Source organism: Molossus molossus, unplaced genomic scaffold (assembly GCF_014108415.1).
Source record: "Molossus molossus isolate mMolMol1 unplaced genomic scaffold, mMolMol1.p scaffold_m16_p_14, whole genome shotgun sequence".
Classification (NCBI taxonomy): domain Eukaryota; kingdom Metazoa; phylum Chordata; class Mammalia; order Chiroptera; family Molossidae; genus Molossus; species Molossus molossus.
The window spans coordinates 36,061,274-36,171,534 of NW_023425349.1; the positions used below are offsets into that span (position 1 = coordinate 36,061,274).

The window sequence follows — 110,261 nt, forward strand, 5'->3', positions numbered from 1 at the left end:
TTCAAAAAGACCCTTCATCATTTCATATAATAACGGTTTGGTGGTGATGAACTCTAACTTTTTCTTGTCTGGGAAAATCTTTATATGTCCATCGATTCTAAATGACAGCTTTGCAGGATAGAGGAATCTTGGTTACAGGTTCTTGCTTTTCATCACTCTGAATATTTCTTGCCACTCCCTTCTGGCCTGCAAAGTTTCTTTTGAGAAATCAGCTGACAGCCTAATGGGAACTCCCTTGTAGGTAACTAGCTGCCTTTCTCTTGCTGCTTTTAAGATTCTCTCTTTGTCTTTAACCTTTTGCATTTTGATGATGATGTGTCTTGGTGTGGGCCTCTTGGGGTTCATCTTGTTTGGGACTCTGTGCTTCCTGGACTTGTATGTCTGTTTCCTTCACCAAGTTAGGAAAGTTTTCTGCCATTATTGTTTCAAACAGGTTTTCGATTTCTTGTTCTCTCTCTTCTCCTTCTGGCACCCCCAAGATGCGAATGTTGGCACGCTTGAGGTTGTCCCAGAGGCTCCTTACACTATCCTCATTTTTTTTGGATTCCTTTTTCTTTTTGCTGTTCTGATTGGGCATTTTTTGCTTCCTTATATTCCACATCGATGGGTTGCTCCTTGGATTTACGTACTCTATTATTGAAGCTGTGTAAATTATTCTTTATTTCAGTTAAAGCCTCCTTCGTTTCTAACTGTGCATCCATCATTTCTGACTGGTCCTTTTTTTATGCTCTTGAGGCCCTCACTGAGTTCATTGAGCATCCTTATAAGCAGTATTTTGAACTCAGCATCTGTTAGGTTGCTTATCTCCATTTTGCTTAGTTCTTTTCTTGGGGTTTTGTTCTGTTCTTTCATTTGGGACCTGTTTCTTTGTCTCCTCATTTTGGCTGCCTCCCTGTGTTTGTTTCTGTGTATTACTTAACGAGTGGTATGGGGCTAGCTGAGACCAGATGCTGCTCGTTTGAAAAAATTTAGGAAAACCTGAGGCAGGATCCAAGTCAGGCCAATCCTATGGTTAAGCAAGTGGCAACAGCTTGGGTGGGCCTGAAAGTTGGGTGGGGTGGGGTGGGGCGGGGCCTCAGGGAGTCACCAGGGCGGGGCTACCAGTGTGAGCCAGGTTGCTGGAGTCCCAGATATGGCAGCTGTCTGCCACCCCAGGGAAGGGCTCACCAAAGGAACAAAGGCCTCTGACAGCACGTTTGTCCCGGAGAAAGCCCCCTCTCCAGCCCTCGCTCCAGTGCCAAACAGCTCAGTTCTTCCCTGTATGTCTCTGGCGCCCCTTGAGCTGCCTCCCCTCCAAGCTTAGAGGGAGAGAGTTCGATAAGTCCGTGCGCGGGCCCTTTAAGGAGCTGCCTGGGGCTCCAGCCGCGTCAGCCTCCCTGAGCCTCAGTTCCCACTGGTTTTTCCAGCCAGAAGTTATGGGGACTGTTCTTCCTGGCACTGGAACCCTGAGCAGGGCACCTGGTGTGGGACGGGGACCCCTCAGTCCTCAGGAAGGACCTTCCCAGCCGCGGGAGCGTCCTGATTTTTATCCGCCACACGTGGGTGTGGGACCAGCCGGTCGAGCCGCCGCCCCTCCTACCAGTCTCGATGTGGCTGCTGCTTTAATTCCGTAGTTGTAGGACTTCCATTCAGCTTGATTTCAGGTGTTTTTGAATGGTGGTTGTTCTGTAGTTTTGTTGTAACTTGGATGTGGTTGTGGGAGGACGCGATACTGCGTTTACCTACACTGCCATCTTGACCGGAAGTTCATATCTTGATGTTTCTATTAATGATTAAGTTCACTTCCAAATAAAACTCCTATAATATTAGATTCGATGTGTGCTCAATTTGAACAAGCGTTGATTGATAACTGTAAAATTTGTTAAAACATTCCTCTTGTAAGGAAATACAGTAATCTTAAATTGTTTAAAAAACAAAACATCTTAATAGGGAAAAGGGAGGGAGATACAGGTCACTAAGGGGAGGGAAAATTATTTTTAGAATGGATAAATGGGCCCTTAGAAGAATAGATAGGAGATGTCATAATTTGTGACAAAGTTTGCCTGGGTGTGATCTTTAGTCTCTCCTCTGATGAGTTGATCTCCCCTGGTTGATAAAATTCCCAGGAAGAGGATCTATGACAATTGAGTTTCTTTTGTAAGAGCTGTCTTTAGGCAGATGAGGGGAATTTAGAGAAAGCCTCTCCCTGCATTTGCTGTTTTTCAAGTGCCTTCAGCTCAAAATTCAACATACCAAAGCGGCATATTTTTGGGTGGCATCTCTTAAAGTCCTGCAGTCATATTTGGGGTGACATATTCTGCTACCCCTCAGCCTCCACCTTAAGTAAAGAGGAAGTATTTGGAGACGATGAGAAATAATGTTTGCTCTGCCCTGGGTTAAAGTGGGTGGAAACTACACTTTGTAACTTCAAAACACCACTCAAAGATTTTAGATAAAGTGTTCAAGAAAGACTTCTGCCACAACCCCAGAACAGCCACAGGTGCCTAGCTCGTAAAGAGGCACTCACTCCCAGGATCAGCACTTATGGGGACCCAAGAGTGACTGCCTCCTGAAATTTTGGGCACCTTCCATGCCTTACCCTAGTCCTGGTCCTATAACACTTAAGCTGGGACTCCTATCACTCATGCTAAAAATCAGAAGTTCATACCTGATGTAAAACAAAGTTCCATTTAGGGGAGTGTATTCATCTCATTTTGCCATGACAACATAGCACAAACTGGGTGGCTTAAAACAACAGAAATCTATTCTCCCCCAGTTCTGGAGGCTAGAAGCCTGAAATCAAGGTGTTGGTAGGATTGGTTCCCTCTGAGGACTCTGAAGGAGAATCTATTCCATGCGTCTCTCCTACTTTCCCATGGTAGCCGGCAATCGCGGCATTCCTTGGCTTGCAGATGCATCACTCCGATCTCTGCCACATGGCATTCTCCCGGTATCTTTCTGTCTTAACAGGGGTTTAAGGCACCTCCCACCAGGCCCCCTGTTTGGAGAAGTTGTCTTCTTAGAAGGTGGTGGTTCCTAGACTTCCTTTTGGTTGCTATTTTGAGGACTGAATACTTTCTTTACACCCTCTTCCTAGAAAAATGCACTTAACAAATGTAAGGAGTTTAAACAATATTGCTTGTTACTCCCTTTATGCTTGGTATTTTGAAAGTTCATCATAATTAATCTAGGTTTAGGTCTTTCTTTTTTTTTTTTTTTTTTTTTCATTTATCTCAGACAGAACAGGAGGGAGAGAGGGAGGAAGAGAGAGAGAGAAACATTGATGTGAGAGACACACATCAAGTGGCTGCCGCCCACAGGACCCCAACCGGAGCCGGGGACAAACTGCAACCGAGGTACGTGCACTTAGCGGGAACCAAAGCCGGGCCTCTCTGGTCTGCGGGCTGACGCTCTAACCGCTGAGCCAGACTGGCCAGGGCTAGGTCTTTCTTTGTTGTTATTTATTCTTCTTGGTGCTCAGTGGGCCATCTGTGTTTGAAAGCTTATGTCTCTCATCACCGCTAGGAAATATGCCATTACAGCTGACTTGAACAACATGAATTTGAACTGTGCACACCCACTTACACATGAATGTTTTTTATTTTTATTTTTTTATTGATTTTAGAGAGAGAGGAAGGGAGAGGGAGAGAAAGATAGAAACATCAATGAGAGAGAACATCGATTGGCCGCCTCCTGCATGCCCCGCCCTGGGGATTTGGTCCACAACCTGGGCATGTGCCCTGACCGGGAATCAAACTGGCAACCTCTTGGTGCATGGGTCGACACTCAACTACTGAGTCACACCAGCCGGGCAGCTGACAGTCTTATAAGAGTTCCCTTGTAGATAACTGACTGCTTTTTCTTGTTGCTTTTAAGATTCTCCCTTTGTCTTTAACCTTTTGCATTTTAATTATGATGTGTCTTGGTGTGGGCCTCTTTGGGTTCATCTTGTCTGGGACTCTATGCTTCCTGGACTTGTGTGACTATATCCTTCACTAGGTTAGGGAAGTTTTCCATCATTTTTTTTCCCCACATAGGTTTTCAATTCCTTGCTCTCTGTCTTTTCATTCTGGCACCCCCATGATGCAAATGTTGGTATGCTTGAAGTTGTCCCACAGGCTCCTTATTCTCTCCTTATTTTTATGGATTCTTTTTTCTTTTTGCTGTTCTGATTGGGTGTTTTTACTTCCTTATATTTCAGATCATTGATTTGATTCTTGGCTTCATCTACTCTACTGTTGATTCCTTGTAAGTTAGTCTTCATTTAAGTTACTGTATTCTTCATTTCTGACTGGTCCTTTTTTATGCTGTTGAAGTTCTTGCTAAGTTCATTGAGCATCCTTGTAACTGGTGTTTTGAACTCTGCATCTAGTAGATTGCTTGTCTTCATTTTGTTTAGTTATTTTTCTGAAGTTTTGTTCTGTTCTTTCATTTGGGATATGTTTTTTGTCTCTTCATTTTGGCAGCCTCCACATAGGTGGAGCTGCTATGTCTCATGGGTTTGGTAGAGTAGTGTAATGTAGTAGGTATTCTGTAAGGTCCAATGGCACAGCCTCCCCAATCACCCAAGCTGGGCACTAGAGGTCACCCCCAATGTGGGCTGTGTACATCCTCCTCTTATAGTTGAGCCTTGATTGCTGTTGGTATGTCAATGGGAGGAATTTACTCCCAGGCCAATCAGCTGCAACGACTAGCTCTGTCCACTGCCAGCTGGTTTCTTTCTTTAAAAATATATACACATATATATATTTTTTTCTTTATTGATTTTTAGAGAGAGAAGAAGGGAGAGGGAGAGAGAGATAGAAACATCGATGAGAGAGAACATCAGATTGGCCGCCTCCTGCATGCCCCTCATGGGGGATCGGGCCCACAACCTGGGCATGTGCCCTGACTGGGAATTGAACCAGCGACCTCTTGGCTCAACCACTGAACCACACTGGCTGGGCCTGACTGCTGGTTTCTGACCACTGTGGAGGATCAGCTGTTTAGGAGCCCACCCCACAGAGCAGGACTTTCTTCAGTGGGGCTCTGGTGCCTGCTGAGTCCACCCCTTGAGTTTGTCACTTGTGGAGGTGGTTGGTTGGTGGTGCTTCAATGTGGTCTAAAGCTATCCACTGGGTAGGCAGGCCAAGGTCAGCCACCCGTGTTTTGCCTAGGATGCCCTCATGGCTGCTACTTGTGCTGAGCTTGGAGGTGCCCAGGCGAGGCCAAGCTGAAACCTAAGGCTACTTGCTGCTAGTGCTGGGGCTAAGGCCACTTAGTGCGAGGTACAAGGCACATTGAAGTCAGATGCTTCTTGTTTGAGATAATGGGAAAATCTGAAGCATGAGCCAAGACAGGCCATTTGTATGGAAAAGCCCCTGGAAAGAGCTTGGGTGGGCCTGAAAGTTGGGCGTGGCAGGGCCTCAGAGAATCACCAGGGTTGGGCCAACAGCGTGAGCCGCAGACTTAGATATGGAGCCTGCCTGTGGGCTCTGTGGACTCATTAAAGGAATAATGGCCTATGCTAGTACTTCTGTCTGGGAGAAAGCTGCCTCCCAGCTCTTGCCCTGGTGCCAGACAATTTAGTTCTTCCCATATGTCTCTGGTGACTTTCAAGCTGCTGCCCCATTGCTGGAGTTCAAGAAAGTCCATGCCCCAGCCCTTTAAGAGGAATTGCCTGGGACTCCAGTAGCCCTCCAAAGTCTCACTCAGCTTCAATCCCCACTGGTTTTTACAGCCAGAAGTTATGGGGACTTCTCTTCCTGACACTGAAACCCTGGGATGTGGGGCCTGGTGTGGAGCTGGGACCCCTCGCTCCTCAGGGGGGACCTCCTCAGCAAAGATATCCCTCCCAATTTTTATCTGCCACATGTAGGTGTGGAACCAGCAATTCTCCTGAGCATTCATTGTTGTCAGAGGAAGGCCTTGCCTCTGGCCCAAGAGCCCACATTTGCTGGTTTGTTCTGAGATAAATCTCTCCTGCAGCTGGCTGATTAGTATAAATGTGAGAAGGAAGGGGCTAACTTTATCAGACACTCCAAATGCAGTTTCCCAATTAACCACCCCAAGGCATGGCCCAGGGCTCTCTTTCTCAGACCCATTAACTCTGCATTTGGAGTTCTTTTTTTTCTTTTCTTTATTGATTTGAGAGAGGAAGGGAGAGAGAGATAGAAACATTGATGAGAGAGAACATTGATTGGCTGCCTCATGCACGCCCCCAAGCGGGGATTGGTTCCACAACTTGGGCATGTCCTCTGACCTGGAATCAAACCAGCGACCTCTTGGTGCATGGGTCGATGCTCAACTACTGAGCCACACCAGCTGAACTGAAGTTCTTTTTTAACATTTCTACTTTTGTCTTTTGTCTTAGTCTTTTTATGCATAATTTTAAAAAATAAATTGGGATTAAATGGTTTTTTTAAAAAATATTTTTATTGATGTTTTCAGAGAGAGACACATTGATGTGAGCCCTGGCCGGTTTCTCAGTGGTTAGCGTGTTGGCCGGTGGACCAATGAGTCTTGGATTTGATTCGGTCAAGGGCATACACTTTTGTTGCAGTTCATATCTGGTCGGGTCATGTGGTAGGCAACCAGTAGATGTGTGTCTCTCTCTCTCCCTCTCTTTCCCTCCCTCCCACTCTATCTGATAATAAATATAAAAAATATCCTTGGGTGAGGATTAAAAAAAAAAAAAAGGGAACATCAATTGGCTGCCTTCTGCATGCCCCCTACTGGGGATTGAACCCAAAACCTGGGTATGTGCCGTGACCAGGAATCAAACCAGGAACTCTCAATCCATGGAATGACACTCAATCCACTTGAGCCACACTGGCCAGGCCATAATTTTTTTTTTTTCAATATTTTCTTTATTATTTATCTTTGGTGTTAAACTTAGAATGGTCCTCTATACTCCTTTTCCTTCCATAATTATAAATATTCATCTTTTACATATTTTCTTCTTTTACTATTTTTATGATTTCATGTTTTACATTCAATTCTTTCAGCCATCTGGAATTTCTTCTAATATTAGCCATGACTTGGAGCTCTAACAATTTTTTTCTTTTACTAATGGTGAGCCAGTTATACCCGCCATGCTTTCCACCTGTGGGCTTTTAAGAGGCAGCTCAGCCCCTAGAGCTCCATAAAAGCCTATCAGTTAAGAATAGAAAAGCCAGAACTATACTCATTCAGATCCTAATCACTACTCCATTACTGCTCACTGTGGAAGAGCTCAATTCTCCTTAGGGAAAAAGCTCCAACCAATGGTGCGAGGCTGGGAGGGCTGAGGCAGTGAGAGGATTTACAGAGAACCCTCCAGAGGAGGTTAATAGTTGCTGTGTCCCTGCCATGGGCTTGGCCTCCTGGGAAATGGTTGCTCAGCCTTACAAGAAATTCCAGGGGCCCCAAGCTATACCCCTTAACTGCGTTTTCTTTCTTTAATCCCTGTGTTCTTTCCCTACCCATCACTCAAAGTCCAGCTTATGCTGCTTCTCTCTGAAGAAGTCTTCTTGATATACTCTTTGAGTCTTAGGTGCTTTTCCTCTTGTCCCCACTCCATTTTGCACAGATCTCTAGTGCAATCTTTGTTATTGTCTGTTGTGGATGAACAAATTAGTTAATAAATAAACTAAGTTACTGGGCACGAAGGACGCTATGTGCCAGGTGCGGGGGTGTGGGGGGAGGGCAGGGAACTACCAAAGGACATGGAGTTGCTGCTGGCCCCACAGACATATTCATCTGTGATATTTGTTGAAGCCCAGATGTTCGCGGCACCGTGGTTGGCACCATAGAGTGGCTGTGATTTTGATCAGACTGTCTGAAGCTAAAGAGTATATTCATTTCCTGCTTTCTATTCAAAACTTATGACTTGTTTATTTCTGGAATTTCCCATTTAATATTTTCAGATGGCAGTTGACTAGAGATAACAAACAGGAGAAAGCAAAATCCGGGATAAAAGGGGACTATTGTATAACTCTGCTGAGTTCTGCAAGTTGTTCTAGCAAATTATCAAACCTGAGGGGGGTCTTGGAAACCGCAGTTATTTGGATTTTTAAAAAGGTATAATTGCTCTGGCCAGTTGCTCAGTAGTTAGAGCATTGGCCCGCAGACCAAAGAGACCCAGGTTCGATTCCAACCAAGGGCAAGTACCTGGGTTGCAGTTCATCCCCAGCCCCGGTTGGGGTTGTCCGGGTGGCAACTAGTCCATGTGTCTCTCACATCAATGTTTCTTTCTCTCTCTCTCCCTCCCACTTTGTCTGAAGATAAATGTAAAAATATCCTCGGGTAAGGATTAAAAATAAATAAATAAAAAGGTATAATTGACATATAACATTATATTAGTTTCACGTGTACATCAATGTTCGCTATTTGTATAGAAATCCTAAATTTGTAGTCAGCCAGGCAGAAGTACGGTGGCCTAGTGGCCCCACTTGCGCTGGCATCTGAAGTGGGGGCAGTCTCATGAGACTGAGTTCTTAAGGGATCTAATGCTTACTCCAGGGGTTAGTGTCACAGCTGGATTGAATCAGGGGACCCCCAGTTAGTGTTAGAGAATTGCTGTAGGACCAGGTGAAAACTTTGGAGGCTCTAAGATTTCTCTTCTGAAAAGCAGCCGGACACTCAGTGCTTGATTGCCTCCAGAAGCACTTTAAAACACTTGAAGACAGAACGTATTCAACTGATCTTTTAGAAGTGAATGAAGGCATATCCATGATAGGTGAATAGACAACAACATACAAGGTTCTAAGTCCCACTGTGCTACCTAATGTGATAATAAGCTTCCATTTCCATATCCGCATATGAAGTTCATAGGAGTCTATTCTTTTTTTTTTTAAATCTTTATTGTTGGATGTAAAATGTATTACAGATGTTCCACATTTTTCCCCCATTGACCCCCTCCTCCCCACTCCTGCCCCCCTCCCACCTTTTCCCACACTATTGTCTGTGTCCATTGGTTATGCGGTTATGCATATAAGTTCTTTGGTTTATTTCTTCCCACCCCCCCAACCCCTTTCCCTTTGAGGTTTGTCAGTCTAGCAATGAATTTGTACTTCTTAATCCCTTCACCTTTTTCACCCATTCCCCCAACCCCCCTCCCAACTGGCAACCAACAAAATGTTCTCTGTATCTATGAGAATGTTTCTGTTCTACCTGTTCATTTTGTTTGTAGATTCCATTGTTGATAGATATGTATTCATTGCCATTTTGTTTGTTCATACATTTTATCTTTTTCTTTAAAAAGACCCTTCATCATTTCATATAATAACGGTTTGGTGGTGATGAACGCCTTTAACTTTTTCTTGTCTGGGAAAGTTTTTATATGTCCATCGATTTTAAATGACAGCTTTGCAGGATAGAGGAATCTTGGTTACAGGTTCTTGCTTTTCATCACTCTGAATATTTCTTGCCCCACTCCCTTCTGGCCTGCAAAGTTTCTTTTGAGAAATCAGCTGACAGCCTAATGGGAACTCCCTTGTAGGTGACTAGCTGCCTTTCTCTTGCTGCTTTTAAGATTCTCTCTTTGTCTTGAATCTTTTGCATTTTGATGATGATGTGTCTTGGTGTGGGCCTCTTGGGGTTCATCTTGTTTGGGACTCTCTGTGCTTCCTGGACTTGTATGTCTGTTTTCTTCACCAAGTTAGGAAAGTTTTCTGCCATTATTGTTTCAAACAGGTTTTCGATTTCTTGTTCTCTCTCTTCTTCTTCCGGCACCCCCAAGATGCGAATGTTGGCACACTTGAAGTTGTCCCAGAGGCTCCTTACACTATCCTCATTTTCTTGGATTCCTTTTTCTTTTTGCTGTTCTGATTGGGCATTTTTTGCTTCCTTATATTCCAAATCGATGGTTTGCTCCTTGGATTTAGGTACTCTATTATTGATGCTGTGTAATTTATTCTTTATTTCAGTTAATGCCTCCTTCAATTCTAACTGTGCATCCATGATTTCTAACTGGTCCTTTTTTTTTTTATCCTCATCCGAGGACATTTTTCCATTTTTTGTTCAGATAGAGTGGGAGGGAGAGAGGGGAAGAGAGAGAGAGAAACATCGATGTGAAGGGACACATCGAGTGGCTGCCACCCGCACGACCAACCATGGCTGGGGACAAACTGCAACCGAGGTACATGCCCTTAGCGGGAACCGAACCCGGGTCTCTCTGGACCACAGGTCGACGCTCCAACCGCTGAGCCAAACCGGCCAGGGCTCTAACTGGTCCTTTTTTATGCTCTTGAGGCCCTCCCTAAGTTCACTGAGGTTCTCACTAAGTTCATTGAGCATCCTTATAAGCAGTATTTTGAACTCAGCATCTGTTAGGTTGCTTATCTCCATTTTGCTTAGTTCTTTTCTTGGGGTTTTGTTCTGTTCTTTCATTTGGGACCTGTTTCTTTGTCTCCTCATTTTGGCTGCCTCCCTGTGTTTGTTTCAGTGTATTACTTAATGAGAGGTATGGGGCTTGCTGAGACCAGATGCTGCTCGTTTGAAAGAATTTAGGAAAAACCTGAAGCTGAATCCAAGACAGGCCAATCCTATGATTAGGCAAGTGGAAACAGCTTGGGTGGGCCTGAAAGTTGGGTGGGGTGTGTGGGGGGGCTCAGGGAGTCACCAGGACGGAGCTACCAGTGTGAGCCAGGTTGCTGGAGTCCCAGATATGGCGACTGTCTGCTGCCTCCCCCCCACCCCCCCGCCCCAGGAAGGGCTCACTAAAGGAACAAAGGCCTCTTACAGAACGTTTGTCCCCGAGAAAGCCCTCACTCCAGTGCCAAACAGCTCAGTTCTTCCCTGTATGACTCTGGTGCCCCTCGAGCTGCCTCCCCTCCAAGCTTAGAGGGAGAGAGTCCGATAAGTTTGCTCGCGGGCCCTTTAAGGAGCTGCCTGGGGCTCCAGCCGCTTCAGCCTCCCTGAGCCTCAGTTCCTGCTGGTTTTTCCAGCCAGAAGTTATGGGGACTTCTCTTCCTGGCACTGGAACCCTGAGAGGGGCACCTGGTGTGGGACGGGGACCCCTCAGTCCTCAGGAAGGACCTTCCCAGCCGAGATGTCCTCCTGATTTTTATCCGCCACACTTGGGTGTGGGACCAGCCCGATGTGCCGCCGCCGCCCCTCCTACCAGTCTGGATGCAGCTGCTGCTTTAATTTCGTAGTTGTAGGACTTCCATTCAGCTTGATCTCAGGTGGTTTTGAATGATGGTTGTTCTGTAGTTTAGTTGTAACTTGGATGTGGTTGTGGGAGGACGCGATACCGCGTTTACCTACGCCACCACCTTGACCGGAATCCCCCATAGGAGTCTATTCTTTTTTCTTTTTTTAAATCGTCACCCAAGGACATTTTTCAATATTTTGTTCAGATAGAGTGGGAGGAAGAGAGAGAGAGAGAGAAACATCGACGTGAAAGGAACACATCGAGTGGTTGCCACCCATACGACCCAACCAGGGCCGGGGACAAACTGCAACCAAGGTACGTGCCCTTAGCGGGAACCAAACCCAGGTCTCTCCAGACCACAGGCCGACGCTCTAACCGCTGAGCCAAACCGGCCAGGGCTATTTTTTTTTTCATTAGGTGTTAGGTCCTGGAGATACTGGGAAGGTTCAGTTTTGTCTCTTTCCTCAGGGAGCTAATAACCTGGTGTATAAGTGTGTAGAGAGAATCTTGGAGGAAACTTTAGGAAAGGAAGAGTCAGGGACATCAAGATCCTCAAAGAGCCCTGGCCGGTTTGGCTCAGCGGTTAGAGCGTCGACCTGTGGTCCTGAGAGACCCGGGTTCGGTTCCGGCTAAGGGCACGTACCTTGGTTGCAGTTTGTCCCCGGCCCTGGTCGGTCGTGCGGGTGGCAGCCACTCGATGTGTCCCTTCACATCGATGTTTCTCTCTCTCTCTCTGTTCCTCTCTCTCCCTCCCACTCTACCTGAACAAAAAATGGGAAAATGTCCTCGGGTGAGGAAAAAAAAAAAAGATCTTCAAAGAGAACAAGGAATGTGAATGTAGTTGAGTTGGAGAAGTTTTCCTTGTCTATAAAATACTGTATGTGCACCATCAACAGGAAATCTGCATTTCCTGTGTGCTGAACATGTGTTAAGTTCTAAACTCTTAACACACTTGCCCTGGCCTGTTTGGCTCAGCGGTTAGAGCATCATCCCACGGTCCCTGGTTCAGGTCGGGGTCATGCGGGAGGTAGCCAATCGATGTGTCTCTCTCACATCTATGTTTCTCTCCCCCTCCCCTCCCCCTCCCCCTCTCCCTCCTCCTCCCTCTCTCCCTCCCCCTCCCCCCTACTCTATCTGAAGATAAATGGAAAAATATCCTTGGGTGAGGATTAAAACAAACAAATAAATAAACTCTTAACACACCTCATTTGATCCTCATAAAAACCAGGTGGCATAGTTAGTTCCATTTTGTAGATGAAGAAACTGACTCTCAGAGAGGTGGAGTGATTTATCTTCTGTCACAGTAAGAAAGCCACAATCAGAATCCCAGGAAGGAAGGAGTTAACTTCAGAAAGGAGAAGGACCCAATCTTTGGCTGTGAGCTCCCTCCCTCTTTCCTTCTACTTGAAACTATGTGGTGGGGTTGAACAGTTTACAGTTTTGAATTTTGGTCCTTTGTTCTTGCAGTTTCCTCTGCCTGCACTGCTTTTCACAGCCATTCTCCTGTGAAATCTTAGCTTTCCTTTAAAGTTCATCTCAGTGTTTTGGTCCTGATAGAACCTCTTCCCTCTCCAGCTCCTCTGCCTGTAGCCCTTCAGACAAGGGTCCAGCCTAGCCCTGGTTCACACTCTGATGTACATATATCCTCAAGGCTTGTCTTGGCCTGCCTTTCCCAAAGGCTGTTGGTCCTGAGGAAACAAACACACTTGATCCTTTTGATCTCTCCAGGGCCAACACAGGGCCTGGCACACATGTTTGTTAAATAAATGCGGGAAGCCCTGGCCGGTTTGGCTCAGCGGTTGGAGCGTCGGCCTGCGGACCAGAGAGCCCTGGGTTTGGTTTCTGCTAGGGGCACGTACCAAAGAATATGTATATAATAGATAAATAAATAAATGCGGGAAGAAAACCAACATTTTTCTAACAAAGTAAACGTGTCAGTCTTGGAGCTAGTACTGTTCAGAATTTATATGCCCATTCTTACCCAGCCGGTGTGGCTCAGTGGTTGAGCATTGACCCATGCACCAGAAGGTCGCCGGATTGATTCCTGGTCAGGGCACATGCCCAGGTTTTGGGCCAATCCCCAGTGGGGGGCATGCAGGAGGCGGCCAATTGATGTTCTCTCTCATCAATGTCTCTCTCTCTCTCTCCCCCTTCCTCTCTCTCTAAAATCAATTAAATATATACATACAAATATATATGTATATATATATATGCCCATTCCTTTAACTTGTCTTTTTGCACAATTCTTTGGAAATTATCATTTAAAAATATATATATTTTACACTTTGAGACTTAATTGAGAGAGAATTTTTCAAAATACACATAACAAAATATATCATCCCATCCTGGCCAGTGTGGCTCAGTGGTTGAGCGTTGACCCATGCACCAAGAGGTCACCAGTTCGATTCCCAGTCAGGGCACATGCCAGGTTGTGGGCCAAGTCCCCAGTAGGGGGCATGCAAGAAGCGGCCAATCAATGTTCTCTCTCATTGATGTTTCCATCTCCCTTTCCCTCTCCCTCTCTCTCTCTCTAAAATCAATAAAGAAAAACAAATTAAAAAGACAAACAAAACCAAAATATATCATCTCAACCATTTTCACATGTACAGTTCTGTAGTATTTAGTATATTTATATTGTTGTGCAATATACGAGATGAATATTTTCATCTTGCGAAACTGGAACTCTATACCCGTTAAACAACAACTCCCCATCAACTCCTCCCAGCCTCTGGAAATGATGATTCCACTTTCTATCTCTATTAATTTGACTACTCTAGATATTGCATGTGAGCGGAATCTTACAGTATTTGTTTTGTGTGTGTGTAATTGGCTTATTTCACTTAGCATAATGTCTTCATTAAAGTTCATTTATTTGTAGCATGTATCAAAATTTCTTGCCTTTTTAAGGCTAAATAATATTCCACTCAGCTGTAGTTTTTTGATTTTTGTTTTTGTCTGTTTAATTTTCAACCTTCCTATTGCTTTTCAGTGGTTTTATCATTACGACCTAGTTCTAGTGCACTGTGATTATAGGATGTCATCTGCACTCATTACATTTTTAGAGCGTATTGAGATTTTTATTTGTTTGCTTGTTTGTTTTCTGTGGCCTTACATGGGGTCATTTGTTAATGATCCATGGGTACTTACAAAGAGTATACTCTAGGTTTGCAGGGTATGAAGTTTGATATCTTTTAACTTGATCTAACTTACTAATTTAACAAATAAAGTCCTCTATATTCTTACTTATTTATAGTTTATTGATCAGCCATGGACTAAGAGAGGTAAATTAAAATTTTATACTATTACTGTATTTCTGTCCATTTTCCCATGTATTTATGTTTTTGCTTTATGGATTATTTTTTTAATCCTCACCCGAGAATATTTTTTTAATTTATCTTCAGATAGAGTGGGAGGAAGGGAGAGAGTCATAGAGAGAGAGACACGCACACACATTGTCTGGCTTCCTCTCATATATCCCTGACCAGGGCAGGGGACCAAACCACAACTGTGGTACGTGCCCTTGACCAGAATCAAACCCGCGACTCTGGTCCATGGGCCAACGCTCTTAACTGCTGAGCCAAACCAGTCAGGGTGCCTTACGAATTTTGTTTTTATCCTCACCTGAGGACATTTTTGCATTTATCTTCAGATAGAGCAGGAGGGAGAGAGGGAGGTAGAGAGAGAAACATCGATGTGAGAGAGACACATTGACTGGTCGCCACCCATATGACCCCAGCCCGGGCCGGGGTACAAACTGCAACCGAAATACGTGCCCTTAGCGGGAACCGAACCTGGGACTCTCTGGTCTGCGAGCCGAAGCTCTAACCGCTGGGCAAAACCGGCCAGGTCTGAATTTTGATGCTGTATTATTTTGTGCATACATATTTATGACAGATCTTCATTGTGGCTCTCAGCCTTTATCAGTATAATATTTTTCTCCTGTGTTTGTTTTCTGATTTTCTGAAAATTCAAGCATGTCTGATATTAATACTATAACGCTTGTTTCTTATTGTTTTTATTTGCATGTATTGCATTTGTTTTTTGCTTTCTATTTCTTTCTATTCTTTTACTTTCAATCATTCCAAGGAACACAATTTTAGATGTATTTCTTACATATGGCACTAGTTGAGTTTTATTTTGTGACGCCATGAGCTGTTTCTAAAGAGTGAGATTACAAGGTCAAAGTTAAAGAAGGCTTTTATAACTCTCGCCTATTTCATGGCTCTTGTTTTTTGCTGGTTGGACTACTTTATTCTGTCACCAGCCATTTAGGAGTAAACCATCTCCCCATCATTGCCAGCATGGCCATTATACTGCTACTTTAATTTTTAAAAGGTGAATATGGAACCTCACTGTTCTTTCATTTGCTTTTTTTTTGGCCTTATTAAATTCTACTTTAAGTAAATAAAGACAGAAGAAAGAAGAGGCCAAAATGAAACATTCCTTTTCAGATATCTCCAGTGACCAGAGAACGTATATGCATATATGCATAACCAGTGAACACAGACAACAGTGTGGTGAAGGCAGAGAGGGGTGGGAGCAGGGAGGAGGGTGTCAGTGGGGTGGAAAAGGAGGAACATCTATAATACTTTCAACAATAAAGATAAATTTTTTTTTAACCTTTATTGTTGAATGCATTACAGATGTTCCTCATTTTTCCCCCATTGACCCCCTCCTTCTCACTCCCGCCCCCGTCCTGCCTTTTCCCACACTGTTGTCTGTGTCCATTGGTTATGCATATAAGTTCTTTGGTTTATTTCTTCCTACCCCCAAACCCCCTTCCCTTTGAGGTTTGTCAGTCTAGCAATGAATTTGTACTTCTTAATCCCTTCACCTTTTTCACCCATTCCCCCAACCCCACTCCCACTGGCAACCAATAAAATGTTCTCTGTAACTATGAGAATGTTTCTGTTCTGCCTGTTCATTTTGTTTGTAGATTCAATTGTTGATAGCTACATATTCATTGCCATTTCGTTTGTTCATTTTTTTAAATCTTTTTCTTCAAGAAGACCCTTCAACGTTTCATATAATAATGGTTTGGTGGTGATGAACTCCTTTAGCTTTTCCTTGTCTGGGAAACTCTTTATATGGCCATCGATTCTAAATGACAACTTTGCAAAATAGAGTAATCTTGGTCATAGGTTCTTGCTTTTCATCACTCTGAATATTTCTTGCCCCACTCCCTTCTGGCCTGCAAAGTTTCTTTTGAGAAATCAGCTGACAGCCTAATGGGAACTCCCTTGTAGGTAACTAACTGCTTTTCTCTTGCTGCTTTTAAGATTCTCTCTTTGGCTCTGGCCGGTTTGGCTCAGCGGTTAGAGCGTCGGCCTGCGGTCCCGAGAGACCCGGGTTTGGTTCCCGCTAAGGGCACGTACCTCGGTTGCAGTTTGTCCCCGGCCCTGGTTGGTCGTGCGGGTGGCAGCCACTCGATGTGTCCCTTTCACATCGATGTTTCTCTCTCTCTTCCTCTCTCTCCCTCCCACTCTACCTGAACAAAAAATAGAAAAATGTCCTCAGGTGAGGATAAAAAAAAAAAAAAAAGATTCTCTCTTTGTCTTGAACCTTTTGCATTTTGATGATGATGTGTCTTGGTGTGGGCCTCTTGGGGTTCGTCTTATTTGGGACTCTCTGTGCTTCCTGGACTTGTATGTCTGTTTCCTTCACCAAGTTAGGGAAGTTTTCTGCCATTATTTTTCAAATAGGTTCTCGATTTCTTGTTCTCACTCTTCTCCTTCTGGCGGCCCAAGATGCGAATGTTGGCATGCTTGAAGTTGTCCCAGAGGCTCCTTACACTATCCTCATTTTTTTAAATTCTTTTTTCTTTTTGCTGTTCTGATTGGGCGTTTTTTGCTTCCTTATGTTCCAAATCGATGGTTTGCTTCTTGGCTTTACCTACTCTACTATTGAATATGTGTAAATTATTCTTTATTTCAGTTAAAGCCTCCTTCATTTCTGACCGGTCCTTTGTTATGCTCTTGAGGCCCTCACTAAGTTCACTGAGGTTCTCACTAAATTCACTGAGCATCCTTATAAGCAGTATTTTGAACTCAGCATCTGTTAGGTTGCTTATTTCATTTCATTTAGTTCTTTTCCTGGGGTTTTGTTCTGTTCTTTCATTTGGGACCTGTTTCTTTGACTCCTCATTTTGGCTGTCTCCCTGTGTTTGTTTCTATGTATTACTTAACGAGAGGTATGGGGCTAGCTGAAACCAGACGCTGCTTGTTTGAAAGAATTTAGGAAAACCTGAAGCAGGATCCAACACAGGCCAATCCTATAGTTAACCAACTAGCAATAGCTTGGGTGGGCCTGAAAGTTGGGTGGGGCGGAGCCTCAGGGAATCACCAGGGAGGGGCAAACAGTGTGAGCCAGGTTGCTGGAGTCCCAGATATGGTGGCTGTCTGCCGCCCCAGGGAAGGGCTCGCCAAAGGAACAAAGGCCTCTTTTTTTTTTTTTTTAAACTAGTAAAGTTGTTTATTATTATCAAGTATGTACCGTACATAATTGTATGTACTATTCTTTTATATGACTGGTAGTGCATTGGGTTTGTTTACACCAGTATCACCACAAACTGGCAAGTAATGCATTGTTCTGCGACCTTGTGATGCCTGTGATGTCACTAGGTGACAGGAGTTTTCCAGCTCCATTGCAATCCTGCAGGGTCACCGTCTTTTACGTGGCCCTTCGTTGATTGAAACGCTGTGCAGCACATGACCTGGCTGCGGCTTGATTCAGGCCCTGGCTGGAGTCATGCAGGAGGCAATCAATCAAAGCGTCTCTCTCACATCAATGGCAAGGCCTCTGACAGCACGTCTGTCCCGGAGAAAGCCCCCTCCAGCCCTCGCTCCAATGCCAAACAGGTCAGTTCTTCCCCATATGTCTCTGGCGCCCCTCGAGCTGCCTCCCCTCCAAGCTTAGAGGGAGAGAGTCCGATAAGTCCGTGCGCAGGTCCTTTAAGAGGAGCTGCCTGGGGCTCCAGCCGCCTCAGCCTCCCTGAGCCTCAGTTCCCGCTGGTTTTTCCAGCCAGAAGTTATGGGGATTTATCTTCCTGGCACTGGAACCCTGAGTGGGGTGCCTGGTGTGGGACAGGGACCCTTCCATCCTCAGGGAGGACCTTCTTAGCTGAGGTGTCCTCCTAATTTTTATCCGCCACACGTGGGTGTGGGACCAGCCCGTTGCATCTCCGCCCCTCCTACCAGTCTGGATGTGGCTGCTTCTTTAATTCCGTAGTTGTAGGACTTCCATTCAGCTTGATTTCAGGTGGTTCTGAATGATGGTTGTTCTGTAGTTTAGTTGTAATTTTGATGTGGTTGTGGGAGGACACGATAACGCGTTTACCTAAGTCGCCATCTTGACCAGAAGTCTAAAGATACATTTTTTTTTAAATCAGTTATCTCTGCCTAACCGGTGTGGCTCAGTGGCTGAGCATCGACCCATGCACCAGGAGCTCACTGGTTTGATCCCCGGTCAGGGCACATGCTCAGGTTGTGGGCCAAGTCCCCAATGGGGGGCATGCAGGAGGCCGCCAATCAATGTTCTCCCTCATTGATGTTTCTATTTCTCTCTCCCTCTCCCTTCCTCTCTCTCTAAAATCAATAAAGAAAATAAAAAATTTGTTTTTTAAATCAGATATCTCCAGTGAGATTAAGATGGGTGGTGGCATTTTTATTCCAGCTTCACATGACATTGGACCAATCACTTCCCACAGGCTCCTCAGCCCTTGGATCTTCCCAGGAGAAGTTGTGTAGGCTCCTTCCTCGCAGCCCTACACCTTTCTTTCCTTCTATAGTGAATAGGCAACATAACAAAACAGGAAGATATAAGGTCTGGAGCTAGAGTAAATGGATTTATTTTATTATTATTATTATTATTATTATTATTTTTTACTTTATGAGAGGGAGAGATACAAACATTGATGAGAGAGAACATTGACTGGCCACCTCCTGCATGCCCCCCACTGGGGATTGAGCCCACAACCTGGGCATGTGCCCTGACTGGGAATCAAACCAGTGACCTCTTGGTTCATGGGTCGATGATCAATCACTGAGCCACATCAGCCGGGCTTATTTTTATTTTAAAATTAAAAAAATGTTTTAGAGAGAGGGAGGGAGAGAGAGAGAAAGAGAGAAAGACCAATTTGTTGTTCTATTTATTTATACATTCATTCATTGTCTCCTGTATGTGCTGTGACCTAGGATTGAATCCACAACCTTGGCACATCAGGAGGATGCTCTAACCAACTGAGCTACCCAGCCAGGGCTGAATGAATGGATTTAAATCTGAGCTTGTCTCTGCCATTTACTGTGTGATTTATGCAAATCACTTACCCTCTCTGTGCCTTGTTTCCCCAAATAACAGTGTTTCAAGGATAATAATGATTACAATATTAAAACCTGTTGGGGTTGTTGTGAGGAATCGTTAACTTATGCAAAGGATTCAGTCAGAATTACTACTGCAGGAACTACAGTGATACCTCGGTTCTCGAACATAATTCATTCCAGGAGGACGGTCGAGAACCGAATTGTTCGAGAACCGAAGCAATGAAACCCAATAGGAAAGCGTGACTCCACAAAGCGTGACTCTCTCTCTGCACTCACACTGATGACGCAAGCAAGGCGCGCTGGGCCGAATGAACGCCATTCGGCTCAACTCGGCTCATCTCGGAAGTTCGAGTTCCAAATATTTGTTCGGATTCCGAGACAAAAGTTTCTCGAATTTCCTGGTCGAATACCGATTTGGTCGAAAACCGAGGCGTTCGAGAACCGAGGTATCACTGTACTCTTTTTCCTCTCCAACTATAAGGTTTTGGTGGAAACCTCTTCCTTCTTATGTGACTCTGCTTTCTTAGCCACTGCATTTAGTCATCTGCCAGGGGCAGGATCCTGACACAGCAAAGCCAATCAGAGTTCTTTCCTGGGATCTCTGAAATTGGAACAAGAGAAAGGAAGCCTGCAGTACCTCTCTGGTGGGGAAGCACTCAGACAGGAGACCCAGACCACTGGCAGCCATGTTTCCAGTCTGTGGAGAGAAGCAGACATTAGAGACAGAAAGAACCTAACATTATTAGAACCCTTGGTTCCATTTTCCCTAAGCTCACTTGCAACTAAAGAGAGTTTTAATACACCTCCTAAGGTAACTGTACTGTAGGACAGTACAGTTCATGAGGTCTCCTGTCTGTCCATCTCTCTCTGAAAAGTCAAGAACTCTTGTAAGCTCCTTCCTAAGACACACATGCACCCTCCTCACACACACACACAGAATCAAGGCAATTCCCAGCTTCTTTTTTAAAATCCTCATCCGAGTATATTTTTCTATTTATCATCAGATCTCAGAGTGGGAGGGAGGGAGGGAGAGAGAGAGAGAAATATCAATGTGCCTCCCTCACATGACCAGACCAGAGCTTGGGATGAACCGCAACCGAGGTATATGCCCTTGACCGGAATTGAACCCTCAACTCATTGGTCCGAGGGCCAACGCTCTAGCTGATGGGCCAAGCCAGCCCAGGCAATTCCCAGCTTTTTGTAGTTCCTTCCCTGCCTGCACTGCCTGCACACTCCTCTATTCTCCACACACACACCAAAAGACAGCTGCGTCAGTGCCCAGACCTTAGGAACTGCACTTGCTAAACAGGATGTAATCCCAGAAAGCTGTGCCCTTCTCTGTACACTCCTTGTCCTTTTTCACTGCCCTATTCAGTAACTTCACAAATATATAATGAGCACCTGCCAAGAACCACATCAGGCCTGGGGCCCCAGAGAGGCAGCAAACAGTTCCTGCTGTCAAGGAACCCGCAGGCTTGTGGGACCATCAGGCTGTCAAAAGACAACTCCAAGAGAGACAGTGGGATGAGTGTGGAACAGATGTTATTATCAAGTGCTGCAGCAGCTCAGCTCTGTCACTGGTTGTGTGGGATAGTCGTCTGGCTGGCCTACCCGCCTCCAGCTTCTGCCTACCCTGGGGCCACCCTGCTCATTGCTGCCAATGTGCCTTTCTGAACACTGTTCAGCTGCTCCTTCCTCCACAGACTTCAGCACACATTCCTTAGCCTGGCAAGATCTTAATCCAGATATTGCCTCAACCTACTTTCTCAGCCACATTGTCCACTGTTCCCCATTCATAAACCTTACCCACAAGTCTAACCAGACCATTGACTTTTGTCATATGTCTTCAGCATTTTCACACCACTGTACCTCTTCTCTGTTCCTTCTGTCTCCCATCCCTGCATGTGTCAATTGTATACAAGGTGTGGCAAATGTGTTTTATCTTTCACATGCCTGCTCTGATCAACTGGCTGTGTAGCAAAGGATTCTGTGGACATTCCTGAGTCCATAAGAGAAAAGGGATCAGGTAGCAAAATCTGCCATGGACACCAAATTGAGTGTGTGTTGGGGGTATGTGGAGGGAGGGGGGGACAACACACAGGATGCAGTTGCAGACTTTGTTCCAGCTCCAGTTCTAATATCACTTCCTTGTACCTCCAAGTGAAATTAACCTTTTTTTTTTTTTTTTTCTGAACTTTTATAACCTCTTCTACATCTGTTAGAGCACAGATTGTTCCTTCCTTTTTATGGATATATCTTTTTTTCTATGTGAGGATACAGATATATAATCCTATGGAGCATTGTACAAGGTAGGGATTCTAAACACATTAACTGAACAGATGGAACCATGTGGAACACCACTGCCATTCAGCAGGGTGGGCGTACAACTACTGAAGAACCTCAAGGGGCCTGTCCTGAGGATCTGGCTTTCCTGACAGGCTTCTGCCAAGGGTAGACTCAGAGGATGGTGTTACTGTGGCCATGTTCTCACTCCAGAATCCATTTCCTGTGTTGTCACCTCTGTCTGACCCGTCATTTGCTATCTTGTGAGTCTGTGACTACTAAGGTCTGAGCTCCCACCCTCTCTCCTTTATTCTTTTTTTTTTTTTTCTTTATTGATTTTAGAGAGAGAGGAAGGGAGAGAGAGAGAGAGAGAGAGAGAGAGAGAGAGAAAAACATCGATGAGGAAGAACATCAACTGACTGCCTCTTGCATGCCTCCCACTGAGAATTTGGCCCACAATCCAGGCATGTGCCCTGACTGGGAATCAAACTGGCCACCTCTTGGTGTATGGGTTGATGCTCAACCACTGACCCTCACTGGCTGGGCTCTCCTTTATTCTTTTACTCAGTAAAGCATTACTGATGCCTCCTCAGTGGCCAGTTCTATGTTTGCTGTTTGGGGTACAGAAAACATGACCTGCCTTCAGTCTAATCACTGGCTTGGGGAGGGTGGGATAGGGATGGGTGAAAGTCTGAGACCTGGATAATAGGAGACAAGAAGTGACCTGGAACCTAAGAGAGAAGTAGGGGGAGTGCTGATTGAGAATAGCAGAAGGTTGTCCAGCTGATGCGGCTCAGTGGTTGAGCATTGACCCATGCACCAAGAGGTTGCTGGTTCAATTCCCAGTCAGGGCACATGCCCAGGTTGTGGGCCCAATCCCCACAGTGGGGCATGCAGGAGGCAGCCAATCGATGTTCGTTCTCATTGATGTTTCTATCTCTCTCTCCCTCTCTCTTTCTCTCTCTCTCAAATCAATAAAGAAAAAAAGAGAGAGAATAGCAGAAGGCTTCTGGGTTGGGGAGGTGGAGGTTGTTGACATACCCACACTCACCAAATTCCCTTCCCTCTACACTCCTCAGCACCACATAACTGTCCCGACTGCCACCACTGCAAGGTGTGTCTTCCCCGGTCTGGGGACTTACATAGATGGAATCAGGCAACAATTAAACAGCCTCAATACATCTTACTACCTAGACCCCCACCCCACACAAACACACAAACCTCAAGAACCCAACACCAATTACCCTGCCATACCTGGGCCCTCAGGGTTCTCATTGGACCTCTTGAATCTCCTTTGCTAAGTTCACACCTAGGACTCTGGGTCCAGGTAACCACCTGGGCTCCTGAGCTGCATGGGGCCCTGTTTTTCCTGTTACCAGATCTGGGTGACCACGGTGGGCATCTGTGATGTCCCTAAATTATTCCTAAATTATTATAGGAGCTCCAGAACTATTGGCAGATTCTATAAGGCTGCTCCACCCCTGTCCCTCTGGGTTTCTGGTCCCACAACAAGCACCTTCCCCTTCCTCCTCCCTTCCCCCTCTCACCCCACAAACATGTTTGGGCTGCAGGCCCAGCTGCGGAGCTGTATAGCCCTATTGGCAGGAGAAGGCTGGCTCCAGAGAGCTGGCTGAGGGGAATGCGGCAGATCACATTTCTTCAGCTCGTGCCAAATATTATTCAGACGTAGCTTTTCAGACAGACACAAATTGCTCATCCAATAAACACAGAAGGGCTAATCTCTGGACATTTATCAGAGTGGGGAAAGACAAGAGAAAGGACTGTCACAAGAGACCTTTGAGATCTGGCCTGGTGTGGCTGGCCCAAGGGGAGGTGGTGAGACCTTCATGTACTCCTGGGGTTTTCTCCTCAGAGGGCCTGAAATGTGGCACCAGGGCTTTGGGATTTGTTTTCATTGTGACACACAAAGCCTGTGTTGGTACATACACTTCCTGCAGTGAACAGTGAGGAAGAAATCTACATGGGCCAGGGTGCCTTTGTGGGCCGACAGATCTCACCTCCAGTTGTCAGTGGTCAGGGGATAGCTGAATGCAGAGACTCCGTAGCTTTCTCTACCATGCACACATAAAGCATCCTCTAGTCATTCTGTATTTGTTTGCAGAGTTCTCAGGAGACATCCCTCCTGGCCTGGACTCTCTCACTTCTTGCTGATAGGTGTGAGAATATGGCTGCTGAGAAAGCAGATCAGGGGACTAGGCTGACCACATGGCCGGGGAACAGAGACATAGGGGTCCCCTGTCACACCAGGGGGCTGGTTAAGCCACTGAGGTCTTTTGCCAGCCCCTTTTTGCTACGCCCTTCTAATAGGATCCAGGAACTTTCCCTGTGAAAGACTCAGCCCAGAAACCAGAGAAACCAGAGAAACCAGGCCCTGCTTTACGGTGCAATCTCAGAGCCCAGGGAAAGGAAGACCAGGTAAAGCCTCTGGAGACAGCCTAGGTCCTCCCACTGCCCTATGCCAGACTCTGTGCCACACTGGGACTCTGAAGTGTGTCCAGCAGAAAGGGCACCCCGCTGGTGGGAGGAGGCAATGACTGGCTCAGGGTAAGGGCATGCAAATAATTGCTGACTTTTGTATAGTCAGGCACTACCGTTACTTTTCTCACAACAACACGATGAGGTGGCTGTGCTAATTAATATTGGTTCCACTTCTCTGGTGAGGCACTGAGAGGTTGCATCACTTACCCAAGGTCACCCAATTAGTGAATAGGAAGCTTCAGAATCTGTGCTCTTGATTGGACTCTGCCATATTTGCCTATGGGTCTATGAGAGATGCCTTGGTTCCAGAAATTCCACTTGTATGGGAATCCTTAGCAAGGTTTGGAGCTCTGGAGTCCCCAGACCTGGAATGAGGCCTTCAAAACACAATGCTAAGGCAGGTTTCCATGGAGGACCTGGGGCTCCAGCTTTCCCAGTGTTTTCAGAACTGAGAGGGTCCCTGGGACGTGGGACTTTCCATTTTAAAACTGGGATGGTCCTGGGAAAACAGAGATAAATTGATCATCCTATCTATAACCAAAGGGCTGGGCATGAATCATTGCCATGGACTTCAGAACCCACCTGTGGTCCATCCTCCTCCTCACACATCTCAAGACAGGGACTCACAGAGTGGCATCCTGATTAAGAAGGGAAAGTAACAACCAGCTGGCAGCAGCCCTTCCCAGATGCTGGGGAGAGGCAGCAATAATGTCAGGTGGCAGTAAAGCAGGGACACTGTAGCCCCCAGCTTAGTAGGAGTAAGGCCCCTTCTGGTGTAGCCAATCCTAACACAACAGGAAGACTAAGGGGAATTCTCAGGTGAGGACTGGCAGGCAGGTAGGCAGTACTAACCTGGTGGCCTCAAAGGAAGCCAGAGGCCGGGCCTAACCCACTCTGATGGCAGGGAGGATGTTTACTTTCTGGTTCTTGAAACTTAATTCCTGTTGGGAAAGGCCTCTTCTCTGCCCACCTGCCATCTGGACCCACACTGACCTGGCCCAGCAACCCTAACCCTTCTTCCTCTCCGACTTACTCACTGCTTGTGTCTATTTGGCTGTGAAGATCTGAAACTCAGTGAAGCTGGAAGATTTCAGTGTATGGAGATCGGGTTCTGAGGCACAGACTCCAAGGGCGGTAGTGCCCTTGGGCCTCAGGAGGGGTAAGAATGGGGCCAAGAAGCCTGAGGAGGAGCAGGAATTAAGACTGAGGGTGTACATGTCATAGAGGCAGGTTGTTTTTTTGTTTTGTTTTGTTTTGTTTTTGGTCAATGTAAGGAAAAACTTTCTACAAACTGGAGGTTACTAGCACAGTGGTTCTCAAACTTCGGGTATATATGAGTCACCCGGGGATTTTGTTAAAAGGTATGTGATTGAGCAGATCCGAGGCAGGGCCAGAGGTTATGCACCAGCCAAAGCTGCAGACTGCACTTTGAGTACAAGGGTCTAAATATGCTGTTTAATAGTTGCTACTAACCATATGTGAATATTGAGCATTATAAATTTTTAAATTTAAATAGTCACTTGTTGTTAGTGGCTATCATGTTGGACAGTATAGATATAGAACATGTCCGTCATCATGTAAGTTCTGCCTAGAAGACACACGTTTCCCCATCACTTAACGGCTTTTATGTCCACCCTTTGTGTGGTTATTATAAAAAGGATTGAAGCGCTAGTTGAAATGGGTTGGACTTCTCTCACTACCCTTATCTTGCTATGGTGCCTCTCATCAATGTTGACAAAGTGAATGACCAGGGGGCCTTCTAATGAAAAATTGGTGTGTTTTTTAACAATTCGTCGGTTGATAGGTGACTAAAAATTATTTTTTGATACTAGATCCTGGTGTGGGTGTGATTTTTGGTAGTTAATTTGGAAGGAGTTTAAAAATTGAGAGGCCTGAGTGTGACAGAACTTCTTTCATGTCTACCTTATACTAATAGGGTTTCTCAGTATTTCCACCCATAAACATCAGTAGAATTTACACTAAACTCTAACTTCCTAGAAGTAAGTAATATTGAACTACAGTAGATACACAAACTAATGTGAGGGGGGAAGGTACCATTCATGCCACTAAGAAATGCGTTTCTGAAATCAGTTTTCATGCTTCTATCAAAATTTGCGAATTATGTTTTAATTAATTTTATTCTCATGCTCATAAAAATTATAAATAATAACTCAATACAGAAGAATTTTTAACAGACTTACAGTCAGAAAATTATTTTTAATTTACAATTTTAAATTTCAATTTACGTATTTTTGTTATGAAGAACTGGTAAAGAATGATCAGTAAAAGTTTTTCAGGCATAAATATATATTGCATTAGAATAAAATTATTTGGAAATAGCAGAATGAAAATATGAGTTCCGAAATGTCCATTTTTCCAACTATCATAGTCTAGCATTTTCTTTCTTTTTTAATGGAGATGTTAAGTATCAAATCACTATAGCATTTGGATCCCATTGTATTTACTTAAAAGGTTGATGTAACAGTTCTAGAATAATGTTAATGTTTTCAGTACTCTATAAGTTACATGTTTTGCAACTTTAAAATATTCAGAGATTTTTCTCATATCTTTAGAAATACCTGAGCAAAAATGTTGAAGACTTGTGATCATTAAGCAACTGAGTGCTTGTTTACTTTTCTTTTTTTAAATAAGGTGGTGAGTGGGAGTATGCATTCTAACATTAAAATCTGATGATTTATGTGGAAAGGATATTATAAAATAGTATCTCACAGTAGGTTCTATATTTATGAAACTTTTATTTTTTTAACATTTTTGTATTCTTCCAAAATGACTTTTTTTTTGAGGTCTAATTGACATACAACATTACATTAGTTTCAGGTATACAACATGATTTAATAATTGTATATATTACAAAATGATCACTGCAATAAGCCCAGTTAATGTCCATCACCATATACACTTGAAGGATATTTTTTCTGGTGATAACTTTTATGGTCTACTCTCTTAGCAACTTTCAAATGTGCAATACAGTATTATTATTAACTATAGCTGCTGTGCTGTATATTTATGTTTGTGTGGTTATTATAAGAAGAATTGAAGCACTTTTGTGCTTGACGTTTATGACTGCAAGTCTGTACCTTTTGACCACCTTCACCCATTTCATTCATCTTACACCACCCCCAACGCCCATCTCTGGAAACTACCAATCTCTTCTTTTTGTTTGTTTGTTTGTTTTTGTGGTACGTGCCCCTAGCAGGAACCGAACCCGGGACTCTCTGGTCCCCAGGCTGACGCTCAACTGCTGAACCAAACTGGCCAGGGCCCAATCTGTTCTTTATATCTATGAATTTGGTCTGTCTTTCTCTCTCTCTTTTTGTTTCTTTGTTTTAGACTCAACAAAGAAGTGAGATCATATGGTATTTCTTTCTCTGGCTCACTTATATCTTTATCTATTTATCTATTGAAGGATGTCTAGGTTGTTTCTATATCATGGATATTGTAAATAATCCTGCAGTGAACATAGGGGTGCAGATATCTTTTTGAACTCTTCAGATAAACACCCAGAAGGGGAATTGCTGAGTCAGATGGTAGTTTTTTGTTGTTGTTTTTTTTTTTTTTAACTTCAGCTTTATTGAGATATAATTGACATACAAAATTGTAAGATGTTTAAGGTGTACATCTGGTGATTTGGTATTATGGATACACTGTGAAAGAACTGCCCCCATTTTGTTCTTGTTATTGTTCTTAATCTTCACCTGAGAATATTTTTCCATTGCTTTTTATTTTTTATATTTTTATTTATTTTTGTTACAGATTTTTCTCCTATTGACACCCTCCTTGCCCAGTCCCCAGCTTTGCTGTCCATGTCTATTGGTTATGCGTACATGCATATAAGTTCTGTGGTTTATCTATCCACCCCCCCACCTCCTCTTCTGGCGATTGTCAGTCTGTACCCTATTTCCACGTCTCTGGGACTACTGTGTTCCTCAGACTGTTATGTTCATTATATTTCACAAATAAATGAGATCATATGATAAAAAAAAAAAAAAGAAGCCTGAGGATCCCAGGCAGTGCTCTCACTTCATTTCCAGGCCCATTTCTCTGGGTTTGTTCCATTCTCTCAGCTTATTTGATTCTCTGGGTACTGGCAGAAGATGGAATGTTTACATAATTTCCTTCTGGCCACACCCAGGGACCGACTGACTGTGCTGAATCTCAAATCCTAATTCTTAGGAGAGACCATATGATTGGGCCAGCTTGGGTCAGATGCTCACCACTGGTCCAAATAGCTTTCACTGGTGGGTGGGGTCAAGCAGTACAAAAGTGACTACAGAGGACCCATCCCAGGAGGGCCAAATTTTTAGAAAAAGGAGTCACCATGAGCCAGCTACACACTGTCACTCTCTGTCATATAACTTTCCTGGAACTGACAGTTCCGGAGCTGTGCCCTCTCTTCCCAGAGCTTGTAAAATTTCTTTTGTGGATTTCTCAGTGTTTGATTCAATGTTACTCCCATTCTGGAATACTTGAAACATTAATTTGAGTAACTGTGGCAAGCTATTAAAAAGCCAGTTCTTAAGCCCTGTGACCTTTACCTTATACAGCACTCTGTCATTTTCTCCTTTACTTAGGGGGTAGGGCCTGGTTCCTCAAAGTGAGATCCACAGACAAGCAGCATTGTTAAAACTGCAGGATTCCCCCTTCCACTTACACAGCAGCATCTGAATTTTTTTTTTTTTTTTTATCCTCACCCGAGGACATTTTTTGATATTTTGTTCAGATAGAGTGAGAGGGAGAGAGAGAGAGAGAAACATCGACGTGAAAGCGACACATCGAGTGGTTGCCACCCACACGACCCAACCAGGGCCGGGGACAAACTGCAACCAAGGTACGTGCCCTTAGCGGGAACCGAACCCGGGTCTCTCCGGACCGCAGGCCAACGCTCTAACCGCTGAGCCAAACCGGCCAGGGCTGAATTTTTTTTTTTAATCCTCATCCGAGGACATTTTTCCATTTTTTGTACAGACAGAGTGGGAGGGAGAGAGAGGAAGAGAGAGAGAGGGAAACATCGATGTGAAAGGGACACATCGAGTGGCTGCCACCCGCACGACCAACAAGGGCCGGGGACAAACTGCAACCGAGGTACATGCCCTTCGCGGGAACCGAACCCGCAGGTGGACGCTCTAACCGCTGAGCCAAACCGGCCAGGGCAGCATCTGAATTTTAACATCTCCCCAGGTTATTTTACATTAAAGTTTGGTAAGTACAGGAGAAAGTTCTTGGCTTATCTCTCTTAGTAGACTGAAAATTCTGAGGGCAGGGACTCTATTCAGCAAATGTCAATTATGTACTTTCTATGTGCAAAGTATCTTGCTTTGTCTTGGAACTCCTCAGATGCAGTAATGAGGGGATTTAAAGCTCAGAGCAGTGGTTGGAGAGGATAAATTAATTATATGGCATCTGAGCTGTGCTATTAAATAATCCTGTAAAACACAGGGGAGTTTTGGGGGTATGGATAAAGCAAACATGAGATGATGGAAACATGGGGGTTCGTTATACAATTCTTTCTACTTTTGTGTATTTTGAAATTTTTCATAACAAAAAATAGAAAAGAATAATGGTGTAAGACATTGTAAGAGATCTTCTAGCTGCTCAAAATAAATTTGTTTCCTGGCCAAAGGAAGTAAATCCAAGGCACTAAGAGAATTTCCAAGTGAGACTGTTCAATCCCTGCCAGAGAGTTTTGGAGGATGTATGCAGTAGAAAGAAGTTTGAGCCCTGGCCGGTTTTGCTCAGCGGTTAGAGCGTCAGCCTGCGGACCAGAGAGACCTGGGTTCGGTTCCTGCTAAGGGCACGTACCTCTGTTGTGGTTTGTCGCCAGCTCCGGTTGGGGTTCTGTGGGTGGCAACCAGTCGATGTGTTTCTCTCACATTGATGCTTCTCTCTCTTTCTATTGCCCCCTCTCTCCCTCCCACTCTATCTGAAGATAAATGCAAAAATGTCCTCGGTTGAGGATTAAAAACATATATTAGTTTATATTATATATCTGCTAATTATATAAGTATTTAATTATTTTAAGGCATTTAATACTGCAAATTAGCAAACCATCTAGAGATAGAAAATACCATATTATATATACAGACAAACACAAACATGTCACAAACAGATCAAGACATGAACAGAATTACTAATAGTTGTGTGGAAGACACAACTTGTCTCATTTGTCCTTTACAATTTTTTTTTAATCCTCACCCGAGGACATTTTTTCCATTTTTTGTTGTTGTTGTTGTTGTTGTTCAGATAGAGTGGGAGGGAGGAAGAGAGAGAGAGAAACATCGATGTGAAAGGGACACATTGAATGGCTGCCACTTGCACGACCCAACAAGGGCCGGGGACAAACTGCAACCAAATACACGCCCTTAGTGGGAACTGAACCCGGGTCTCTCTGGACCGCAGGCCTACGCTCTAAACGCTGAGCCTGGTTGGTCACGTGGGTGGCAGCCACTTGATGTGTCCCTTTCACGTCGATGTTTCTCTCTCTCTCTCCCTCCCACTCTATCTGAACAAAAAATGGAAAAATGTCCTCCGGTGAGGATCAAAAAGAAAACAAAATAAAAGTGCTCCTTTCCCAATTTTTTTCCCCTTAGGTTTCCTAGTCTCAGGTAGTCTTGGGCTGTGTTTGCATTTCTAATTACCCAGCTTGAGAACCATCTGAGACATTCAAAATATTCCTACCAGACTTTGAAAACTCAACTTCAATTTTGCCAAATTTCTGATCAGTTAATAAATCCTTTAAATCTCATTCAAATGTACTAATTTTTATAATCTTCTATCTCAGTAATCTTTTTAAAATTTTTACTTTGTTGGGAAATCTCGAGTTTTCCTTCAGCTTTCCTCAATTTTCTTGTTAATCAACCTAATGTTTTTATTAGCATCTGCAAGACCCAAGAAGCCAAAATAGCAAATTCAAAGTTTAAGATTAGTTATGTTTCTTTACAGCTAATTTCCCCTCCTTTTTCTTCTTAAGCCCCAGCTGGTTTTGTCCAGCAGTTAGAGCCTTAGCCACCTCCCGCCCCACCAGGGGTAGGGGTGGTGGTTCTCGTGTGCAAGGCAACCAATTGATGTTTTTTGTTTGTTTGTTTCCCTCTCTCTTTCTCTCTCTCTCTCTCTCCCCCTCTCTTCTTCCTTCTCCCTCCCTCTCTCGCCCTTTGTGTTTCTCTCTCTCCCTCCCTCCCTTCCTCCTTTGCACTCTATCTAAAACTCACTGGAGCCCTGAACTCAATGGAACCCTGGCCAGTTTGGCTCAGCGGTAACAGCATCGGCCCATGGACCAAAGAGTTGTGGGTTTGATTTCCAGTCAAGGGCATGTACATGGATTGCAGGTTCATTGAAGGTTTGTTGTAGGTTCATTGCAGGTTCGATCCCTAACCCCAGTCCGGGTTGTGTCGGAAGCAACTAATTGATGTGTCTCTCTTGCATTGATGTATCTCTCTCTCTCTCCCTCCTCCCCTTCCACCCTATCTAAAATTCAAAGGAAAAATATCCTTGGGTAAGGATTAACCAAAAATAAACAAATAAATAAATTAAATTAAATAAGAAAAATAAATAAATAAAGGAAACGGGACTTTTGAGACCCAGAGTTGTAATTCTGCGTAAATAAAACTTTCTACCACATCTTATCCTCCCATGTGGGCCTCCAGAAATGCTTATTCCAGTAGCACCCCAAGAACCCCACTCCCACTAGCAATAGAGAAATTCTGTCCCTCCATTTTTCTGGTAACAATCGGGATGACGCTCTAACCAACTGAGGGGTCTTAATGCCTTATTTTAAAATTTTCAATTTAGAAGTCTTTCCAATTCAAAACACCCATTGTTTGGCCAGTGACAGTAGGATTTTAATATCAATTCAAACTAATAAACCCTTTATGGCCTAACTAAGAAAGCAAAAGTCTTCCATAAAGAGTGCAAGTGGCCCTGGCCAGTTTTGCTCAGTGGTTAAAGCGTTGGTCCACGGACCAGAGAGTCCCAGGTTCGGTTCCCACTAAGGGCACGTATTTCGGTTGCAGTTTGTCCTCCGCAACCAGTCGATGTGTCTCACACACATCAATGTTTCTCTCTCTCTCACATCGATGTATCTCTCTCTCTCTCTCTTTTTTTAATCCTTACCCGAACATTTTTCCATTTTTTGTTCAGGTAGAGTGGAAGGGAGATAGAGGAAGAGAGAGAGAGAGAGAGAGAGAGAGAGAGAGAGAGAGAGAGAGAGAGAAACATAGATGTAAAAGGGACACATCGAGTGGTTACCACCTGCACGACCAACCAGGGCTGGGGACAAACTGCAACCGAGGTACGTGCCCTTAGCGGGAACCAAACCCGGGCCTCTCTGGACTGCAGGCCGACACTCTAACCACTGAGCAAAACCGGCCAGGTCTTCTCTTTTCCTTCCCCTCTCCCTCACGCTCTAGCTGAAGGTAGATGCAAAAATGTCCTAGGGTGAGGATAAAAATAAAAAGAGTGCAAATTATGTAGCCCTCAGTGATACAAATGTTTATTCCTAGAGTTGCCTAAGAAAAATGGGCAGCCCTGTCTTTCAACAGCTGTTCCCAAACACAGGGAATCATGTGCTTTCCCCCCCGAACAGATTTCCTAAGCTTGGATCCACAAGCTGTTCAGCTGCCCTCTAGATGCTTATGCATCATCCAGCTGGTGGGGATAAGCCATCCCTGGGAGGAATGGGTTCTATAGAAAACAAGAGTATTCAAACCAAGTTTTTGTTTTTGTCTTTTAAATCAAAGTTGCATTTGCCCAAGAAACTGGTTTCATAAATGTTTTCTCTGGTTAATCTAAATTTAGAAGAAAGAATAGGATTCTCATCACTTCTAACTTCCATCAAGCCCGGCAGACAAGAGATCAGAGAGGATGACGAAGTTAAAATGCTTGCCATCTCTGTTGGCTAATGGTCAGACCATGATCTCTTACCTGCAGCAGCCTTGGGAGGTAGCAGCGTCCCAGCCAGTGAATTTTCCTTGCTGGCTTGCCAAATCTGTGAAGGCTAAAAAAAAGACAAAAACAACTTTTCCTCCCACCTTCTAAATTCTTCTAGCTGGGCTAATTAACAGAAACAGATTAACAGGAGAAAATAAAATGTTAATACATGAGCATGGGGAATTCATATAAGCATGAAAATTCCAAAGACAGTAAGGGAACATCAGGTAAAGATGACATTTTGGGAAAAAAAAGGGGGGGGGGCTGGGTCTTAGATTTCAGAAGTGTGAATGAGCAATTTACAGATAGTTGAGAAAGAGCTAAACACACATGGCAAGCAAATTTTTGCTAGGCAGCTCAGAAACAATGGGACACAGTAGTTAATGGGACCCCACCTGAAACCCTCCTATTTACCATACTTGATTCAAATTAGGCTAAAGAGAACACCCTAAAATCCCGTTCCTGGAGTAGGCCTTTCCATCTCAATCTCTTAGGCAGCTAGGGGGAGTGTCAGAGGTTCTTGCTGAGTCTTGTTTCTTTCTTTTTAATTAATTAATTAATTTTTGTGATACGTGCCCCTAGCAGGAACCGAACCCGAACTCTTTAGTCCACAGGCTGACACTCAACCGCTGAGCCAAACTGGCCAGGGCATCTTTTAAAAAATTTTTTTTCTTTATTGATTTTAGAGAGGAAGGGGGAGAGAGAGAAAGAGAGAAACATCAATGAGAGAGAACACCAATTGGCTGCCTTCTACATGCCCCTCACTGGGGATTGGGCCCACATCCTGGGTATGTGCCCTGATGGGGAATCGAACCTCTTGGTGCATGGGTAAACATTCAACCAGTGAGCCACACTGGCCAGGCTCTGAGTCTTGTTTCTTAATAAATAGCTTGAAATCAATATCGCAACAAGCAGCAAAATTTTGGTCCCCTTCAGTTATGTGTAAATGATTTTCTAATTTTGCAAAAGGAGGGGTGGTAGTCAGTTTCTTTCCCTTACTTAAAACTAACTTTAAAACATCGACGTGGACGCTACCCACATAACCCCAACTGGGGCCACCGAGGTACATGTCCTTAGTGGGAACCAAACCCGGGCCTCTTTGCTCCGTGGGCCAATGCTCCAACCGCTGAGCCAAACCGGCCAGGGCAGGGGCAGGAGTAGGGATTTTCTAGTTCACATACTGATCAGTCTGCCAGGGCAAGGCTGATATGGCCATCCCAGGACACATCCCCTTTGTCTCTTTGTTGGCTTAATTCTTAGGCAGGCTCTTTCTACATGATCACTGTAAGGGGTTGAATAGTGTACCCCCCAAATTCGTGTCTAACTCAAACCTCAAAGTAGACCTTATTTGGAGATAGGGTTTTTGCAGATGTAATTAGTGGCTTTTGGATTGAATTGCTCAGAGAGTAAAAGGAAGAAGGTACTTTCTTTTATGGTTCGTAGTTCCCTGAACCTGAGGAACCATACCTAGGCCTGATTCAGATGGTGAGATAGACTCTGAAGTCCTCATGGGATGCATCTTTGGGGAATCTTTGGAGATTAATGTATCTTACATGTGGGAGGAATACAGATAATTTGTGGCCACTGGGCTGCCATTTTTTTTTTTTTTTTTTTTACCCCTTCTCCCATCAAGAAGTGGAGTTTATTTCTACTCCCCTTGAATCTGGACTGCCCTATAATTTGTTTTAACTAAAATGCCCACATAAGTGATGTTTAAGGCCAGGCCTTAAGGAATTTACATCTTTTTATTGTTGAAATGCTCCTTCTTGGGATACACCCTCCAATTTGTGAGGAAACCCAAGCAGCCCCGTGGAGAGGCCTTTGTGGAGAGGTCCATGTAAAGAACAAAGGTCCCTGACCCACAACCCATTCTGACCCAGACACCAGCCAGCACCAACTGCCAGCCATGTGAGTGAGGCCATTTTGGAATGTTCAACTGTGCCAGTGCCCAGCTGACACTACGTGAAGCAGAACAGAAACCTACACTGTTGTGAGAAATTGTTAGTTTTAAGACAGTAAGTTTTGGGATTGTGTGTTATTCAACAATAGGTAACTAAAATAACTATCTACCATGTGCCAGGCACTATTCTATGCCCTTGTGATCTACTAGAGTGAAACAGAAATGTAAACTGACAGGTGCAGATGAGGGTTCTGTGAAAGAGCAGAGGAAATGTCACTCACCAGTTGTCATTCTCTCTGCAGAGAGAAGCAGAGAGCTTCGTGAGTCTGGGCAGATCAGCATGGGATGGACAAACTACCAAATCCAGATTCCAACTTTTGGCCAGTCATCAAAGTAACTTCCTCCTCTGAGTGTCTCTCTTATGGGATTGTTTCATCTGGACAAAGGTGAGTGGAAAGAGCTGGAGAAGGTTGCCTTGGGTCTGTCTGTCTCTCTAACATTAGTTCATGTTGGACAGCTGGATAATGTTGTCCTGAAGGTTTCTGACCATCTGGATCTTTCTGAAGCAAAAAATGTACTGATTTTAAGTACCTCTGGATAGGGGCTGGTGAAGCTAGGGTTCATGCCTCAGTGGACTCTGCATATTCCTGAGGGACAGAGCAAGTGTTGTTCCTTTTCCTCACTTCCTGGCCAGAAAGGGTCCTGGGACAGGTCAGTGACCCCAAACCTCCCCTCAATCCTGTCTCCTGGCCATTACCTAGACATATGGAAGATACATCTCCATTTTCCCCTCCCCTCATTTTCCAGCAGGGGCTAATCTGACCCATCTTTACTCATCGGCTAGGCATTTCCCTCTAGGCATACATATAGGCTGGTAGGGTCAGCTTCATCCTCACCAATTCTCTGGTAAGCAACTCTTGACTTTTGCCTGGCTGGTATGGCTCAGTGGTTGAGCTTCAACCCATGCACCAAGAGGTCACTGGTTCAATTCCTGGTAAGGGCACATGCCTAGGTTGTGGGCCAACTCCCCAGTGGGGGCATGCAGAAGGCGACCAATCAATGTTCTCTCTCATCGATGTTTTTCTCTCTCTCTCCTTTCATTTCTCTCTCTAAAAATCAATAAAGAAAAAACAAACAAACAAAAAAACAACTCTTGACTTTTTTGTTCTAAAATAATAATAGTTCTTTCCTTCTCCACTTCCCATATTATCAAGACAATCATAAACATTCATTTAATAGATATTTTTTAAAATATATGTTTTTTAGTCTGTGGGCTAACACTCCAACCGCTGAGCCAAAACAGCCAGGATTTATTGATTTTTTTTTTTTTTTTAGATACAGAGGAAGGGATAGAGATAGAAACATCAACTGGCTGCCTCTTGGAGGCCCCCTACTGGGGATTGAGCCCTCAACCTGGGCATGTGCCCTGACCTCTTGGTGCATGGGATGATGATCATCCCACTGAGCCATGCCATCTGGCTGGGCCATTTAATAGGTATTTTAATAAACATTTACTCAGTGCCAACTATGTACCTGGTTCAGTTCTAAGAACTGAGGATACAATAGTGAACAAGAGCTAATCTTCTAATGAGAAAGAGAGACAACAATAGATAAATGTCTAGTGTTGGGTAGTGATATCTGCTCTAAAAGAAAATCAAGAAGCTTAAGCAGATTTGGGTGAGGGACTATTCTACAAGGGTGGTGTAAGAAGACCCCCTGAGTGATCTGAATGAAATATGAGGGAAGAGTATTTCAGGTTAAGTGAACAGCCAAGTACAAAGGCCTCAAGGCAAGAATAGGGCAAGTTCAAGAAATAGCAATTAGGCTAGTGTGGCTAAAGTAGACAGGGAGTGATAAAGGCGGGGAAGAGAAATAAGAACCAGATTAGACAGGGCTTTTAAGGATTTTAACTTTGTTCTGAACAAAATGGCATAATTTCATTTATACTGACAAAGATCTTCCTGGATGCTCTTTGGAGAACAGATTGGGGAGGGGGTATGGAGGAGGTAGGAGCAGGGTGACCAACTAGGAGGCTACTATATAATCCAGGCCAAGATGATGGTGACTTGGTTTGGAATGGTTACAGCAGAGTTAGCAAGTGATGAATTCTGATGATTTGAAGGTAGCACTGACAAGACTTGCTGAGGGCTTGGAAATGGCATTTGAAAGTAAGAGAGGTACACTGATGACAGCTTTTAGGTTTGGGGGTTCCAGAACTGGATGAACAATGGTGCCATTCTCTGAGGTAGGTAAGAGTGGGAGTAGAATGTAGGGAATAGGTTGTTGGGGGACAAGATGTGTTGAGTTTGAAATGCCAGTATGATAGGCAATTGAATATTAGTCTGAGGGTCTGGGCTAGAGACAGAAATTTTGTAGTCATCAGCATAAAGCTATTATAAATCAACCCTAAGGAGTGAGTATAGACAGAAAAGAGCAACATGGACTATGGCCTGGGGCCTTCAACAACTGGGGAAGTGGAGGAGAAGCCCATCTAAGAAACAAGAGTGGCCAGTAAAATGAAGAAGATCAGGAAAACCTGCTGTCCAGGAAGCCAAGTAAAGAAAGTAGATTCTGTAGGATCACAACCAAGGGGCAACTCCTGAGCCTCAGTCTTCTCATCTGTGAAATGGAGACAGTAACAACTGCCTACTTTACAGTGTTGCCGGAATTAAATGAGATAAAACGTGTAAAGCAGTTAGGCTTGTGTCTGACTGGCATTTAATAAACTTTCAATCTACATTATCACTCTCCCCACTGCAGAGTTGGTTGCCAGAGCCCTCAGCTTCTCCATCCACATAAATGACAGCACCTCCCTGAGTCCTTCTCAGGAGTGAGATTTCCTGGTTCATTCAGGCACTAGGTGGGTCTGAGCACTGGCCTCTGGGTCAAATTTGAACCAAGCCTCTTGAGAGCCTAAGCCTCTCACTCACACAGCCTCCAGCCCTTACTTGCAAATCAACAAAGGATAAACATGTGATAAATAAAAGGTTAGGAGCCAGAATTCTGCCTCTGCCTCTCAACAACTGTGGGATCTTACGCAAGCTTTTTTTTTAAAATATTCATCTTTTTTATTTTTTGGTACGTGCCCCTAGCGGGAACTGAAACCGGGACTCTGTAGTCCACAGGCCGAGCTCCAACGCTGAGCCAAACTGGCCAGGGCTTATGTAAACTTTTTAACCTTCCCGAGCCTTGAACTCTTTTTATCTGTAAAATGGGACAATTCCTACTTCATAGGATTGTGTCCAGGCCCGTGTAGATTGTAAATAAAACCGGCTGCTCTCCTCTTGCATGTTGGCATGGGAGTTACTAAGGCTCTTTGCTTCCCTCCCAAAGCGTGTATCCTCGTGGGGTGGGATGCGCTAGAAGAGCCCCCCACCCCCAAAACACACAACCCTAAACCGAGCTGGGCAGGCCTCTGAGATCCCATAGCCTGGGCTATTCAAGAGACGCAGACTCATCCCCTTTCTTTTCCGCAGGGCACCACGTCTTCTCCTTGGGCCCCCATATCCGTAGAGGGACCTAGACGGCCTAAGAGAGGGAGTTTCGAATGTCCCTGAGAATCCCTCCGCAGCTGCCCCACCTTGTGCCCGGTGTTGAAGCCCGTTTCCGGGACAACCTCTCTGTACCCCTCTCCCAGACCCCGCAGGCCTACGGAGGCCCACCGGCTGGAACACCGCCGTGGCCCCCAACCCCTCTAAACAATGACCTGCTTGCCCTTTTCTCCGCCCTCTTCTTTGCCATTGCGCCATAGGCCCAGACCCACATCTTAGCCCTTGAGCACCCCAGGAAGTGGCGGCGCCTCTCGAGAGTGGATCGGAGGAGGTGGAGGCGCGGCTGGCTAGTGACCGAAGCCCCCACGACTTAGGCTCAGGAGGACGGCGCTTCGCTGCAGGTCCCTGGAGTCGGAATACTGAACCAGGAAACCACCTCGCCTTGGGGCTGCCCGCAGCCCCCCTCCAAACAGCTCCGCCCCCTGCAGCCCAATTTCCCAGCTCCCCGCCCCCTTAGCTCGGCCCCGCCCCTCCACCCTGCGCTCCGAAGACCCCGCCCTCGCGCTCTCACCCTGAAAACTCCTCTCCCGGCCCCGCCCACACCGGCGACCCCGCCCCGCCCCCGCCCGCGCCTCGGGCTCCCTTCTCAGCGCTCGGCGGCCGGGCCGGCGCGAGTCGGCGTTCCGCTGTTTGTTCGCGGGCGCCGCGCTCCTCGACTCCCCTACGGCCCCTCCCCCAGTTCCCGCGGTCTGGCAGCGCCTGGCCGGCGGCCCGCGGGCGGGCCGCCTTACCCGTTGTAACCCACCCGCCTCTTAAAGCCGCGGCGGGAAGATGAGGTTCCGGGAGCCGCTCCTGGGCGGCAGCGCCGCGATGCCGGGCGCGTCCCTGCAGCGGGCCTGCCGCCTACTCGTGGCCGTCTGCGCGCTGCACCTTGGCGTCACCCTCGTCTACTACCTGGCTGGCCGCGACCTGAGCCGCCTGCCCTATCTGGTCGGAGTGCCCACGCCGCTGCAAGCTGGCTCGAGCGGCGCCGCTGCCATCAAGCAGCCCTCCGAGGAGCTCCGGCCGCAAGGGGCAGCGCCTCCGTCGCCTGTGGACGCCTCCTCCGAGCCGCGTCGGGGTCAAGATTCCAGTCCAGAGGCGGATTTTCGCCCCGGCCTCTCAAACAACTTGACCTCGGCCCTAGTGTCCCCTATCACAGCACTGCCGCTGCCCGCCTGCCCAGAGGAGTCCCCGCTGCTCGGTAAGGAGTCGGGTTGGCGCCAGTCCAAGGACTGGAACTCTCCCGGATTTCCCCGACAGGGCCCCCCGGACGTTCGTCCATGCCCTCTTCCACGACAGCCAGCCAACCTATTCCGGATCAGAGTCCCTAATCCCAAACAGAGGTTCCTGGCTGGATGGGGGTGAGAGGTTGGGAGGTGAGTCCCTTTAGATTCATGTTGGAAGCCGGGCCGGACCTTATGGGGAAGTCGCAGGCCCCTTGGCCTCAACCTGAAAAGCCCTTGGAGACTTCGTTGCTCTGGCCCAAGACTCAAGAAGTTTTGGATTTTGAGTGCTTAGAGCTTGGAACAACCTTTGCCCTGCTAACTCTGGTGGAGACCACAAGGCAGTTCAGAGTAACCCACTAAAGTTTGGGGAACAGATGATGAGGCCTCCTGTGGGACAGTGAGCTGATCTCTCAGTTCACACGTCTTCCACAGAACCACTCTCAACTGAGTATGGATTAACATTTCTTCCGTTTAATGGGATAATGAATGGTTCCTATTTCAGGAAGTCATTTGGGAAGGTTAGATAGAGCAGCCTAAACCATGGTTTACATTAACGAGGGTCAACCCACAGTAAGTTGTCACCCTTGTGTTCAGTTCCTCTTCCATATTCCTGCCCTAGGATCCTCCTGGGCTCTTCCAGGGGTGGTAGGTGTTTGTGGGAATATAATGTGTGTACCCTGGAGACTGGAGGGCTGAAATATAACCAGTTAGCAATAAGTTGTCCCTTTCCTCTGGGAGCAGTCTGCAGTCTTTTTTTTTTTATCCTCACTCGAGGACATTTTTTGATATTGATATTTTGTTCAGATAGAATGGGAGGGAAGAGAGAAAGAGAAACATCGAAGTGAAAGGGACACATCGAGCGGTCGCCACCCACATGACCCAATCAGGGCCCCACAGGACCCAACCAGGGCCCCACAGGACCCAACCAGGGCCAGGGACAAACTGCAACTGAGGTACGCGCCCTCAGCGGGAACCGAACTGAACCTGGGTCTCTCCAGACCGCAGGCCATCACTCTAACCGCTGAGCCAAACCGGCCAGGGCCCGTCTGCAGTCTTAATTATCTTGCCTAGAGGATGTGAACTGTAACCTCCAACCTCTGTTTCCATAGGCTGGGAGCTTGGATGGGTGGGATTGTATTCCCTGTGTCAGGAGTAGGTTGAGCCTACTCCCGGACCTTTCCTTGACCTGTAATCCACAGGCAGTCAGGCCGAACGCAGCCACAGGTTGCTTCCAAGATTACCAGACAGGTGGCTGCTCATTTCTAATGCCAGGGTTTAGAGACTGTTGTTCTGATGGAGGGGCCCAGGCAAGTAGGCAGGCATCCTGCCCATAGGAACTCTTATACTTTTCTGCAGAACCCTGGCAGAGCAGGCCTCTTACATGCTCTTGCTCAATTTCTCCAGTAATTACTTCAATATTTTTATATCCAGTTTGGAAGGAAGCAATTGGTCAGACATGAATTGTGGTAATAAGGGGAACTTTTCTTAAAGCAGAAAATGGAATTCCTTTGGACTTGATGGTTGTCTAAGAAGCCAACTAGTCCTATAGCATGAAGTCGAATCATTGCCCTGCTTCTAAGTGCATGATACAGAGTTCCTCAGTCTCTCATGTGTAAAATGAGATTGTCATGCTTAACTCACAGGATTATTTTTAGGACTAAATGAGATTGTGTGTGTTAAGTATGTGACAAATAGGACTTGGGATTTGAAGTTTTATTTCTCAGACTCCCATGGAGAGTTTGAGAAAAGAAGGAGGAGAGAGTGAGTTCTCTTACCCCAGAGATACAAGGTTTAGTTCTTTTCTTTTTAATAGTTGCCTGGACTTTGTGCAGAAAGAAAGAGAAATTCATTAGCAAATTAAAGTACCCCAAAGTTCATTAGATTGATGTTTGAGGTATAGGGTCTTCTCAATGAAGCATGAGAGGCTGTGGTGACTCATCTCTGCTTTGTTTTGTAATGGTGTTGCTAGTAATTGGTGACCAGTTACTGGTGTCTCTGAGTTAACTTTGAATTGGTGGCTTGAAGGGACTTTCTGAGAGAGAATATTTTGGAGGGTGAGGAGAAAGGCCCCAGGTTTTCTCTAACTTGGCTGCCTTTGTGTGACAGGCATGGGACCATGGTATTTAGTCGGCTTGTTGAGGCAGCCCCAGAAAGTGAAGGTGGAGGGTTTTTCTTCATTTTAATTGAGGCCCTAGGTTTGAGTGATTGGGTACAGCTCTCAGAGGGGAAGTTCCTGGCTGAGAGGGAACCTTGAGAAGCTGAAAGTCTTCCTGGGAGTGTGTGTGTGTGTGTGTGGGGGGGGGGGCATCTGTTCAGCTGGGCAGGTGTCTACCGAAGCCCTTGCGGGGTGGTTTTGAGGTTGGTGGGAGAAAGCATCCGTGGGGTTTAGAGCTGTGGTCTTTTCACTACTTGCAGTTCCTTTCCTCAACTTGGCTCTACTTTCTGGTGTCCAGGGGTCTGGACCAGATGCTCCGATCCCTCCCTGCTGGTAGATGATGGGTAATGGGCATGCCCTTCCATGGGGGAGCCAGGCTGGGCTGTTGACAGGTCACTGTTTGATCTGTCATGGGTTGTTAGAACCTTGGGATTGACTTCAGATAGATTGGTTTGAATCCTGTCTTTGTCTACACTATCTTTGTAACATAGGGTAGGGTACAGTATTTGGAGCCATAGTAGGCCCTGCGCCAGGCACCCCCATGAGCTATTGTGAGGCTCCTGAGTGAGTGCTGCGGTGGGGAGGTGGGCTTTTCTTGAGGATTCCTTCAAGATACCCAGGGAGTTCTCCCAGGGTGATCAGGCCTGTAGGTGGTGTCCTCTGTGTAGCATCCACTCCTCTGAACTATGGAACTGTGGTGGTAAGGATCCCTTTCCTTCCTTTCTGGGTGTTTGCCTTGGGAAGAGCAGTGACCTTGCATTGTTATCTGAGAGTTGGTGGCAGCTAATGTGACTTGACGGTGCTGGCACTGCCAACCCAGAGAGGGGTTGGGTAAGGAGTGGGCAGTACCTCAGGTTGGATTGGTTAGAGCTAACCTGAGGACTCAACTGGGACCTGGGACTTATAAGGGAAGGGCATATATTAGGAATAGGACCACAGCTGTTGAATGATTATTCACCTTATTTACTATAGATAAAAGGTTTTCTTACAGATCTTTGGCTTTTGATATTTTTACAGTCCTATTTTTCTTCTTGCAACACATCCTCCAGTTTCCCAGGGTCTGTAAGAAAACCTCTTATCTATAGTTAGTAAGGGGAATAATTATTCAACAACTGTGGTCCTATTCCTATTATGTGCCCTTACCCTATCAGAAGTGTTGGTATGGTCCCCTCAAGAGTACATGGGGGCAGGGGGAGGTGGTGAACCCCAGAGGTCCCTCTTGCTCAGCTGGGCTATGAGGAAGACTCTGATCTACAGGTGGGCACCAGAGAGTCACAGGCACCGGGGCCAGCAAATAGCAGCCACAGGTAGCCAGGGCCCTGGGAGCCAGCCACTTGTTCATGAGCCAATTTCCCTGGCTGTTGTAGGGGCTGTCAGCCGAGCCTTTGCCTCAGTTTGTACCCTTGGGAAGACAAGCATTTGCTGGGTCTCTGCAGAGCACTTGGCTCTCAGGTGTTTCTCTACCAGCATGCTGCCCCCCTCCCCTCCATCTTCCCTCATGTGCACATATGTGGACACAAGCCCAGGACAGTGTGTACTTTGAGGACATCTGGCCTCTGCTTGGGAAAGGGCTCTCCCCCGCTTTGGGTTGTGTCTTGGAACCTCATCACCTTCCAGCTTGGGGTGGAGCCTCATCCTAGGGATTAGGGGAGGCACAAAGAGCCTTCCTTGTGGCCAGATCTTTAAGCTTTGAGAGGTTAGGTAACTACTTCTTTAAACCAGTTTTGTCCTATTGCTTTCTGGGGAAAATATTTATTGACATACACACAGACATGCCTTCTGGTTCAGCTGGCTGAGATTGAGAAATACCGTCCATAGCTATCCGGCTTTCTAATGGTGGCAGGAGTGATTCCTGTCTGTTGTAATTCCTCCCCAACTCTGAGCAAGTATGGGAGCCTTCACCTGATGAACCAGGTGGAATTGGACTCAAACTGCAGTATCTTGGAGCCATAGGATACCAGGATGGGACTACACAGTCCCTTGGCCCCCATTCCTCATTGTACTGGAGGGGAGGGGTCCAACCTCAGTACACACAGCCAGGGAGTGGCCTGCTGGGGCTGGAACCCAGTGTCCTGCTTCCCTGCCCTATGCTCTTTCTTTCCTATTTAAATTTTATTTTAAGAGTCTGTTTATTAAAGCTGGGACAGTGAAACAAAGGGCGCGCTAAGGGCTTAGGGTAGAAGAAGCAACAGGAGAGAGCCTAGGTGGTGCTCTGCTTTGGCTGTCTAGAAACATATTGAAGAAGTGGGTCACAGTGGGCTGTGTGAACTCACTGAGAAGTAAAAGTCACAGTGAAAGAAACGAGCCAAGGTGGGGCTGCTTTTAGCTCACTGATAAATGTAGGATAGAAGAAGCGATAAGCTCTAGCCGGTTTTGCTCAGCGGTTAGAGCGTTAACCTGCCGACCAATGACTCCTGGGTTCAATTCCAGCTAAGGGCACATGCCTTGGTTTCAGTTCACTCTAGCCCTGGTCGGGTTGTGCGGTAGGCAACCAGTTGATGTGGCTCTATCACATCCATGTCTCTCTCCCTCCCTCCCACTCTAAATGATGATAAATAGAAAAGTATCCTCGAGTGAGGAATAAAAAAAAAGGAGCAACAAAAGAGAGCCTAGGCAGTGCTCTGCTTTGGCTCTCTAGAAATGCTGTGAGCCATGGTGGGGCTGCTGTTAGCTCACTGAAAAGTTAGAGGAAAGGGGGTCTTGGAGTCAGGTTCAGCTCTGGACAATATGCCGTAGCCCAGTGTTGCCCTGGTTGCAAGTCTTGTGTGGACCCTTAGAGTTTAGGAGAGAAAAACAAAGATGCTTTCCTGAGAGGGAAGAAAGGCATTGGTGTGCTCCAGAGAGAGCCCGCCCCACTGCTCTTTCTTGAGGTTATTGTCCAGTAGGCACCTAATATAGAGGCTCAGGGCCTAGATGTTGGGAAGATCCTGCTAGGTGTGTTAGGTGTGTTTGGGTCCCTTTGTAAGATCTTAGATAATGGCAGTTTGCCTGAATGTCCTTTAATGCTAAGCATATGGTAACTTCATTCATTCAGTTCCAACAGTGTGCCAGTCGTGTGCTGGGCACTAGAGCTACAAAGAGGAAGATGACAAAATGCCTCTTCTTCAGGAACTCAAAATTTTGGCAGAGGAGGCATAATTAAACTGTGCTGATGACATTTAACGAAGTGTGTGTGTGTGTGTGTGTGTGTGTGTGTGTGTGTTTGGTCTCTCCCTCCTTAGCCATCCTCCTTTCCTTTTCTTCCTTATTTCTTTCTCTTAATCAGAAACCCAGAGTTGGTATCAAAGTTCTTCAATCCTGGTTTTATTTGATTGTGTGAAAATGTTCCTCTAATTTCTGAAGCCTCACATTAGCTTGGCTGGTAAGCTTTAACTTGCTGCTGTATAATACTGTGATGAGACATTAGCAGCCATATGGCTGGGTGTTATGGTCTTTGGATAGCAGCAGGGTAGGGATTCCCAGGCTGGGAACTGGCTAATTTATGGGTTGGGAATGACAGGACAGTTAATGCCAAGGCAGTCCCAGCCCTTCAATGCATTCTGCCCTAGGGGCCTTCCAGATTTTGGGAGCTCAGCTGGGTTCTGGATTCGTGTGAGATGGGCCAGTTAACCCTGTGGTAAAGTCAAACCTGGTGATTTCTCCAGCTGCTTACCCAGTGCCTCCTATCTGTTGTTCCCTACTTAGTGTTTCTTGCCTATTCCAGACAAGAAGCAGAGACTGGAATTCTGCTTGAATCCACATCTACCTGGAAATTCCAGTTTTTCTTTTCCAGTTAAGCAGCAATCCAGCTGTCTTAAGACAAATGGTCTGCCCTTTCTGCATACATCCCTTGAGGGCCTGGCACTGTGGACATTTTACATTTGACTCTGGCACTGCCCGTTGTGGTCTCTGGGCCGTGAGATCACTGTAAAGCCTACCCAGCCGACCCTGCCTCCTGCAGGAGTTAATAAGGCATGGGATTGGATTCGGAGACCACCACAGGGGCCCTCCTGCCCCTTAACTTGGTGAGGGATCCTGGGAACCAGACTGTGGCTGTGACTGTAAAGGTCTCAAGTTGTGTTTTCTATGTTTACATGAGTCCACACAGGCCACCAGTTTGGGGAGAGATCTTGAATCCTGTTCTAAAGGTCAGAGACCGTCAAGTTAGAAGGTTTAGGTGGCTTGGGGGTAGGGGGCAGGGTCTGGCAGGGAGCTGGTTATGGGTGAACATGGCCTAAAAAGATGTGTCCTTAGAAGGCAGAGGGGCTGACTCACATCCTCAGTGTTTCAGGTTCTGCTTTCCAGCCTGGCCTCAACTACCTTCTTTCCTACACACATGAAGGCCAGTGGCTATATAATTGGCTATAGATAGCTTGGTGTCTGGTATTTTTCACTTAAGATCCTGTCGCAAGCTTGTTTCTACACCTTTGAAAGCCACAAAGGCTATATTATTCTGTCAGCTGAATATGTCGTAACTTTTATCATTCCACAGTTGTTGAACACACATACACACACAGTTTGGGATGTGTGTGTGTGTGTGTGTGGGGGGGGTTTGTGAGGCTTGTGCATAAAGCTTTATGCACTTTTTGGATTGAAATAGTAGTTTTCTTAAAAAGAAAATAAAAGGAGTGAGTGCATTTTGAGAAGGGCTAGGTTTTTAAACCAGTTTTACTAAAGGATAGACCCATCAAAAATCACATGCTTGCTTATTGCAGGAAGATGAGTATCATCTACTGCTGAATGAAGGATGTATCTAGAATTGTGATTAAAAAGGAAACTAGGTTCAGGAAGTGCCTGGGCCAGAGGCATTAGGACAGGTTGCAGGCCAGGCTCTTGGGATACCCCTAAGCAGAAACCTGCTTACAGTAGAATCAGTTGGGGGGGGGGGGTGATGCCCCACGAGTCAGCTTTCTCAGTAACTTCTCCATTTGTCTCCTTAGCAGCCAAGTCCCTGCTAGGCTTACATGGACTCTGTACTATGGCATTGGGGTCATGGTGCTGGGTAAACAACCAGCTAGCTAACCCAGTGAGGTTGGCATGACTGATTTGACTATTTCCATAGAAGGTGTGGGAACAAGCTAGCAAATCAGACTCTGAAACACACAGCACAGCTCTCCCACCTTCAGGAGGTCCTGAGATCTGGGGAGGGGTCATGAAGTTAGAAACCTTTAGGTTTTTAGGAATTCCGTTTGTTGGGGGAGAAGCCTCAGAGACCAGGAGAGTCTAGCATGAAGGGTAGGGGCTTGTTCAGGTGGGGTAGAGCAATTCAGCTTCAGGCCAGTGCTGCAGGCTCTTCCCAAGTTGTCTATTTTGAAGTTATTCCACTCTGAGTGTTCTCACTGAAGCTAAATCCTCCTCTTCAGAGGGACACTTTGGGTTTGGGAACCTGCAAGGGGTTATTTGGCACAGAGTTTGGGGATGAGGAGGGGTGGAGAGGGCTGCAGTGAAGGAAGGATCAGGGTTATGTCATACCAGTGTGACCGGTACAGTAGATCAGGCTCCTTCCTGCCCCCACACTTGAGTCATAGGGAGGGCCTGTGGCTGGGGGTTCAGTCATTGCCTGGCCCTATGACAGGGTGCATTCTAAATATGCCTTATAATGTTTCTTTAAAAGTTTCTTCCTGTCTTGTATAATGTCCTTTTGCCTTTGACATCCTGAAACCGCAGAGCTGTTGTTGATATACTGGGAGACCACCAACTTAAAGAAACAGAAAAGGACTCCGAGGTAAGGGTAGACCTAAGGAAACTGGTATTTGCATTGTAGGAGGTATTAGGTAACTACGGGCATTCAAATGAGCTTTTCAGGCAGGCTGGGTAGGGTCTCTGCCTGTCCTGTAGATTTGAGTCTTCACCCCAAACTTGAGGGGCCCCAAGGAAGAGGATGAATGGGGACTCATTTGCCCATTCACCAAACTTTTATTGTTAACTATACATACTATATTAAACATGGGAGTTAGATGTAAACAAGGGCTGATCCCTATTCTCTGGGGGCCCCTGAGCAGTGGACAGACTCTGGCATTACCATGTGGTTAGAGAGAGGAGAGGAAGCATGGGTGCTCCCAGGGCCAGAGTCAAAATGAAGGACCTCTTCCAAACACTGAATTTTAGCCTCCCTGCCTCAGCCTGTTTGACTAGTCTCCCTGGTTGGGAAGGGCAGGGGTCTACTGCTGAACACAGCCTATAATTTCCTGTGGCTGCTGCACAAGAGAACATTATAGCTGAGGCCCAGCTCTTGTATTTAGTCACAAGCAGGGCAGGAGAAGACGGGAAGTGGAGGCAGGGTGAACAGAAGGTGATGAAAGAGAGGCTGGTGTACCTGGGACCATGCTGAACAAGGGAAGGCTGAGGAGAGCTTAGGCTGAGGGACTGAAGGGAGGAAGTTGAAGTGAGGGAGAGGTACAGAAAGAGAGGTTTCATGGTCAGCAGAGGGTGGGAGCAGGCCTTGAAGGCCACTGGAGTGAGGATTCTGACTTTCGGTTCTTTTAACTTGTTAAGTCATTTTGTGCTAGTCCCAGCTCCATTGGTCCCTCTTTCCATCTCTGAAGTTTGCGTGGGCTGGACTTTATGGTCTTTAGTGCCCTCCTTCTCTTCCTCTTGGAGTCTAGATGTGTGGGGAAGAAATCCTGGTTATATATATATACCTGCAACATGAAAGGTTTCTGGCACCCACTGCCCATTTCAAGGGCTCTTTTCAAGTGAGGCATCTGCTGAGGATTTTGCCATCTCTGACTAAGCAGTCATAAAGATTTTGCTTGATGGATGACTTCTAAAATGGCATGGGGGATGTTTCTTTCTGTCAGCCTGGCTAGCTGTGTGATATGGAAAAGATGTTAACCCCTCTGTTCTCAACTGTAGATGTGAAGTTCAGGTAATAGGCATAAAAGAGCCTAAAACAGTGCCTAACAGAATAAGCTCTGAATATATGTTATCTATTATTGGTAGTACTAATAGTTCTTATTTGTGAAGATTTGGGCTTTTGCTTTGTGAAATTTTTTTCCTTTTTTTGGTTGAAAATGTCATCACATTAAATGTTTAAAAACAGCCTGGCTGGTGTGGCTCAGTGGTTGAGCGTCGACCCAAGTACCAAGAGGTTGCCGGTTCGGTTCCCGGTTGGGGCACATGCCCACCTTGTGGGCTGGATCCCTGGTGGGAGGTGTGCAGGAGGCCGCCAGTCAATGTTCTCTCTCATCGATGTTTCTCTCTCTCTCTTTTTAAATTCTCACGGAGGATATTTTTCTGTTTATCTTCAGATATAGTGTGAGGGAAAGAGAGGAAGAGAAACATCAATGTGAGGGGGACACATCGACAGGTTGCCTCCCAGGTCCAGGGATGAACTGTAACCGAGATACATGCCCTTGGCTGGAATCAAACCCACGACTCATTGGCCTGAGGGCCGATAGATACTCTAACCGCTGAGCCAAACCGGCCAGGGCGTGCTCGCTCTCGCGCGCGCGCGCGCTCTCTCTCTCTCTCTCCTTCTCTCCTTCCTCTCTCTCTAAAATCAATAAAGAAAAAGTTTTTAAAAAATGTTTTAAAACATAATTCTTCTATCTACTATTGGAACAAAACATAACATGTGCCTAACAGTGTAACAAAACAAATTTACCTTTCAAATGTATACCTATTATACTCTTAAATTTGTAATGGGAAACTATTCTGCATTCTGCCATTTTCATTCAACTGTTATGCTGTTCATAATTATCCTAATTATCTTTTGTAGCAGCACTCTAAAATTCTTATGGATATTCCCTTAGCATTGAACATTCCAGATTTCACCATCATAGGTAATCTTGAACATTTTTGCTGTGTGTTGCTCATTGTTTCATTTGAATCATTTCCTTGGGATAAATAGCTAGAGGGAATTTCTAGGCCAGAAGATATTGCTACTTTGTTTTCCAGGAAGATTGGAATAATCCACAGGCCCTAAATTGTAAATTCCTGGGCTAGGGATATTGGCTTTTAAGGAGTGTGGATTCCGAGGGAGAGCCAGGTCTATCAGGAGTCTCACATACTCCCAGTCTTTGGGCCTCTGTGTGTGTGTGTGTGTGTGTGTGTGTGAAGGTTCCTGTGTAGGGCCTGTGGCCACTATGGACTTGAAGTTTTTTCTTTTTTTTAAGTATGTTTTTATTGATTTTTTTAGAGAGAGAGGAAGGGAGAAATAGAGAGTGATACATCAATCAGCTGCCTCCTGCATGCCCCCTACTGGGGATTGGGTCCGAAACCCGGGCATGTGCCCTGACTGGGAATTGAACCGGGACCTTTCAGTCCATGGAACAATGCTCAATCCACTGGGCTTGAAGCTTTTTCTTTAAGCCTTTGCCTCGGTTCTTATTGAGGTTTCTCGGTATCCAAAAAGACTTACTGGTGGCTTTTTTAACAACTTTGCCAAATAGTTCATTTGCACAAGCCGAGAACTTTTCCTTTATTTATGGAGCTAAATCTTTAGAATGGAGGCAGACACTGGCTTTAAAATGATATTGATCTAAAACTTTGCAGGTCGGTTGCTGGAAATAATTATGCAGCCATCCATAGAAACTGTGTTAGGTTCTGATGGGCTAGCTGAGGCAACTGACCATTTAACCCAAGTGGATGAACTCTGATCTGACAGCCCTGGTTTATGGAATCCAGAATGAGGGCCCAAACAAAGAAAGGCTTTGGGGGGGGGGGGGGATAAAAATAAGTTGATCAATAGTCCAAGGTCTACAAATATGAATTGCCAATTCTGTCCCTATAGCCACCCCTCATGCACATGCCCCTTTCATAGACGAACAAGAGCCTGCTGACTTTAGAACTAGTGATTTTGTTATAGAAGAGGAGAGGGGCTTGTCTGCCCTGGTTGCTTATGGAAGTGGAATTCTTGGGGTACCACTGGAGTAAGCATTTCTGAAGGTCTCCAAGGAAGGATGTGATATAGGAGAAAACTTTATTTTTGTGGAATTTCACCCCTGGGTTTCCAAAGTCCCATATCCCTTAGTCCAACCTTAGAAGAAGTATAGTTGGGGTTTCAGTAGAGCTAAAATTAGAGCCAGTGTCCAGAGTTTCCTTTCCATGTTGGAGCAGAGTCCAGTCCAGCATCAGGCTAACTTAGCTTGGGCCAGTATTCCTTGGGGAGTTTGAAATTGCAGCTTTCTGGTGAAGCTGCCCAGATGACATGCCTATAATGTCTAGCTTCCCTTTTTGTCCAAATGACATGCCTGTAATGTCTAGCTTCCCTTTTTGCCCAAATGACATGCCTGTAATGTCTAGCTTCCCTTTTTGCTCCTTTACTATTATTAATAACTAATTACAGCAGTATCAATTTCAGTGACCAAAGGTTTATAAATCCAATAGACAGGGTGGATTCAACTTGGGACAGCTGCTCTATATGTCCTCTCTTCTACTGCATTCCATAACAATCAGCTGTGAGTTATTAACAGGATACTCTCTGGGTCCATTTGGAATCATGCCAGAGCTGCTGTCCAGCATAATGTTCCTGGGAGACCCAGGGTGGGACTTTCTTCCTGTGTAAAATGGGGAGATGATTCTTACCACAGAGGGTTGATAAGAGGATTGAATGAGATGAGGTTTGTGGTAATATCAGTTCTCTGTCTTTTGATCAATGCCTAACCCATCCCCTTGGGCACAGAAGACATGCATTCGACACATTAGGCAGCAGGGTATAATTTCCTCCAAATACAGGTTTTTTGCTTTTTTTTCATCTGCCCTAGGGCAGAGTTAACAGGAGGAAGGAAAAGGTGTGAGGCTATAACTACAGTTCAGGGACAGGATTTAGCATGGAACCAGGGTTTAGTGGAGACTGTGATCTAGCTTATATATGAATATACCTATCCAAGGCCACCGGGAGAAGACCTCTCGTTTTGTTGAATTCACAATAGTGGGAACTCGGAGTGTGTGTTGCCATGTGTCAGGTGGGCCAGGATTCTGTGGTGGCCCGTAGTCTTCTTTTCCAGGTGGACATTGTTTATCAGTGTCCTGGGGAGATACCATTATAGATTACAGATTGCTGAATGGTCAGGAGGAGGTGCTAGAGGGAGCAACCCTTATGTGTTGCAGGAAGACTTATGTTATGCCCAAAAGACCCTTTGAGATCCCGGGCTCTTCCAAATCTGCCACTTTTGCTGGTGGATCAGAGTAGAAAGATGGAATTTTAGCCATTTGTGGTTGTAGGGCTGTAATAATCTATAGGCTTTGAAGTTCTAGGGAGTCAATGAGAAGGCAAAGTCATAATTAGTGTTTATCTATTAGTGTCAAGCACTGTGATAAATATGTATATGTGTTATTTCAGTTACCACCTGCAAAGAACATGTTATTATATACTCACTCCTTAGAGAGGGAAATTGGATGGAGCTACTACATTTAAAATGGTCCTGATACCTGAGAGGTATTGCTAGGAGTGCACAGCTGGCAGACTGCCCAGAAGGCCCATAGAGAAGCAGGCTCTCTACATCCCAAAGTCTGGTTCTAGATATAGAGAGAAGGATATACTTGTAACCGGCATAATTGCTCCAGAAATTCAGTCAGGGCTCCAGAACATATCACAGGGGCAACTGACTCAATAATAAATCTCCCAGGAGACTGACTTATTTACCTGCTGGAACACCAAACTTCTGATTTACTGGGAAGATTGAACTCTTCTCAAGTGTCTTAGAGTTCTCTGGCTGCGGGCAGCACTACAAGGGAAGGCATAGTTTACTCAGCCAGTAAGTCAGAAGTCAGAGCAGAGAAGTGAATATTCTAATGGTGGGTGGTGTCGGGCTGTCATGGCTGATGAATCTGTCCCCACAGGATTGTAGACCTGCTCAGGGACCTTGGTTTTGTCTAGAGGTCAAGGCCCCTTTCTCCCCTCTACAGTGCTGGAAGGATATATCCAGCTTCATGCTCTACTACTCTCTTATTTTCTTCTGTACTTTCTTCCTTCTTTCCTTCCTTTCCATCCAGCCATCAAACTATTTCATGCTCATTATCATCATGGACTCCCTTGCCTTACTTATTTTTTCTTTTATCCTCGTTTCCCCTTCCATTTCTCCACTCCCCTCGGGCAGCCATTCTCTGGACCGCAGGCCGATGCTCTAACCACTGAACCAAACCGGCCAGGGCAGGGCAGCCATTCTAATGTGTTTAATGTGTGTCTGTTTTTGCTCTTGCCAAATGGGAGCTTCTGTTTTACATATATGTATTTTTTAATTTTATTATTTTAGATGAGCATACAGTAAATTTGTTTTTTGTTTTGGTGTATAAGTCTATGAATTTTAACACAAGTATATATTTGTGTACTCACCACCACAATCAGGGTACAGAACATTTCTATCACTGGAAAAATCCCCCTTATAGTTCCACTCTCCTCCAACCCTTAACCCCTGGCAACAATTGATCTGTTCTCCATTACCGTTGTTTTGTCTTTTTGAGAATGTCATATAAACAGGTCATACAGTATATGTATGTGCATTTTTAACATATGTAAGTAGTGTTATTTTTTTAATTTTTTTTTTTATCCTCACCCGAGGACATTTTTTCTATTTTTTGTTCAGGTAGAGTGGGAGGGAGAGAGAGGAACAGAGAGAGAGAGAGAAACATCGATATGAAAGGAACACATCGAGTGGCTGCCACCCACACGACCGACCAGGGCCGGGGACAAACTGCAACCGAGGTACATGCCCTTAGCGGGAACCGAACCCGAGTCTCTCCGGACCGCAGGCCGACGCTCTAACCGCTGAGCCAAACCGGCCAGGGCTGTAAGTAGTGTTATTTTATAGCTCATTCTGATTCTAGTATTTTCACCCAGCTGTTTAAAAAAATTTTTTTTTAATTCTCATCTGAGGATATTTTTCCATTGATTTTTCAGATAGAGTGGGAGGGAAGGGAAGGGGGAACATCCATGTGAGAGAGACACATCGACTGCTTGCTGGTCACAAACACTGCAGGTATCTTCTCTGAATCTATCATCTATCTGTTCACATTGCTCGTGCTATCCTTTGTTTGAATGTGACCCTTTTTTCTTGGTTTGTGCAATGTCCCAGCACTCCTGTTTTTCTGTAACTGTGTTAATACCCTTAGTTCCTCTACATTTTAGGTGTTCCGCTGTAGCTAAGCTCAGCTGATTCTCCTCAGCAAACAGTCAATCTTTGTGATCCTTTAGCCTCTATTGAATTGTATCGAGAATGACTTTGCCTCTTAGAGTGTAAGGCCCACATGCAATGTTATTCATATATTCAGCAATTATACGTTGTAGGCCTACTGTTTCTTAGGCACTGTGCTGTCCCTGACAAGGTTCAGAGGTTATGAAACTTGCCTGTGGCTTTTCAGAAGTGGCACAGGGAGTTTTTTGTTTAATCCTGACACGAGGATGTGTGTTATTTTATTTTAGAGAAGAGAAAAATATAGATGTGAGAGAGAAACATCAATTGGTTGCCTTTCATGTGCGCCCCCACTGGGATCGAACCTGAAACCTAGGTGTGTACCCTGACCGGTAACCGAACCCTCAGCCTTCGGGCGTATGGGACGACACTCCAACCAATTGAGTCACCTGGCCAGGGTGAGAAGTGGTTCAGGGATTTGAGCCATGGTCTGTGACCTTTTCTTACCACACCGCTCCCCATGGAAATTGCATTTACCTCCTATAGAACTGTGTGTCAGATTTCTACATCTTTTCTAACAAATGACCTAGGAAGGTGCAAGAGCGAAGTGTTCTCCCCCAGCATTCTAAGGAGGGGAAAGTAATCAGAAGAGGAATGGAGGTAAATGTGGCTCCTGCCATCCTGGGCCTGGAGATCTCAAGTGGCAGGCCTTGGACTACCTGTTGGTGACTGTCTCCAGGTTGACAGTAGAGGTCTCAGAGGAGGTGGAGTAGGGGGACCGCCTCAGCCTGGAGGGAAAGTCTTAAAATAAAAAATACCAGACTTGCCTGACTGGTGTGGCTCAGTGGATTGCACGTTGTCCCATGGACTGAGATCCCAGTTCAGTTACCGGTCAGGGCACATGCCTGGGTTGCAGGCTTGATTCCCAGTGGGGGGTGTGCAGGAGGCAGCTGATCAGTGTTTCTCTCTCACATTGATGTTTCTATCTCTCTTTCCCTTTCTTTCTCTAAAAAATTCAATAAAAACATATTAAAAAAATTTTTTTAAATAAAAAAATACCAGACTCTGTCATTCTAATTCTTTCTGAGAAGTTCAGATCATTCCTTCCAGAAGTGCTCTAGTTTGAAAGGAGGGAGGTGCAGCAAGATCTTCCTGGTGCTGACAGAATCTCCAGGCCAGTGGGCCTCCCGAGCCTTTCCTGGTAGTGATAACTGATAACCATGGGCAGGTGCAGTTTCCACAAATTCCAGCAGGGGGATGGAGGGAGTGAGCGATCGAGGGAGGGTGAGGGGCTGGGTAAGGAGGAAATCTGTTTTTGGGTCAGGACCAAACAAAGCAGAAATTCCTCCTGGGACGATTTTCCCCAGTGGACAAACACTGGGAAGCCTGTTTACTGAGGTTCAAAATTCTATGATCCCCAACACTGTTTCTTGACCTTAGGGCCTTGCATCTCTGTGGTTGCACTGTGGGTAAAAACCTTTTGGGGAGGAGGTAGGAGAGAGGGTAAAGGGGGCGATAAATGGTGATAGAAGGAGACTTGACTTGAATGGTGAACACACAATATACAGATGATGTATTATAGAATTGTACACTTGGAACATATATATATATATATATATATATATATATATTTTTTTTTTTTTTAAGAGAGAGGAAGGGAGAGAGAGATAGAAACATTGATGGGGGAGAGAAACATCAATCAGCTGCCTCCTGCATGTGCCCCCCCCCCCCGCCGTAGAATCAGGGACCTCTCAGTCTATGACAACACTCAATCCACTGAGCCATACTGACTGGGCAAAACCTATATCAATTTATTAACCAATGTCACTCCAATAAATCCAATAAAAATAAAAAAGAAACATTTTTGGAGTCACCTCAGGACAGAAGTGTACTATCATGCCCTCAGTTCTGGGATCTCCAGAGGTTTCTCAGTATTCTCTTCTTGATTCTGCCTTAGAAGTCAGGAGTCATGACCTTGTGTGGTATAGAAATGTGCTTGAGGAGTTTTTAGGTCAGTAATGTCAAATAAGATTCACTTCTATGCCATCTGGGATCAGTTGGTAGCTCCTGGAGCCCTAGGTTGAGAAAGATTCTGAGCCAGAATCCCCATGGGCACAGTGTAGGGAGAGTAAAGGGGCATGTGTGCAATTTGCTATGTAGATTCATCTATGAGCATGAGAAACCTGGAAGATTAATAAGGGGAAGATAAGGGTGGCTTTGGGCGGGGGGCGGCAATCCAAGAACATCCTTGAGGAAGTCTGTCAATCTCTCTGGCCTTCTGTTTTAAACTCTTATGTGTAAACATGGGGCTGAAACATAATTCTCAAGGTCCTTCCAGCCCTGGTCTGCCAGGATTCTGCCGTGTTCTGGGTCAAGGAAGGTGATGGAATCTGACCATAGCTTTATTCCATTAGGTTTAGACTTTGGTACCCTTGGTGACAGGACCCTGGACTGAGTGACTGCCTAAAGCTTTTTTGGTGATCTCACAACCCACACCAGACTTTGGGGTTATTCTATTAAGGAACAAGTGGTATTTGGTGAAGTGCCTGTTTGATGTGGCAGTGTGAGGTTTAGATGAGGAAATGCAACATTTTCAGTAGGCTGTCCACTGCCACAAAGTTTCGAGTTGTAGGCTAGAACCTGCAGGAAACTTATTTCAATATTGAGGGTGGGGGATGTGCCCACTGATCACAAATCAGGTGCTTTGCCTAGAAATCAAAGGCATCTTAAGAGCCCAGAAAGGGGATTGTTTTTGCCCTTGGTTGCCTTGGTCGTAGGTGTGTATTAGGACAACAGTCTAGATTCTCAAGCATTAAAGGCAACATGGTTCCCTCCTTTGTTAGCTCTACCTTCTTAACTTCTAGTTAAACGCATACTGTATGGGTCAACACATCCTTGGTTGCTGTTCTGCCAGTAACTGTCCCAAGTACAAAAAGGAATGGCGCGGCATACAACCCCTGCCCTCACGGAGATGAGGGAGCAAGCAAGGTGCTGTCATCCTGAAGGGTGGTGTTGGGGCATCTGGAGCAGGGACTGACAGGCCTGAGGAGCTTGAGGACAGCTTTGAATTTTTTTTTTTTTAATCCTCACTCAAGGACATTTTTACATTTATTTTCAGATAGAGCAGGAGGGAGAGAGAGAGAAACATCAACATGAGAGAGACACATTGACTGGTTGCCACCCACATGACCTCAACCGGGGCCAGGACCAACTGCAACCGAGGTGCCCTTAGCGGGAACCGAACCCAGGTTTCTCTGGTCCGAAGGCTGATGCTCTAACTGCTAAGCAAACCAGCCAGGGCTTGAGGAAAGCTTTGAAGAGTGGATGACATTTGCTTTGAATTTTGAAGGATTATTATGTTACCAGTTGTTAACTTTCACAGAGTTTTTTGAGATAGTTTATGAGTGCACACCATAAAAAAGAACAATATAAATAGAATCAAAAAGAGAAAATGTAATTTAAAAAGTTAAGACCAAGGAAGAGTTAAAATGTAGATATTCAGATTATACGGCCCAATATAGTTATGATATCTGCCCCTTTACAAAAGCCAAAAGTGAAACGTGTTCTGTTACATGACATACATTGTCAGAAAGGAGAAATACATGGTAGTTCCTGAGTGTAAATTGTTTTTCTTGGTACCTCATTCTTAGAGAGAGCTTCATGGGGTAGGATGGAGGTGATGGTTAATGAGTGAACCTATAAACTAACATTTCTCCAAATATAAGGACCCACATTAAAATTACCTAGAGTGCTTGTTAAAATGCAGCATCCTGGCCCCCAACCCGAGACTTACCAAATCAGAAGCTCTAGTGAGAAGGACCCAGAAATCTACAATTTGCTTCTCCAGGTGATCCTTGTACACCACAGTTTGAGAATTTTTGCAATAGATGGAAAGCTCACCAGCGTTTTGAAAGCAAATACAGTAGCAAGTGAGAGTGCTCGGCCTTTGTTTGAAGGTTGGGTGGGAATTTATAATGGGGGAGAGAGCAGGGCACAAGAAAGGCCAGTTTCACTGAGGTCGGTGGTCCATTGCTGACCAGGTTATTTTCAGGTCATATTTTGGAAGACCTACAAAATGTGGCAGTTTGAGCACACAGCAGCACTACATCTTGAGCAGAGATTGATGGAGGGGCAACTGGCCCCACCATGCCCAATTTGTCTAGCTTTTCCTTGGCCACCTGTGCTCTGTTCTGCAGACCTCCTCTGGCAGGTGCCTTTATCTTTTGAATAAATACTTTGTTTTTCTCTATGCCCCCAAATGCAGGGTTTTGAGACCACAGATGTGCTCTGCTTCCTGTTGAAAAAACGTTTCTTTTCCCGGGGTCTAATAATGGCTCGGATGGTGAAATGGCAGAGAGAACGTGAGTGTTGAGAGTGTGTTCTGTGTGTGGTATGCCTGAAGCATATCAAGTCAGCATTAGAAATAGATTATTTCTGTTTTCTGATCACTGAGTTGTATGTTTTGAAATCTTTATTTTGGAAGACTTTTCCTTATTGGGAAAGGGTTGAAGGAGGAGGTCACATTTGTTGTCCTTGGGTTATATTTTTAAATATTTATTGTCTAATTTTATGGATATACCCAAAGGGATAAAGACAAATAGCATGAACATCTGGTTTAAGAAATACATCTTTCTCAGTACTTTTGAAGACTTTGTGAATTAGATTTTAAAACTCAAATCAAAATGGTTAACATGAGACTTGAGAAGTTTCTTCTGGTGGCTTTCTATCTCCATTCTCTTTCATCGCGTGTTCTCGAGATGTATCGAAATCCTCTTTGTTGTTGCTTGCAAGGGAGCAGGGAGAATAGCTGTGCACCATCCACTTAGCCAAGATTTGTTGGTGTGTTCTGGTTCCACAGCAGTTAAGTGGACACTCACAATTCTGTGGTGAGCTCCTGGAGAGGAGCTGAGGGGCATAGTTCAGGCAGCTGCTTCTCTGCAAAGCTTTCCTTGACTCTCTTCCCTGGCCCCAGAGTTGACTCCCCTTCCTTTGTGCCATGTCAGCTGTTCGCACCACTGTCACCTTTATCATCGTTGTCTGCTTTGCTGGTCCCTCACCCCCCGCCCAATAGCAAAGACCTCCTCTTAACCCAGCTTCGGTGCTACATGCCTGGCACTACCAGCTGGCATGTGATATGAGGTAACCGGGTGAATGTTTGAATGCATGTGGTGCTGTGAGTACTTGAGGAAGAACCAACCTTGTGGTCTGAGGAGGCTTCCTAAGGGTGATGATGTTTGAGCCGAGGCCAGGCAGCTGTTGGACTGGTAATAACTAAGTCCTTGGAGAACTCTAGAGAGCTTCTTTTCTCTGAAGGACCAAAGAGAAGGTTTGGCATGAGCCTTCTGCAGTAGATGGTGCTTCTCATTTCTAGTCTAAGGAGACCCAGGGGGCACCATGAGTTCATGTGACCACAGCAAACACCTGTCATTTCCAAGCCAGGGATTTGGTAGTGTCTGGCTCAGCTTCCAGTACATATCTGGCTTTTGGAAGATTGGTACAGAGAAAAATGGCCCACCCATGATGCCTGTGGAACAACACTGGACTCGGGGAGGAGACATCTCAAAGAGAGGCTATGCCATGTACTGTCAGGGCTAGGCCTGGCCAGGGAAGGTGTTCCAGCATCCTAACTTTTAGAACCATAAAGCTCTGGGCACTGCGTAGTCCCACAGTTCTCAAATGTTTGAATTCCACTGCCCGGGAAAATTTAAAAAGAAACTGAGGGGCTTGCCCTGGCCGGTTTGGCTCAGCTGTTAGAGCATCCGCCAGCGGTCCGGAGAGACCCGGGTTCGGTTCCCGCTAGGGGCATGTACCTCGGTTGCAGTTTGTCCCCGGCCCTGGTTGGTCATGTGGGTGGCAGCCACTCAATGTGTCCCTTTCACATCGATGTTTCCCTCTCTCTCTCTCTTCCTTTCTCTCCCTCCCACTCTGTCTGTACAAAAAATGGAAAAATGTCCTCGGGTGAGGATAAAAAAAAAAAAAAAGAAACTGAGGGGCTTTACCCATGGCTGCCAATCCAACATCAAAATTAAAAAAAAAATCAATCCAGTGTAAAAGTCTATCATGATCATTTCATAAAAGAAAGTACATTTTAACATTTAAGAGTAAGAAGCACTCGGTCTTAGAGGAAAAGACATTCAATATATTGATTACATTTAGCTAATGTGAAGAACCACCTACATTCTTCCAACTATTGCCACTTTGTCCAAGCTGGTTGTCCCAGCCCAGCTTCTGGCCAAGGATTGTGTCTTGAACCACTGGCTGATCAGTTGGGAAGCAACGACTAGATGTTCCACCCTGTTTTGCGGAGACTAGAGGATTGAACTAGTGGTTTAGCTAACATGAAAGTGAAGCAAGGAGTCTGTGCTGGGTTGGCTCTGGATTATCAGGGCTTGCCGTGCTGAGCAAGGGAGCAGTGGAATTTGTCTGAGTTGGGCTCACACATTGAAGTTATTGAGTGACTTACACGCAAGGCCGTGACCTGGACTCCCAGCTGAGAGGCCCACGTGGCAGGGCTTTAGCTGGGGGAGCTGAGGACAGACTCACATCTGCTCATCTGCTTACGTAACCCTGCTTCTCAGCTCTCAGAGCCAAGAAAACACACAAGCCAGCCCAGCAGGGCCGAGGGCCTGTGGTAGCACACGCCATGCGCCTCACAGCAAGGGAGCCTTGACTTAGCATGAGGACTGCCATGAAGCCTTCAGTCCTTTGCTTCCTCCCATCGCCTCTCCCTGAGGCTTCCAGCAGTGGCTCTGAGACCTGGCAGCAGGTCTGCAGGGCTCTGGGCAGAGCTGGTCACTGCCCTCCTGGAGTCTGAGCTCTATGAATTTTCTCACTGGGCCAGAGCCAGGTTTGCAGCAGAGGACAACCCCTGTGTCATGGCTGGAGGTGTGCAGGACACTCAGAGAGGCCTTCTGGCTGGCACTGGACCCAAGAAGGCATTCAGGCCCTGACCGGTTTGGCTTAGCGGTTAGAGCGTCGGCCCGCGGACCAAAGAGTTGAGGGTTCGAGTCCAATCAAGGGCATGTACCTCAGTTGTGGTTAGATCCCCGGCCCTGGTTGGGGTCGTGTGGGAGACAGTCAATTGGTGTGTCTCTCTCACATCACTGTTTCTCTCTCTCCCTCCCTTCCACTCTATCTGAAAATCAATGGAAGAATATCCTCGGGTGAGAGTTGAAAAAAAGAAGAAAGCATTCAGCTCCAGGTCTGGTGCTGCTGCTGCTGTCCACCCCCAGAGGTGGGATCCGCAGGATTCTGAGCCTCCACAGCTGATGGAGGCCGTGAGAGAGGTGCAGAGAGGAACAGGAGAGTGGGAAGAGGCTGTTCAGTGATAAAGCTCTGTGAGCCATCAGAGGAGCCAGTTGGGGGGAGGGGGGTCGATAAGAGTTCTTCTGGGGCTTGTTGAGTTCCAGTCCCTGCAATTTACGAATGGGACACCAGTACCCTGAGAGCAGATGGTACTTTCCTAAAGAAAAATCATCCAGCCCTGGCCGGCTTGGCTCAGCGGTTAGAGCGTCGGCCTGCAGTCCAGAAAGACCTGGGTTCGGTTTCCGTTCAGGGTACGTACCTCGATTGCAGTTTGTCCCGGGCCTGGTTGTCATGCGGGTGACAGTCACTTGATGTGTCCCTTTCACGTCGATGTTTCTCTCTTTCTCTTCCCCTCTCTTCCTCCCACTTTATCTGAACAAAAAAATGTCCTCGGGTGAGGATTAAAAAAAAAAAAAAAGAAAAGAAAAAAAATCATCCAGCAAGTCATTGACAGAACTGAACCAGGGCCCAGGCATCCCCTTTCCAAGAAACCTCAGGACCATCTTTCTGGAACTCAGGAAGTAGCATAACTAAGACCAGCCTGCAGATGTCTGCTTCAGGAGGCTGGGCAGACCAAATGTGAATTTCTGTTTACTGGGCTGGTTTCAGAAAGTGAGTGATAGTAGGGTGATAGACAGTCCAGATGCCTCTCGAGTTCCTGAAAATGGGGTTATGTTTAGCAGTATCTTGAGATGCAAAGGTGCAGTGGGGCTGGGGCTTGGCAGATGTTGTGGGGCCCTCTGAAGTGAGAAGACCCTAGCAATGGACCTTTTTTCATAAGTGCACTGTGCAGCAGGGCCTCCCAGAAGTCTTTGCCCGGGGCTGGGGAATCAAGCAGTTCAAGCCTGCTGGGCCTCACGGAGAAGGGCTGCCTCCATTACCTGTGAGTTGTAGAGACCCTGAGGACCCTTCTTGCCGGAAAGCCCAAGACTTGTGAAGATAGGAGGGTCATATCCCCATTGCTCAACTTCCCCAAACAGAATCACCTAGGCTCCTTGTTAATTGTCCACCTAAGTCCTTCCCAAGATCTGCCGAGTCAGGCTCGCTAGGGGAAGGGTCTAAGATCCCATATTTTTGCAAATTGTCTCAGATGATTCTGATGGTAGGTTTGGGGAAAACTGGTCCAGGGTCACCTCTTACTTAATACCAGAGCATAAAGCCTATACTTACCTGAAGGCACCCTGGGAGATTGGAGCTGGGTCAGCCAGCAGACAGATAAGGCCCCTATCCCTCCAGAGAGGGATATACATGGCCAGGCTTTGGAACCCTGAGGATTCCCTTCCTTCCCCCAGGGGATCTGCTGTCTCAGCTCTATAGTAATGAAGAAAGGAAAAGGACGAGGCCAGATTGGGGCTTTGCTTTTAAGATTCTGACCTGTCTCTCAATGCAGTTTGCTGTTAGAGGAAAGAGGGTAGGGCATTTTAAGCAAAGAGAAAAGTGTGGTCATAGGCCTGGTTTATAAGAATGGGGAGGGAGGTAGAGCTGAAACTGAAGGGCCTTGTTGCCAAGCTAGGAGGTTTGGCCCTACCTTGTCCAAGGTGACACAGCCTTAGAGCCATTGGAGATTTTTATTGGGAAAGTAATGATCACAGCTATGTCTCAAGAAATGATGGTGTGGCCCTGGCCAATTTGGCTGAGCGGTTAGAGTGTCGTCCCGTGGACCAGACAGGCCTGGGTTTGGTTTCCGCTAAGGTCATGTACCTCGGTTGCAGTTTGTCCCTGGCCCTGGTTGGGGTTATATGGGTGGCAACCACTCGGTGTGTCTCTCTCACAGAGATGTTTCTCTCTCTCTCTCTCTCTTCCTCCCGCTCTCCCTCCTGCTCTATATGAAGATAAATGCAAAAATGTCCTCCAGTGAGGATAAAAAAAGAAAAGAAAAAGAAATGATGGTGTGTCGGCACAGGAGGGAGGGAAGGTGAGTGGAGTACTGGAGGGGAGAGGAGGAGGAGGAGGAGAAGGAGGTCAGTTCACACCTGTGGGCAGGCAGGAGGAGCAAGAGTCACAACTTCCTTTTCTGGGGATGTTTCATTTCAGGAGGGTGAGTGATCTCTGGGGGCAGGGTACCTGGAGAGCCACATATTATTGGTAAACAGGATGGCAGAGGGCTGCACACTGGTTCTCACCAGTATGTTTCAGGTGAACCTGCTCTGAGTTTGTGGTCAGCGCACTCACCTCTGTTCTGTAGGTTCTTTCCTTTGTTCTTGTGACTAGTTTGCTTCACAGGGGAAGCTGGTTGCACTTGAGTATAAGTTCTCAAACTGTGTCCCCTGATGAAGTGGTTTTGTGGCCCAGTAAGTTTGGGAGATGGTGAATTAAATAAGGTGAAGAAGAGCCCTCGCCGGTTTGGCCCGTGAACCAATGAGTTGCGGGTTCAGTACCAGTCAAGGGCATGTACCTCAGTTGCGGTTCATCCCTGGCCTTGGTCAGGTTTGTGCAGGAGGCAACCATTCGATGTGTCTCTCTCACATCGATGTTTCTCTCTCTCTCCCTCCCTCCCACTCTATCTGAAGATAAATAGAAAAATATCCTCGTGTAAGGATTAAAAATAATAAAAAATAAAAAGATGCAGTTTTATATTAAAAAAATAAAATAAAGTGAAGAAGGTTTTTTGATCACACAACTCAGAGTCTTTAGTGTACGTCCTGACTTTCCAGAAGCAGGATTCAGTAGGCAGGGTTCCTACTCTTATTTGACCAGGGACATGTTCTTTCATTGAGCATCTTGCTGGGATTAGTGTTTCCTGGAACCCACTTGGAGAAAATCTGTCCTACTGAGGCTTGGGTTTAAGTCACAACTCTGTCCCCAAGTCCCTGTGTGTCCCTGGGCCAGTCATCTTTCTTCTGCCCTCACCATCTGTGCTTTGTGAGGGACAGTCCCCAGCAGCCCTCTCTTAGCTCCACCTGTTCCTACTTAGGAAACGAGGACTTCCATGTCTGTATCTGGATCTTGACCTTTGCCTTTTCCTTGGCTCCTAACTTGCCACTGGCTGAAAATCCACCATCCACTTCTCATCAGTTTTTCATCTAAGCCAAAGAACTCTCTTACTGATTTGTCTCATCTGGAGCCATGTTCTTCCAGGCCAGAAACTTTGCAGTCATCCCTGACTTTTCCTCCCTTCTTCATCCACTCTGTTTATTACTCTATCCCTCACTTTTACTAAGCATTCTCCTTTGATGTTCTTTCCAGCTGTTTTCCTCTCTCCTTTCCCGTTAGTCTCCTCTGGGATCTCATTTCCTCCAGTCCTTCCTGTCAAGTTTGTTTCATTTGTGCATCAACCCATGAGACATGAGTCACTCATGCCACTCCTTGCTACGTTCTAATTTTCTCAACACTGACCTCTCCAGCACACACACACCGACCTTTCCTCAACTAGGCTAAGTTCAGAGAGAACCTATCCAAAGCCACACTTGCTGGGAGGTGGCAAGAGCTAGGACTCAACCTCAGGATTTCTGAGAAAGAGCTTTCTCCTCCATGGTCTCTGGTCCGTACCACAGCCTGTCAGGAAGTCAGAAAAGGAATTACCCCATTTCCATTTTACAGTTGAGAAACAGAGTCTGAAGGGAGTGAGTGTCCTTCATAGGTGAGTGTTTCCTGGGTGACCAGCCATCCAGGTTTGCCTGGTTGACGTTTCCTGGGATGGTTGGTCACCCTAGTGCTGGATATGCTACCTAGTGCTGGGCATGAGTGCCTTTTCTTCGGCCACACTGCCTCTCAGGAAGAGCTGTCTCCTGCGACCTGGCCACCTAACATCGCCTGTGAAGCAGCGAGTCCTGTGTCCTGCTAACTTCTCCCTCTTTCCCTCCACCCCTCTAGTCGGCCCCATGCTGATTGAGTTCAAGGTGCCTGTGGACCTGACACTTCTGGCGAAACAGAACCCTGAGGTGAAAGTGGGTGGTCGCTATGCCCCCAAGGACTGCATTTCTCCGCACAAGGTGGCCATCATTATTCCATTCCGTAACCGGCAGGAGCACCTCAAGTACTGGCTGTATTACCTGCACCCAATCCTGCAACGTCAGCAGTTGGACTATGGCATCTATGTTATCAACCAGGTGAGGTCTGGGAAGGTGGAGCATGGGAGGAAGTGTGTGTGCGCATGTGCACGCACGCACGCATGCGCGCACACACACGTGCTGTAAATAGGAGAGTAATGAGGTGGGGAAGGAAAGGAAGTGATTTCCTAGATATCTGATATTTTATAACTCAACTAGTACCATATTCCTTATCTTAGTATAGATAGGCCCAATGCCAGACAGTGTTCTTGCTTGTTGCTATGAATTCTTTTAGGCTAGGGAAATTGCTCAGATGTTGTGTTTATTTGTTTTGTTTTGTTGGAAATAGCCTTCCAACAATGTTGAGAGAAAAATATTAACCCTAATTTTCTCCAAATAAAGCACTGGTTATTTCCTGTTTCTGGGTAGGTGTGTTTTCTTTTTAACAAATAAAAATACCCATTTAGAGTCAGACTTCTAGACAACTTTCATTTTATCTGGATTAGCCCTGCCTGGTTTGGCTCAGTGGTCAGAGTTCAGTCCATGCACCAAAGGGTTGTGGGTTGGATTCCCGGTCAAGGGCACATACCTATGTTAAAGATTCAATCCCCAGGCCTGGTTGGGGTTTGTAGGAGGCAGCCAGTCGATGTGTCTCTTTCACATTAATGTTTCTCTCCCTTCTTCTCCCTCCCTCCCTTTCACTCTCTTTAAAAGTCAATGGAGTCCAGCTAGTGTGGTTCAGTGGTTGAGTGTCAACCTATGCACTGAAAGGTCGTTGGTTTGATTCCTGGTCAGGGCACATGCCCAGGTCGTGGGCTAGATCCCCAGTGGAGGGCACGCAGGAGGTGGCCAATTGATGTTCTCTCTCATCGATGTTTCTATCTCTCTCTCTCTCTCCCCCTTCCTCTCTCTCTAAAATCAACAAAGAAAAAGAAAAAAGTCAATGGAAGAAATATCCTTGGGTGAGGATTAACAACAAAAAAAAATTCAGTTTAACTGCTTCTTCTGGGGTAATCATAGGAGATAATGCCCTTAGTCCAGGCCTGAATGCCAGGCCCCAAGAAAAGTTTGGGGAAGTCTTATTTCTGGACCACTGAACATTATGTGGACTGAGCATCTCGTTTGTGTCTGATCAACATGTGTGTTGGGCTTAAGGAAACTGTTGAAGATGTGTCAGCCTTCAGCACCACGACTTGGAGAAATCAGAACGATCTGCGTGGCAGTATTGTAATAACTTTGCTCATTTCCAGTCTGTTTAAGGAACATTATTATTTTTCCAAAAGTGTAACTTTGATATATCAAGTGTATTTTGAATACTTAAATTCACATCTTTAGACTATAACCTTCTAGGTGCAATAAGACATCTAACTTAATCTGTATACCAAATTTCATTGAAATTCATCTGAAGGGACAAAGTATGCCCATTTCTAAAAGTCTGAATATCCATTTCATTTTGAGATAAATTCTGAATCTGCTTGAGGTAGTAAGATTGTTGGTAGTTGACAGCTTCCATCAAAGTTGAGGGACTTTTCCCTGGCCGGTTTTGCTCAGTGGTTAGAGCGTCGGCCTGCAAACAGAAGAGTTGCAGGTACCTGGGTTGTGGTTCAACCCCCAGCCCTGGTTGGGGTTGTGCGGAAGACAACCAGTAGATGTTTCTCTTACACCAATGTTTCTCTCTCTCTTTCCCTCCTCCCTCCCTCCATTCCTCCCTTCCTCCCACTCTATCTGGAAAAAATCAATGGAAAAATGTCCTCAGGTGAGAATCAAAAGAAAAAGTTGAGGGACTTTCTGTGCCTCCCCTTGGACCAGAAGGGAAGCTGAAAACAGCATTGTGTCCATCAAGCATCTCTGTGGACTGCTGTGCACAGTGCGGCACCAGTTCCTGCAGAGAGATTCTAAAGAAGTCCAGAGAGAGCCTGAGGTCCCAGTTCTACCTGTCCCAAAGCTTCCCTTCCCTCTTATGGCAAATGGACCCTTCCAGGAAACAATTTGTTAACGATCCCTAATGGCATCCGATTGAATGGTGGCTCCCAAATGCTCTGGAAGCTCAGGAAGGAGAAAGCAGCTGCCTGGAAGAAACAGGATAAAACTGGGTTCTAAAGGCTGGAGAGAGACAGGGACATCTCAGCTGGGGCCAGAGAATGGGGATTTTAAGGAAGAAAGGAGCCTTGCATGTTCCTGGACATCGAGATGACCATTGGGTAGGAAGACAGCAGAGGTTGTAGGGCCAGATATTGGAACCAAATCTGTCAGACAGCCCCATTTCAAGGGAACTGAAGCTCAAGGTTGGAAGAGCAGTTGGCAGATAAACTCCTTGGTGCTGTCTGAGTCGCTTGGCCAAGTGGGGCATGGACCAGGGCCCTGAGAAAATCTATGAGTAAGATAACTGTGGGTCACTCACCTTAGAAGAATTTATATTTAAGAAAAGTCTTGTCAGCAAGGAACCCTTGTCTGATGCCAGTGAGTGCACGTTGATCATGGCAAGATTCAGGAGTCCATTATTTAAGCAATGGCAGTGGGTACCTGGGGAAGGAAGCCACCATCACTAGGAGGAATTACTGAGAACAAGCCATGCCAGCAGCATCTCCTTTCCCTCTTTGACAATTATTATACCAGCAGATGAGTGAGATACTGTAGACACAATGTTGTCAGGTCTTATTCTTCAAGGCATGTGAAGGCCTCCCACAGATCTTTCTGACCAGCAGAGAGACGGCTGCGGTCTGGATTACATCCAAATTACATTAAACTGGATACTTGCATAAAGAGGGTAGAAGAGAGTTAGTGATAATGCTGAGTTTTTTAATTTAGGTGATTAGGGTCAAGAAAGACTAGAGGAAAAGATAACCAATGTATAGATATGTTAAATTTTAGGTGAATGTAAGATTTCCATGTTCAATGATAAAGTCAAAATAGATATTAGACCAGTCAAATTTAGCCTCTGTCTTAAATTCCTATGACATAATTTATACAGAGAATCCTCAGGTTTCAAACAACAGATTTCCGAATGTCCTATACCAGCTATATGCTCCTGCCTGCCCCAGTCCTGGTGGAAAAGCTAAGCAAGCCAGTGTGCACCAGTGTCACCACTGAGCTGGCTAACCCTGGATGCTGCCTAAATTGGGACTTTTCTCAAAGTGTGCTTTCCAAAATGGATCTGAGGCCAAATACCTTGGAGGAATGCTGGATTAAACAGTGTAAAGCAGGTCCCAGTCCTACAGAACCTTTGGTGTACTAGGGTTCATTATAGCCTCCAGAAGTACTTAGCACTTGGTGTTTCCTGAGCTTGTTTGACTCTAGAAGGGTTTCCAAGGACCATCTCAAGTAATGAATGTTCTGTGGATCACACTTTGGGGAAAGGAGGCAGCCCCCCACTTCTTTAATTTCTCTAGGATACTGAGAACCCCCATTCTCTCTCTCTTTCTTATCTTTGCTACTTGCAACGCAGCATTAGAAATACTTTATTTCTAGATTTTCAAACATATTTACACCTCCCCTCCAGCCTTGTCATATCATTCTTCACTCCCCCACCCTGCTCCCATCCTAGTCCATGTCTTTTTGCCTCTACATCTTTTCCTTCTCTTCAAGGGTTAACTTTCCTCTTTTTTTTTTTAAATACAGTATTTTTCAAATGTGTTTAATCAGTTTATTTATTTCAATATGTTTTTATTGATTTTAGAGAGAGAGGAAGGGGGGGAGAGAGAGAGAAACATCAGTGTGAGAGAGAAACATCGATCTACTGCCTACTGTATACACCCTACTGGGGACTGAACGGCAACCCATGCATATGCCCCGACTGGGAATCGAACTGGCAACCTTTTGGTGCAGGTGACAACATCAGCCAGCTGAGCCACACTGACAAGGGCAGGTTAACTTTCTTGTTTATCTTCCTCTCCCCCTGCTAATGTTTTTCTTCTGCTCCAACTCTACCCTGGTTATTTCTTTGGAAAAATAGTCTGATATTGAGATCAGACCAAGTCTAAGGAGAAACTTTAATTTTGCCCTACCCGTCCAGTAAAGGGTAAGAGAGAGAAAAAAACCTCGATGTGATAGGGAAACAGATTGGTTGCCTCCGTGTACCCATCTCAACTGGGGATCAAACCCGAAACCTGGGTATGTGCCCTGACCGAGAATCAGACCCATGACCTTTCAGTGTACCAGGTGATGCTCCACACTGGCCAGGGCAGAAGCCTAAGTCTTTTGAAAGAAAGAGGCCAAGGGAGAAGTATTGCATCATTTCCCCATTTAACTTAGAAACTTCTTGTGTTCTCTGTTTTATAGTTATTTTAGAGGAAGAAAGAAGTTAAAAGGGAGTTTGTAGCATCTGGCTTCTATCTTTATGTACTATTGAGCAAATAGGCCTCTCAGTGTCCCCTTGTCTCAGACACGTTGCTGTCATTTTGACCATTTACCCCTTACCCATTTAAAATGAGAGAGAGCTCGGGCCAGTTTGGCTCAGCGGTTAGAGCGTTGGCCTGCAGTCTGGAGAGACCCGGGTTTGGTTCCCGCTAAGGGCACGTATCTCGGTTGCAGTTTGTCCCCGCCCCTGGTTGGGTCGTGTTGGTGGCGACCACTCGATGTGTCCCTTTCACATCGATGTTTCTCTCTCTCTCTCTCTCCCCCTCCCTCCCACTCTATCTGAACAAAATATCGAAAAATGTCCTCGGGCGAGGATAAAAAAAATAAAATAAAATAAAATTAGAGAGAAAGAATGCTTAAAATAGGAGGGGCCTCTGAGACATCTTGTCCACGGGTTCTTAAACAGGTTTTTAAGAATACAACCTCCAGCCCTGGCTGGTTTCGCTCAGTGGTTAGAGTGTTGGCCCGCAGACCAATGAGTTGCGGGTTCAATTCCAGTCAAGGGCACATACCTCGGTTGCGGTACGTCCCTGGCCCTGGTTGGTGACACGTGTGAGGCAACCATTCGATGTGTCTCTCTCACATCAATGTTTCTCTGTCTTTCCCTCCCTTCCACTCTATCTGAAGATAAATGGAAAAATATCCTGGGGTGAGGATTTAAAAAAAGAACAGAACCTCCACTCACTAACTTCCCTTGTGGCCTTTACTGGAATTTGCCTGGACCCCTGAGGCCAGATAGTGTGAAAATGTCTGCGCTGTTTCACAGGTAAAGACACTGAGGCTCGGAGAAGGGAAGTAGAAAGTCACACAAGTAACAGTAGGGCTGCAGCTCAAACCCCTGTCCCCGATTCCTAGTGCCCTCTCACTGCATGGGCAGTTCCCTCCCCAAGGCCATTCAGCCCCTTCCCTAAAGAGTTTCTCAGAGCTGGATATCCGGGGCTAGGAGTGAGCTCCAGCTCAGACTGCCTGGGTCCTAGCTCTGCCACTTCTCAGCTAGTGACCTTAGGCTTGAGCTCTTCAATTTGAGTTCAGTGGAGTTCCTCAGTTTCCTCATTGGTGGGAGGGCAAGGTTTTAGTACTTACTGCCTGGGGTTGTGAAGCACCTGGCACATGGTGAACCCTCAGTAACGTTAGTTATTACTGCTATGACTTGAGTTTCTTCTCCTTACTCTTACCTTCTTCCTGCCTACATTCTCTAATCAGCAACGTTCTCTAATCTTTCCTGTACTCCCTGCCTCCTGCTTCACCCCCACTCGGTCACTCAGTACCAGTGTTGAGACTCTCCCTCTCTTTCGGGTGGCCTCCAGGGGGTCAGAGGATATAGGATGTTGATATTAAACAGAGAACCATCAGGCAACAGAATCCCAGGGGATGTAGGTACCATGTCAAGACTACCAGCTCCTTCAGAATGTGGTTGTCTCAAGCGCCACACACAGGGGTGAGCTTTCATGAGATTTTGTGGCTCCTACCCCTGTCCCTTTAAGCTATTAACCACCCCATTTTGATTTAGGCCCTTCCAATCACCATAAGAACTTACATCTCACAATAAGGGTGCAGGCTTACTAGTTGACATGGAGAACAAGCATTGGTGTTTGCCCTCAGGTCTTCTGACATAGTCAGACTGTTGGAGCTAAGGGTTCTGCCCTGAGGCATAGAAGTCCTACCCGAGGTCCAGCACTGGAACCTTGGTGCAGGAGTGGACATCAGGTTGTCACCGTGGATGGCAGGGGGAGGGGGTTGAGGTGCGTACTGTACTTCCTCATGGTTTAAGGAAACTGTATAACCTCCCAAGGTAAAGAGAAGACAGGGTGCCACTTGGCAACACCAGACATAAATAAATACTGACTGTTTGTGAGATTAACCTTCACAGAAGTTACTCACAGGTGAGGAATGCAGGCCCACCTGGCCAGGTGGATTTGTAATCACCATGGCAGCCCTTTGCCCTGGAGCTAGAGCCCGGGACTTGTCTCATTTGCATACCCTCTGGCACCTCTGACCTCACTCAGTTGCCCAAGATCTTTCTAGTTCTACCATGTCATACCCTTTAAAATGCTTTTTTATTAATTTATTAGAGAGGGGAAGTGAGAGAGAGAGAGATAGAAACATCCATCAGCTGCCTCCTGCACACCCCCCACTGGGGATCAAGCCCACAACCCAGGCATGTGCCCCGACCGGGAATTGGAGTGAGACCTCTCGGTCCATCGGACAACGCTCAATCCACTGAGCCACACTGGCCCTGCAATCACACCCTTTCTTTAAACCCTTCAGTATGTCCCTACTGCCCACCGGCATGGGTCTACAGGGTCTGAAGCTCCGAGTTCAGCATCCAGGACCCTCTGCAGTCCAGCCCTGACCTACCTCCAGCCACTTCCTGAGGCTTCACTTACAACTTTGTGTCACAGCCATATTGGATTCTCCATCGTCACCCAGATACACTCTGTGCTCCTGCCTGGTGCCTGTGCTTATGGGGTCCCCTCTGCCCTGCCTGCCTGCCTGCCTTCCCCTACCTGTTCTCTTCTGGCCACCATTTAAGTCCCCCGCCCCCTCAAAACACTTAATTATCTCTGTGAAGCCCCAGGTGGAGCTGACTTCTCTCTCCCTGCTACTCCCAGGCCACTTAGCACATCCTGTCGAAGGCTGAGCGGTGATCGCCTGTGTGTGTGCTCACCCCAGCTGGCAGCTCCTAGACTCCCAGCCCCCAGGTCTGCCTGCCTGTCTCCCTGACCATACGTCTCCATGCTCAGTCAGGGTTTGGAGCACGGAGCCACTCCCTATGACTCCTGCCCCTGCACTTACACCCACTCTCAGGACCCTTTGCTCCCCGTTCTCTGGTGAGGGCTGTGCCCGGAAGTGAAGCCTCCTTTCTCAGGCCAGGCCATGATCCTTAGGAGCCTGCCCAGCCCTTCCCAGGGGCCTTTCCCCAGGGTTTTCTGCTGCTTGCTGAGTAGAGCAGGCTGCCTAGGACACAGACCTTGGGGTGACTTTCCTTTTCAGGAAAAATGCAAAGAACCTACTTTAACTCTGTGGTTGTTGATGGTCATAAAACTTTATGGTCCTTTGGACTGAACATCTTTCATGGTCTCACTTAGAATTTTGACTCTAACGACCCTCCAGTGAGGCAAATGGTTATTCGCATTGTTCTTGCTGAGGGAAGGCTCACGAAGGTAAGTAGCTTGCTTGGGTCCCTTGATGGCCGGGTGATGGAGCTGGGGTTGGACAGAGATCACTGAAGTTTAAGGAATGCCGCCCCCTCCCCCCCACTGGGGAACAGCTCCACTCCCATTTGGTGATGCTTTAAAATCCCTCCGGGTCATGGGGTGTGGGTCTTGCCTTTGGAATAACAGCCCCAGAACCCTCTGTGAGGCTAACCCAGTTATCTTGCTAACAGGTAAACCCTGGCTTGACAGGCTGGGATGTGGGGGGAAGTAGAGAGGGACCCGGCTTTGTCTGGTTTTGGAAGTTTTTCCATCTGTGCACTATTGTGAGGTGGTTCCAGGCTGCTTGTCTGGGGCCAAGTGTCGGCAGGTTTGGAGAGAGCCCTGTGTACCTTCAGTGAGTGAAGGTCTGTCACAATTTCTCAGCAGCTTATCTCTGTCCTTGGGCCAGGCAGCTGATTCCTAAATAAGGCCCAGATGAGTTGGGGTGAAGCAGACTCATGAGCCTGCCCCATCACTGAGGACAGCTGCCTGGGCTTGTGGCCCCCACTGATTTGGTTTCTATCTTGACCGTCTTTTTACCATCCCCCATCCCTACCTTCCATTTCCTCCATAAGCTCTCAGCCTCCAGATTGATGCGTGCGGGAATGGGGTTCAGGAGGGGCAGAGCTGATCCTGTCCTGCAGCACCCACTCCTTTGAGCTCTCAAACCTCGCACTCTTTGGAATCTGGGGCCCTAGGAGGGCTGTGGGAGGACTGGGAGTGTGTGTCCCGCACTGCTGTGCACTGCCCAGTGTACAGGCGTCTGCTTTGCTGTGTTTTCCCCTCTGTGTCCATGGTTTGCTCCGTTCTCCTGCGGAATATGTCGAAGCACTTACAGGCACTCACTCGGCTGGTGAATCGCTTCCCTGGACATTATTCTGGAAAACATCACTTTATCTGCTCACCCTTAACTTCAGGACCAGGAATGACCACTTATTAGAAATTTGCCTTTGCCCTGGAACAAGGGTGGTCAGAATGGGCCCCTTTTCCTTTGCAGCCGTGACATTTGCTTTTCTTCCTTACCTCTCTCCCTTGATTGCACCTTTTCTCTTTTTCCTTCTAGTGGGGACTTTTTTTCTTTACTTGTTAATTCTGTTTGTAGCAAAGCCAGCTGAAGGAGGAGCTTCTGTCTGTGGTCTGCTTCTTACTCTCCACCTACCTCCTCTTCTGTTCCCTCTACCTCCTAGAGAGAGAGGAGTGCCGACCTAACTACTGCCGTGACTGCTGCTGCTGCTGCCACCACACCGCTGCCACCCTGGTAATGTCCACATGCCCCAGGTCACCCAGAGTCCAGGCCCTAGTGGTCAGGGGGAGGCTGTGTAATCTGCCAGTGTGCCATCCTCAGGCCCTGTGGTCTCTCTGTCGGCTTGCTTGGAAATGCCAGCCTGTTGTGCAGAGGTCTGAGAGACTTTGCTTCTTAAAATTAAGCCATAGTTGAGCTCATACTGTATGTGTATATACTTCTGTATCCTGCTTTTTCTTAATTCTGTGTCCATAGCATCTTCCCATGTTATTTCATCATAATCATCACTTTTCATACCTTCATAGTAGTTGATAATGCAGTTCTACCATAATTAACTTAGCCATTCTTCTATATTAGCAGGCATTTAGACCATTTCCACTTTCTCACTAGTGTGAATAATACTGCAGTGAACCTCTTTGAGTCTAAAGCTGTGTTTGCTTCCACATTTAGGTCTCCCCAGGCCAGATTTGCAGATAGAAGATTATGGGTTTAGAAATAGTTTAAACATTTTTTGGTTCTTAAGATAAATGGCCAAATTGTTTTCTGAGAGAAGCCCTTATTTACGTACGTGTTTTTCTGCAGAAAGTGCCTCAGGCCCAGGGAGAGGGACAAGACATCCGGCTATGGCTCCTAAGGAGCTGGAGTTTAAAAATGATCTGTGTTCACCTCACCCAGAGTTGCTGCCGGGCTGTTCTGGTAGCTCAGTTTTCTCTGAAGGAAACTTGTGGCATCTGACTTGTGTTTCAGTGTGGCAGGGGCCAAGGATGTGCTCAGTTCTGTGAGTAATTCCTTTGTCAAACAGAGAACCACCCACTCAGCTCCCTGATCCTGAAGGGCTCATTTCCTTCCTCACTGAGTGAAAAGCTTGTCTCAGATCTAGATTTTGTTGAAGGCCTATACAAGCTCCATACTATTATGGTGAAAAACCAGAGGCCCAACTTCTGTGAAATAATGGGTGAATAGGCATTAGCCCTCCACGAACTCATTTGTACATTCCCAGGCCCTTCCCAGTAATCTCTGGGATCACCTCATAGTCAGCCTGTCTACCATCCCAAGGTCTACATTTAGGCCTGCAGGTCAGTCCTGCCACAGGACTGCCTGGCCAGAGCTTCCTCTGCTTTCCCCCTGTAAGGTATCTCGCCGAGGAAGAAAGAGAAACGGAACCACAAAGGTGGGCAAAAGTTTTATTGAAGTGTTCCCCGGGCAAGGTTCACAGTCCACGTGGCGGGGGCCAGGGAAGTCGTGCCGCTACTGTCGCCTGGGAAAGATTTATAGGGACATTAGGGACCTGGATGGGGTGATTAGGTGTGGTGTCAGGAGACTGGCTAGCTCTTGGGGAGATTCGAATGTGGCATATGTTGATTGGCTGGGAATGGTGGTGGGATGTGACCAGGAGTGTCACCTCAGCCACATCTGGGTAAGGCGGAGTCTCCCCAGTCAGGTTTTGGTTTCTCCTCTGGCCATCCATTTCCCGGTCATGTGACTCCCCAGTCATGTGACTCCCAGGAGCTCGCAGGCCTCACACCCCCCACCCACTCGGCCTAGGCCTTTCCCCTTGGTGTCTGAGGGTGTCTCAGCAAACATTTCCACGGACTGCTGACCTGCCTGTGGATCCGTGGGGTTGAGAGCCTGGGGATAACGGCGGGCAGCGGGCAGAGGCTTTGTGATGGGCCCGGCATGTGCACCGTCACAGAAATTCTGATTCTTTCGAAGTCTTGGCTTTGGGTTGATGTTTCCGGTCTCATTGCTGCTGTGTGTTTTGGTGGAGTTGTGGCTAGATATCCTCATTCCCGAGCCATCATGGTCTGGGGGGACATGTCTGCTGCTGAGCACACATGGGCCTGACATCCATGGAAGGTCTGATGGATCTTCTAGAGACTGTTAGATCTTGGACAAGCAGGAACCATGGCTTTTGGTAGTTGGTCTATCTGTCCTCTGTTGAAATTGGGAAGGAGGCCGCACTTGGCTTAACTGCAGTCAGACTTTGTCTGGAGATTAGACCAGACTCTGGTACCTGTCCTGGAAGCCCCTCTAAGACTGCTTGTGTATTCGGTGCACATGCCCAGGGAGCAGGCGAGGCGTGAAATGGGGAAGTGGATCCCTTGCCTCAGCCCTTGGGGAGGCATTTTCCACTTGCCACCATTTCTGCCTAATCTCCTTGTCTCCCATGAATCACATAGCAGCTTCCAAACTGGTCTCCCTGTCTTCAGCTGGAGGGTAGGGCGCAAATCCCTCCTTGACATGCAAAATGTATTTTTGTTTAAAACCTTCAAAGGCTTCCTGTGGCCTAAATCAAAGATAAAGCCCCTGAGTATTTTAGCAGAATGTCCAGCTTCCCCCTCCATCTCATGATTTGGTCCACCTCCACTGTCATGTCTTATTCTGGTTTCTACATTGTGTATTTCTTATAGTTCCTTGAATGTTCTCTTTCCCCACAGCCTTTACAAATGCTGCTCTCTATCCTAGGAATACTCTTCTCAAGCCCCCCCTAGACTTGGCTAGCATCTTCGAAGCCTTCTCTGCCCCCCTAGGACTAGATTAGTGTCACCACCTCCACTTTGCCATCTGTGCTTGGCTCTGTAGCTCCCCTCCTTCGTCCTCCCCTGATAGCTGTACACAATAAAGCGCTCATCGCTTATCACCAATTCCCAATGCCTGTTTAACATCAAACATCTCAAAAGCGGGGCCTGTCTCTTTCCTTTTTTTGTATCCATACTGCTAAACATGAAGGAGCACTCAAAGAATGGTAAGAATGAATACATGAAAAAAGGAGAAACAGGACCTTTTGGTCTTCTTCTGTCTCTGGGGCTGGCTTGCTCTTTCTATTTTTGGGGAACTGCTTTGTTGAGATATAACCATATACCATACAATTTGCCTATTTAAAACATAGAACTCAGTGGCTTTTAGAATATTTTAGTTGTGCATCCATCACCATAAAATCAAGTTTAGAACATTTTTATTACACCAAAAAGAAATCCCACACCTCATAGCTACAAATCCCTCCATTCCCCACAGCCCTTAGCAACCATTCATCTTTCTGTGTCTGCAGATTTGCCTCTTCTGGGTATTTCATATAAATGGAATCACGATAAATATGTATTCCTTTGTGACTGACTTACTTCACCTGGCATAATGTTTTTAAGGTTCATCCATGTGGTATCATATTTGTGTACTTCATTCCTTTTTATTGCTGAATAACAACATTCCATTGTATGGATGTAACACATTTTGTTTGTCCATTCATCTCTTAATGGACATTTGTGTTGTTTCCACATTTTAGCTATTGTGAATAATGCTGTCATGAACATTGTATAAAAGTTTCTGTGTGAATATATGTTTTGTTTGTTTGATAGATGTTTTTATTTCTCTTGGGTATGTACCTAGGAGTGGAATTGCTGGCTCATGTGGTAATGAGTTTATGTATTTGAGGAACTGCCAGACTGCTGTCCAAGATGGTGGCACCAGTTCACATTCCCACCAGCAGTGTAGGAGGATTCCATTTTTAGTGGACATACTATTTGCTTTTTGCTATCTTTAGTGTAAATAAGGGCTCTAGAAAAGATTTTTAATAGCCTTGGAGAGCTATCTGATACTTGGTTTTTTTCTAATCCTCACTCGAGGAAGTGTTCTTATTAATTTGAGAGAGAGAGGAAGGGAGGGAGGGAGGGAGAGAGAGAAAGAAACACCAATGTGAGAAACATCTGTTGCCTCTTGTACGAGCCCTGACTGGAAATCGAACCCACCACCTTTTGGTACACAGATGACGCTCCAACCAACTGAGCCACCCAGCCAGGGCTGTCTGATACTTTAGACATTCCTCCCTGCCACCCAGGTCTGCCAGAAGGGCACTGGGTTTGCTACATGATGTGTCTGAAAGTAGCTTCTTTCTTCTTTTCTCTCCTCTGAGGAGCATGGCCTTAGGCCTGTGCCAGGCCAGCATGCCTGACCAAGCCCAGGTTCCTGTTCTCTCTGTACTGGCCATGTTGATTCTGCTTGACCGACTCTTACACCCACTGTCAGGATTGTATGCCCAGTGATAAAAGGCTTCTCTGAGCTTTGATCTGTAGGACAGCTGCCCTGTCCAACTGTAGGAATGCCATATAGTTTTTGGCATTCTTCTTTCCTCTTGTCCTCTCCCTTTGCTAAGAGGAGCTGGTTGGCCCAGATTCTAGGGCCTAGAAAGAAGGGATAAGTATGACTCTTGTCTATCAACATAAAGAAGCCTGTGCTTGATTGATTGATTGATTGATTGATTTTTAGAGAGAGAGGAAGGGAAAGGAAGAGAGAACTAGAAACATCAGTGAGAGAGAACATCGATTGGCCTCCTCCTTCAAGCCCCCCACTGGGGATTTGGCCCACAACCTGGGCATGTGCCCTGACTGGGAATTGAACTGGCAACCTCTTGGTGCATGGGTAGACGCTCAACCACTGAGCCACACTGGCCGGGCAAGAAACCTGCACTTTATTTTATTTAAAAATTATTTTTTCCTTCATTGATTTTTAGAGAGAGAGGAAGGGAGAAGAAGAGAGAGATAGAAACATCGAGGAGAGAGAACATCGATTGGCTGCCTCCTGCATGCCCCCCCCTGGGGGTTGGGCCCACAACCTGGGCATGTGCCCTGACTGGGGATTGAACTGGCGACCTCTTGGTGCATGGGTCGACGCTCATCCACAGAGCCACACTGGTCGAGCAAGAAGCCTTCACTTTAAAAAGCTGACTTTCAGAGGGACACCTCCCAGTACACCAGCTCCTCTTCATCTAATGGGACTTGCCAGGCATTTCACAGTTCTCTAAAGGTCTCTTTTCTATGTTGCTATAAATTTCTAATCATGTAAGTCACAGGCTACCTCACTTCTAAGACATTGCCCCTCCAGCAGAGAAGCAGGATTTGGGAGGAGTCTTAAAATTGATTGGGAAAGACACACAAATATGAGAGAAGGAGTTGTCTCCAGGTTGTATCTCTGGGAGACATTTCAAAAGGTCTGATTATTCAAGATGGATGGGAAAACTTAGGCTGTAATAATGATAGTATCTGACATTTGTTGCCAGGCAATGTGTAAAGGCCTTTCATGTATTATCTCATTTAATACAATCTAACTGTTGTCTTCCCCATGACCAAATGAGGGAACTGAGGCCTAGAGGTCTGATTTGCCCAAAGTCCCATAGCTGGCATTCCTGGGATAAGAATGCATGTGTCTGTCACAACATTTTGGCTTGGCCAGACAGTACATACTTGATAAATATTTACTTGAGTAAATGAAGTAGGCAGTGCACTGAATAAATAGGCCCAATGAGGAGGGGCAGGAATGAGGGCAAGGTCTTCCTACCTCCTGCAGAGGAATGGGCACCTGCTGTTAGTGATGGAAGTTGGTGACTTGCGTAGGTCTGTCTTTCTTATCAAGAAAGTTACCCATATTATTTCAGCATTCCACCCAAAGAAGGCTAGAACTGATGTTTCTGTAATCCCAGGGGAGAAAGAGGAAGATGCATACTTTCTTCATCTATTATTGTGCTGATCTGGTGTTCCTAGGGCTAACACTTTCAAGAAATACCCTATTTCCCACTCCCAGGATCATACAGATGAGGCCAGGCTGGGAGGAAGGATGGGAAAATCGATGTGTAGTTCAGTTTATTTTGGAAAACTGCCTGACTAGTTTTAAGTGTGGATCAGACACTGGAGTGCCTTATTGAGTCAAAGGAACTGTTGCATCACACGTGGGCAAAAGGACAGAGCCAGGTCTTCTCCTTAGGTTTCTGCTCCAGGCTACCATTGTTCTGGGAGCTTGGCTCCAGAGGTGCTTGTTTATGGTTCCAAATTACCAGTTTCTGGGAGAGGAAAAATACTTCCTGTAGTGTCATTCAGGCATCTGCTTAGATCAGATAGTAGTGGCCAGGAGGCCAGAGCCTGTGGTTAAGGCGTAGCCACCAGGAGCCCCCCGCCTCTGTTATTGGAGAGTGTAGCAAGAGAAGGAAGAGAAGGGAGCACTGGGCAGCCACCCTGTGGGTCTGCTCCACAGGTGTGAAAAGGCTTTGTTGAGACACTGCCCTTTCACTTGTTGGAAAAGTGTTCAGTGGGATGAATTGTGTTTGAAAATGTTCAGCCAACTCTTTTAGGGTCTTCATGGAGCTGGGGGAGCAAGATGAAAAGCACCAGGTGCGGGCCTCTCTCCCCATCACAAGAAGGTAGAAGGTGTGAGAGGAATGAAGTAGATCTGGGTTGGAGTGAAAGTAGTTACCAGATTGTTGAGATGATTAAGTGACACAACATGCATGTAAAATACGTACCCTTTGCCTGGTATATCATATCCCCCCCCCCCCCCATGAATATTAGCAATGTATTGTTGTAATAATAATTATTACAGCCCTGGCTGGTTTGGCTCAGCAGTTAGAGCATCGGCCTGTGGTCCAGAGAGACCCGGGTTCGGTTCCTGCTAAGGGCACGTACCTCGGCTGCAGTTTGTCCCTGGCCCTGGTTGGGTTGTGCAGGTGGCAGCAGCTCGATGTGTCCCTTTCACATCGATGTTCCTCTCTCTCTCCCTCCCACTCTATCTGAACAAAAAATGGAAAAATGTCCTCGGTTGAGGATTAAAAAAAAAAAAAGAAATAGTGTGTGCAGTTCGTTGGTCACAGCTTTCTCTTTTCACCGCGTGCAGTTAGAAAGCTTTGTCACAGGCTGAAGAAAGAAGCTCTTGTGTGAGATGTTGCCTTTATTTATTATTCTCTTGGGTGCTTTGTCTGAATTCCTGGTACTTATTTTTCGTAAGTGGTTTGTTTCCCTGAGTCACCTGCCGGAGGCTGGGCAACTGTGGTGCTGTCTGCCTGCTCTGTACTCCCACAGGTAGCCTGTGGAGCCCCAGTTTCCAAGTCCTCTCTCGGGAGCCTTCATTAAGCATACAGTCTAGTTGGGGGGGGGGGGTGGTGGTGAATATGAACAAGATATGTAAGTAAAATATGAAGTACCTTTGCATGAACAGAATGTGCTTTGGGACCCAGTACTTAGCATCCTGAAGCAGATGCTGTCCTCTCTCTCATACCCCCTGTTTCTGTTGTGGTGTGTACCACACTGCTTCCTATCAGACATTAGGAGCACCATGAGGGCAGAGATCTGTTGACCATGGTGTAGTTGGGAGGATTCCAGTCAGGATCAGGATAGCATGTGCATGAACAGCATGTGCATGGAAGAGCTTGTGAAATGCTAAGTGTAAGAGTGGCAGTGTTGATACTGTACTGTCCTTACTAACCTAGGGCCATGAGAGTTGGTAAGAGCAGAGATCCATGCTGGTGACTCTAAGGGGTCCCTTTGGTTGGAGTTTCCCAGAAAGGATTGCTCTCTGCCACTGTATGTTGAAACCCATTCATCAGTCTAATCACCCATTCATCCATTCATCCACCCATCCATCTGTCATCCATCCATTCATTCATCCATCTAGCACTTACTTATTGAGCTCTTATTATATGCCAAGCAATGTTCAAGGCACTGGGTGAATAAATAGTAAAAAAAATCTTAGTCTTCATTGAGCATACAATCTAGTGGGGATTGAATATGAACAAGATAAGTAAATAAAATACAAAGTACCTTTGCACGAACAAACTTGGTGCTTTGGGACCCAGTACTTAGCATCCTGAAGCAGGTGTTGTCCTTTCTCTCATACACCCTGTTTCTGTTGTGGTATGTACCACACTGCTTCCTGTCAGACATTAGGAGCACCATGAGGGCAGAGATCTGGTTGGGTTTGCCATATTTCCCTGGTGCCTAGTTGGTGACAGACGCCTGGTAGGCATGCAGTGGGGTAATCAATCATAATCAACCATATAAAGAGGGTAGAAGTGAAAAGTCCCATAGGCACCAGTTTCCTGGATATCTTTCCTGGAATTAGTGTACGTATAGTATATAAATAAATGGCATAGGTTTAAATGCCTTTTCACCTAACTACTATTTTGAAGATCATTTCCTTTTAGAGTTTCCATATTTTTTAAATAACTCTACTCCATTATATGGATGTACTACGATTTATTTAATCAGCTCCCTAGTGATGCTTATGTCACTGTTTGCAATCTTTTGCTGTGATGAACACTTCAGGGGAATAATGTTTATGTTATTCACACATTTGCGAGTGCTTCAGGATAATTCCAGGAAGTGGGACTGCTGACTCAGGACATACCACTTGGTATTAATTTATAAATGAAGACAGAAAAAATGAGGCCCACGAGTGAACTAATGATCACATTTCGTGGGCAAGTCACCACTCCCTGTGTTCTGCTTAAAATCTTAATGGCATCTGATAACACTTCTTTTGTTACTGCACTAGGCTGGAGACTCCATGTTCAATCGTGCTAAGCTCCTCAACGTTGGCTTTCAAGAAGCCTTGAAGGACTATGATTACAACTGCTTTGTGTTTAGCGACGTGGACCTCATTCCAATGGATGACCGTAACACCTACAGGTGTTTTTCCCAGCCGCGGCACATTTCTGTGGCAATGGATAAGTTTGGATTTAGGTAAGAGCTGTTCACCAGAGTCTACAGAAAACATGTTTTTCTCTGATAAGACAACTAGGAGGAGGGCCTCTGAAGGCACTGGAGTAGAATACCTCCTCTGAGAAATGGGTGCTTTTTAAGCCCAGGGTCAGTGATTATTTGAGGAGGAAAGTGGAGTCCAGAAAGGCCTGTAACCTCTGCACATCCAGACAAGAAGAGTCTTTAATATTTGGGATGGCTCCAGACTGACGCCGTGCTTCCTTTCTTTATTCTCTTCCCCTCAACAGTTTGGGAAACTAATTGGAATCATTTCCCCCCAGTATATTCTTGGGGTTGGATACCTCAGCAATTCAGCAGTGCATAGGCTTCTGCTTAAACACATGACCCACGTGTTTCTACCAAAATGCCCCTGGTGAGGAGGCCAGCTGATGCCTGGCCCCAGGGGGCAGCAGTGTAATCAAAGGCATATCGTCATAGGTGGAAAATTACCCTGTGTTCTGTTGTTGTTGTTTTTAATCCTCGCCTGAGGACATTTTTCAATATTTTGTTCAGATAGAGTGGGAGGGGGAGAGAGAGAGAGAGAGAAACATCCATGTGAAAGGGACACATCGAGTGGTTGCCACCCACATGACCCAACCAGGGCCGGGGACAAACGGCAACTAAGGTACGTGCCCTTAGCGGGAACTGAACCCGGGTCTCTCCGGACCACAGGCTGACGCTCTAACCGCTGAGCCAAACTGGCCAGGGCAGGTCTGTTGTTTTGTCATAAAAAAATAAATGTGTATTTTGTTCCATATGTACCCATATTTGTATTAACATAAGATGGTTTTAAATCACTTGTCAGTTTGGTAACCTGGTCTTTCCCTCCTGTTCTAAGAAGCTGCCATGGGTGCCCAGTGTATAGGCCCCTGCCTCGGACTGATAACCGCAGTGTGGCTGGCCTGGGCTGACCAGCAGTCCCTCGGTTTAGATCCAACTGCCTTTTTTCTGACTCATTTTATTCTCATAATTATTTCTATCCTCCCTTGCTGAGGGCATGAGGTCTGTGAGATAAATATAGGGTTGATATGAAGTCCTTCCTCCAGATCAAAAGTATTCAGGCCCCAGACTTGCTGTCTTCAAGACGGGAAATGTAAATGTGACTTTCTGCTCCCCATCTTTCCTCCCTCCCTCCCTGTTTGTCTGTCTTCTTCTTCTTCTTTTTTTTTTTTATCCTCACCCGAGGATATTTTTCCATTTTTTGTACAGATAGAGTGGGAGGGAGAGAGAGAGAAACATCGACGTGAAGGGACACATCGAGTGGCTGCCACCAGCACGACCAACCAGGGCCGGGGACAAACTGCAACCGAAGTATGTGCCCTTAGCGGGAACCGAACCCGGGTCTCTCTGTACCGCAGGCCGACGCTCTAACCGCTGAGCCAAACTGGCCAGGGCTGTCTTCTTCTTTTTGAGATACACGGGCTCATACTCAACCCTTCTTAATATCTTCCTTGAAGCTTGGTGGTGATCACCTAGTTCTTCACAGTGCCGTGTCTGTTTTTCCCAAACTGCTTAGGCTTGGGGGACGGGGCAGGAGATAAGAGAAAGCAGCAGAAACAGCAAAACCAGATCTTGTCAGCTCAGCTTGTATTTCCCCTAGAAGTGGCTAAGAGTCTATTTCTGTAAAAACACTGATTATCAAAAAACTTTATTGGCCTGGCCACCTGGTTCAAACCCTCCCATTACAAGTGCAGACTGTACTGTGAGGTAAGCCAGAAGGTGGATGACTTGGCTCCTCAGTGATGATACCTTATTACATATATATTACCTTAGATTCACTAAAGCAGGTCCCCAGGGATCTGTGCTTGTGGATACTTGCAGTCAGAATTCCTGAGTGTATTTGAAGATGATAATTGCTTTTTTTTCTTTTCTTAATGGGTTCTATATGGTTTGGCTGACTTCTCTCTTCAAGTCCGAGTTAGAGTTTTTCTTAATTTGTGTGATAGGTTTGGTCTCTCTGGATTCCAGTAAGAGCCTGAGTGTGATTTGGAACTGCACACAGGGTGGTGAAAAAAACCACAGCCTTTAAAGGATCCACGGAAGGCCTCTGGGCATATCCTGATTCTGATTCTTAACATTTCTCATAGGTGCTTCCTCTGTATCCCTCAGGAGGCCATGATTCATAACCATTGAAACATTGAAGTACAAAAAGGTGTGGATGGATAAGAGCCCAGATACCCTGCTGCTTGAAAATGTGTCCAAATAGATTCACCATTAGACATTTTGCTAAGCCAGGATATGGACAGAATTTACAAGAAAATATTATTTTAGAAAATTTTCAGAAATGCTATCTTTTTTTTTTTTAAATCAGAAAATGTACCCATTTTATTGATGCATTGCAATTGATTTACATTTTACCATATTGTGTAGAAAATATTGAAAATACAAGCTACTTTGTAAAACCAAAGACAAACTTTGAATCCAAAGATAAACTATGTTTTACACAATAGACCTTTTTCCCATAGTTAGTATTATATTTAAAAATATCTATTTATGCTCTGGTCGGTTTGGCTCAGCAGTTAGAGCGTCGGCCTACGGACTGGAGAGTCCCATGTTTGGTTTCCGCTAAAGGCACGTACCTCAGCCCTGGCCGGTTTGGCTCAGCGGTTAGAGCGTCAGCATGCGGACCAGAGAGTCCCGGGTTCGGTTCCCGCTAGGGGCACATACCAGAAAAGAAAAGGAAAGGCATGTACCTCAGTTGCAGTTTGTCCCCGGCCCTGGTTAGGTCATGTGGGTGGCAACCACTCAATGTGTCTTTCTCATGTTGATGTTTCTCTCTCTCTCCCTCCCGCTCTATCTGAAGGTAAATGCAAAAAAATAAAATATCTATTTATTTTGTTAAAATGATTATTTTACATATTCCCTAAGTATGTCTGCATTGTAAACATAGTTCACTAATTCTCAGAAACTGTTTTCTAGAGGCTTGTTGTAAAAGGAAATGAACAAGCAGAAAAGGGAGAAAGCAAAAAAAATTTTTAATTACACACAATAAGTAGCATATCAAATACATTAAAAACTTTTTAAAATTATTTATTTATTTTGTTAATCCTTACCCGAGGATATTTTTCCATTGATTTTAAAATAGAGTGGGAGGGAGGGAGGGAGGGAGGGAGAGAGAGAGAGAGAGAGAGAGAGAGAGAGAGAGAGAGAGAGAGAGAGAAAGAAAGAAAGATCTATGTGAGAGAGACACATCAATTGATTGCCTCCTGCACGACCCCAACCAGAGCTGGGAATCAAACCTGTGACCCTTGGGTCTGTAGGCCCACTCTCTCAACTGCTGAACCAAACCAGCCAGGGCAGAAGATCTTTTTTTTTTTTTTCTTTATTGATTTTAGAGAGAGAGATAAAGAGAGGGAGGGAGATAGAAGCATCAGTGAGAGAGAACATCTATTGGCCGCCTCCTGCATGCCCCCCATTGGGGATTTGGTCCACAACCTGGGCATGTGTCCTGACTGGGAATCGAACTTGAGGCCTCTTGGTGCATGGGTCGATGCTCAACCACTGAGCCATACCGGCCAGGCAGAAGATACTAGTTTTTGATACTGTGTCTTCTCTAAGATAATCTGAGTCTGCTATAAAAAACAAAACAAAGAAAACCCTTCATAAATCTCTAATTAAAAAGTTCCAGAGAATAAAAATAACTTTAGAAGTGTTTATGTTTTGAGCAAACTTTATTTTGAGAAAGTCAAAACTCACTAACCACTGGTCCTCTATGTGTGTGTGTATTTCTCCCCCCCACAGCTTGCCTTATGTTCAGTTTTTTGGAGGTGTGTCGGCTCTAAGTAAACAACAGTTTCTCACCATCAATGGATTTCCTAATAATTATTGGGGCTGGGGAGGTGAAGATGACGACATTTTTAACAGGTAATGGTCACAGCTTAGATCTCCTTCTTTCCTGTTTCCCTTCACTTCTAGTTTTTCCATCAATGCTTGGTTATTCTGCAAGGCTTTTGACCCTCAGGAGGGATGCAGTCTCCACTCAGCCCAGGTTCTTTTGTTTGCCCAGTGGTAGACACTATACGTGCTGAAGGTGTCTTTAGGGAAAAAAAAAAATTTAATTTATTGATTTTTAGAAAGAGAGAAATATCGATTTATTGTTTCACTTAGTTGTACATTCATTGGTTGATTCTTGTATGTGCCTTGACCCAGGATTGACCTCACAACCTTGGCATGTCTGGACCACACTCATAACTAACTGAGCTACCTGGCCAGGGCAGCTTCTCTGATTTTTACATTAGCCTTGGAAAATGTAAAATGAGAACCAAGTAAAGGGTGAGCTTACTTTGATATATACCACACGCCATTTGTACTGAAGGAGTAAACACATGTCCTTTGTAAAAATTCAGCATGTCATTGGGGTCCTGTTTGAGTGTGAAACAAGTTCCTTTGGCCAGGATCCCAAGTTCTTCACAGAATCTCGGTACTATTTTTTTTGGACTATTTTTTTTTTTTTAATCCTCACCCGAGGACATTTTTCCATTTTTGTTCAGATAGAGTGGGAGGGAGAGAGAGAGAGAGAGACATTGATGTGAAAGGGACACATCGAGTGGCTGCCACCTGCACCACCCAACCAGGGCCGGGGACAAACTGCAACCGAGGTACATGCCCTTAGCAGGAACCAAAGCCAGGTCTCTCTGGACCGCAGGCCAACGCTCTAACCGCTGAGCCAAACTGGCCAGGGCGGACTTTTTTTTTAATTTTTTTTTTTTTTAACTTTTTTCCTGTATTGATTTTGGAGAGAGAGGAAGTGAGAGGGAGAGAGAAATAGAAACATCGATGAGAGGGAACATCGATTGGCCGCCTCCTGCATGCCCCCCACTGGGGATCGGGCCCACAACCTGGGCATGTGTCCTGACCGGGAATCGAACTGGTGACCTCTTGGTGCATGGGTCGAAGCCCAACTACTGAGCCACACCTGCCAGACTTTTTTGGACTATTTTTAACATATACAAAGAGGATAGAGTAGTGTGATGAAACCCTACTGACTGGCCCCAACAGCCATCATTTCATGGCCAACCCACCCATCCACACCCTGGGACTCCCTGGAAGCTGGCAAACCTTTATTATGTAGGTTGTCATTGCAAATGGTGTAAAACCATCTGTCAGTAGCATTTGAAACAACATTCTGCCCAGTTCTCCCTGGCAAAGGAGGCTTCAACCCTGCCAGCTGCAAGGTAAAAGCACCTATTTCATCTGTGAGCCAGTCTGAACTTGTCTGTGTTTGATGTCAGGATATACCCTTGTGCCTCCCTGAATTGGAATACACTGATTTGACCAATTAATAGAAGGTTTCTGTCAGAGCAGCACCCATGTCATTTAAGGTTACTTTTCCGTGAGAACTTGGCCTAGACCCAGGTCTTTAATGTTGGCCTTGGAGAACACTCGAGTCTTCCAGTGTGTAGACTGGTCATCAAGCATGCGCTTACTGAGTGCTGCGTGCAGAGCACTGGCAGGGTGGCCCCGTGGGGCGGGCACCGAAGCAGTGGATGCGGAGTCCAGACAGAAACAAACTTGCTTCCACAGTACCACACCTGGGCAAACACCGGGCTGCTGTGACACCACAGACCTGAGTGGGCAGAAAGGCTAGGGCTGGGTGGGCCGGAGCACCAAGTACGGACACCCTAGGGTGAAGGGACTAGAATGATGAGTGGTTTGTGGAGCAGCTCTCTTGAAAAATAAAGGACCTAACTCTTACTGCACACCTGCTTACTGTGTGCCAGGCACTAGATCAACCCTGGGGGGCAAGGTTGGAAACCTTTACGTCATCCAAGAGCACTTAGTCCTGCCTCTTAACTTTCCCCCAGACCTACACAGAACCTTCTACCCTGTTCTGGCTGCCTCTAGTCTTATTCTGTACTCTCTATTCTTACACGGCTTATCAGAGAGATGTCTTCTCAGCCAAAAACCTTTGAGAACCACTGTATTATTTCCTTTTCTGACACTGGCACTGTTCACTGGGATGCTTGAAGCTTTGAGAAGGCCTTCGTGAGTCAGCCTTTACCCGTCTTCCAGCCTCATCTCCAGCCCCTTCCAACCCCAAACCCTTTCAACAGTCCTCAGAAGCTTGTGTTGCTCCCTGAGGACACTGCTTGCTCTCCCTCCCTGCCTTTGCCTCTGGTTTCCTGGCTGCCCAGAATGCTCTGGCAGATGCCCATGCATCCTCACGACTTGGCTCTGTCTCGTGTTGCTCAGGTAGTTGCTTCTCTCTCTGCCCCATAACCGCACTTCCCCTCCTCACCTCCATCCTGCTGCTGACACCCTATGCTCTAATCATCCACACTGAGTTCCATGACAGAACCTAATAGTCACCAACACAAACCATGGAACCAGTGGTAAAAGCACCTGGGGAAGGGGTGTGAGTTTTAACCAATGCCATGCTGGGCTGGGGTGTGGGCAAGTGAGAACAGTAAGCAGGATGGTGGATGGGGCACCGGTCTCACAGCTGCGGCTTTCAGACTCGAGCCGTGTGGCAGCTCCGTAACGATGATTTGTCCCTTTGCTCCTTGCAGATTAGTGTTTAAAGGTATGTCTATATCTCGCCCAAATGCTGTGGTTGGGAAGTGTCGGATGATTCGCCACTCAAGAGACAAGAAAAACGAACCCAATCCTCAGAGGTGTGTTCTGTTTGTTTGTGTTCCTTCTTCCCCCTTTAGGATGGGGCAGGCTGCAGAAATGAGGCTCTGGGGGGCTCCATGCCTGGAGGAAGAGGGAGGGTTCAGTCCGGGGGTGAGGGGGTGCCCAGTGAAGTACAAACATTTAATGCTTTTTTTCTTAACAATTTTTTTTTTTGAAACCAACCGCTTGCCCTCTTTTTCCTTGTAGGTTTGACCGAATTGCACATACGAAGGAGACAATGTTCTCTGATGGTTTGAACACACTGACCTACAAGGTGTTGGACATAGAAAGAAACCCATTATATACCAAAATCACAGTGGACGTTGGGACACCGAGCTAGCATTTTGCTTCACTGATAAGAGACCTGAAAATGGCCAGGGACCTCTGCTGTGTCTCTGCTAATGTGCTGGGCTGGTCCCTGTCACTCTGAGCAATCAAAGTGATAGGCCCCCTTTGCTCATCACTCACATGCCTTTCCAGAGGACCAGAATGAGTGGGATGTTGTGCCCCCACCTTGACTTGGCATGTGACTTCTTAGCTCTCCGAGGTGTTTGTCAGTGTAGAAACTATCAGCCTTTGGGGGTTCTCAGCGTGTTCACGGTGTTACCCCAAAGAATCAGAGCTGTATACAGCCCCGAATTTGGTGACTGTGGGGCTCGTTCCCAGTGGTAAACTGCTAATTTGTTATGAAATAGGTAAGACTTTTGCTTTAAATTGTGTATTCTTCTTACTTCATGAAAAATTGGAGAGTGCTGCTGAATTGGATTGGTGTGATATTTTTTGGTTGTCATATTTTAACAGGAAAACAGTTTCAACTATTCTCATTTCACCTGCCTTTCCCCCTCCCCCTTCTTTTAGTGCTATAAAACTGTGTGTGTCTTTTCTTAGCAAAAGAGTTTTAAAACTTGAGCCTCAGACCTTATGCCCTGCTAGTGTGTGAATTCCAAGGCAACTTCAGCCACCAGAGCAAAAGCCTTGGGTGCTTTCACATTCGGTGGCCTTTCTCCAGATTGCCTGATTTCTGAATGTAAAACTTAAAAAAAAAAATAGCTGTGTGTAGTTTGTAGTATTTTAAAGACCAAATTGAATTCTGATGACTGATCTAGCTTGATTTTGTGTTGATCCAGATTTGCATAGCTGTTTAGTGTTAAATCATGGCAATTTATTTTTCTGAGTATGCTATGTAAACTTGAATTTCCTATGTATTTTTATGGTGGTGTTTTAAATGTGTGGAGGGGACTGAGCATTTTTTTAGGGGGAAAAAATTCTGTATGCTGTAGTGGCCATGAGCAGGCCTTTGTTTTAGAGCAGGTCAGGTTTTGTGAAGAGCAAAATCACCTTTGGGTCCTTTGATGAGGGCAAGGCCTCCCAGACCTCTGCGGGAAGGTGGAAGCCTGGGCCTGCCGGGCAGGGCTCCCTACCTCCTTCCCCTCCCCAGGTGCACAGGGTAGAGGGAATCTCCACCACCTCCTGGAACTGACCCCGCACCCCTCACCCCAAGACCTCCCATCAGGGCCCTAGACTAGAGTTGTAAATGACAGCAATCAGGTAGGTCTGTTACTGGCCCCTAGCCTGGGAAGGTGGAAGGAACCTCAGTTCTAGCATCTCGTGGAGTCTAGGGTCTGCCTCCCTTGGAGGTTCTGCCCCACACTGCCTGTCCACCTTGCAGGACTGGTTCTCCTTCCTCCCCCTCCTGCCCTTCCCATTTTTGTTCCTTTGCTTCTTGCTTGTTCCCTAAAACTTGCCTGTGGCACTCAGGGTCAAATAGACTGTTCATTCTCCAGCATGAATGTGCCTTTTAATTAGAAACCTAGAAAGAAATTCAGCTGAACCCACCCACACTCCCCCATGACCACTCTGGTGTCTAAAGCCTTCCTTTCCCCCTCGGGTTCTTAGCAGGTAGGTGCTCCCACTCCAGGGAGGCTGACCCACCGCTTCTCTTCTCCAAACCCGCCTCTGCCGGGGGAGGCTTAGACTGCCTGGCTGAGATGCATGAGGCAGTTTCTACCACTGGGTGCCCTTACTGGGTCCAGTCTGGGCTAAGGCCATGAAAGTCAGCTGTTTAATCCCAGGGTTGACGTCTCAGCTGGTGGCAGCTCGGACCTCTACCACGGACCTCCTGGGAAGCAGGCCTCAGTGTGGAGGCTGAGTTGGTTTCCAGCCCAGTCTTACCTGTGCCTTTATTGCTTTGAGCATCTCAGATGCTAACTTGTTTCTTTTTCCAGAAGACTTTGTATTGATTACAGTTTATTTCCCACTGCAGAAGCATTTGGGCTATGCAAATAGTATTCCTTCTGTCAATTCCCTGCTCCTTAACAGTGACATTAATAAAACTCAGAACAACTGCACTGAGAAGGAGTTTTGGGAAATGCAAAGAATGAAGACCTCTTTTTCTGACCCCAGATCCTCACTTTTCCAAAGTGCCTTAAAAGAAAGACAAATACCTTGGGAAGTAACTCTGTTACTTACTTTACTCTTTTAAAAAATTAAGACAGTTTTCTTCTTCTTTTTTTGTTTTGTTATATTTTCCTTTATATTGCATTGGAATGTTCAAGTATGTGGTTCATTCTCAGAACCGAGGGAAATCCTGCATCATCTGTTCCTTGTTTGCTGACCTTCTGGTGCTCTCATGGGGGTCACCTGGGCCTGGATGCTTGCCTGGTTCATGAGATGCTGTAGGTCCTGTTTCCTCCCTGCGGAGTCCAGGGCAGAGGGTTCAGGGAGCATTTCCTTTACCTGGAAGTCGTCACCATGAAGTTCTCATGTATGTGCCTTTGGCCTTTGTTTCAGTCCTTCTCGTTCCTGGTGACCCTGTAAAGTGGCTTCTGGAAAAGATCAGAGGGCAGAGGTGGTTCAGGAGGGTAAAGGAAATGCTGGTGCTGGCTCTCAGCCTGGGCATGGTCTCTGCTGACCTCAGGGCTGGCCATGGGGTGTCCTACACAGCCAGGACAGCAGCTTTCCTGCCCTGGAGACCTGTTGGGCTGTGTATTTTGATTTCCTGTGTGTGCAAATATATGTATTTACCATTGTAAGTGGAAGGGGGGAATGTCTGACTTTGATGTCCAAAACAGAACTGTATTTTTGCCTTTAAAATCCAGTAATATAACACAAATAAATGTCCCTATCTTTGTAACTGCAGGTGGTTTCTCTTCTGATTTAAAGTGTTTGGGCTAGCCCTGGCCAGTTTGGCTCAGCGGTTAGAGCGTCGGCCCGCGGACCAGAGAGTCCTGGGTTCAGTTCCTGCTGAGGGCACGTACCTTGGTTGTGGTTTGTCCCTGGCCCTGATTGGAGTCGTGTGGGTGGCAACCAGTCAATCTCTCTCTCTCTCTCTCTCTCCTCCCTTTCTCCCTCCCGCTCTATCTGAAGATAAACGCAAAAATGCCCTTGGGTGAGGATAAAAAAATAATAAAGTGTTTGGGCTCTCCCAGAGTTGGTGGACAGTGACTGGGGCTGCCTGCTGGGAGGCTCTGAAGAAAGCAGAGGTCTGCCTTCTGTGCCTCCTGGTTCAGGGTGTCGTCGTGGCTGGGGCGTTGGATAGCAGGATCCCCACATACTACCCAGGAATCACATGGTTGGAGTACACATACGTCCCTGGAATCAGCTGATAAGAAAAAAATGCTGAGATGTTCTAAATTAAGTTCCAGTGGCCTGAGAGTGAAAGAGATGGGACTGTCAGTCTGTTCACGCCGCGGGCCAGCTCACAGAAGACTTCTCACATTCCTGTTTTGCCTGTTGGACTTTTGGATTAATTTCCAGGTGCCTATATCCTCAGATGATTTTAGCCAGCCACCTTCTAACTCCAGGAGCGCCCCACCGCCCTTTTTTGCACGTGGGCTTTCTGGACTGCTGCCCACAGCCACTCCACCAGAGCAGACGTTTCTTTATTCGGACTCTGCTCTCCCGGAGCTGGCCCTGCTTCACCTCTCCCACCCCTTTGCCTGTAGCTCCTGTAAATCCTTTCAGACTACCTCTTTCCTCCCCCTTCCCTTGACTTGTATAGAAACCGCATGCAAAATGAACATACTGTCTTTCGTACCTAGCCATGCCGCTGGTGGTTTAGACTTCATGCTCCAAGACCAGTCTGGCATTTTTGGCTCAACAAAACCTTATTTTTAAAAAAGGAAAAGATTTTTGTTTAACACAGCCATTTCCCCATCTAAGCCTCATTTTGTTATCTGTATAATGGGAATAATAACACATAGAGACTTTTTTGAGGCTGAAAAAAGATCAAGTATCTGAAGCAATGACAGACACCTCACAGGTACTCATTACATAGTAGCTAGTGCCACTTGCAACTAGAATTTCCCAAGCACTCCTCTGGCCACATTTCTGCTATTTTCAGTAAATGCCAGAATAGTCCTGAGATAGTTGTCCGAGCCACTTACACAAGGTGTTCAAAATGTCATTTAATCACTATGACCCAAAACAAGGTTTCTTGTCAGCCCCAGGAAATGTAATAAAGGGTCTTAGTTGTGACCCCAAAATGTGAGACACCTAAATACCCAGCAGCAGCCTCTTACATGCTGCTTGGATGAAGCTGGCATCTGGAAGAAATGGGCCAGAGGAAACCAGTGTGCAGGAGAGGTCACCCCAGCTGTCCGGGCTGTGGTAGCTGCAGGCCCTGCTAGGATGGGGCTTCAAAGGTGGGACCAGTTGGGAAATAGGAGCAGGAAGGGCAGCCCCTTATACTCCCTATCCCCGGCCATCTGGCTGTCTCCACTCATCCCTGTGACTGCTGGAAGGATCCCTTGTGTCCCAGGCCTGAGCAGAGGTGGCTTGGGCTCAGATCTGACCTTTGAACAGGAGATTCTGGCCCTTTGGACAAAGTGTTGCCTTTCAGGGCTTCGCAAGCTGTAAGGTCTGGGTTACGTGGAGCACCCTTCCCTCCCCAAAGACATACATGTCCACACAGAAGCATACACACAAGCATGCACAATACACCTGAACTGCCTGTGAGAGGCCAGAATGCCTCTTGTCAGTTCTGTGACCTTGAGCAGATGACTTAGCCTTTCTGCCTCAGTGTGTTCATCTGTATAATGAAGATAGCAATACCTATTTCATAGAGTTGTTACAAAGAACAAGTGAGTTAATACTTATAAAGCACTTAGAAGATGCATGGCTCATAATAATCATACATGTTCCAAAAAAATGTTATTTTTTTAAATGCATGTGGACACCTGCTGACATGTATGTATAAGCTGCTGTACACACATTACCAATATACACACACGTCAGACATAGTGGAGCTCTTTATTTTATGGGGCTTAACTCTGGCGGTTGGGCAGGTAAACCTCAGAGTAAGTGACCATTTCTCTTCTGGAGACACCCAGGACCTTAACAGTGGTGCTCTCCCACCCCTCCCCCACCTCACCTAAACAAAGGTATTTGGAATAACTGCCTTGGGGAGGGAGAGGGTCTTGAATCCCCCTTTGAGCTATAAGGGTACAGGAAGAGAAGAAGGTAGAAGAAAGAGGGTCAAGTACCCTCTTGGTCAAAGAAGAGGTGCCTGGGGTTGGCCGTTTCCTTGGGAAGTGCTCTGTCTCTCGTTTCCCATTTCACATGGGACCCAGACCAAGTATGAACCTGGCAGAGCCCACTAGTCATGAGTGTGGATTTGGTGGGCACCACATACCCTTCTCCCCCATAAAGTAGCTCTTTTCCATGTGAGAATGTGACTTGGATGCCAAGTTGGTGACCCACCTTTGGGGGCAGGGCTGTGGTGCCCAGGTAGGTGGGTGCCCGTGGAGGTATGTGAGTGAAACCTCCCCAGGTCGGAGTGTTGCTGCTGGTGACAGGGAAGCTGGGGAGGGTGGGAGAGGTCAAGGAAATGAGATGAACAAGTTTCCACCACACTTCCAGGCACCCCATCCTCTGGTTTCTTCCAGGAGTTGGAGTTCAAACATTCCTTGGAAGCAATTTTTTCTTAGAACTGAAATGTCTTACCCCATCAGAAAGGAAATGAGGCTTGTCTGGCTGAGCCAGTCATGCCAAACAAACCTCATTTCACGTGGCTGCTGCTTTTGTCTGGGCCCTGGGACCTGTACCCGGGTTGTGAGGCAAAGAACCTGCAGGGTGTGGTTGTCATGGGAAGTGATAGATAGGATCAGTAGACTGGAAACCAGAGGAATGTGGCACTCCAAGGACATCTGCCCTGGAGCAAGACGTGTGCCAGGTCACCTGGCAGGGGCCCGGGAAGACAGCCAGGAAGAAGCCATGTGATCATTACTTTGGCTCTCTGTCTTCCCACTTGCTGTGTGACTCTGGGCAAGTCAATTCCCCAGTCTGAGCCTCACTTTGCTCTGCTGTTTTATGACTTGCTCTCAGAATCCTTACCTGGTCTCTCCATAGTTTTGCCCAGTAGAAAGTGCCCTGGTGTTGGTAAAAATAGCAGGATCTCCCCTGTCTGCACTCTCCCCTCCTAGAGCTGCGTGAGCATCATAGGGTAAACTGTTAGAGCTTTAGCTGGTGTGGAAGGTGGGATGCGATTTCTGATGCCATCTTCCTTTTAAGCCTGAGGTCCCTCCAGGCGCAGGGCAGACTTCTCTCTCCTGTTCTACCTTAGTTTTTAAAAACTCAGGCCTCCTGATCATCCCACAGGATCTGAGAGGGTAAAGTATAGGTGTGGGGTGGGATGCCTGAGCCTCTGCCCGGCTCTAGGATTAAAGGTGGTGTAGGAGCCCGCTCCACACCCAGGCTCCTTTCAAGTGGACCATCTTCCTAACAAAAGGATTAGAAATATCCTGACCTTAAGAAGGCTCCCTGTGGAAGTGCAATTCAAAACCACACTGAGATACCATTTCATACCCATTAGAATGGCTATTAACAAAAAATAAATAAATAATAAAGTGTTGCTGAGGCTGTAGAAAAATGGAACCCCTGTGCACTGGTAGTGGGACTATAAAATGGTGCAGCCCTTGTGGGAAATGGTGTGGTGATTCCTCAAAAAATTAAACAGAACTACCATGTGACCCAGCAATTCCACTTCTGTGTATACACCCCAAAGAAATGAAATCAAGGACTTGAACAGATATTTGTATACCCATGTTCATAGCAGCGTTATTCACAATAGCCAAAAGGTGGAAATGACCCAAGTTTCTGTTGACCAATAAATGAATAAACAAAATGTGTTATATACTTAGAATATCATTCAGCCTCAAAAAGGAAGGAAATTCTGTCCTGGCCGGGTAGTTCAGTTGGTTAGAGCATCATCCCGATACGCCAAGGTTGCAGGTTTGATCTCTGGTCAGGGCACGTAAAAGAATCAACCAATGAATGCATAAATAAGTAGAACAACAAAAATTGATGTTTCTCTCTCTCTCCCTCTTTCTCTAAAATCAATAAATAATAACAAAGAAAAAAAAGAAAAAAGAGGAAGGAAATTCTGACATATACTGCAACATGGATGAAACTTGAAGACATATTAAGTGAAATAAGCAAGTTACAAAAGGGTAAATAATTGTGTGTGTGTGTGTGTGTTTAATTCTCACCCCAGAATTTATGCATATAAGTTCTTTGATTTATCTCTTCCCTCCCCCTACCCTTTTCTCTGATTTTTGTCAATCTGAGCCCTACTTCTGTGTCTCTGGGTTTATTTTGTTCATCAGCTTATTTTGTTGATTATATTCCACAAATAAATGTGATCATGTGATATTTGTCTTTCTTTGACTGGCTTATTTCGCTCAGCATAATACTCTCCAGGTCCCTCCATGTCATCTCAAAAGATAAGAGATCTTTCTTACATCTAGCTGCATAGTATTCCATTGTGTACATGTACCACAGCTTTTTTATCCACTCATCTGTTGATGGACACTTGGACTGTTTCCACATCTTAGCTATTGTAAATAGTGCTGCTATGAACATAGGGGTACATATATTCTTTCTGATTGGTGTTTCAGGCTTCTTAGAAGATATTCCTAGAAGTGGGATCACTGGGTCAAATTTTTAATTTTTTGAGGAAACACCATATTGATTTCCATAGTGGCCGCACCAGTCTGCATTCCCACCAGCAGTGTACTAGAGTCCCCTTTTCTCCACACCCTCTCCAGCACTTGTTTGATGATTTGTTGATGGCAGCCATTCTGGCAGGTGTGAGGTGATACCTCATAGTTGTTTTAATTTGCATTTCTCTGATGATTAGTGACATTGAGCATTTTTTCATATGTCTCTTGGCCATTTGTTTGTCCTGTTTGGAGAGGTGTCTATTTAGGCCCTCTGCCCACTTTTAAATTGGATTCTTTGTCTTCCTTTTGTTGAGTTGTATAAGTACTCTATATTTTTTTGGCAATTCACCTGAGGATATTTTCCCGTTGCTTTTTAGAGTGAGAGGGAAGAAGGGAGGGAGAAAGAAACATCGATGTGAAAAAGACACATCGATTGGTTGCCTCCTGAATGACCCCAGCTTAGGCCAAGGATCAAACCTGCAACCAAGGTATGTGTGCTAGACCAGGAATCGAACCCATGACTCTTCAGCCCATGGTCCAGTGCTCTAACCACTGAGTAACTGGCCATCCAGTCTGTGGTATTTTTGTTATAGCAGCCTGAAACGACTAAGGTAGTATATTTAATCACAGTTTTAAAAAAGGAGGCTCCCTGTGGCCAAGCTTGACTTTGTCCTCCTCTGGAGGTGGCGTAGTATGGTGGTGTGAGTCCACACCCACCCAGAAATTTTGAGAATGAGATTGGCTGGCCGTGTGGGTCATGCCACCTGAGGATCCACAGATCGTGGGTGCTCAACTTGGTTGCTGATTCCAGCTTGGCACTCTGCCCCAGATGACTGTCTTCAGTTGCTACCTTTTCCCAAGACAAACATCCTTCCCTAAGAAACCTGATGTGACAAAGGTAGACAATTATCCCTTAGCCAGAGGGTAGGGAGGAATTGGGTGGAGAGAGTGAGGCCTGGACGCAGGCAGGGCCTCAGGACTATTCTCAGAGTGCCCACTGGGCATTTATTGTTGGCAGAAAGCAGGAGTTGAGCTGGGGGCTTTTTAAAGGAAACGATGACAAGCTGGGGCCAGATTACACCTGGGGATGAAAACAGTCACTTAGAAGTGGACTGTAGATAAACCTTAAAAATAGTTATATCCCTTGACTTTACGATTCAGCTTCTAGTAATTTATTCAAAAACAATCACATCCATGCACCAAGATGTGTAGCAACGTTTGGCCTCCCACTGCTCATAACACTGAGAACTTAGGAGCCTCCATCAGTGGGGGACTGTGCTAAGTAAAATGAGGTGCATTCGAACAATTAAATGCCCTGTGACCACTGAGAATAAAAAAGTGGCTCTATATGTACTGATTGGAAAGAGGTCTAAGGGAGATAAGCGAACTGCAGAATGTTATTTCCATATATGGAGGGGCAGCTGTATGAATAATTGAGTGCAGAAATGACTGTAATTGTTTGTGGGAGCAGATGCACACAATGACATGAAGAGAGATGCTTTCCCTCCTCTGCAGCAAGGCTCATATTGATCTGAGGTGAAGTAACAATGTTCGGAGTTTGGGGCCTGCCTGAGCTCTGAGGCCTTTCGCAGTGCTGGCCCCATGGAATGAACAGCTGGGTTGTCCCCTAGAGGATCGCATTCTCTGAAAGTGCCCAGGCTGGGAAGTGAGATGGGGCTTCCTCCCGCAGGGGAAATGGTGGAGGCCCCTGCGGTGTTCACGTGTCCTGCTGCGGTGGCATGCTGTGAGGATGTCTGTGGAGGCTGCACAGGAGCTCAGGCGAGGGGAGCTTCTTAGGGATTCTCTCAGATTTAGAAAAATCCGGTTTGGATATTTTGCCACTCTTTCTTAAGTGCAATTAAACATTCATGCCTGTTACACATGGGTCATAAATGTGTCAAAGGAAAGAAAGGATGGTGAGGTGGGGGGCACTGTGCTCTGGCTCTTTAGGGACAAGATTGGCCTGAGGCACCTGATCAGGGCTCTCAGGATAATCTTGCATGAGCCCAGTGTGAAGTGAGGGGCACCCCACTGCCCATGGATCTTTGGCCCTAGAATCCAGAAGCCCTGTGGCTGAGGAAGGCCCTGGCATTTGGATTTTGACACAAACCTGAGCCTGGAGCTATCATAGACTCTTTCTGGGACAGATATGAATGCTGGACAATTGGCCTGAGCTTCTGGACCCAGTCCCTGCGTGGGACGAATGTGCCAGGGCAGGGTTGGGTACCAGGCTGTGACCAGCAAGGGTGCATGCGTCTATCTTTGTATCTGTATCTGGTGGGGTGCCAAGAGGTGTGTATCTAGCCCTGCCCCATCCTGTTCAATTCCCTGGGGCCTGGCCAGCTGGAGCGTCCTGTACTGAGAGCCCTGGACATGGTGAGCCCCTGGAGGTTATCCAGCCAGGAACTTGGGCCATTGGTGGGGACTTCAGAGTACTCCTCTTCTGTGAAAGTGTTCTGTTGCTGTGGCTGCAGTGACTTTGGTCTCCCCTGATGACTAACACAGAAGACAGGCCAGCTCCAAGGCCTCAGCTCTATAGTTGCCAACTTTGCCAAAGGCACAGTCTGTAGTGACAGAGGGAGCGAGGGAGGGTGAAGGCAGACTTGTGAACTGCTGCCCTCACATGGGTTCTACTCTGATGAGCACACCGGCACTGTCCCACTTGCTCTGTGTAGCTCATCGCAATTATTCCCATCATGGAAATTTAGGCTTCGGGAGCTCACACACAAGGTCACACAGAGTTAGTGTCTGACCCAAGTCTCCTGGGTCCCAGTCTAGGGCTCTGGCCGCTGGACCACGGTCCAGCCACTCACCCAGCATCAGCAGCAATCCCTGCACAAAACAGCATGGGAGCTGGAGGCTGGAAGCTGAGCAATGCCCTGCCCGAGCCAGGAAGACTTGGCCCTCACTTTGAGCCGGACCTCTGCAGAACTGCCAAGAGGAGTGCGGTGTACACTGAGGGCTGGACCCAAGAGCGTGGTTTTTGTTTGTGTTTTCATTTTGTTTTGTTTCCCCTTTATAGTTTTAGAGAACTTGGGAACCTGGCACACTTCATGGAAGCAGTTCCCTATGCCAGGGACATCAGTGCAGCCTCCATCTGGGAGCCACGCAGGAGTGATTTACACTGAATTCATCCACGAGGATGCAGGAGGCCTGGGGCATGGGGTACAGGGAGGAAGGGAGACCCCTAAGTGCTGAGGACAAATGTGGACATGAAGTGAGGCTGCAGTCTGCCTCTGGGGGCATGGCTCTGGGCAACAACCAGCAGCCCCTGGTTCACAGTACAGCTCTTCCATCCCACTGCTTAGCTCGTCCCTGCCCTGGGCTGACACTTGGTGACCAGGAAGGCTCAGCGTAGTCTTGTCTCAAGGCTGCGGGGACCCACGGTGGGTGGAGAGACAGGCAGCTCTGCTGAGACCTGAACTCCTCAACTCTCTCTTTTCTGTCTTGGCACTTCTCTCCCATCGTACACCCTCTCCCCAAAGGGGGGCAGCTGACACCCCATTCCAAGTCCTCCTTAGCCAATGGCATTTTTCTAAATGAAGCCAGGGACTGTGGTTTGGTTTGATGATTCATGATTTGAAGAGGCTGAACCAAAAGCTCTAAAAAGCACATGGTGGGATTTAACTTCGTCAAACTATAGACCCTAGTGACTTATATTTCATGTGGTTTGCTCTGGATAGAAGCTGACCTAGCCACTATGAGACCATGGAATGAGGAGAGAAGAGCTGCTGCTGAGGACAGAGAAATCTCCTCCATGACCAGTTTGTTGGGCAATGCATTTCAGAGGCTGGCCTGGGTCCTGCCAGCCTGCACTGAATGTTCTGCCTCTGACTCAGGTGCTGGGGTTTAACTTTGTCTCCCACAGGCCCTGGGCTTGGTGACTGGTGTGTTTGGCTGATGAGCTTGGTCCTCCCGGCTCCCAGTGTCCATGAGCACGCTCTCCATTTTGGGCATGCCCGATCTTGCAGATTCACTGCCCACACCCTCCAGAAGACTGCTCTAGGGCTTTCCTCATGGGAAACAAGGCCTGCTAGGTCTTCCCCTGGCTCCCACCAATACTGAAGTGAGGACATATCCTAGCATACTGCTTTGGGGGATGCAGACAGTATAGGGAACTGAGGAAACCCTGAACTGGGAGACCAATGTTGACTCTCTGGGTGACCAAGACCAGCTCATCTCTGGTCCTCAACCAGAAATTGGATGGGGAGGGTGTGAGGGCCCTTCAGGGATGTCAGCTTATGGTTATAGGAAAACGTTTGGGGATCTTTTATTCCTCCAGCCCTCTCTGCCTATTTGAGTTTGCTACTAGGGTGCTTAAGACAGGACTCAAGGCCAGAAACAAAGGTCTCTGTTAATCCAGGAAACCAAGAAGAGGGAAGGAAATACTGTTGTCCCTTGTTTATCGCGATTAATTCGTTCCAGACTCTGTACAGCCCATGGCAGTCCTGAGGTACATCCAAGTACATGGTCCAGAGTCCAAGCCTTCCTGGAATGCCCTATTGCTTTTCCTTCTTCAATCTGTCTCACCACCTGGACAGAGCTGCAAAAACACAAAGTTCAGCTCACAAAATGAAATGTAAAACTTGTCCCCAGGGTCTCTGGTGGCCTAGCTCCTTCTTTCTCCCAAACACTGCTGGAGACAGACCCCAAGGAAACAGTAGAGCACTGGGCTTTCACTGAGCATCTGTGCTGGAATATTAGCCTCTTGCCAAAAAGAGTGGTCCTTCTGCTGGTAACCAACAAGAGGGCCATTCTTTCCAAGGGGACTTGGCGCTCAAGTGTCAGCTGCAATTTATAAGAGAGAAAAGAGAGACTCACTTGGGGCTTTGGGGCTATTGGACAAGGCCACCCTACTTACTTTTGCTTTGATCCTATTATAATTAATTTTCATTACAAAGTTAATTGTATTGTTTAAATATTTTACAACCTTAATGACTTTATTTTATTTTTTTCTGATTATATTTTATTTTATTTTTAAAATTTATCTTTATTGTTGAATGTATTACAGATGTCCCCCCCGCATTTTCCCCCCATTGACCCCTTCCTCCCCAATCCAGCCCCTTCCTGCCTTCCCCACACTATTGTCTGTGTCTATTGGTTATGCATATATGCATAGAAGTTCTTTGGTTTATCTCATCCCACCTTCCCTCCCACCTACCCTTTGAGGTTCATCAGTCTAACACCCAATTTGTACTTCTTAATTCCTTCATCTTTTTTATCCATCCCCCTCCCATCTGACAAGCAACAAAAAGTTCTCTGTTTCTGTTCTGCTTGCTCATTTTGTTTGTAGATTCAATTGTTGATAGATATGTATTTATTGCCATTTTATTGTTCATAGTTTTGTTCTCATTCTTCAAGAAGACCTGTCAACATTTCATATAATACTGGTTTGGTGGTGATGAACTCCTTTAGCTTTTTCTTGTCTGGGAAACTCTTTACATGTCCATTGATTCTAAATGGTAGCTTTGAAGGCTACAGTAATCTTGGTTGTAGGTTGTTGCTTTTCATCACTTTGAATATCTCTTGCTACTCCTTTCTGGCCTGCAAAGTTTCTTTTGAGAAATCAGCTGATAGTCTTATCAGAGCTCCTTTGTAGATAAGGAACAAACTGCATTTCTCTTGCTGCTTTTAAGATTCCCTTTTTGTCTTTAAACTTTTGCATTTTGTTGATGATGTGTCTTGGTGTGGACCTCTTCGGGTTCATCTTGTTTGGGACTCTCTGTGCTTCCAGGACTTGTATGTCTATTTCCTTCACCAAGTTAGGGAAGTGTTCTGTCATTATTTTTTCAAATAGGTTTTCAATTTCTTACTCTCTCTCTTCTCCTTCTGGCACTCCCATATGGCAAATGTTGGTACACTTGAAGTTGTCCCAGAGGCTCCTTATACTATCCTCATTTTTTCTAGATTCATTTTTCTTTTTGCTGTTCTGGTTGAGTGTTTTTTGCTTCCTTATATTCCAAATCGATGATTTGCTTCTTGGCTTCACCTACTCTACTATTGAGTCCTTATAAATTATTCCTTATTTCAGTTACTGCATCCTTCATTTCTGACTGTTCCTTTTTTCTGCTCTTGAGGTTCTCACTAAGTTCCTTGACATTCTCACTAAGTTTCTTGAAATTCTCACTAAGTTTATTGAGCATCATTATAACCAGTGTTTTGAACTCTGCATCTGTTAGATTGCTTATCTCTGTTTTGTTTAGTTTTTTTTTTTTTTTTTTCCTGGAGTTTTATTCTGTTCTTTTATTTGGGACATGTTTTTTTGTCTCCTCATTTTGGCTTCCTCCCTGTGTTTGTTTCTGTGTATTAGGTAGAGTTGCTAGGTCTCCTAGGCTTCCTAGGGTGGCCTATTGTTGTAGGTGTCCTGTAGGGTCCAGTGGCACAGCCTCCCTGGTCACCCACCCAGCTGGGCCCTTGAGGCGCACCCCTAGTATGGACTGTACACCCTTCTGTTGTAATCGAGTCTTAATTGCTGTTGGCACATCAATGGGAGGGATTTACTCAGGCTGATCAGCTGCAAGGACTGCAGTGCTCATTGACCACTGACCTCTGACTACCTTGGAGGATCAGCTGTGCAGGGGCCACCACACAGAGAAACACTTCAGCAGGGCTCTGGTATCCACTGAATCCACTCCTTGAGTGTCACTTGTGGAGGTGGTTGTGTGGTGGTTCTTTGACGTGGTCTGAAGCTGTCCACTGGGTGTGGTGGCTCTGGGGCAAGGTCAGCCTCTGCCTGTGTTCTACCTGGGACCACCAGGAGTAAGCTACAAAGCAGTCTACAGAAGGCTGCTTCTTGTGCTGGTCTTGGAGGTGCCCAGGCAAAGCCAAGCTGTGAACCAAGGCTGGCTGCTTCTATTGCCAGGACTGGGGCCACTTAGTTAGAGGTATGATGCTCACTGAGGCCAGGTACTGTTTATTTGAGATTCTTTAGGAAAATCTGAAGCAAGTGCCAAGACAGGCAAATCCTATGGTAAAGCCACTGGAAACAGCTTGGGTGGGCCTGAAAGTTGGGCGGGGCAGGGCCTCAGGGAATCACCAGGATGGGGCAAACAGTGTGAACCAGGTTTTTGGAGTCCCAGGTGTGGTGCCCATCTGCCAGGCCCATGGAGGAAGGGATCACCAAAGGAGCAACAGCCTCCATCAGCATGTCTATCTGGGAGAAAGCTGCCCCTCCAGCTCTCACGCCGATGCCAAACTCCTCAGTTCCTCACTGTAGGTCTCTGGTGCCTTTCAAGTTGCCTCTCCCACGCTGGAGCCTGGAGGGTGTGAGTCTAAGTTTGTGCCTGCGCGGGCCTTTTAAGAGGAACTACCTGGGGCTCCAGCAGCCTCCCTGAGCCTCAGTTCCCACTGGTTTTTATAGCCAGAAGTTATGGGGACTTCTCTTCCTGGCATTGGAACCCTAGTGTGAGATGGGGACCCCTCACTCCTCAGGGAGGACCTTCACAGCCAAGGTATCCTCCAGATTTTTATCTGCCACACGTGGGTGTGGAACCAGCCTATCTGTGCCTCCAACCCTCCTACCAGTCTCGATGTGGCTTCTTCTTTAATTTCGTAATTGTAGTTGTAGGACTTCCATTCAGCTTGATTTCAGGAGGTTCTGAATGATAGTTGTTCTGTAGTTTAGTTGTAATTTTGATGTGGTTGTGGGAGGAGGCGAGTACTGTGTTTGACCGGAAATCACCTTAATGACTTATTTTTTATTTTTTCTTTATTGATTTTAGAGAGAGAGAGGAAGGGAGAGGGAGAGAAAAAGAGAAACACCCATGAGAGAGAACATCAATTGGCCGCCTTCTGCATGCCCCTCACTGGGGACTGAGCCCACAACCTGGGCATGTGCCCTGACCGGGAATCGACCCGGCAACCTCTTGGTGCACGGATCCATGCTCAACTACTGAGCCACACTGGCTGGACCTTAATGACTTTTTAAATCAAGTCTTTTATACCCTTTCCTCATTAAAAATCTTTCACTATGGTTGTATATTCTTCTGGTTATTCTTGTAGTTCTATTGATTCTTACCTTTCATGTTTTGAGGCTACGGTATTAGAGGTTTAAAAATTTAGAATTATTATGTATTCTAGGCTTACAGCTTTTTGCCTTAAAGTCAACTTTCTCTAGGCATTAGATAGTGGTGACGGTGGAGCTGAAAGTCAGGTTAGAATAGATCAGGAGTGAAAGGGCTGAGGGAGTAGAAATAGTTTTTGAGAGGCAACTCTTTCTAGAAATTTGGCTATGAAAGAAAGCAGAGAAATGAGGTTAGAGATAAGGAGGAATGATGTGGGCCAATGAAGAACTTTAAGGGTGAAAGATGTGAGAGCATGTTTGTATGTTGATGGGAATGCCTATGATCATGTATATATTTGCCATCCTCGTGACAGGTATATTTTATACACATATGACAGGTAAATTAACAAGTTGGATTTCTATGTCTGCCTCACAGTGGTGCTTTAATTAGCCTGAATTAGTCAAAGCCCACGAGCCCTGCCACTCATGAGGTCCAGCCTTTCTTGTCACATCCATAGTCACTTCTATTTCTTCCTCTACTCACTCCCGCATCATCCTTGGCCCCAGACTAAGCCCCATCCACTTTCACCTGATATGATGCTCCTGACGGGTTCGTGCCTAGGGTCACCAGTTTCCAGCCCCTTCTGTAGGAAGCCATGAAAGCCATTCATATTTCTTATGTGCCAGGCACTATTTTAGGTGTTAGGAGCTGTAAAGTACAAATTTAAATGTGTCATTTTCCCATTTAGTAAACCTCTTGGCTCCCGACTTTCTCTGGCTGAAGCCTTCATTTTTACCTGTCTCTCCAGCCTCACCCTGCTCACCCCTCTCAGCAGAACACTGTGTGGGCTAAGGCTGGTCTGCCTGGGAAAGAAATGCTTAATTTGAGGAAGGTGGGGGCTCTGGGTGTCAGAATTTATCTGCCCAGCTTGGGGCAGCTGTCCCAGGGCTACCCTGTGCCTGGGGAGGCTCTGTTTCCCTTGGCTAGGAGCCCTTGGGGCAGCACTTGAGCTAGAACTCCAATTCCAGGGAGACAAAGGCAGACATCCCGGACTGGTGAGCCAGGGTTGGGCTGTGCCAGGGTCTTTGTTTCTAACTTGGGAGAGGCTTCAGGTTTCTGTCTTTTTTCCTAAGAACTGTTATGTGCCACATGGGCACCCCAGTGGCCAGAATTAACCAGAAAAACAATACCCAGGGGAAAAACCTACTCGCTCAAGTCACAAGATGTGTGTGTGTCTAAGTTTCCATTTCTGTCACATGATTATATGTTTCTCTATGTTTTTCATATCTGTGTATGTACGTGTCACCATGCCCCTGTGTGTGTACTTGGGAGGGAGAAATGAGAGGGTCTGTATTGTGTCCTATGTCTGTGAATTAGTTGTAGGTCTGTCTATGCTGTGTGCCTGTACATATCTGCATGTATGTCTGTATCCTTGTCTGAGTGTGTCTGCTATATGTTTGCATTTGTTTCTAAACCTGTATGTTTATATGTATTTAGTCCTCAAATCCCATGATTTCTACTCCAACATCTCTACTTCTCTGTACTTTAGCCACTCTCTCTCGTGGTGATGTCCTGAATCTTGTCATCAGTAAGAGAAGTCTCAAAATTCAATGTCTCTGACATCCAAAATCCTGAAGACTCTGACATGTCCTCCTCTCTCTCTATTCTGTTACATTCTGACCCTCACCACACTTGTCTTCCACCTCCCTGGTGCCACCAGCCTTTCATAGCTCCCCATTCCCTTCAGCCTCAACCTCCAGGTACATCAGTTTAATAGCTCTCTCCTCAACACCCTCAATGTCTTAACCTTCTAGCAGATTTATTGTATATTTTAGCCCACCCAGCTAATGCCCAACAGTGTAGTAGAGCTTTGCTGGAGCAAAATCATATACAGTCAGGTATATGATTGAGTCTACCTAAAACTTATCTTCTGTAACCACAACTGGGGATTCCTCTACTTGATATAAATTGCCTTCCTCTCCTATTTATAGCTATTTTTTTTCCAGCCACACCCTTTACCCAGCCCCAAGTGCTTTGTTTGATCTCAACACAAAGACCTTGCCTCCTACCACCTCACAGATTGCCCTTCCTAGATAAATGGGTGTGAACTTCCTCCATTTCCTGGCCCCCTCTCACCTTCAGAGTTGTCTGCAACTACACCCATTCTTATCTCCTTTTTCTGTATCTAGGTGTCCTTCCACACATCCCAGGCTAGATCCATCTAGAAGAATCTATCTCAGTTCTCTTTTGTCAGTACTCAAAAGCGACAGGATCCCGACCCAAACCAGCTTACAAATAGGGATCCTTGACCAACTCACACAACTAGGATGACCAAAGTTTTTAAGAACAGCAAGATCCAGGAGCTTGTGATACCACCTGAACAATGTTGTTATTCTGTGCCTCAGTTTCCTCATCTGTAAAATGGGGTGTTAATAGTCCCTACTACATAGAGTTTCTGTGAGGAAAAAAAGCCATTAGAAATACAGATAGCTCTCTTGGTTGCCCTTATCTCTCTTTTTCTCTATGCAGCTGGTTTTATTCTTTCCTCTGTAGCCTGACTTTCTTTGCTCCTCAGTCATGCAAGAGAACGTGACCACCCACAACTCCTCAGCATATCAAGCCAGTTAGAACTAGAATATTTTTCTCAATTCTTAGATATGGTAGGAAGAGAAGTACCCGGTAAAATGTGGCAGTAGCAGGCCCACCTCTGAGGACAGCTGGAACACCACAGGGAGAAAGGGGAATTGTGAATTGGCCAGACATTCCAAATGGTATCCGTTGCAACTGGAGGACGTGGAATCCCAGTCTGCTCTATGAGTAGATATAATAGGCAGAATGAAGCTGGAATCTTCCTCTTGATGTAGAAAAAGAAAGGCCACCCTGGCCGGTTTGGCTCCGTGGTTAGAGCATCGGCCTGCGGTCCAGAGAGACCCGGGTTCAGTTCCCGCTAAGGACATGTACCTCAGTTGCAGTTTGTCCCCGGCCCCGTTTGGGGTTGTGTGGGAGGCAGCCACTCGATGTGTCCCGTTCACGTCGATGTTTCTCTCTCTCTCTCTCTTCCTCTCTCTCCCTCCCACTCTGTCTGAGCAAAAATGGAAAAATGTCCTCAGGTGAGGATAAAAATAAATAAATAAGAAAGGCCAAGCATTCCAGGTGTGTAAGTTTAGTCCTTATTCTATGCCTTATAGTTTCTGGAGGTTGAAGGAAAGTAGTCTTGGGAAAGGAGACCAGAGATGCTAGTTAAGAAAAGCGGGGGGGGGGGGGGGGGGATTACATCATCCTGGCTTTGTCCTGTGGATGCTCTTTGCTCAGATTCGAGATCAAAGATGTGATAAGGGAAACCTCTGGAAACCACAATGCTAACAAATCATGGTGTGGGGAACTGGGCTTCCCAACCTGGCCTCCCATTTGAGCTCTGGCTTGTGGGAAGAACCCTTCTGTGTAAGTAAAGGAGGTGCTGGCCACACACCTCCTGTGGCTTTACATCATGGAGGCTGCATTGGACAAGGATTCCAGGGTCAAGACAAAGTGAAAATGTATAACTGGTCAGTTATACACCATCTGGTTGCACATGAGCAGAGTACCAACCCACGTGTGAGAGCGGCATGGCACCAAAGAGGAGAGGAGTCCCTCCCTTCAAAACAGACTTTATTTTGACTTTCAGTATTAATTTTCTTATTGTGTTATGAAACATGAATAAGAGTACTTTTACTTCCTAATATATAATAATAATGACAATAACAATAACAAACTCTTATTCAGAACTTACTATATGCCAGGCACTGCTCTAAGTGTCTTATATGTAAGTGATAAGTGATAAAGCTGGGATTCCAACCCAGAAAATTTGTGCTTTTAAGCACTCAGTGTTGCTGCTCTCTCTCCCATGGTGTGTTTGGTTGGGTTCTTGTTTTTTTTAATCCTCACCCGAGGACATTTTTTCGTTTATCTTCATGTATAGAGAGAGAACTATCAATGTGAGAGGGACACATTGACTGGTTGCCTCCCGCAGGACCCCAGCAGGACCCTGACCAGGGTTGTCAGAACAACACAATCCAGGCACGTGCCCTTGGCTGGAATCAAACCCTGGACTCACTGGTCTGGGGGCCGATGCTCTACCGCCAAGTCAAACCGGCCAGGTTGCATTCTTAATCTCCCTCCCTTCCACCTCTTCTTACTATCCAGTTGGACACCTGGAGCCTGGGTTTATCATGGCAGCTTTTTTTGTGTGGCTGGCCTGCCCTGCCCTCTGCTGGTTAAGGAGCTGGATTTCAGAGATGTGGACTTCTGGGAAGGGCCAGTTTTCTGGAAAAAGGATGTGATCAGTAGACTGGATTTTCTTTGGGGTCACTCTAGGCCATTTGTTTGCCAAAAATAAGGTCTAGGAGGCTGTGATCCAATTTTTACATGGGGTGTGAGAAGCTTCCTGATAAATACAACTGCCTGGTTTAGAGATTAAAAGTTGTCTGCCTGTTTTAAAAAAAATTTTTTTTTCTTTATTGATTTTTGAGAGAGAGGAAGGGAGAGGGAGAGAGAGCTAGAAACATCTATGAGAGAGAACATCGATTGATAGCCTCCTGCATGCCCCCCACTGGGGAGTTGGCCTACAACCTGGGCATGTGCCCTGACCAGGAATGGAACTGGCGACCTCTTGGTGCATGGGTTGATGCTCAATCACTGAGCTACACCAGCCAGGCTGTTTGAGTTTCTTTATCCATACACAATGGAAATGTGAGAGACCTCATTTGTCTAGTGTTAAAAATAAAAATTCCTAGCCCTGGCCAGTTTGGCTCAGCGGTTAGAGTGTCAGCCTGCGGTCCACAGAGACCCGGGTTCGGTTCCCGCTAAGGGCATGTACCTTGGCTGCAGTTTGTCCCCGGCCCTGGTTGGGACGTGTGGGCGATGGCCACTCGATGTGTCCCTTTCACATCGATGTTTCTCTCTCTTCCTCTCTCTCCTTCCCGCTCTATCTGAATAAAAAATGGAAAAATATCCTCTGGTGAGGATTAAAAAAAATAAATAAATAAATAAATAAATAAAAATTCCTAGACAAATTGATCTTTAGTAATTGCCAAAGTTTATCAACTTGCTAATA

At 46.1% G+C, this 110,261-nt stretch overlaps 1 protein-coding gene across 1 annotated transcript; it reads left to right on the top strand.

The window, feature by feature from the left end:
- Positions 1 to 39,284: 39,284 nt before the first annotated feature.
- B4GALT1 (beta-1,4-galactosyltransferase 1) lies at positions 39,285 to 92,356 on the top strand. The gene is made up of 6 exons (XM_036260709.1): positions 39,285 to 39,772; positions 65,124 to 65,359; positions 82,406 to 82,593; positions 86,353 to 86,475; positions 89,121 to 89,225; positions 89,434 to 92,356. The coding sequence occupies exons 1-6, from the start codon at positions 39,361 to 39,363 to the stop codon at positions 89,564 to 89,566; spliced, it is 1,197 nt and encodes a 398-aa protein (XP_036116602.1). The 5' UTR covers positions 39,285 to 39,360; the 3' UTR covers positions 89,567 to 92,356.
- The last annotated feature ends 17,905 nt before the right edge of the window (positions 92,357 to 110,261 follow it).

Coding starts and splice junctions, on each gene's coding strand:
- B4GALT1 (XM_036260709.1), top strand. CDS start 39,361: ATGAGGTTCCGGGAGCCGCTCCTGGGCGGCAGCGCCGCGATGCCGGGC. Junction 65,360..82,405: donor GCATCTATGTTATCAACCAG/GTGAGGTCTGGG, acceptor TTACTGCACTAG/GCTGGAGACTCCATGTTCAA. Junction 86,476..89,120: donor GATGACGACATTTTTAACAG/GTAATGGTCACA, acceptor TGCTCCTTGCAG/ATTAGTGTTTAAAGGTATGT.